General features: G+C 38.2%; 17 protein-coding genes and 1 pseudogene across 21 annotated transcripts; 14 read left to right on the top strand and 4 right to left on the bottom strand.

Moving 5' to 3' along the window:
• The first annotated feature begins 11,394 nt into the window (after positions 1 to 11,394).
• Positions 11,395 to 14,142, top strand: LOC126791559 (stem-specific protein TSJT1). Its single transcript, XM_050518022.1, has 5 exons — positions 11,395 to 11,686; positions 12,650 to 12,890; positions 12,978 to 13,098; positions 13,286 to 13,395; positions 13,835 to 14,142. Exons 1-5 carry the CDS (start codon positions 11,484 to 11,486, stop codon positions 13,868 to 13,870), a joined length of 711 nt encoding a protein of 236 aa, XP_050373979.1. The 5' UTR covers positions 11,395 to 11,483; the 3' UTR covers positions 13,871 to 14,142.
• A 3,302-nt stretch (positions 14,143 to 17,444) lies between these two features.
• LOC126791558 (nuclear transcription factor Y subunit C-9-like) lies at positions 17,445 to 20,099 on the top strand. 2 transcript variants are annotated; one of them, XM_050518020.1, is made up of 3 exons: positions 17,445 to 17,527; positions 17,644 to 17,699; positions 18,964 to 20,099. In XM_050518020.1, exon 3 carries the CDS (start codon positions 18,965 to 18,967, stop codon positions 19,745 to 19,747), a length of 783 nt encoding a protein of 260 aa, XP_050373977.1. In that variant the 5' UTR covers positions 17,445 to 17,527; positions 17,644 to 17,699; position 18,964; the 3' UTR covers positions 19,748 to 20,099. The 2 variants fall into 2 exon arrangements, with proteins under 2 accessions (XP_050373977.1, XP_050373978.1); XM_050518021.1 differs by having other exon boundaries at positions 17,452 to 17,528; positions 17,648 to 17,699.
• A 789-nt stretch (positions 20,100 to 20,888) lies between these two features.
• On the bottom strand, positions 20,889 to 25,139 carry LOC126791555 (ATP-dependent (S)-NAD(P)H-hydrate dehydratase). 2 transcript variants are annotated; one of them, XM_050518015.1, is made up of 12 exons: positions 24,977 to 25,139; positions 24,593 to 24,898; positions 23,936 to 24,012; positions 23,726 to 23,835; positions 23,513 to 23,627; positions 23,370 to 23,432; positions 23,078 to 23,241; positions 22,582 to 22,643; positions 21,981 to 22,047; positions 21,587 to 21,646; positions 21,369 to 21,497; positions 20,889 to 21,288 (listed from the first exon to the last, which is right to left on the bottom strand). In XM_050518015.1, the coding sequence occupies exons 2-12, from the start codon at positions 24,846 to 24,848 to the stop codon at positions 21,261 to 21,263; spliced, it is 1,131 nt and encodes a 376-aa protein (XP_050373972.1). In that variant the 5' UTR covers positions 24,849 to 24,898; positions 24,977 to 25,139; the 3' UTR covers positions 20,889 to 21,260. The 2 variants fall into 2 exon arrangements, with proteins under 2 accessions (XP_050373972.1, XP_050373973.1); XM_050518016.1 differs by having other exon boundaries at positions 24,593 to 24,865; positions 24,977 to 25,138.
• Positions 25,140 to 25,230: 91 nt separating this feature from the next.
• LOC126792235 (uncharacterized) lies at positions 25,231 to 34,078 on the top strand. The gene is given in 3 exon segments (XM_050518699.1): positions 25,231 to 25,296; positions 25,299 to 25,451; positions 33,939 to 34,078. Coding segments are annotated over 2 exon segments (219 nt in total). The 3' UTR covers positions 33,939 to 34,078.
• On the top strand, positions 26,594 to 30,289 carry LOC126791549 (uncharacterized). The gene is given in 2 exon segments (XM_050518010.1): positions 26,594 to 29,171; positions 29,173 to 30,289. Coding segments are annotated over 2 exon segments (3,066 nt in total). The 5' UTR covers positions 26,594 to 27,189; the 3' UTR covers positions 30,257 to 30,289.
• Positions 34,079 to 37,284: 3,206 nt separating the features above from the next.
• Positions 37,285 to 40,648, top strand: LOC126791550 (protein trichome birefringence-like 11). The gene is made up of 4 exons (XM_050518011.1): positions 37,285 to 38,105; positions 38,864 to 39,253; positions 39,757 to 39,915; positions 40,023 to 40,648. The coding sequence occupies exons 1-4, from the start codon at positions 37,666 to 37,668 to the stop codon at positions 40,423 to 40,425; spliced, it is 1,392 nt and encodes a 463-aa protein (XP_050373968.1). The 5' UTR covers positions 37,285 to 37,665; the 3' UTR covers positions 40,426 to 40,648.
• Positions 40,649 to 48,159: 7,511 nt separating this feature from the next.
• On the top strand, positions 48,160 to 52,381 carry LOC126791552 (NEDD8-activating enzyme E1 catalytic subunit). Its single transcript, XM_050518013.1, has 8 exons — positions 48,160 to 48,499; positions 49,055 to 49,257; positions 49,893 to 50,125; positions 50,228 to 50,290; positions 50,397 to 50,453; positions 50,666 to 50,787; positions 51,522 to 51,639; positions 51,833 to 52,381. Exons 1-8 carry the CDS (start codon positions 48,234 to 48,236, stop codon positions 52,121 to 52,123), a joined length of 1,353 nt encoding a protein of 450 aa, XP_050373970.1. The 5' UTR covers positions 48,160 to 48,233; the 3' UTR covers positions 52,124 to 52,381.
• Positions 52,382 to 54,584: 2,203 nt separating this feature from the next.
• On the top strand, positions 54,585 to 55,819 carry LOC126791562 (uncharacterized). Its single transcript, XM_050518028.1, has 2 exons — positions 54,585 to 54,989; positions 55,174 to 55,819. The coding sequence occupies exons 1-2, from the start codon at positions 54,864 to 54,866 to the stop codon at positions 55,435 to 55,437; spliced, it is 390 nt and encodes a 129-aa protein (XP_050373985.1). The 5' UTR covers positions 54,585 to 54,863; the 3' UTR covers positions 55,438 to 55,819.
• A 17,925-nt stretch (positions 55,820 to 73,744) lies between these two features.
• On the top strand, positions 73,745 to 79,572 carry LOC126791556 (3-dehydrosphinganine reductase TSC10A-like). Its single transcript, XM_050518017.1, has 4 exons — positions 73,745 to 73,902; positions 76,524 to 77,341; positions 77,505 to 77,795; positions 79,252 to 79,572. Exons 2-4 carry the CDS (start codon positions 76,663 to 76,665, stop codon positions 79,257 to 79,259), a joined length of 978 nt encoding a protein of 325 aa, XP_050373974.1. The 5' UTR covers positions 73,745 to 73,902; positions 76,524 to 76,662; the 3' UTR covers positions 79,260 to 79,572.
• An 805-nt stretch (positions 79,573 to 80,377) lies between these two features.
• On the top strand, positions 80,378 to 88,549 carry LOC126791798 (3-dehydrosphinganine reductase TSC10A-like; annotated as a pseudogene).
• A 3,896-nt stretch (positions 88,550 to 92,445) lies between these two features.
• Positions 92,446 to 92,958, top strand: LOC126792234 (uncharacterized). The gene has a single exon (XM_050518698.1). It carries the CDS (start codon positions 92,446 to 92,448, stop codon positions 92,956 to 92,958), a length of 513 nt encoding a protein of 170 aa, XP_050374655.1.
• A 2,013-nt stretch (positions 92,959 to 94,971) lies between these two features.
• LOC126791332 (peroxiredoxin-2F, mitochondrial) lies at positions 94,972 to 96,880 on the top strand. The gene is made up of 5 exons (XM_050517770.1): positions 94,972 to 95,210; positions 95,295 to 95,324; positions 95,420 to 95,578; positions 96,224 to 96,318; positions 96,637 to 96,880. The coding sequence occupies exons 1-5, from the start codon at positions 95,010 to 95,012 to the stop codon at positions 96,740 to 96,742; spliced, it is 591 nt and encodes a 196-aa protein (XP_050373727.1). The 5' UTR covers positions 94,972 to 95,009; the 3' UTR covers positions 96,743 to 96,880.
• Positions 96,881 to 99,159: 2,279 nt separating this feature from the next.
• LOC126791083 (E3 ubiquitin-protein ligase RHF1A) lies at positions 99,160 to 101,986 on the bottom strand. The gene is made up of 8 exons (XM_050517487.1): positions 101,615 to 101,986; positions 101,111 to 101,157; positions 100,946 to 101,008; positions 100,747 to 100,858; positions 100,339 to 100,661; positions 100,037 to 100,144; positions 99,566 to 99,912; positions 99,160 to 99,459 (listed from the first exon to the last, which is right to left on the bottom strand). Exons 1-7 carry the CDS (start codon positions 101,762 to 101,764, stop codon positions 99,579 to 99,581), a joined length of 1,137 nt encoding a protein of 378 aa, XP_050373444.1. The 5' UTR covers positions 101,765 to 101,986; the 3' UTR covers positions 99,160 to 99,459; positions 99,566 to 99,578.
• A 792-nt stretch (positions 101,987 to 102,778) lies between these two features.
• LOC126790895 (DEAD-box ATP-dependent RNA helicase 58, chloroplastic) lies at positions 102,779 to 105,510 on the top strand. Of its 3 annotated transcripts, none has more exons than XM_050517263.1 (9): positions 102,779 to 103,191; positions 103,287 to 103,400; positions 103,531 to 103,653; positions 103,783 to 103,887; positions 104,036 to 104,191; positions 104,296 to 104,364; positions 104,481 to 104,561; positions 104,824 to 104,919; positions 105,316 to 105,510. In XM_050517263.1, exons 1-9 carry the CDS (start codon positions 102,859 to 102,861, stop codon positions 105,361 to 105,363), a joined length of 1,125 nt encoding a protein of 374 aa, XP_050373220.1. In that variant the 5' UTR covers positions 102,779 to 102,858; the 3' UTR covers positions 105,364 to 105,510. The 3 variants fall into 3 exon arrangements, with proteins under 3 accessions (XP_050373220.1, XP_050373221.1, XP_050373222.1); XM_050517265.1 differs by having other exon boundaries at positions 103,084 to 103,191; positions 103,291 to 103,400; XM_050517264.1 differs by lacking the exon at positions 105,316 to 105,510 and having other exon boundaries at positions 104,481 to 104,569.
• Positions 105,511 to 107,069: 1,559 nt separating this feature from the next.
• Positions 107,070 to 112,077, bottom strand: LOC126789948 (glucose-1-phosphate adenylyltransferase large subunit 3, chloroplastic/amyloplastic). Its single transcript, XM_050516033.1, has 15 exons — positions 111,844 to 112,077; positions 111,120 to 111,233; positions 110,849 to 111,013; positions 110,671 to 110,763; positions 109,300 to 109,383; positions 109,158 to 109,213; positions 108,899 to 108,992; positions 108,690 to 108,802; positions 108,511 to 108,583; positions 108,298 to 108,378; positions 108,122 to 108,208; positions 107,794 to 107,898; positions 107,612 to 107,718; positions 107,469 to 107,529; positions 107,070 to 107,356 (listed from the first exon to the last, which is right to left on the bottom strand). Exons 1-15 carry the CDS (start codon positions 112,075 to 112,077, stop codon positions 107,255 to 107,257), a joined length of 1,569 nt encoding a protein of 522 aa, XP_050371990.1. The 3' UTR covers positions 107,070 to 107,254.
• Positions 112,078 to 116,981: 4,904 nt separating this feature from the next.
• Positions 116,982 to 119,081, top strand: LOC126790148 (uncharacterized GPI-anchored protein At3g06035-like). The gene is made up of 2 exons (XM_050516293.1): positions 116,982 to 117,160; positions 118,272 to 119,081. The coding sequence occupies exons 1-2, from the start codon at positions 117,079 to 117,081 to the stop codon at positions 118,811 to 118,813; spliced, it is 624 nt and encodes a 207-aa protein (XP_050372250.1). The 5' UTR covers positions 116,982 to 117,078; the 3' UTR covers positions 118,814 to 119,081.
• Positions 119,082 to 119,202: 121 nt separating this feature from the next.
• LOC126790147 (peroxisomal adenine nucleotide carrier 1-like) lies at positions 119,203 to 122,051 on the bottom strand. Its single transcript, XM_050516292.1, has 5 exons — positions 121,765 to 122,051; positions 120,721 to 120,952; positions 120,399 to 120,545; positions 119,938 to 120,098; positions 119,203 to 119,768 (listed from the first exon to the last, which is right to left on the bottom strand). The coding sequence occupies exons 1-5, from the start codon at positions 121,905 to 121,907 to the stop codon at positions 119,480 to 119,482; spliced, it is 972 nt and encodes a 323-aa protein (XP_050372249.1). The 5' UTR covers positions 121,908 to 122,051; the 3' UTR covers positions 119,203 to 119,479.
• Positions 122,052 to 122,984: 933 nt separating this feature from the next.
• On the top strand, positions 122,985 to 127,704 carry LOC126790220 (mitogen-activated protein kinase kinase kinase NPK1). Its single transcript, XM_050516378.1, has 17 exons — positions 122,985 to 123,369; positions 123,456 to 123,497; positions 123,757 to 123,822; positions 123,904 to 124,014; positions 124,097 to 124,177; positions 124,312 to 124,389; positions 124,478 to 124,560; positions 125,056 to 125,137; positions 125,235 to 125,335; positions 125,487 to 125,526; positions 125,757 to 125,816; positions 125,903 to 125,949; positions 126,033 to 126,261; positions 126,365 to 126,601; positions 126,725 to 127,062; positions 127,163 to 127,230; positions 127,332 to 127,704. Exons 1-17 carry the CDS (start codon positions 123,106 to 123,108, stop codon positions 127,436 to 127,438), a joined length of 2,034 nt encoding a protein of 677 aa, XP_050372335.1. The 5' UTR covers positions 122,985 to 123,105; the 3' UTR covers positions 127,439 to 127,704.
• The last annotated feature ends 2,916 nt before the right edge of the window (positions 127,705 to 130,620 follow it).

The raw sequence follows: 130,620 nt of genomic DNA, 5'->3' as shown, positions 1-130,620 counted from the left end.
TAAAAACTTTAGCAAATGCAGCGTTCAATGTGGAAAGCAAACCGACGAGTGACCAACGCGTCGATGCTCTTAACCTATACCATAAAAATACCGAAAAATTTCCACATTCGGTTGGATAGGGTCCACTAATGTCACCTTAAATACTTTGTAAGAATGGAATGTTCTCAGTCGAAGCCTTAGCAAAAGAATGACTTCTTTGAAATTTAGCAAGAGAACAAGCTTTACAAAACGAGCGATGGGCATCAGAAATTGCCATGGAGGCATTAGAAAGCACGGGAGGCATCATAAGCTCTTGTGAAAGAGAGGATGCTGCCACCGATGGCATGAAAGCCGTGGAGCTGCCGAGAGAGGCATGCTCGGCCACACCGTGCGATGCACGGGTAGGCACAGCCTCACCGTGTGGAGCACGGGTGAGGTGATCCTCCAATCGCTTCCGGGACTTGAAAAATGCCCATGATTTAAAGAATCTTGAGTTACATAAAGCTACTGCTGCAGGCAAGCAAAGCTATATCTAAGCTTGAAAAAGCTACTATCAATGAAAGCTGACAGATTTATTCCTCTCCATTATTAACACAAATATCAAGATGAAAATGTATCATTGACACATATGGCCTTTGAAAACTTAGCAAGGCACGGAGATATAAAACACAATCTCCGCACGAGATACGTAAAACAACTACATGCGCCGTAGAACAGTGTGGGTGGTTACGCAATTAGCAAGACACTCGATTTCACGGCGGGACATGCTCAAAATAAAATTAAGAGAGTCAACAACGCAATGAACTTCTCTAGACAATACACCGTAGGATATTGTAAGAGGAGGGATTGAAACAAATTTGCAATCACATCGAGCGTATCACATGGCAATAGAACTACATTCTTCAACTTAAGAGTTGGAAAAATATAGTATTGGAGCAGTTGATTACCAAAAAATTTGGGTGGTAAACCATCCATTTGGTGCGGGTGGTCACCAATAATAATAAAATCGTTTGAGCTATGAAACGACTTGGAGAAAACCGAAAAATTAACCGGAAAACCATGCCAAAAAAACTCAAAACCGAGTGAAATTTGGACTGGAAAACGTGGCAGTAAAAACTGCGGGAAATATGTCAGAAAAATGACGAGAAACGACGAAAAAAGCGTCAAAAACTCGCCGGAACCGGCAGCGCCGATTGCCGGAAAACCGACAGGCGGCAGTCGGAGCTGGCCGGCAAGGAGGCCGGGGCTGCTGTCCGATAGGGGATCTCGGCAGGAACTAGATGGTGGCGCCGGAAACGCCGGCAAGTGGCCGGAAGGCGGCGAAAACGCCGGAACAGTAACCGGGAAAAACGATGTCAATTTTGACGTTCCCAGGTCCGTTTTTTCCAAATTTCAAGGTCTAAATGACAATGTAGTACTATTGGGGTCCCATGTAACCCAAAAGCGGCCAATTTAAAAACCACGTGAGTTGCAAATGTTGATCATTCATGTTAAGTCAAGGCAAATTAAATTCTCACGAGATCATCTTGTAAACAAGGAATACGAGAAATTTTATTGAATATGCCAATATTTAATACAACACAACCAACCTTCCAATTCCAATAGATGACTTAAGCTAAAGTCGAGCAAGAAACATGGCAATGCCAACGTCATACTTGAAAAATAATAAGCAGAAAACATAGTCAAAATAGATTTACTAATCAAAAGTCCGTAGCAACAAAATCTTGCATATCAGATCGGGCGGAGCCGTAGCCTGAAGCTAAAAAATGTGCTTACTTGAGAATGGAAGCATGTTACGTTTCTATCTCTAAAATTCCCTCAAGAAATAGATACAGGTGCCAAAACTGGCATGTGTTTCTCGGATGTGGAGTATGGTTCAAGGTCAACTCTGGTAATAGAACGCCATAGACGTTTATTGAATCACTTTTAAGTGTGTCCCATAAAATGCGTTATTTTTGAGATCTTTTGTCAGCAAATAGTGCTGCATCAGAGTAATGAATCAACTCAAATAAATGAGTATGTAGACCTTGTGATTATCATTTATAGACAAGAGTTTAAGAAAACTCAAACATTCAAATAACAGTCGCGATGGCGACACATCCATGAGAAACGAGGGTTGTATTGGTTTCGAATAATCAAAATTATTCAAGTATGTAACCGGAATTAGAATGGTTGTGATGTATATGGTCACAAAATAATCAATACATATCGGCAATTCTCATGATCGCTCCCAAAACAGCGGTGTACTCAGACAACCACACGAAATTGATTTCTTCCCTTTAAATAATAACGTGACTCCCCCAGAACCGTCACACGAAAAACGTCGACCAAGAGGGGAATCATATCCTGCTGTGGTCTCATCGGCGTTATAAGAAATGCAGGAAAGAAGACATGAAAAAGGCTAATAGCGGCTGATAATTTATATATATATGTTCAAAAGCGGAAACGTTTATGAAAAATTTACCTTTGAAGGTTTGTAGTAGACGGGAGTAGTTTCTCTTGGGCGAAGACCTTGCTTGTGAAGTTCGCGTTTCTTGCGTGAATATGCGGGAGGAGTAATTTTGGATGCGTTGATGCGGGGACTTACGGGGCAAAAAGATGTTTTAGCGGAGCGAATGCGGAGGAGACCCTGCGGGGCTGCGTGCAGGGGCTGGCTGTAGGGGCTGCGGGGAGGGCTGCGTGCGGGACTGCGGGGGTAGTTGCAGGGGCTGCGGGGAGGGCTGAGTGCGGGGGCTTCGATGCGGGGGCTGCAGGGGTCGCGTGTAGGGCTTGCAGGGCTACGGGGGTAGCAGCGGGGAGGGGGGTTGCAGCGGCGGCAAACAGGAGGTGCGCCGGCGAGGAGATGCCGGAGGCCGAAGACGACAGCGGACGGTGGAGGAGAAGAGAGAAAAAAAATTCTAAGGCTCTAAAAGTTCATGGTTTTAGGACAAAGTGCGTGATAACGTGATGTAGGATGAAATAATTGTGTATTATTGAATGATATGGGGGCCTATATATAGGCATTACAAAATCACAATCCCGTAGGATTCGGAGTCCTAATCTATTACAAAGATGCTAATCTATCTCCTAACATGAAACCTATTAGGCTAAGACACACACAAAGGTAGAATAGTAATTATTCCGGAACAAGTTTATGTTTTTTCACCTTTTTATTACCTTCATAATTTAGTTGAAGAGTATCCCACACTTCTTTTGAGTTTATGCAGTACTTGATTTGCTGACGTTCATCTTTGGTCAATGCATGATACAGAGCATTCCTTGCTTTATTTTCCGCCTCACTGTATGCAATTTCTTCTGGAGTCCATTTGGTGACGTCTTTGAGGATTTGCTCCTCTTTTGATTTAGTAACACCATCAATGGACGTGTCTGCCAGAGTTTTAGCCTTGGCACCAACTTCCTCTAACTAAAGCCTCCACCCTACCAAGATGCATCGCCAAGACTTGCTATCCTAAGCATTGATGAATGTCTGCATCATTAATTTCCAATCCTCGTAACCAGTCCCATCGAACGAAGGAGGAGTATTGATTGAAATTCTCTCCATTTCCCTAATCTCATTAGTTGCGTTTAGTGACCTGCTCTGGTACCAAATAAAAGTATTAGAGAGTAAGAGTAATATGAAATCACACAAATTCAATCACACAAAGATAGGAGTTTCTTCACTATAGTGGAAACCAAAACAATTGGTAAAAACCACTACGGGACTTTAACGTAGTCCACACAACCATTTACTACGAATGATGTTTACAATATAACTTCTACAAGTAGAGACTCTTTTGAGATCTCTTTACTAGCCAACTCGGCTAACTTGAATCACAAAAACTATATTCTAAAACTCATTCATGAGTCAGCATCTTCTTGTTGTAGGATTTTACACACACACACACACACACACACACTTGCATAGACAAATTAATCTCAATGAGATAATTATGCAGGTAACACTCAATCTAAGATTGCAATGGGAGAAATATCATATTTCTATGAATGAACACAGTTGACATCGCATAACACATGCACTATCACACATGTATATCTCAAGCATATAATCTAAAAGCTCACATTTACTAGTCCATGCTAGTGTTGTATATATAGAGATTAAGCCAAAGAGACTCAGATCTGCTTTCATGCCACAAAACATGGATCAAACCAATCAAAGATAATTGACAACATAATATATGGTATGATATAAACATAGACCGGGTCAGATATGGATTTAACAAAATAGATTTTTTTTAAACAGCAGACGACTTAAGAATTGAAAATCAAATATGTGTAAAAGTCAACTTTACTGAAACAAGGTTTTCTTGAGCAGATTAGGAAATCTATGTGGATTGACAAACGCCTTTAGGGGGAATGTTGAAGAAGAGAGATCCCACATCTGAAATGTGACAAATACAACTTATAAGTGAATAAATAATATCTAATTATACTGAAGTCTTTTGAGATTAAAACCAAATATCTTAAAGATGATTATATTAAAACAATATCAATACATTGGTGATCCACAAGCCACATTTGTCACTGTGCAACAGTAGTGTTCTATTCTCCCAACAGCAAAATAACTTTTGATCCCCTTTTATAGGCAATGGAAATATAAATGATCGAAGTTGAACAGATTTGTTGTATAATGTTGTTCCTTTTAATTTCGGCATTTATGGATTGCATGCTAGCTAGCTAGTTCGTACTTCTAAATCACTGAATCATGGGCTATATTCAATGTTCATCGATCAGTTCTTTAAACACGGCATGCACTCAAATTTCTTATTCACTTGGTACCGTTGTTTTTGGTAAATTAAGTTTGAGAGAGCAAGATTGGAGATCTATTCTTCTTCCCTCGTCATCAATTACAACTACATGAACCGTACAACCCCCAATATTATAGCTCATGTATATTCTATCTAAGAAAATAATTGAGAGTAGCAGCATCGATCTGGTTCCTACGCACCATAATATTAGTTACGTACACATAATTATTGAAGCATGCCGTAGTGAGATTCCTCACTTTCTGGGGTATATATATTTTCTGGCTATTGACAAATTCATAGAATTAAGATTGAATTCACAAATTTTATAAAATGTTAGCTTTAAACTAAACATGGTCATTGCCTGTTGCCTGAGATAGAGCTAGCCGAACACTCGATCACTTTCAGCGATCACTTTCAGCCAAACTTAAATAATGCAAACCTGACGTGGAGAAAACCATGAACATCGCATCAATCAAAATCTCTCTTTAAACAACTTACTCCAAACTCTTCTCTCAGTGCTCCTACATCTGTTTTTAATTTAACAAAACCATGTTCCCTTATGTATGTCATTTAAATTAGTGACCATAGATTTCCTCATCAAATTAAACTAATTAAGCTGCATTGTATAATTAAGAGAAGAGCCTGCGACAACGTTTTGGTGTTCCATACACCCTGGGATGATGACATTAAACTCCAGTTTAGTCCTTCCTAGTTGGATGAGTAACCTTTAGTCACCTAATTTTTGTCTCCCATTTGCTTTCATGAGAAATAAATTATTAAAAAGTGCCACTAATTATTGTTGAGGTTTATTGTCTTGATGGGGAGTGGTTTCCCACTTTGATGTTTGATGTGTGTGTTGTGTTTTACTCTTTTATTTTATCTGGAAGCAGATGGGGTGTTTCATCTTGATAGTAAAGTTCATTTCTCATTAGGAAATGGATCAAGATCGACCTGGTCATACCAACAATTAATCTTCCTCGAAAAGATCTTTGGATAATTCGTATTGAAGCTACAAAATATCTAGCTAAGGTTCGAAAGAAAAATAAACTTCATTGGTAGAAAGAAAGAACAAGCCGACCTATTACTCAAAATGAGAACTGAAATTTATAAACATTATGGGATCAAACACTTTTAAGACTAAAACCTGTTATAACTCTCGATCGCTCCTACACTTAGGATTTCATCATTGGCTAGCTCATTTCTAGGGCTATTCTTTCACATTTGTCTTGGCTGAACCCTAATGTTGTCATTAGCTCATTACTTTGCTAGGGCTACAGTTCCCCACATTTTGTTTTAGACTAATTTCAGGGAGAACATGAGAAAAAGCTAGCTAATTAAGGAACACTATATCAGAAAATCCAGATGGCGGACAATAGATATATACTAGCCATAACTGTTTTTTTTTTGTAAACATTTTTAGTACAAAATTGAGATTTCAATCAAGTTGTTGGTCCCGAATAAGCAGTGGCTCTCACATTGTGTTTTCTGTGTGTCAGTGTGTACAGATGACCAATCGGCTATTGAGGCATGAATTATATTTCACACAACAATCTCCTTGCGATCGATGAATTTGGAAGGTATCCCATGGTCAATGGAAAAAGGAAGATACGTTTTTTTTTTGGAAAAGATACTTGTATTACCCCGAAAGAGCAAACAAACATACAAGAAGCAAACAAAGGAAAGCCAGAGAGAGCACAGGCCTTAGGAAGATACGAGTTTGGATAGTTGGATACGATATTTCAAAGTGAAAAGAAACGAAAATGAGATTTGAGCATGAGTCTTAATCGAGGGTGTGGACTAGTGGTTGAGCGAAACCCTAGCTATGTATGTCAGCGAAATACTTTTCATCAAAATCCAAGAAAACTTGGTTCTTTATTCGCTGAATATCATGGCCACATATGCATTGCCACTTGCTAGGGTTAATTAGTCCCACCAGCACGAATAACCATCATTCTAGCTCATTATTCCTTTTCAGACCCAAAAAAAGCTCATTATTCCTTTGTTCATCGATTACCTTGTCATGGGGAGACCAATTTTTGTCAGAAAAAAAAATCTGGGTGTTCATGTTCTTACTTATGAAATTGGGATTACAGTTGGGGTTTAGGGTTCTAATATTATTCACCCTTCTTCTTCATCACTTCGGGAGGTTTAGGAATATCGTTAACTTATTGGCTTTACGTCTTGCGTCTATGTATATTGTGGTAACGTGCTTACGTCCCCTTAATTAATTTCTCTTTATCATTCGTCTTCTTAATTATGAATCGATAAAAGTGCTAAAGAAATAGTACTGATATACGGTTTGTTGTTCGTCTGCTATGACTCAGTTTATCAAGAACGGGAAAAAGAATGATCCACAGTTATTAGGGCATCAGAGTCCAGATTAACACTACAAAAAAAGTTAGCAATAAACACATTTAAATGTGGCTAGTATGTGGGTGTTACCCATGTGACTGTTGTAAAAAAATGCCACAATTTTGATGCAAATGTGAACAATTAAATTATTATAATAATTAAATTGACACAAATGTGAGATCTTTTCATAATGACCACCTCCGTACTTTTGTGACTTTTGTATTTGTGGCTTTTACTTATGTTTTTTTGTAGTGTAAGGATTTAAGGCCAAGACACGTATAAGCAATAACTATTTAAGTTTATATAAGCTAACAGAGCAAGGGTCCAAACCCCTAGTTCTAGAACATATTCGTTATCAGTATATTATATATATACAGGTTTACTACGCAAATCTAGCTAGCTAAGATTATATATGATTGAAATAAGATACCAAAACGTACTGTCATAATTTTATATACTCAACCCCAAGCTCATTGGATGTGAAATTTTAGGCTTATCCTTAATTAGCTAGTGGCTTATCTTTAATTAGCTAGTGTGGAAAGGGTTCTTAAAACGTATTGCTTGGTTTAATCATCTAAGAGTTTGATTAATGTAAACAAAGCAGAAGAGTTTGAATTGAAAGTGAAAGAGATCGATCGTTGTGATCGTTACGCATGTTTTTACCATCGTTAACCCTAGCTAGCTAGCTAGTAATAATTGTTTTAACGAAACTGAGAATCTAAGAATGTGATCCAATAACATTGGAAATTTGGACCACATGCATGTATATATCTATCTGTCCCGCAGCTTGCATCCATCTCTTGGGGTTCTTACTGTACCATTTACGAAGAAAAAAATGAAAAAATAATTGTATATAATGGCCTAATGGGCGATCAACGTTAGTCGTTAGTTTAATTTGTTGTTCTTCTATATAACAGAGTTATGAAAGTTTTGAATTGTCTTAATATAATGAGAAATTAATGTGTTGTATGCACAGCGTTGCAAATACGTCTCAGTTATTCTGGGGTACGTAGCACATCTATATAGTTCTCTGATTTGTTTTGCAATTATATCATTCTTCATATAATCAAGCTAATCAATGACGCATGTAAGTAAGCTCATTAATCTAGACGAGTCCACGTAAACTTAGCAGTCAGCAGACAAGAAATTAAAGAATACATGAGACAGACCTAGAAGAACCGAGCGAGTTTGTTCATGCAAATTTGTAGTTTGCTTCTGAAGCTATTTTTATTTTATTTTCTTTGGCGAATTATGGTGATATATGGTGTTGCTGCAGCCTGCAGGTTTACAGATATGAGAGATATATAATTAAGGACGACAATGTTAAAACTATAAAATTCCTGAGGGAGAGGAGTATCGTGATAGAGTGGAAATTAGTAATGGAGTCGATGGATAGGACAAAAATGATCTGTGGGCTTGAGGAATATTATGTTTTGATCGATCAAAACCACGGGCGCCGACACTGACGAGCATTTGACTCTGTCAAAACGGAATATTTACACGTTAAACCTAATTACTTAATTTGTTTCATATTCTTCTTCCTCGATCTTCTTTCGGAGCCCCTCTCCGGGAACTAGCAGCTTGCTAGGTTTTCATTTCTAGCTGAGAATGAATCTACGCACTCTTTCTTGTTGAAGAAGAAATATTTCGATCTCATCTGTGATTACAACCCTAAAGAAAAAATGTTTAATTAACCCATGACCATCCTGATTTTAATTTCATTCGTTATAAAAAAAAAGCACTCTAGATTTCACGTTAAAAACAGGAAATATCACCTCGTATGTATGCACCTGTGTGTTCTAAGTTTTTCATTTGGTTTCCTTACGAGAGCTTATGATATAGATGCACTAGGACTACCATCATAGCAATATTGCAGTGATAATTATTTTGGTAAATGTACGTATGTGAATCAATTACGTACTATAGGCTCGCATCATCTATGTGAGTGCTTATTATACAGTATGTATATATATATATATATATATATATATATATATATATATATATCGGGACTGTGAGACCTCTTAGGGTACGTATATTCCCAACTATTACATCTTGTAGTGCAAATGGAAAGGAAGATCACTTTGAATATATAGTACCATGCATCAGATGATTACAATGTTCACTTGAGGCTTAATAAAGATCCCAAAACGAATAATACTTTTCCCTAAAACTTGTTCCATCCAATTGAAATAAAAGATGTCCGACATATATGATTCGACCTAATTTGATTTTGCCCACTTAATTAAACCAAATTCCTAGCCTTTTCATGAAAACCAAATTTCTTTATAATCTAATTTGGGATCATTTAGTACTACATTCATATCCTTAATCCTGCACACATGCAAGCAGCTCATAATTCGTTTTTTTTTTTGGCAAATCATAATTCGTTTAATATTAGTTATATTTACCTCCTACACGTGGAACTTTTGCCAACAGAATTAGCCTAGTGTACCACGGTCCACCCATGGTTTTGGAAAATAGAAGTTTGGACAGGGAAATTCTTTAGTGCAGCGCTGCATACCATACATACCTCTAATCCACCATTCATACACCACACGGGCCTCACATATATTTTAAGATACCCTCTATCTACCGTCCGATTCGGTATGTATGGTATGCAGCGCTGCACCATAGACGAATCCGCTTAGACACATCTTTATTAAGATTAAGAAATGGAAGATTGGAGAATAACTTGTTGGAAATTAATAAATCATTTACAAAGATTTGGAATGCAAAGTTCTTTACCAAAGTGTGAATCTGAATTAATTGTTGGTTGGTAACTTGATATCGTGAACAAATAACATCTAATCAAGTAACAAGTATATATAGGGAGATTAGCTTGGCCTCCAATCATCAGTCTACTACTATTCCATATGTTTTTTTTTTTGTTAATACGATTCCATATGCTATGTTGGCCGTATTAGCTAGTATTCATCAAGCATTAGTGTGTTTGAGTAAGTAAATTTGTTTGCAGATGTAGTTAAAATCTTATCACATTTGCACAAGTGGTACCAATTAACTTATAAATAAATAGTTCCTATATGTGCCTTTAATCGACTATAATATATATAATATAGCTCACACACGTACGATTCCAACAATCTGGTTCGGGTTGCGAAGTAGCTACTAATTCGGATTGGAGATGATTGACTAACTTAATTATATTGGTGAGAAAACAATGGTATTTTAGAATTTTTTGCTCCTTTATGTAATGTCATCCGATTAAGCTTGACTGGTGCAATTAAGTAACTCTACACATGCGTGTTATAGGAAAACTTAAGTGAGATTTCAATTGCATGATCACGCTTTCATCTTCATAAAAGTAGGACATGATATTTACCAACTTTGTAGTTGTTGCTTACCAAATATTTCTTGTAGCGTGCGATATCTATTTTCTAATTGTGATGAAACCTACTGTCTAGCTAGCTTCATAGTTGCAAAACATTGATACCCATTGTGGTCTAATTCTAGTGTTGAGGGTTGCTTATAATAAACATTGCAAAGTTAGCAGGATACTGATTTTTTTTTTTTTTAGAATGAGCAAGATACTGATAGTATGTAAACTTAATTTAAAAAGAATCATGATTATTATCATAATTTGCTAATTTTGTAATATGTACTAGTTACACATAACCATAGTAACATGTAACATAATTACTGGTAACTAATTTTGTGGTATAACTTCATCTCGCACCGCAGTCAAACAATTCTAAATCATTCAACTTTAAAGTCGTACTTTAACAATCAGTTATTAGTAGATTCATTGATAAAACTAGAATGAGCCAATATTTAGAAAATACTATTGTCTTCCATGAAGCCAAAAGAAAGTGATGAACTCGTCTCCGAAGTCCGAAGTAAAGACTTCCTACAATTCTGCAATAAAATCACCGAAAGCTGATAAAAGGGGTAAAACTCCAGTAACACCTGACGGAAACCAAATTTCTCCGACGAGCAATCTTCCCTAACGTGGCACGACACTATTAGCTCAAAAATGACGAAGGCACTGGTGAGTCCCCGCACCCTCCCGCAGCCGATAACAAAATCCCCTCTTCTCACTCAATCCGCCCTCAAGTCCTTCAGTTTGGCCTGGCATGTAATCATACCACCTCCACCGGGCCCCACCTTCACCTCAGGAATCATCGCCACCTCAAGCGGGCCCCACGCACCACATGCCTTGGACTGCTTCGCTCTAAATCAAACAAATGCATATTTAAATAGTTAAAAAATGAAACCCACACGGGTAGAGAAAGACGGAAATGCCCCCGCTCCCTTCCCTATAAATGTCATCCTCCCCCACCCTTGCAAATGATCCCATCACTTGTTCCAGCTCTAGCTCCTCCTCGATCTCTCATCGAAAGTACAGAGAAAGCATTTTCCGATTATCGTTTTCATCCTCAGTTAGTCATGTTGGGAGTGTTCAGCAGCGCCGTAGTGTCCCCGCCGGACGAGCTTGTGGCCGCCGGTAGCCGCACCCCGTCGCCGAAGATCACGGCGGATGCGCTCATCAACCGCTTCGTCCGCAGCAATGCCTCGGCCGTGTCCATACAGGTCGGCGACCACGTCCAGCTGGCCTACAGCCACGACAACGAGTCCGTCATGCAACCCAGGTATGAAATACTATCTGTTTTGAGCTTCCTAGCTTGCTTGCTAGATTTTAATTTCTAGTTTTGTTATCAAACTAATTAAGAGCAGGAATCCATTTAACCAAGTGCAAGATTTATCAGATCTTCCTATATATATATATATATATTTGTTGGAGTGAATTTTGTTCTTGCTTGCTTATGACTCGTGTCGTGTGTTTGGAGATTGAAATATGAACCGGCGTGAAAATGGTTAGGGAATAATTCATCAATCATGATATTTCTCACAATCAAATCATGCTAATCGTTGATCTGATGATGATGATCTCCGCATGACCGCCACGTGACGCTTATCTTGTTGACTTGATTGTCCTCGAATGGACCACACTCAACATGATTGCGCCACGTGGCATATGACCCTCATTATTGGTGTCTTTGTCGTTTCCTTATTTTTATTGTGGATTTCTGTTCCCTGTGTTTTTCCCTTTCAATTTTTGAGATAGATAGTTGTAAAATAAATGATTTTCCATAAAATTAGAAATTGAATTTCTTAATTTGGATGAACACTCTGGAGACTCGACCCGATTTGGTGGATGTCTCTATCATTCTCATAGTGCTCCTCCCAGAAATATTGGGAGACGATGAGAATGACCTAGGTGGGGCCTACATGTGCTTGGATGGATATAGTGGATGATGGTGATGCTATTCAATTATTCTGTGGTGTATTTTTTTTGGAACTATATCGAATATTTTGTTTATGCATTTATTCGAAAATATAATCTTGTAACGTGTATTTTGGACCAATCAAATCTAGCTGGTAGCTTCCCAATTGTATTTTAATTTCGATAATTGTGGTGTGAACACAAAAATAATCGAGTCATAGTGACTGGGTAGAGCTCACTTGATTTTTATAAACGCGGTGTATACAATTATGCGTCTATCTGATTGCTATAAAATTATGTAACTTAGAGTGGTGCGGTGAACTTGTAGGTCATTTGCTGTTAAGGATGATATATTCTGCTTGTTTGAGGGAGCACTTGAGAACTTGGGAAGCCTGAAGCAGCAATATGGCCTAGCCAAGTCTGCAAATGAAGTGCTTTTGGTCATTGAGGCTTACAAGGCGCTTCGCGACCGGGCGCCTTACCCACCCAACCATGTGGTTGGCCATCTCCGCGGAAATTTTGCTTTCATTGTATATGACAAGTCCACCTCCACCGTGTTTGTTGCTTCTGTAAGTCATTGATCCTCAAAGAAATGGTGGTAGAGCTTAATGATAATTGACCTCTAATAACAATGGGGTCTGGTGTGCATGCAACAGGACCAATTTGGCAAGGTGCCTCTCTCTTGGGGAATCACTGCTGATGGGTATGTGGCCTTTGCTGATGATGCAGACTTGCTTAAGGGTGCGTGTGGCAAGTCACTTGCTTCATTCCCTCAAGGTGGGTATACTATTTATGATCTACCCGTAATTCATTACTGGAAAGTTCTTGGATCTAAATATCTAATGGTACCTGATTCTCTACCTTTTTGGACCACAGTTTATGAAATATCATAACATGATGATGATGTATGAGATATACATGAAAAAATCTACTCTGTTAAAAATTGTGTCTCTGATTTGTACAGGTTGTTTCTACTCCACAACTGTTGGAGGACTCAGAAGCTATGAGAATCCTAAAAATGTGATCACTGCTGTACCTGCTACTGATGAAGAAATCTGGGGTGCAACATTTAAGGTAATTCAAGTGACTCTAAATTTAATAGCATGTAGCTATAGAATCAAATCAATCAATTCCTGATTATGGTTCCTCAGAATCATAGTGTTCTAGCATATTTGTCTCTTATCATTACTTATTAATGTCTTGAATTAGAAACAGAGGTTGCTTTGTGCTGAGAAATAGTGTTTAGCTTTAGATGTTGATTGGGGCAATGAATATAGCTCTCAGAGTCACTGTCGCGCTCAGCGAAATTGAGGGCAGATGACTTGGAAGATAAGGATGGGGAGACATTTTTGAATGCATCTGTCTAGCTCCCTCCTGTCTCTTCCATTCATGCTTTAGTTTATTAAAGAAGCAATAATAGCATACTAGATGGTGACATTTCACACCAACTTTAATGATGTTGATTTATAATTTCAACAAGATTTCTCAACTTGGTGTGGGGTGAAAATTTCAGGTTGAAGGGCCAGCAGTTCTTGCAGCCACAAAGTAGAAGACGTTCGTGATATTGAGAAAGTGCGTCTTCATCAAAATCTACTACTATCCATTTCAGGGCGAGAGGTTGAGGTTTATATGGTGTTGAATGATGCATCAGAGGCCATGTAAATACCTGGAATTATTGGTAACTTGTTGATAGGGAGCGAGTAATTTGGGAGAGAGCTTTGTTTTTCTTCTTTTACCTTAGTTGGTCTTATGTGTTCTAGCTTCTACCAATGTACAGCTACGTTTAATGTTTAATAAAGTTTGTATCGAGGCTTGAAGTCAGTGATGAATTCCACCATCAGTCCCTTTTAATGGTTTACGGCATTTCGCAACGCAGTTATATAGGAGTTTATACACAAATTTCTCTCACTCTGAATCAAAATTGATGTTTACGAGTCGATGACTTGAACCAATCCCAATCAACTGTGAGTCGTACTTTGTTATGGTTACATTGAAAGAGATCGATCATTTAAACCCACCCAATTAACCCGTCGGATTTCAACTCGCTTGTGCTCTATGGGGTTATAGCACGCACAACGATCACAACTATCTCCCAACTACATACAGAAAATTTCCTTTGATCTCTAGTTATGCATAAGAATTATGTCGATCTTTACCATCAGTAGTCGAGTTTAACAGGATATCACTCTTTCAATTAAAAAACACGAAATGCAATCCCTCATAGTTTCCTTCCTAGGTCCTACAATTCTACATAACTATCGCACTGCTAACACTGCACTTGCTATCGATGCTCCTAGTTTTTGAAGTTTGTGTTCTCATTAACAATCGTGAAGCTGAGTCCCGGTGACTATGGAGGCGATCATGAGTTTAAGCTACACAACGCTGATAGATCGTTGGTTAGAACGTCTATAATAAATTCTGTAAAACATTTCGTTAGTATAAAATAAGCAGGGATCGTTCAGTCCAGGAAATCAAAAGGGTCTCAAAACTTATCATGTTAATAGGGGATTTGATTTGGATTCTAAAACTACAACTTAAAATAAATCTTAAATTACTTATATACAATTGATCAACCACTCATCAAATACCCAAAACACGAATTATATTCATGAAACATGTATGACACGTATAGAACAACATATAGGCAGCACGTATTTTCGATTCTTGTTAAGTCAATTTCAATTTCAATTCTAATTAGAGTCCGAAGCGGTTCATCTAATCATTAAGATTTCTTAATTATTTAGAATCAACGAAGCGTTCAATCCTAAACATATGCTAGAAAAAGTTCAACATAACGAAGCGTACTAGTTAAACAACAAAGTAGCACATAAGCACAATAAGTCGAATTGTAAACATGTAAGCAAGCATGGCGTCACTCATCTTGATTAAACATGCAAATTCCTAGAACTATCACAACCTTAAACAAATATCAATAATTGAAACACGAAGCGCATATTCAATCAAAGAACACTTTAGTGAATTAAATCGCAACCTTAGGAGAACCATGGCCTTGGCTTCCTCAAACATTGATTTAGATGTACGAATTCAAGGAATAAATTGAAATAAAACCTAAATCAATTTCGAAAACCTACTGCCCTAATTCATTATACACGGCATACATACAAATCTCATGAGTTTATACAATCAAAACATAAAACCAAATAAGTCTGAATTTATGCTCTTCATATATAAAACCGAAAATAACATACAAGTAATCATACAATGAATTCGAAAATTTCAGAAAATAAAAAGAAAGATTACAAGCCATGGATGAATCACACATTAGAAACCTTCTAGGATGAAGCAAGGATGAATTCGAATTGGTGGAGGAGGAAGATGAGCACGGCTTGGTGATGATGGATGAATGTTTTTGGCTTGAATTTTCTGGATGTATTTAGGCAGCAATTCGGCTTTGTTTGTGAGATAATGGAGATGCTATTTGTGTAGGAATGACATGCTATTTATAGAGGAATAGGTGAGAGGGGCTACATGGTCATGTGCTGATTCTCTATTTCATTTTTCTTCTTTTCTTTCCTTCCTGATTGAATGATGATCATCTTTGTTGGTCACATGCATTCTCCCTTCTTCTAGCCCACATGCATTCTTCAGAATTATCTCTTAGTTCTCTCATTCCTTTTTCTTCTTTTGTTTATTCTTTTCTTTTTCTTTCCTTTTAATGGCCGGATGAACCTTCCCTCATTTGAGGCTGCATACTTTTTCATTTTCATCTCATTCAGAAACAAAATTACTTCTTTCCTTTTTCTCCTTTTGTTTCCTTATTCTCCTCTTTCTTTCCATAATTTCCAAGTCATCATCTCACATTTAATTCTGAAAATAAGGAAAGAAAATAATAAATATAAATCGCAAATGTCACAGAAATGTCGAATAATAAAAATCCTAACCCAACTAGGTTTCCTAGTTCGACAAGGAATACCACTATGTAGTACTCTCGATAATTTCTGCATTTTACACCCGTTTTAGCACCAAAAGGCAACCAACGCCACCAAAGTCTTCTAACTCGACTCAATGACTCAACACTACAATAATAAGGGCTAAGTAAAGTACAAATAGAGATAAAAAACATGTTAAGAACGTCGCACAAAGTTCTCATATCAAACGCCACAATGACAAAGTTTCTTGCCCCAAACATAAGTATCTCATGTCAATGCTCTTGTTCATTTCCTACCCTTTGAATTCTTGTATCGACTTTTGGCATGCCACCTCAGTTGATGATCGGGTTGCATCGAGCGGTTACTAGAATAGTTGAACTGCGTTCCTATACTAACTAGGATTGAGGCAAATTTCTTTCGTACGTTCATTATTTCTTAATTTTCTCCATAATCCTTTAGTTTTCTGCATAAGACATTAATGTAAGATCTTAGCAATTTATTAAACGATAATAGAAACTTATGATGTGACCAAACCAAACCTCCATGCAAAAGCTAACAAAAAAATAGGCAAGCTATCGAAGTGGAAAATGAAGGATACCCAATTAGTCACTATCTCAATGCGATAAGATAAATGATGGAGGATTGTTTCATAATACCATGATAGAAGAAGTGTACCATAATTCACCAAAGTGTCGGTTGCCTATTTCAAAAGATATGTTATACATGTGAAGTCATTTAAGAAATCTAGTACATCATCTAACACGAAGTTAACCCACGCTATTAGCACCATCTAACACATCCACTTCGTTTCGTACGAATAAGACAATTTTGACAAAAAAAAAATCAATTGTACCTTGGATACCAAAACTAATCAATTGTACATACTTTCATCAGCATTTTACAAATCGGTTCTCACTCAAAAGTGCCATATGCTATTCAAGCATATCAACACCCTAAATCCTTTCTCAAACTAAATTAAATTTCTAGATATTATCCCATTAATTAAAAAAAAAGGAGTGAAATTGGGTACCGACTAAAAAGGAAAAACAATAAAATAGACAGGTGAGTCACTGATCCAGCACAGATATATCTCCCACTTAAATAATTCCACCAAAAACATAGGAAGAGGGACAAAATCGTCAGACAGGAAAAGTCAAACCAAAAGCTATAGTTGGGACGAGGAACCAAAACTGGCGCTTTTTTATAGTGGGAACTAGAAGGGATGAGAGTTGAGACCCCCACCACCTTCGATCCCCCCAACCCAACTCCACTCTTCTCTCACATTTCCCAATTTCTCACAAACCCAATTCGTAAAGGTTCGTCCTTTTTTTCTCTGCTTTCTCAAATATCTTGGTTTTTGCAGCTTTACTCTTTTCCATTGAAGCCCAGCTTCAAATACTCTTGTGATTAACTGGAATTTGCTTCTTTATAGGCTGCTGCTTTTCAGGTGGTTGAGGCAGAATCTGAGAAGAGGCAGAGAGACCAAAGGTACCGGCTTTCTTTACTTTTCTGCTTGAGTTTTAGTTTTGTAAGGGTTATTGCTTTTGAATTTTAATGCTTTCTGTGTGGAGATTTTTCTTGATTATGTTTGTTAGGGGTTTAGAAACCCTGGAGCTAGATTAAGTGGGTGGTGAACTAACTCATGTGTATAGATTGGTCGGTGTAGTAATAGTATGTGGCCATGTATAAGCAGTTTGTTTATATGAAGGAAATCAGAGACAAGAGTGTTTTCTCTATGGTTGGTGTTACTTTGCTTTTTGAATGTTTTTTTAAGGATTGGAAGAAAATTGAGAACTTGTGGGTAGGTTTTAGCGAGGTTCGGGGTATGAATTGTTGAGTAATCTTGTGTGAAAAGGTCTGCTAAGTGCTTTTCGTGCTTGTGTTGTATAACTCACAAGGTGCAGATAACTTGTATGTTTGCAGAAGATAATGGTTGTTCACTTTTCTTGTTAAGCCAGATTACTCGATTTGAACTGGTCTCGGTTGTGCAATGTCTAAGATAGTGTAGGTTGGTATGGTCTACGGGGGTTTCAGATAAAAGCCGTGGTCTGGTTTTCATAGCTTCTGATTAGTATTGGGTGTGTAATCGTCTGCCATGTGTAATTTGTTCTTGTACACTTTTAGTTGGGACTTGCCTGAATTATGAGCTATGTACTTGTTTCTGAATCAAAAATAATTCTAGTTAAGGCAGAATACTCAAATCCAAATAAAGTCTCGGTTTGCAACATTTAAGATAATTGGAAGTTCCTATGGTGATCAGCTATTTGGATGATAATAAAAGGTAAATTGGTAGTTAGATTTTGGTAGGTTGACTACTAAATTGGACCAAGATGCAGTGGTAGTAGGAGTACTACATTTACTTGTATGGCTATGACTGACCTTGTAGGGGCAAAGTTTGGTTATGGTCTAGTGTACTTTATGGTGGGAGAAGTTAGTCATCTTCGAAGGGAAGTCGTACATTGCTTGTTATGATGTTATCAAATGAGGTCTTTTGGTTTTCAATAATTCTAGATATCTGACTTACTATATAAAAAGTGTAGAACTTAAAAGCGACTCTATCTCCTTTTGAATACCAGGTTTGTATTAGATCAATTGACTTATATAGTTGTCAGATTACAAGCATTTATCAGGGAACCAAATCCTATTTTGATATACAGCAATCTCTTTAATTTTATTTGGCTCTTGGAAACTTGATTTTTGATTGTCAAAATATACTGTGTATGAAAACTTCTACTTTCCAACCTTATACCAGGATGGATCAGCAGGGGCATGGACATCCAGCAACAGTACGAGTCCCAGGAAGTGCAGGTCAAGCATCATATGGAGTGAACCCATATCAGCCTAGCCAGATGATGGGACTCTCTCCAACTGGATCGGGTGGAATGATGCAATCTCCCACGCAGCCGGGTGGTCCTTTTGCACCTTCTCAGCTTGCACAACACCAGGCTTATCAGCACATCCACCAGCAGCAACAACAGCAACTACAGCAACAACTCCAAAGCTTTTGGTCAGGTCAGTATCAAGAAATAGAGCAGGCTAATGATTTCAAGAACCATAGTTTACCATTGGCCAGGATTAAGAAGATTATGAAGGCTGATGAGGATGTAAGGATGATATCGGCTGAAGCACCAGTCATATTTGCCAGGGCTTGTGAGATGTTTATTCTGGAGTTGACACTACGGTCTTGGAATCACACAGAGGAGAACAAAAGGAGAACACTGCAAAAGAATGACATTGCAGCAGCAATTACAAGGACTGATATATTTGATTTTCTAGTTGATATTGTCCCCAGAGAGGATTTGAAAGATGAGGTTCTTGCATCGATCCCAAGAGGTGGGAATGTTCCAGTTGTCGGTCCGGCTGATGGTCTTCCGTACTATTACATGCCAGCTCCGCCTCCACCGCCGGTCGGTGCTCCTGGAATGATGGTGGGAAAGCCTGTGATGGATCAAAATATGTATGGCCAACCAACACACCCATACATGACTCAGCAAGCTTGGCCTCAGCAACAGCAGCCACACAAAGATTCTGAGTGAAAGGGTTACTGGCAAATAATTGTTTGTAATTTGAAGGTTTACCATATTACTTATTTGATACACAATTCGCTTTACCTCCAGTTAGAGATACAAAGTGTTTATGATTGCTAAATGAAAAGGTTATGCAGGAGGTGTTGTTAGAGACTTAAGGGGAGATAACTTTCATATCTATGATTACAATCAGTAGTTAAACACTTTGCTCTATAACTATTTGTTAGAACAGTTCGTAAGCCTTGTATTGATGGATGCTGGCATTTGAAGTTTTTCTGTAGAAGGTGTTGGAATCTATTATTTTGGATCATCAACCATAAGGTTTACTCATTTATTGAAGCTAGCTACATTCTTTTCATCATTTAGATGTGGAATGACATCTTGGAAGATGTTTCTGTAAAGTGATGGAGACGCTTGGCATCGTTTCAGCCAAGGCTTTTGGTAAATGTTAAGTTCCACTTTGGTTTGTTGGTCACACTCTAAATCCTAATAGTAACAACAAATAGGGTTTTACTTCCCGATCGCAGTTCAGGAAAACCATGTTATCATCCTAAAAATCATTTATAATGCAAGTCAAAGCCTTCTAAAGACTCAGCAAGACATCAAAGAAGCAAGATGGAAAATGAATTCCAACCTTGTTGAACTTCAGCGGCAAAAATCCAAGCTGTGAAAGTTTTGACGTTGTTTAAGAAAAACTGGGGTAAACCCCATATGCCTTCTTGCCTAGTCAACATTACCAAAAAATAAAAGAAGAATTGCATCAAGGCCGGTTTGTCATCAATTGTGGAAGTTTGAAAATAAGATAGGGCGTGTGGAAGTTGATGAATCTCATGAACTGATACAACTTCAATATTGCGATTGTATACTGGTATAGTTTCAATTCTCGATTTAAACGTATCTCTGAAAGGTACGTATATATAAAACAAGTTCGGTCGTTGCCTCATGTGCACAGGGCTGGTTATTGCATACGAATTCCAGCATGAAAAGTTTCCGTCAAGGTCTAGTTTTGGATTTTTGATGGTTTCAGTCTACATAAGTCGCATTTGATACGCCGTTCCTGCCTAAAATGTGATATATATCATTGTGAAATAACAATTAGCAAAATTGGAACAAAATTTAGCCGCATGGCTATTCTTGATATTATAGAAATGAAGAAATCTATTAAACCTGCGAATTACTTAAGTGCTTTCACTATTATAACTTTAGAAGATATACCATCTGTATAACTAGTCTATCCACATGCTCCCTGATCATGAAATGTGGCATAGAGTTAGAGGTCAATGAAGATATCACCCTCATAATGTCACTCATTCATTTTGTGATAATGAAAGCAGCAAGCCAGACTTCTATATACCAGAGAAGTTGTTTCCACCAAACAAGTAACCAAAAAAAAAAAAAAAGTTCAACAAGCTTGGAAATGGTGAAGGAAATTAAGTTAATCTGATCCTGGTCTTCAGAAATGAACTTGAGGGTCACTCTGAATGTCAATGCATGCAACTCTATCAGCTGAAGATCAAAAGCATCAGGGAACTGGACAAATATCCTGCAAACTGCACAAGGAGAACAATCTCTTAACTTAATTCTAAATTTGGACATGAAAATTTCTGTTGTTACAGGCAGCACCCTTTACCTTTTTCCCAAGCATTCTATGATGTCAGTAGTGAGGGTTGACCTTTTCTTATTCTCAAAAGCAAGGGATGCAGCCTTCCTCATTAAGATAGAACCAGCAATGCAACCCAACATCGTGGGGTTTCGAGAACTGCAAATATATAGATTGGCAACATTACTTGTCAAATATGGGGTAAAAGTACATGAAACCACAACTTCGACATGTTTAGACAGTGTAACCTGATATTCAAATCCTCAACTGTGATAGTTTGTCGGGCCCATGAAAGAAAGACAGCAACACTGGAGCAACAAAAACATGTCATATTCCGTATCAGTTAGTGTAAAGAATTGTAGCATCCAGCAAGTTTTCAAGATCTGGGTTTTAAAGACAAATCATCAGTTGGTGACAATCAATTCAACGCACATGTACATAGTTTTTGAAATGGTAACCAGGACATGGAGACATTGAATTTGCAGTACTCCATCTCTCTCTCACCCATGAACAAACATGCGTGTGGATGTTGGGTAATGTATTCTTGGAGAGAAACATAAATTGAAGGACTCTCACCAGTTCCCACATACAAAAAGAAGCCATTCACAATCACAGGTTTGAAACTTGGAAACAAAAACTTGCCTTCCAGAAAGTATATCTCCCTGTCCACCACATCTTCGAGGAGAACCATATATGCTGACTGATTTAACTGAATAAAGAATATAATCTTAGAACTAAGCATTTCAGGCTTCTTTATTTGAGAACACAAAAGGAGGCACAGAGCCTTGAATTTTTTTGATACTGTGTCGAAACCAAGTGACTTGCACAACAGATAACTGAAACTCATATAACAGTAAAAACATGCTATCACCATCTTTGACGGTTCATCTAGAGACATACAAGTTAAGCACGCTTAAGTTCTGAGATTCAGTTCACTTGATTGACAGAGTATCTGAGGGAAATTATATTATAAACAAAAAGGTTTAATTCATGCATTTGTTTAAAGCAAATTATTAGTCCCCCAAGCAGATTATTTGGTTCAAATCATGGTCCAAAGAGTTGACCAAGTGTGAAACACAAAATGACTCCCACTAGCATGAATTTGTAAGACACAAACCTACATTCTCAAAGGACACGTGGTCACATATGAAAAAATATGAATCAAGGAATAGTAATGTTAGCCAAACAAAAGCTTCACAAAGTGCCTCCTCAGCACAAAACATACAGGTATATTGTTACGCACCTGTCTGACCATCACTAATGAGGTCAGCTTTTCCTTTCCTAAGTATAGTTACACCACCAATCCTGATAGACAAAAGTTCAACAGTTCAAATACCATACGAATGTAATTATAAAATGGAAGCATAGTAATAACACAAGCAAACAATCTGAAATACCCAAGTATCATATAAAGTATGGGATGAAATTCATCATAAATCATTTGCCTTAAATCTAAAGTTTTATTCACAAATTGATAAGGATACTCATGCATAGACAGCAAAGTATTGAACAAAGCATCATCCAATTCCGAATCTGAACTACCCAAAAAATGACTGACCAACAGTCCTGATGTAAGAATGCTAATACACACATTGCCTAAGTTCATGCATGAGAATTCAGAAGGGAGTAACGATACCAACCAAATATATACCAAGTCTTGAGACTGAATAAAATATACAATACAACCAGTTGTGAGCTGCTAAAAGCACAATACAAAAGAATTTGAAATAGGTATTTACCTTTTTGCAAGAGATAGTAATTGTTCACGTGCATCTTCGTCATTTACTTCACAACTCAAAACTTTTTCTACAAGTCGCTTGTATTCATTTACATTTGGAGTCAGGACAGCCAGGTGATATCCACTTACAAGATCAAGACAGTTTGTAATAAGAAAGAGTCCATCCTGAAAAATATTATGACGTTAACTGACCATTTTAGAACAAGAACATGTATGGTGAAACTTACATATGAAAACACATTTTTTTCGTTGCAGGATCTGAAGTATGAATATAGGCACTTGTAATTACATACCCCATCTATGACTATTGGAACATTGGACTGTCTTGCATGCTTTATAATTTCGCTGACACAATCCTGGATCATATGTCATTCCAGTTAGACATCATCATCTACCTAGGAGAGCTCGTCACATAACTAAATCACCAAAAGCTAACCAGAAGAAAAGGGTCCCTTCCCAGGCCTGGACCAATGACAAGACAATCAAATCTTTCCATCCACTTATCAACTTCACCAAGAACCTTTTCTAAGATAAAGCTCTTGTCCTCGTCCCTAAAAATGGGTTAAAAAAAATTATCAGTTCACTAGATGATAAGGACTTATATTTTGATTATTATAATCAAATGAATTAGTATTGAAAACTAAATAACCTAACACTGTATGACTCCTCTAATATTGGGTGTACGATCAACTCAGGACTGTAGCTTTTTATAACTGAAGCAGCATCTCTTGTACAGAAAACATGGGATAGATCTGCACCCTGAGATAAAAGGGTATGCTTTTGTTTATCAAGTTTACCAAGTGAAGATAATTTGAATTAAGACTTTATCTAGAAATGAAAATAACGGCATGCCACTAACAATCTTCAATGCTGAAATAGCAGCAAAATATGGAGCACCCGTGTACTCACGGCACCCGCCAATGACAGCTACCTTTCCTGACCAGCAAAGAGATAGAGAGGAAATTTAAGCACATGCTCCTTTCTCCAATACACACACATAAGAGACATCAGATAGAACTGTCATATATTGAGAACATTTACAAACCAGACAAAACAAGCAAATATATAGCAGGATACCACTGATCAACCAATTTTTCCAAATGCTCATGTTTTTTCTTAAAAAATTTCAGTGATTAAAAGAATGATACAAGAAAAGTGGAGAAGAAGTCCGCAAGCAACACGTAAAAATAAACCAGAGACTTGCAAGAACAACACTGCAGAAACTTAAATTGACGCAAACAAGACACCCGAAGAATCTAAGCCTAGACTACAGCTGCCCTCCAGTCACCTAATGTTCACACTAACCAATCCAACTCTGACAAGGCAATTGATCAATACGGCCATTCCCAGAATCAACATCTCAATGATAAAGGATGCCGATTATCTTAAAGTTCAGTTGCCAAACATATCAACGTTATAACATATACAACCAACACATATATTTACATCTATATTTGCAATACGCATTGTAAATAAAGCTAAAAGAAATGGTATCAATAGCACATTGAGAGCTTACCAGCCTGACCCTTGTGCCTATTCGGATCAAGGGTCGGTGTGATTGCCCTCAGAACATTCTCAGCATCAGCCTCCAAAGCTGCTCCACTACTGAACCCAACTCCTTGCATTGTTTTCTTATCACTGTCAATGTTGTGATCACTGTATCCCCCAACTCCAATACACCTTATCACCAACTGTTGCCTTCTCAACACAGCTGAAGAAGCCAGCATATAAATACAACTCTTTGCACCAAACCCACAACTCACTCCAAACATCAATGCTCTTTCGTCCACTAAAAACCCACAAACACCAAATGGTCCAAATCCTTAAAATTCAATAATACCCACAAAAAATTGATCAGAACTGCATAAAGTAATAATCTTTGAAGAAGTCAGATACGTACCTAGTAAAAAGGCTCGACCTTTAACGATTCGAATCCACCTCTTCTCCCAAAAACCTCTGCAAGATGTTGAACTGGGTTCTTTAAGTAGGTGTCTTTTTGTATTGTGGAAAATGTTATAGCCAACACCTGTAGTGGGTCTCCATTGACATTGGGCATTGTAAAACAAAGTATTTCTTAAAACGGTGTCGTTTGGTTTAGCCTTCGGTTATTGTATAGAGTTGTGCGGTTTCATTTGGGAAGTAAAGAGAGGAAGGATGAAGGAGAGGACTGTGAATGCGATGAGATCGGGGGTAGTAGTGCTCGGAGCATTGGCATTTGGAATTTTGGATACCTGATTCTGCAGCTTGGGTTTAAGCCTTATCTTGAAAGAGCCCAAATTGCTGCTGAGCAGTTCGAGCTGTCTTCTTCCTCAGAGCAACAGCAACATGATCAAGAACAAGAACAACCCAACTCAAGCTCAACCCGTCATTTCTAAGTGAGTATGATTCACTATCTAGATAGCTATAGCTTTCTAAGTTTCCACTTCTTCTGCTTTGTTAATTGTTATTGAACTATAGGTGGACATTGGTTTGTTGATGACCTAGAGAGGCATTGAATTGAACTTAATTTCTTGGAATTAGGAATCTTTGTACTTGATTTAGATTTATAGAATATGAAAATACTAGCCGTGAGAAAATGCTCTTAGTTGGTTCTAGTCGTTTAGTGCTATGCATTTAAAGGCTTAGCTGCATTACCTGCACATTGAGAGTATCTGGCAAATAAACATTTGTTCATGGTAAGTGGGTCTATAATTATGTATGACCCCTCCGGAAACTTGTGAGTTTCAAGTGAATCTCTGGTTTATGAACTAAAGCGGTTCATTATCAATAGCTACTCAATTAGCATTGCATCAAATTTGAAATGCAAGTTGAGGGAAGAAAAATATTGCTCATTTCAATTGCATATGTGGCTGTCCTGTCTCACCTTCATACGCTATGCATAGTATTGATTTAGTAGGTATGTAGGAATTAAATGATACCTTATCAGAATTTAGGTCGATGAGGAGCAGTGTTCAAAGAAACTGTCTCGCTGCCTTACAATTCTATAATGACCAAGTCTTTTTGAAACTCTGTGGTGTAAACATTTATCTGTCTCCAGCAAACCCTTGTATAGCAACTCCTCTGTTAGTAGTTCAATTCCAATTCCAGTTCCAATAGGCCCCCTAATAGTTTCCTCTCATTTCTTTAGCTGCTTATGCACGGCACACCATGCTTTGTTGATTTCATAATTGTGGGTAATCATCCCTTTAGCAAATTTTTTTATAGACTATCTTGTGTCACAACTGGTTGTGGTGGGGTGAATCGTGATTGCTATGTCAACATGGGTGTTTTTGTACTTGACTACTCGTCTATATTATTAAATTGCCTAAAATAACAGCTAAACTTCTTTCTCTTTGTTTCTTTTTTCTTGAAACTGTGTAGTATTCCTGCGCATATCAAATTTAGGGTAGTTTGTTTACTCACAAACTTTTGTGGTTATACTCCCTTGTAATTGTGCTGAACCAGTGAGGGCCCTTGATTCCATCCAAATTCATTTCCCACGCAATTATCGTAATTTGTGACCATCTGAGTTGAAGTTCATGATGAGGACATCACACCTAAGCCTTTTAAGTTTTATGAACGGAAGAGATGGAAGAAGAGAGCAGCTAATAATTATATCTCTTTATGCTTTGATTGATTGCTCAGGTTATTAATTTCCAGCTTAAGAAGGGTTTGATCTAGAGGTCTCCAGGCTGGTATTTCAAGAGTCTTCTTGTGTCTTTTAACTGTTACTTTATTAGGCCTTTTATGTTTCAGTTTCTGAAATTTAAGAGTCCTAATGAGTACTTAAGGCTAGCTGGTGTCAGTTATAAACATTAGTATAAATAATGTAAGAGCCCATAGGCTGGGATATGCTATGTTGAATAAGAATATCAGTGTTCACTGAATTTTCCTGTGATAGGACCAAGGTGAGAAACCTGGGAGAGATTCCCAAATTATAGTGTTTTGGTTGTGAAGCCTAGACTAAGGTGTGAAGCCTGGGAGTGAATCCTAAAATTAGTGTGTGCTTAACCTACAGTTCTTAGAGCTTGTGATCTAGGTTCCTAAACAGCTACTGTGCTGCATCAGTTTTGGTATCAGAGCTGGACAAGCTCTAGTATTTCTAGCTCCAGCCCATAGAAATCCCATTCAGCCATGGATGCTGAAACTGTGGCTAAAACCTTGGAAGCCGTACTCGCTCAACTTGGACAGATTGACACAAGAATGCAAGACTATGCAGCAGCCTCTGACCGGCGTTTGGCAGAACTTGAAGCCTCCATTCTCAATGAAGAAGAGAGTGTAGGCGGAGGACGGAGACCACAGCCTAGAAGGATTGCTCGCAGGCAGCAGCCCCTCCGGAATATTAATGGGCAAGATGGATATGATCCTGAAGAGAAAGCTTTGAGGTCTATTAAAGTTGAAGCTCCAAACTTTGATGGCCAACTAAATGCAAAGGTATGTTTGGATTGGATTTCAGACATGGACCATTATTTTGATTGGTATGAATTGTCAGAAGCTCGAAAGGTGCGCTTTGCAAAGATGAAGTTGGTGGGCAAAGCGAGGGAATGGTGGACTGGTTTGGAAAGGCGACTTGCAAGGGCTGGTGAAGAACCTGTTACAGAATGGGATGAGATGAAAGAAAGGCTGAAGGAGAAGTATGTTCCCTTGGCTTACCAACAACGTTTGCTGGACCAGTGGCAATCCCTTCGTCAAGGAGGCATGCCAGTTGTGGAGTATATCGATAAGTTCGAAGAATTTATGGTGAGATGTAACATAACTGAAGATCCATCTGTAACCCTTGCCCGTTTCAGAACCGGCCTTCGTCCAGAACTTCAAAGGGAGTTGATTCCTCATGAGGTATATTCGTTGGAGCGAGCCTATCAAATTGTGCTGGAATTGGAGCGTTATTTAAAAAGTCCTACAACCCCTGTACAAAGGCGGTTTGACCAACGGAATCTTGAATTTCGTGCTAGTGCTTCCGGCACTAAATCATCTCCATATTCTAGTGGTTCTAATGCTGCCAATTCCCTGGTGAAAACTGAGAGGGGAAAGGGAGTACAATCTAGCAATCGGGGAGAAGGACTCGCACGGTGCTATAAGTGTCAAGGTTATGGCCATTATGCTGGTCAATGCCCAACTAAAGAGCAATTACGAAGTCTATTTGCTGCTAGCACAGAAGGAGAGGCTAATGTTCAAGTACACCTAGAGGAAGAAGTTTATGACCCTGAAATCCCAGCTGATGATGATCTAGAGGAAGATGTTCAACCGAAAACGGCTGTGGTGAGATGCACCTTGACTCAACCTAAGGAAGCTGAAGATTGGCGGAGAACGACCATTTTTCACACTTATGTTAAAAGGGGAGACAGAAGTTATAAGGTCATCATTGATAATGGGAGCTGCATCAATGTGGTTTCTCCTCAGACCGCTTCTAAATTGGGTTTGACCCCTGCTGATCATTCTCAACCTTACCGTGTAGCATGGATTGATAAGTCTTCCATTCCGGTAAAGCAGCGATGTCAGGTACCCATTCAATTTTCATCCTACAAGGATACTGTTTGGTGCGATGTGGTGCCAATGGATGTGGGACATATTCTTTTAGGCAGACCATGGTTGTATGATCTCGATGTTAATACGGCGGGCCGTGCCAATACATGCTCTTTTATTCATGAAGGAAAACATATCAAACTGAATCCAGTTCAGCCCAGACTTATGTCTCAACCGATACCAAGCAGGGAGCAGTCAAAATCCATTAACATCATCAGTGCCAGAGATTTCGTGAAGGAGACGACAAGAGATTCTGTAATTTTTGTATTGTTTGCAAAGGAATCTCACCCTTTGAGTAGTTTGGCGCTGCCGCAGGGTGTTAAGTCAGTCCTAGAACAGTTCAGCGATGTGTTCCCTGAGGATCTTCCCAATGAACTTTCTCCTCTTCGAGATATTCAACATGCAATTGATCTGGTTCCAGGAGCAACATTACCTAATTCACCACATTATCGGATGAACCCAACTGAGCATGCAGAATTGAAGAGGCAAATTGATGAACTTCTCGCAAAAGAATTCATTCGAGAGAGTCTTAGTCCATGTGCTGTTCCTGCCCTCCTCACACCAAAGAAGGATGGTTCTTGGAGGATGTGTCTATAGTAGAGCCATAAACAAAATTACAATCAAGTATCGATTTCCAATACCGAGACTTGATGATATGCTGGACATGATGGCAGGAGCAACGATCTTTTCTAAGATTGATTTGAGGAGTGGTTATCATAAGATCCGCATCAGACCTGGAGATGAATGGAAAACTGCTTTCAAGACAAAGGATGGCTTGTATGAATGGCTAGTCATGTCATTTGGGTTAACCAACGCTCCCAGCACATTCATGAGAGTTATGACACAAGTTTTAAGGCCATTCATGGGTAAGTTCTTAGTTGTTTATTTTGATGACATTCTAATATATAGCACATCCCAGGAAGAGCACCTTGCTCACTTGAGGCAAGTCTGCATAGCTCTTCGAAAAGAGAAGCTGTTTGCAAACCTTAAAAAGTGTTCATTCATGTCCAATGAGGTTGTCTTTTTGGGATTTGTTGTGTCGTCAAAAGGTGTTAAAGCTGATCCGGAGAAAGTCAGAGCTATTGCTGAATGGGCTGAACCAACAAATATTCATGAGGTGCGTAGTTTTCATGGATTGGCTACGTTTTATCGGCGATTCATTGCTGAGTTCAGTTCTATCATGGCCCCGATCACTAATTGTTTGAAGAAAGGGGAGTTTCGGTGGACAAGTGCAGCAGCAAAGGCATTTCAGGAGATCAAAACAAGAATGATCAATTCCCCTGTTATGCGTCTTCCTGATTTTACAAAAGTTTTTGAGGTAACATGTGATGCTTCAGGTGTGGGAATTGGTGGAGTTCTAAGTCAAGAAGGGCACCCTTTTACATATTTCAGTGAGAAATTGAATGAAGCCAAGCAAAAGTATTCCACATATGACAAAGAATTTTTCGCAGTGGTTCAATCTCTGCGTTATTGGAGACATTACTTGCTGCCACAAGAATTTGTTTTGTTCTCTGATCATGAGGCCTTGCGTTACCTCAATTCTCAGAAGAAGTTAAATCCACGACATGCAAAGTGGGCTGAATTTATCCAAGAGTATACTTTTGTGTTGAAGCATAAGTCTGGAGTGGAGAATAAAGTGGCTGATGCTCTTAGTCGCAGAAATCTACTTTTACACTAGTGTGGAGGTGGCTGGATTTGATAATTTGAAAGAAGAGTATTTGAGTTGTCCAGATTTTGGAGGCATATATTCAGCTCTCTTGGAAAAGCAGTCCAAAAGTGCTGAGTTTGTTCTACAAGATGGGATCCTATTCAAAGGAACCAAACTTTGTATTCCCTGCACGTTAGTGAGGGATTTTCTGATCTTAGAGCTACATGCTAGTGGCATTGCTGGGCATTTTGGTAGAGACAAAACCATTGCTCTTGTGGAGGATCGTTTCTATTAGCCTAGTCTCAAACGTGATGTTGCTAAAGTTGTTGAAAGATGCCGTACTTGTCAACTGGCCAAACACAAGAGGCGAAACACCGGGTTATACACGCCATTGCCGGTTCCACATACTCCTTGGCAAGATATTAGCATGGATTTTGTGCTAGGATTACCTAAGACAACACAGCAGCATGATTTAATATTTGTGATTGTGGATCGGTTTTCAAAATGGCTCACTTTATTCCATGTTCTAAGACATTTGATGCCTCTGAAGTAGCCAAGCTTTTCATGGAAGAAGTTGTTCGGTTGCATGGGTTGCCTAAAAGTATAGTGTCTGATCGTGATGTTCGGTTCATGAGTTATTTTTGGAAGACCTTGTGGCACATGATGGGTACCAAACTCCAGTTTTCATCTGCTTACCATCCGCAAACAGATGGGCAAACTAAAGTAGTGAATAGAAGCTAGGAAAACTTGCTGAGGTGTTTGGTTGGTGAGCATATTAGATCCGGGAGTTCAGTTTTACCAGTTGCTGAGTTTGCTTATAATAATTCAGTCAACCGGGCTATAGGTATGAGTCCTTTTGAAGCTGCCTATGGTCACAAGCCTAGAGCGCTGATAGATCTCATTCCTATGGCCATGTCACAGAGACCCTCACAGTCGGCCACTGAGTTTGCTGCAACACATATCCATGAGTTGCATGCTGAGATTAATCGTCGGATTAATGCAAGTAATGATCAGTATAAGAAGGCTGCTGATCTACATCGGGTGTTCAAGGAGTTTTCAGTGGGAGATTTTGTCATGGCCCGAGTTAGACCTGAGCGCTTCTCTAAAGGGAAGGCAAAGAGGAAGTTGCATGCCCGCAGCATGGGACCATTCAAAATATTGCAGAGGACAGGAAACAATGCATATGTGTTAGACCTTCCACCCGAGATGGGAATCAGTTCAACTTTTAATGTGGAGGACTTGCTTCCATATAAAGAGCCTGCAATACCTCTACTACCATTCTCTTCTGAGTTTACAACTGTCACCCCACCTCTACCACGTTCTAAAACCTCCAAGAGAGAATTGGTAGAAGACATAGTTGATGAACAAGTGGTGTCCACAAGACACGGTGGCTACCAGAAGTATCTAATTAAATGGAAGGACAGACCCGACTCTGAAAACACTTGGGTAACTAAGGAGGAGCTGCAGCGCATTGATCTAGATATCCTTGAAAGATATTACAGCTTTATCTCGCCGGAGGCGAGCCCTTCTCAGCAGGGGAGAACTGATGAGGACATCACACCTAAGCCTTTTAAGTTTTATGAACGGAAGAGATGGAAGAAGAGAGCAGCTAATAATTATATCTCTTTATGGTTTGATTGATTGCTCAGGTTATTAATTTCCAGCTTAAGAAGGGTCTGATCTAGAGGTCTCTAAGCTGGTATTTCAAGAGTCTTCTTGTGTCTTTTAACTGTTACTTTATTAGGCCTTTTATGTTTCAGTTTCTGAAATTTAAGAGTCCTAATGAGTACTTAAGGCTAGCTGGTGTCAGTTATAAATATTAGTATAAATAATGTAAGAGCCCATAGGCTGGGATATGCTATGTTGAATAAGAATATCAGTGTTCACTGAATTTTCCTGTGATAGGACCAAGGTGAGAAACCTGTGAGAGATTCCCAAATTATAGTGTTTTGGTTGTGAAGCCTAGACTAAGGTGTGAAGCCTGGGAGTGAATCCTAAAATTAGTGTGTGCTTAACCTACAGTTCTTAGAGCTTGTGATCTAGGTTCCTAAACAGCTACTGTGCTGCATCAGTTCACCAAGTTAAGTGAGCACTTTGCGGTCTTAAACTAATGTGTGATCTATAGCAACTGGGTCCTATGGTGTTTCGGTTGCATTGATGTACTTTCGAAAAGCTAAATTAGTAGGGTAATCGAATTTAATTATTTAAGGCGGCAGATTGAATTCAAAATGTGAAAATGATCCAAGTTCTTTGTGGTGTCCAGGTGTAGTATATGCCATGGTACAAGGGGAAGGGTTTCATTATGTTCAGCATTTGATCGTCATAGATTGGTAGTATGTTTCCGCTATCAAAGCTAATGCTTTATGGCCTAGACCTTGCATTTTGGGAATGCTTGAAGGGTTAGGGTTTGGTTAATCACGTTTGATTAAGGCAGCAATCTATTTTGTTGCAATTATGTACATATGGCCCTTGATGTCGACAATACTATCAGCTTATTTTAGTGGTTTCAAATGCTTTTTAGATTTATTTTTCTTCTTAGGGTCGTGATAGTGGAATTTGGAAACTCATACATTGAATTTGAACTCTTGTGATTTCCAAACATGAGCTCATCATAATGGTATAGGGAGCTTCACTTCTTTGAACCTCTAGTACCATTTACATGTTTTGATAGTTCTTATTGTCACCTACTATTTTACAAACTCGTTTGCTACTTGCAGATAATGACATTTATGAAAGTCTGATGTTGTTATATAGATTATCCCCATTTGGTCATATTTTAGAGTAGATAGATCTTTTTTTTATTTTTTTTCATTCTGATTGTATCCCAAGATATGATTCTGCATGCTATTGTGGCTGTACTTGCCACAAGAAACAAATATAGTGAAGCCATATCCCCTTTTAACTGCTGAACCATATATAGAGGAGATATAATGAACCATCACAGACATATTAGTTCATGGGATTCAAATAAAGATAAGAAGATAAAAGATTAGATTAAAAGATTAAAAGAGTTACCTAAGGATATGCTCTTTCATTAGTGGGTTTTCATGAATCAAAATCATTCTAGACAATCACCATTATTGGTTCTTAAAAGAAATTGGATTTTATCCAGTGAGCGCGCCCAAGCTGGTTATCCAATCATAGTTATGATTAGGATGCTTGTTTGCAGAGGTTATGTGTTGTTGAAAATGGAGTTTTTAGTTCCATCTGCCCCATCATAATTCACCAAAATCTTGTTTATTTGCGAGTACTGCATTAAAGATGCTTGTGCTGCTCCATTGTTTGATCACTGAACACACAACAATTCCCTCATCATCCATTGGCATTTATATGGCATTTGATCTCTAGTATTCCAGTAGAACTTTAGGAAAGTGACGCTCAGTTAATTTGTGTATGTGGCTTCCATCTCTCACCCTCATATTTTGTCTGTTCCTAGTATTGATAGGTACCTTCTACTTCAAGTCTTCCATTTGAAAACTTCTGATTCATACCATGACTACATAGTTCCAACTTTCAACCTTACTGGAATAGTCAATGAACCAGGTCTCCCATCCTTGCTCATTTCTCCAAACTACTACTGTTAAATTTAAACCTCAGGGTGGATGTTCATATGCCGGCTTTAGTGTTTTTCAACTGTCGTAGTGATGTTCATTTAAGAAGCTACTTGTTCTGTAATCATATTGTTCTAACAAATTATCACTTGTTAATGTAGATGGGGTGGAGGTGAAAATGGATAGGTAGAGATGCTGGAGCATAGTTCTTGATGATGATTGTGAGACTCGTTTGTACTGGTCTCAAATGCTTTTCGGACAGTTTTATATGAATTTTCCTTTGTTGACCATTCTGGGGGGGGGGGGGGGGGGGGGATCCAAGTACATTGAAGTAGAATTATAAAGATATGCTTGATGATTTAGAAGTGGAATTCCAGATGTGGACACTACTTGATGGATGACAGACTTGCTAGTGTTGCTTTGCCTTTGGTTAGATATGGGGAGGGCATGGGCACTGCATTGACAATATCATACTTTACAGCTGAAATAGATGGAATCATTGTGGGCATGGCGAAACATATATTTATTTTGGGTGAGAAACCAATACACATAGGATATCATATGATCCAAAAGATTATATATTTTTAGCCAATTAGTCCAAACTTGTTATTGGCATAGGAAGAAGTGTTCTTTCACATCAAGTCAGAATCTTACTCTCAAGTCTCGACGATTTGCATTGTTGAGTGCAATTTCGAGTCGGCAAAACTATCCTTTCCCTTCTCTGTTCGTATCCAAAGATGCCATAGTCATGCTGCAGGATATTTCTTTACTTAAGAGAATCAATTCAACTGAAGCCATATTCCTTTCAATCTTTGCTCTCCAACCACAGAAGAATCATCATCTTTGTACGTATCATACTTCGCCTCAAAACCTGGAGAATATGAGGATGACGTTATTTATTCTCTAAACAACAAACCTAGTAAGAAAATACCAATCTATAGCTAACTTAATAGGGAATCAGTCGACCTAAGAGTTCAACGGAAAAGAGAAATTTTGTCGATCTGAAAGTCGAAAACGGGACAATGTGACAATCTGGGCAACTCAAAACAGCAAAATCACGGCATACAATCTGGGCAACGTTATTGGTGTTTCTACGTCTGTTCTGTCACAGACAAAAGACATGTGAGTTAAGGTTTCAACCTCTTCCTAGATATTCGATGGAATCCCACGAATGCAGACTTACACCAGAACCACATTCATAACTAGTCTAAACTAATCTTAGTTTATACCATCTTTTTGGGTAGAGAGCAGTGCTAGCTTGCTTGTATTAATAATTAGAACAAATCTCAGATCCCTTCCCTCCTAATTCCTTGCTTTGCCTTACACATGTATTCCTTGCTCCCTTTCATTAATAACTTAAGCTTGTGTTTAGAGAATCAGAGAAAGCTTGGGATGGAAAGTGGCAAGTGCATTGCATTGACACGTTCTATTTGTATATTGATCATTAAACCAAAGCAGCAAAGAGGTCCACTTTCTGAATGTAATTTCAACCTTGCTGTCTGGAGTGTGGATCAAGTTTTTATATCATCAAAGCACACATAACTTTAGCAGTTGAGAAGTGACGGTAGATTCCAGGAAGTGCAGGCATAAGTATGATGGTAATTCTGCTATATATGCCATTTAGTCATAATATATGTTTTATCACTTGGTAGCTAGCTATCTTTAGATATGAGCATAACAAATATGTATGGCCGGAATAAGAAAGAAAAAAGAGATATAACATTATCATTTGGCACTTAATGCGATACAATGAGACTATGAGAGTATCCATATATATCAGTAGATATGTGGATAAATTGAGTTCACAATGTAGTAGTATGATGAGATGAGATGATTAAAATGTGTATGAGTGGGGTTAAAAAGAGCTACATACCATCATGCCCTCCAACTCATTAGTTACTTCCTTCCCACAACCTAGTAGCTACCTTAAGTAATATTTTTCCTAACTATGTGTGAAAAAAGACTCGTTTCACAAGTGCAATCGAATTAACTAAAATTGCATCTTCTATAGTCTAACACTCTAACACAAGGAATAAAAATATCGGTGATGACGGAAATATCGAAGGTCTAAAAAATGAAAATTTCGGAAAAATATCTATCTTGAAAAATAATTGAGAAAATTGATGGAAATTTGAATAAAAACATGGAAATTTTGAATGGAATTTTGAGAGATGTTTCTTTGATAAATTATCTACTATATTTCATAAGAAAATATTGTATAACTATTAGTCTATAATGAGTTATAGTAATTTGAGGTGAAACAGTAGTTGAGAATTTTGAAAATTTAAACATCTAATTTTTTATGACTGTGAACCTAAAAAAAGGCTAGGTCATCACACCTTATATACATATGAATATGATACATTGAGCATGAAATTGCATGAGTGATTTATAACAACGTAGAGAATCTATGAGATATAAAATTTTAAATTATTAGGATTTTGTACAAAATTTTAATTATTAGAACCTTATACCACATAGTGAATCTGGTATAAATATTAATTTATAGTTATAATGAGTTGTATTATAATTTAATATGATATGGTGCATATTTAACGATTGTGAATTAACAATAATTTACTTTATTTATTTAATCCATGACCTAATAAGACATGAAAAATATGATAATAATCATGAAAGGTGTAACTAACAATGTAGTGAAATTGAATTAATTATATAGAAAATTATATTAAAATGTACACAAAATTTAAATTTATTAGAAATATCAGGAAATATTGAAAAATATCAATAATTTTGGACGAAATTAATTTGGTATGACAAAAATATATCCTTATCTGAAAAAAAATTGAAATTATCGCCGAAATATCGACAATAATTTCGATTTTTTTAGTCTTTGCTCTAACATGCACCTCACATAATTCAAGACGACCAATAAATTCTGATTAATGCCTATTCCACAACAAATTATACACAATACACAACGAACAACAAACTATTATCAATGCATCATTACTCCGCACCAAAGTATCAGGTTAAACTCAAGTTCATGTTCATCATTGGTAGAGTCTCTGCTCATGCCTCAATCACATTCCTTTTCTAAGTAATTCCTTCATAATTACTCTCATCACCAAGTACATATCTATGTTCTGGAATCTAATTATGCTGCACCATCATCCTGTTTAATCACCAGTGATTAAATTCTCTCTCTCTGTCTCTCTCTCTCTCACACACACATCTTTTTTCCAGAATAACCTCCTGCACCCAAAAATTAAAACTTGAGTTTAATTTCCATTCAAATGATTGCTGTTGCTGTTTTTAATTTAATTTAAAAATTTTGATTTTTCACCACCCCGCTTCCTTTTACCTGTTCAGATTATACCTACGCTCCACAATATCCGCGTGCACTGCACGACCCAAAGACCTTCCGGAGTTCACCCTACTCCCCACTTTCCCACGTCCCCACATAAAGAACATGGCCGTTACTTGACTTCCCCTTCTTCCCCCAGTTCGCGTCAATCTTCAGTTGGCCACCACAAAACCTTAAACCCTCTTTCAAATTCTGCAACTTTAATCTGTTCAGTTCTAAACCACAACCATATCTCAAAGTGTTTTTGGTTTCATCTGTTTCTCTCTTTCTATCTCTACAACGACTACAAGTTTAACAAGAGAATAAAAAGAGGAAAGAGCATATATATATATATATATATATATAGAGACATAACCTCCGCCATGAATGCTGCTTTGCTTCCTCCACACCCATCCGACTCTCCTTTTTAAGCCCTTCCCTCATTCAATTACTGATCTGCCAAGCAAACCCGAAACCCAATGGGGCAGTTCCCTTGACCCCATTTTGGCTTTTGATTAAATCCCATCCTTGCTTATTTTCACTACCCCAAATTCCAAAGTCTGAGTTTTTAGTGTGTATCAATGTCTAAGGAGCCATCTGAGCCTGACCCTGAAGCCATGCCATTCACAGAAGCTTTCAAGAAGTTCAAGCGTTTGAAGCACTTTGAGCCCTTTTTGGGGGTAATGGGATTTTTCTTTGTGTCTGTTTGTGTGATTCTATGCTTCTTTTACTTGGATTACAGAGCTGTTGGTAAGGGATTTCGGTTTTCGGGTCAGTCGGAGCAGTTCATGTGGCTGCAGAGCAATGAGTCTAGCAAGGATTTCAGAGTTGAGTTTTTAGGGGAGGAGGGAGGTGGTTGCGATGTGTTTGATGGGAATTGGGTGTGGGATGAGGCCTACCCTTTGTATCAGTCCAGTGAATGCCCTTTTTTGGATGAAGGGTTTAGGTGTAATGAGAATGGCCGGCCTGATTTGTTTTATACAAAGTGGAGATGGCAACCCAGAAGTTGCAACTTGCCCAGGTACTTCAATTTTTGATTTGGTACATTTTGATTGCATAGTTGAATTGAGAAAGAGAACCCATAATTGTGTGAGTAAAGCTCAGATGGTTGTTCATAGTTGTAATTCTGGTGTAAAAGTTGTTTGATTAGTGCTAAGTCAGGTTTCCATGCATAACAATACTTAGGATTAGATATTATTCCATTATCATGTAGTGGTCCACTTTATTCAGCTTAGTGTGACTTCTCTGTATGAATGGAGGTTATTGTGATCGTTTGGTAAATGACTAGCCTGATAGTGACAACCATTTTTAGTTCCCACCTTAGAATTCTAGTGGACCGTGGATATGTGGTGATGATGATGATGATAGGTTAGATTTTAGGGTAGTCTTAACTTTGAAGTGTACTGATGTATACAGTTTGTCTCTTCTTTTGTAATTTACGACGGTAGGGAGTTTCATGTGTAGTCTTGTTATTTTGTTATTTCTTACACGTTAATTTTCTGATATTCTAGTTCTGTTTCAACTTTGAAGTACCCTAAAACTTTGTCGTTTGTTTTGTAACTTGTAGTGAATTGATGGCGATGTAAATTTAATGTGATATCTGTATTCCTCATAAAATTTGTTCTGTGAACTTCATTTTTCCTGGATGCGAAAATTTAACACTTGAGATCTTTTTGAACCATAGGAGACAAAGATATATTGTTAATTATCCTCAAAATAGATCAGTCCGTATACGATCAGCTAACACAGGTATCATTATCTTAATGGTTAATAAAACAGATTTGATGCAAAGCTGATGCTGGAAAAACTGCGAGACAAGCGAGTAGTGTTTGTTGGTGATTCCATTGGACGAAACCAGTGGGAATCATTCCTATGCATGCTATCTTCAGCAGTTCCCAACAAGGATTCAATATACGAAGTGAATGGCAACCCAATTACCAAGCACAAGGGGTTTTTGGTGTTCAAATTTAAGGACTATAATTGCACTGTGGAGTACTACAGAGCTCCATTTCTTGTACTTCAAAGCCGTCCGCCTTCAGGAGCTTCACAAAAGGTCAGAACAACTTTGAGATTGGACCAAATGGATTGGAATTCTGCGAAGTGGAGAGATGCAGATATTATTGTTTTCAACACAGGACACTGGTGGAATTATGAGAAGACTATAAGAGGGTAATCTTAAAATCTTAATCCTCTTCAACTTCTTAGTAGACTGCACACATTTTTATTTGGCATAAACCATATATTACTATGGATTTGGGTCAGTTGCATTAGTGAATGAATGATCTGTCAATGTCAAAAGCGATAGGCGGTGATGGTTTGATCGACTCTAAACTCTTCTAGATTTGAACTTGATTGTGGTAAGATAAAAGAAGTCAATACGTAAAAATGTTATTCACCCGAAGAATGTGTGATATCAACTTTAAATTTTGATATAAAAATATTGATGTTGGTGGAGTTGTACTTGTCATAATGGTGTGAAAAGATCATCATGAAGGATCATATTGGGGATGTTATCAGGTATAGACCGTATAGTAAGCAAAGATTGTGCATTTTTAGGCAACACTAATATTATTTAAAGTCTTAAAACTTTGTGACCTTATGTCTTATGATTCCTACTTTTTTTAAATAGAATTCTCTTGATGGATTTACTAATTTAAGTATCTTTCGATCAGGGGTTGTTACTTTCAGGAAGGGGCAGAAGTCAAGATGGAGATGACTGTAGAAGATGCGTATCGCAGGTCCATAGAGACTGTGATGCAATGGATAGATACTGCAGTAAATCCAAACAGGACTCGGGTTTTCTTTCGATCATATGCTCCTGTGCATTTCAGGTCTGTTTTGTTACTTGAATTAACTTTTCCCTGATTTTTCTACACATTCCTTGATGATCATATATGTTGTATACATATCTAAAAATCAATTAATTATGATAATGCAGAGGTGGTGATTGGAAGAATGGTGGAAACTGTCACCTGGAAACTTTGCCTGAGCTAGCCTCTTCATTAGTGCCTACTGAATCTTGGAGTCAATACGGGATAGCCAATGCTGTGTTATCAGCTTTCTCAAACACATCTAAGGCAATGAAGTTCAGTGTGTTAAATGTAACACAATTGACAGCTCGAAGAAAAGATGGGCATTCGTCTTTGTACTATCTGGGTCCTAAGCTTAGCCCTTCCTCTATTCGCAGGCAAGATTGCAGCCATTGGTGTCTGCCAGGAGTCCCAGATGCATGGAATGAACTCCTCTATGCACTGTTTGTAAAGCATGAGAGGACTAGTATATTGAACGCATCAACTGATAGCGTGCCGGGTATGAATAGGAACATCTCTTTACTACAATGAAAGGCTTCTACTTGCACAGCAATGGTTCCTGGGGAAAAAAGAAAGGAACTGCCAAGGAAAAAACAGATACAGATCAATTTTGTCACAGTTTGGGTCCTTAATGTCAATAGAGAGATCAATATTGCGGGTTTTTGGAATTCTTTATTTTCAGAAAAGAAAATGTAATTTATTTTCAGAAAAGAAAATGTAATTATTTAGAGTTCTGTTTATATATCAATATTTACCGATATCAGTGGAGAAGTATAACAAAGTTGTTGCCATGGTATATATTGCTTGTGTATGTAGCATGTAACTGGATAATATTATGGTATTCTGGATTAACAGAAGTAGCCAGGCAAGAGCAAATTTGGAGCATTTTAGTTTTTTAGGGTAGGACTTGGATTGTGTGGTCACTTTCTACTTCCAAATGTTTTGGCTGAAGCTGAAACCGAAACTATAAATGGCTCCAAATGTTGGTGCTTTCTCTCACTGTGGAAGTAGTAGAGACGGTCGAACTCAAACTGGTTGTTATTGACGCCCAGAGCTGAAGAGCACCGTCGCACTTTAACTCTGAAAGTTAACCTTGTCTTCTTTTCTCCAATTGTTCAATAAAGGTAGATTTCCATTCTCAATAGGCTCAATATACTACATGAAATTATAGCTAGAAAGATAAATCATGGGCGGAGCTTCATCTTCTTGAAACTCTATTGGTAATTCATTTAAAAAAAAAAATTCATGGGCTATGTCATTTCATTTTTGAAGCAGAGAGTTCGTATATTCTGATGTTTATTGCCCAGTTCAGTCTTTCATTGACTATGGATTACTGATAACTAATTTTTTAGACCTTGGTTAGGACATACATTGCAATTCTTATGTTAAGTGTACTAAATGTCCTCATTCTCAATGCTTTGGTTTTGTTCTATTTGGCTGAATTTTCTGTTGATTAATATGATTAAACAGTGGTCACTTTATAACATGCAATTCTTACGTTGATTGTAAGACAGTAAGAGAGAAAGAGTTGGTCTTTGTCACTGATATCATGACTCAGAAAGTTTTTCTTTCCGTTTCATAGTGAATGAAAGATGGCCTGTAGACCTCCCTACAAAGATGCTTGTAAACCTTCTGCTTAGGTTTTCTGCTGAGGCACTACATGCTAAAGTGACCATGCATCGGAACAATTCATTCTTGCTCTTGAGGCTTAACAGAAGAACTTGGTGTATCATATCCTGGATTGGAAAGTGTTACATGATGATGCAGTATGAGAGCAAGGCATTGTAAGAATGGGTGAATAAACCTTCCATCGACCATGATGCGGATGATTTCTCTGATGAATTCCATTATGAGTTTTTCAGAAACTAGAACTACAGGACCAGAAGCAGAAGATGGTACTACACTACAATAAAATATGAATGTATGTCTTTTGACTTCGATTCAATTTTAAGATGGATATTAGGAGTACTTAACCAAGAATTAAGAAAAAGGTAGGGTTGGCAGGTCTGGAGGCAGCGCTTCAGACCTTCAATTAGAATTTTCCCGTACTTGAGGATGTTTGAAGTGATACTACTAAAATTTGGACAAATTTAAGAGTTGCTGTTGATACTCATATCCGTTTGGATAAAGATGGTAATTTGTCAGTAGCTACATTTTTAATGTCACATTGATCACTGGATCACTGATATATTTCCAAGCTACAGGTGTGATTTGAGACATTGTCAAGTGATGATGTTGGGTTATCCTGATGGATGGAGTTACTCCCAAGTGGTAGTAGTGTTCTGATAGATTCTGATCAACCGAAATTTGTAAGGTTGACTGCTAAAATGTGTGCTGGTTTATCATCACTGGCAAAGGTATGTACCAATAACCATTCTCATTTTGAATCTCGATCAAGCATGCTGTATGCCTGTATATCAATTCTGGCTTCTTTCTTCTCAATTATCACACATTTATTGGGTGCGTGTGCGCTTACATTTAGACTATAAAGCAACAACTATAGCATATCAAAACAAGTTGGATTAATTTTTTACATAAAAAGAATTACCAACTCTGTATGGCAGAAGGAATGCCTTTCAAAATTATAATCGAGATAGGGAAGATAAACTCAGGTTTTTATTCTATTTTCATATGTATTAATAAAAATCCGTTCCGTAGAAATACGCCTGACTTGACATGTTTCAAGGATTCCTACTTTAACTCATGTGAGATTTTGCTCAATGTTGTTGAATGAAGTTTCCCAGCAGTTAACTATATATAAAACAAGTTATATTTTGGGGAGATTAAACAATCTCCGAACATTAGGAACACTAGGATACTTCAAACTTGGTGGGGAGATGGGTGGGTTGAACCAGTTGAGAGGCCGATTAGTTATTCGAGGGCCAGAAAATGTTAGGGATGGAGAAGAAGCAAAGAAGGCTCGCTTAGTGGAGAAGAGTCGCTTACGTGTGCTAGCATTTCGCTGGACATATCCGAGGACACCTGATGACAATCAGACGGATGTGTTAGATGGCCTGGAACCTCATGGTAACTTGCAAAGCTTGAGCATTGAAAATTTTATGGGTGCTAGAATTTCTTCATGGATAATGAGTCTTCCAAATTTGAAGAAGATTCAATTAGTAAACTGCAACAGTTGTGGAGGAGTCCCAACACTCGGCCATCTACCTAAGTTAAAATCTCTTGTGATTATAGGGATGCATAAGCTGGAAAGTATTGGGATTGAGTTTTATGGTTGCTAGTAAAGCTTTATTTCCAGCACTTGGAAACATTTTACATAGAAGGGTGCGAAGAGCTCATTGAATGGATGGAAGGAAGCACCGAGGACATCAGCAGAAGGTGAGGTGGTGCCATTTCCTTGCCTCGAGGAGTTGACACAAGGCATGCCGTATCTCCAGAAATTGATCATCCGTAACTGTTGCGATTTAACAAGCCTAGGAAGTGGGCTCAACTACTGCACCTCTCTTCAGGAATTGGAGATATCGAATTGTTATTATCTGACATCACTTCCTATCACACAGGGCATTGTATCTCTCCAGAAGTTAAGGATTGTTGGCTGTTCAAGATTATTAAGAGTACCCAGGGGGCTCCAATTCTGCACCTCTCTTCAGCATCTGGAGATAACTCATTGCTCTAGGCTTAAATATGTGCCCACTGGATTTGACCGGCTCACTTGTTTGAAGAGGCTGGTTATTGGTGTGTGGGAGGAGCTGGACACCTTCGCTGATTTTCAGTTTCCACCACAACTTGAAGAGTTGGTGTTCATCTTCCTTAACTCAGTCCATGAACCGGAATACTCCTCTGAGTCTGACTCTGACTTAAGTCGTATGTGCCAGACGTTTCAACAGGAAACAGTAAGATCTGTTGATCTCATTGAAATCAATTCCCAATTGCCACAGATTTATTTCTACAAGCATGGTAAGATTTTCTAACCACCATCTTTCATTTCTTCTCAGCTTCCCTTTTTCACTAGTTTAACAAATGCATTAACCAATACTACTTTTTCCTTTCTAACGACAAATTATATCTTAGCAGTCTACAGGTTGGGAAGATCAACTTAAGCTGAATATGTGAATGATCAGTCTACAGGTTGTCCGCTGTGTTTCATTGAGGATAAGGTGACCATTATACCCGAGAAATTAACTTTAATTGAGAATATTCATTTCATCTTATGCCTGATTTAAATTCATTGAATGTTATGTTGTCCATGTTCTACTTTTCTTCCTTCTATTTCCCCTCTTTTGATGTGATATTGTTTTTCTTCTCATTCTTAGTAGTCAATCCGTAGCTTAAATTTTCAAGTATCAGGCACTTAGTGTCCTTAAACTTGACAAAATAGAGTGTGACCCCAGCTAGCTTTTATTAATTTCAGACCAAAAAGGAAAAGGTTTCAACTGTTCTGTGTAGTCTGTACTGCCAATCTCTACAATTATCTGTTTCCAAGTTACACTTTGTGGTACAGTCTTGATACTACCTTACATTACCATTCACCTTTAATGAACAAAACCCTGGATCAGTTTTTCTCACGAAACTCTCATTTAATGTTCATTTTGTTAATTTTTTTTATCAGTTTGTTATATTAGGTTTATGAAGTTACATTGGTTTTTTATCAGTTCATTATAGTAGGACCTGGACAGTTTTGTATCATGGCTTGTTTATTGATGACGGTATGGAACCTCCATGTGTAGTCTTCTTAATTTTGTTCCTTCTTACAAGTTGACTTTCTGATATTCTAGTTCTGTCTGAACTTGATGTACCGTAAACTGTCTGAACTTTGAAGTACCGTAAAACTTTGTCTTTTGTTTTGTAACTTGTATTGAATTGACGTAAATTGAATTTAATCTGTTTTGCTAATAAAATTTGTTTTATGAACTTTGATTTTCCCTGGATAAGAAAATTTTATACTTGAGATTGGTTCATCTTAGTTATGTATTGTTAATTATCCTCAAACAGATCAGTCCGTATACGATCAGCTAACACAGGTATCATTATCTTAATGATAATAAAACAGATTTGATGCAAAGCTGATGCTGGAAAAGCTGCGAGACAAGCGAGTAGTGTTTGTTGGTGAATCCATTGGAAGAAACCAGTGGGAATCATTCCTATGCATGCTGTCTTCAGCAGTTCCCAACAAGGATTCAATCTACGAAGTGAATGGCAACCCAATTACCAAGCACAAGGGGTTTTTGGAGTTCAAATTTAATGGCTATAATTGCACTCTCCATTTCTTCTCCTTCAAAGCCGTCCTCCTTCAGGAGCTTCACAAAAGGTTGGAACAACTTTGAGATTGGAATTCCGGAAAGTGGAGAGATGCACATATTCTGGTTTTCAACACAGGACACTTGTGGAATGATCCAGGCTGCGACACACAATGGGAAGATGAACTTAAGCTGGGTAGGTGAATGATCCAGTTTACGGCTTGTCCGCGGTGTTTCATTGAGGATAAGGTGACCATAATACCCAAGCAATTAACTCCGATTGAGAGTATTCATTTCATTTATGCTTAAATTCTTTTCATCTAATGTTATGTTGTCCTTAATATATTTTTCTTCCTTCCATTTTCCCTCTTTTGATGTGATATTATTTTTCTTCTCATTCCTAGATCTTAGTAGTCAAGCGTTTCATAAATTTACAAGTATCAGGCACTTCAAAATAGAATGTAAACCAGTTATCTTTTATTAAGTTCAGACCAAAAAGGGAAAATTTTCAACTATTCTCTGTAGTCTATACTGCCAATCTCTGCAATTATATGTTTCCAGGTTGCACTTTGTGGTACAATATTGATACTACCTTACATTATGATACCATTCACCTTAAATGAGCAAAACCCTGGAGGCCTGGATCATTGTCTCCTGTGCATACTCTCTTTTTATATATTTTTCTTTTATCAGTTTGCTATAGTTGGTTTATGGAATTACATTGGTGTTTTATTTTTCAGATGTCCAGTCTGACTCCTCTCCTCTCTTGCTCAGATTGTCCCAGGGTTCAAGGAAATGGAGCACTTACATTCCTGATCTTGGGTGGGTGGCTGCTGTTTGTTTAGCACTTCAGCTTTTGCAAAGGCTGCTAACTTTGCCCTATATTGAGAAGAGACTCCATCTGCATCTTGGATAAGCCATTTAGTCAAGCACGCGCAATGTTTCTAGGAAACAAGTTTCTATCATCTGCGAGTTATCTGAACCACCTCCTGTCAGATTTCACATTTTTGTTTGCTCCCTTGGTGTTTCCATTGAAGCTTGTCGAATGGAGCTACAAACAAGTACTTCTGGAGGACCTGGACACTTTGGTATTATGGTTTGTTTATTATGGAGCTTACTGTGAGCTTCTCGGTAGTACCTGTACTTTGAAGTATCAACCAAAATTTCTGAGATGCAATTATCTTGGCATGGTAAGAATGGCATCAGTTGTGGTTGTATTATATATTTTAATTTTCTTCGAGTGTTGATGTCTTGGTTTGGGTGTATTTGGGATTAACAGAGGAGAAATGGTCGAGAGGAAGTGTGAAATTACTTAGGGGGTGTATTCAATTCATATTTTAAAGTACTTTGGATGACTTTTAATAATCTATGGAATCTGTAAATTCCATAGATTGTTTTGATTTCATAGGGAGTTTTGTCAGATTTTATTAGATTGATTTCTTTAGACTTTATAAGTCCATAGACTGTTGAAACTGTAATAAATAAAGGAAAACAAATTGATTAAAACACAGAACATAAAGTTAAAACATGATGACTTGAAATAATATGCCATTGTACAACATTATAGGTTCTCCAGGTACTAGTGTCAACTCAAAGTGATTCTCATATCAATTCCATTGTAACAATATGTTTGAGATGAACTCCCATATTATTGAATTATACAAGGTATATGAACTCCCATATTTCCAGATATGAGTTCTCATTCTCAAAGCTGCTATTTGTCAAATTGGACATGGACACTAGCAAAGACAAGTGTAATGGGATGGAAGATGTTAGCACCAGTATCCTTGAAGAGGGACTTGCCACCCTCATCCTTCAAGCTATACATGAAGTCATCAAAAGAAATCTTGTACTTGACGACAACACCAAAGATCATCATCATTTTTCTACGATCAATGTCAATTGGGTAGGAAGCAAGACCAGCACCATTTGTAATATCCCATCGCCAGCTCTCTATCATGTTGTTTTCAAAAACAAAAAGATGTCAGCCAAAAGTACAAAAAAAAAACTATAGGAAACAATATCTATAGTTTTAGTTTGAACCTCTTGTTACTTAATCTTTTGTCTATCACTCTTAAAGTTGCAAAGTAGACTACAACATATTGAACATAGAGCTCCACCAGTACAAGCTAAAGCCAACTTATCAGAGGAAATGAATGTGTCTCAAAACACAAGAGAGTGAAGAAGAACATCAGACAGAGAGGCAATCAGTACAGAAAAAAAATTAGAATCAAAGATATATTCCAGCAACCTTTCAAAATCCAATAATGACATCATGAAACTGATTTGTATATTTTTCCAGTCCTTTGGTATTTTGTAACCTTGAAAAATGAAACATTGGACATGCCTAGTAACCTTATAGACCAGCCACTTCACCCAAAATATTCAAGAACTACCAGATCAAGATTCAACTACGTATGATGAGAGAAGAAAAATAAAGAGTGGGTTTAATACCTTCCGAGGTGATGGCACATGAAACTGGACTTTTGCCGAGATCGATGGTCACAAGAGGGAGTTACTGGAGTCGCTCGCGGTGGCGATTACGCCGTTTTGGGAGGAGCCGCAGCAAAATTTACTCCATCACCCATAGGCTCATAGCCCTTGTCTACTCCATCCATCATAGCCTGAGCTTGGTATTAATTGTGGAGAAAATCCAGTGAGCTCTCATCTTTTGGGAGTGTGTGTGAGAGAGAGAGGAGACAGAATCTCAAAATCTTGAGGGAGGAGGCCAAATTTCCCAATCGATTTTGTATTTATACCTAGGCCTCTAAACTCATTCAAAATCCAACAATTAATAAAATCGGGGAGAATACCAACGAATTTTAATAGAATTTTTAAAATCCGAATTGAATACATTAAGATTTATATGGACTTTTTAAAATCCAGATTGAATACTCTTAGAGTTTTAAAGTCTAAAAAAATCCAACAACCTCCTAATTGAATACATCTTCTTAACTAAATAGCATTTTATTATGACATTAAATAGCTACTAGGTCAATAAGTTTCTTTATTATATATCTTTAATCATATCTCTTTTTGGTGAACTTCCAGACACGTATGAAGAACCCGGGTTTGATCATGTAATAACAGGAAGTAGATAGCGTCAAATTGAAGCCTAGCAAAAATCAGCAGCAATCAACAACAATGGTGGAGTCTGCCGTCGAACAGAGCCGTTCGAGGGACCTCGACAGGCTCCTCCTCCGACCCGGCAACCTCGTCGCACCCACCTTCGAGCCCGGCCCGGAACTCAGAGACGACCTTAAGGACTACGCCAGGGTTTTGGTTGTCGGAGCTGGCGGCTTGGGCTGTGAACTGCTCAAGGACTTGGCCTTGTCTGGGTTTCGCGAACTCGAAGTCATCGACATGGATCGCATTGAGGTCACTAATCTCAATCGTCAGTTTCTCTTCAGGTTTCAAGCCCCACTTTCTTCTCTCTCCACTTTTCATTCTTGTGTTCGGTTTAAGATTATTCATTTCGAGATTTAATAGATTGTTGTGGGTTTCTCAATGAAATTGGTTCTAGAGATTAGACGAGTGTCAGTTGGAGTCTTGGGTTGCCGGGGAAGAATCTTAGGTTCGAATGTTTCGTTGGAATGTTATGCTTGTCCGGTTCCAATCTGTTTTATGCACATACAGATTGTTTTATTGGTTCACAGTCTGTAGGGGATGACTACATGCGTGCATGCCAGTCTTGATTGCAATGCTTTTCATGTTTCTTGAATTCGATATGTTTTCTGGCTTCCTTGGTTGCAATGTCACTCTGGTTGGTAAGTTGGTAGAGCAAAAACTAAGGATGAAAGAACCTGCGAGTCCTTTGTTTATAGCTGCCGTCAGTGCGATGTACTGCTTCACCGTGTAGTTTGCTTTTATATCAGATGTGTTTTGAACATGCCTAGCAATGATGTAAAAAGTGCTAGCTTCTGCATTTTTATTTAGAATGCTTCCTCATGAAGTTATTGTTGCAGGCTTGAGGATGTGGGAAAGCCAAAGGCTGAGGTTGCTGCCAAACGTGTGATGCAAAGAGTTGCTGGGGTTAACATCATTCCACACTTCGGCCGCATCGAAGACAAAGAACTCGAATTTTACAGCAATTTTAGCATCATTGCTCTTGGTCTTGATTCGATTGAAGCCCGCAGCTACATAAACTCTGTTGCTTGTAGCTTTCTCGGTATGCCTCTTTGTCCTATCCTATTCGCTCAAATTTTATCATGTTTTCCAACATTTATCATAATGTTTAGAAGTATGACATGACTTTAGGTGCTGCCATTAATTAAGTTTTTGTAGTTTATCAAGTAAAATAGATGTGCTCTCTGCTTATGATTCTTGATCTTTTAACAGTCTTTTATGCAGATTCACTGATATTTAAATAAACAGAATAAATATACCTGAATAGAATAATTTTTAATTACCTGCAGAGGGTTGGAATTAGCTTTGACATCATATACACAACCAGTAAATATTATATATTTTGGTCATTAAGCTTGCTTGTTGAAATGTATGATATTTGTTTCGACTTTGAAATGTTGCCATCAGTTAAATTTTGTCTTGAAACTTCATCTCTAGTATGAGGTCTTTTCAATTTGATATTGTTTATGTGGCATTTCTGTTGATGCCCCTTTGCATAATGCCACAGCAGGACTATTTTCAAGTGCTTCTTTATACCAAATTACTCTGATGCCTATTAAAATGAGATCTAACTGGCATCACGTACAGCAAAGCAAGTCACCCCCTGAATGAGATCTAATAGACATCATGTAATAATCCCAGTATAAAGCTTCATGTGTTAAATTTTTCTTTTGTCAGAGTATGATGCTGATGATAAGCCAAAAGAAGATTCTGTCAAACCTATGGTAGACGGTGGGACGGAAGGTTTTCAAGGACATGCCAGGGTCATTATGCCAGGGATGACTCCGTGCTTCGAGTGTACAATATGGCTTTTTCCGCCTCAAGTGAAGTTCCCTCTATGCACACTTGCGGAAACCCCTAGAACTGCTGCTCATTGTATTGAGTATGCTCACTTAATTAAATGGAATGAGGTAATGACTTAATCATTATGTCCTATCTTGCCGTTGATTTTACTTAACAAAAAAAAAAACTATCTCATGAATTTGCTATCTAAACTTGCATTGTACATATAGGTACATAGTGGAGAGGCTTTTGATCCAGATGTCCCTGAACATATGAAGTGGGTGTACGATGAGGTAAGTCATGTATTCATTTAGTGCTACCCCTGTTTCTTTTCTTTTTTAAATTATTATCCTTTCGTTAAATGTACTTACTTATTTATGTCCTGCACCCATGCATTAGGCTAGCAAGAGAGCTGAATTGTTCGGCATACCAGGAGTTACACTGTCTCTCACTCAGGTATATGTAGTTAAATATGTTATTTTAAGGTTATTTTCATCAAGTTTTTCTGTAATATAACTGTACAGTTTGGCTCTTGCTGTAAATCATGTGGGAGAGAATAGGATTTAGGATTTTGTAATTTTGGGTAACTAAATACAATGTATCAGTGGCTTATAGCCTTTGAACTGCTATTGGTCACTCTTGATGGAAGCTGATTAAGTTGATTACAGGGGGTTGTGAAGAATATCATACCGGCTATTGCTTCTACGAATGCAATTATATCAGCTGCCTGTGCGCTAGAAACATTGAAGATTATATCTGGATGCAGTAAAACTCTATCGAACTATCTAACGTATGTTCCCCTTTCTCATGAATTCCTACAATATATATACTAATAAATCTTTTCCTAGATGCTTTAGATTATCATTTTCTGTGTATTAGCATAACATTTACTTGTTTGAGAAGCCATGTAATACTATGTCTATTAGGAATACTTGTACAGTGCTTGTCTTTGCAAACCTATCATTACCCAAGCATTCTCTAGAACCACAAAGAGAATTTTTGAGACTTCTGGTTGTATGTCGAACATGGGTTCAAAGCTCTGACAATATCTGTTCTTCTAATTTCTTATCTACACCTTATAGCGATTGTGGTCTTTGCATGTTGATATGATGAGTATTGGGGCAAAAATTGGGTCCTCACTTAGGAATCCTACTGAGTGTTGTAATTTGTACATGTCATTTATAGGCAGTTAGTTAACCCATCATAATAAGAAATGTCTTGATGCACCATTGCGCACCAACCTCTTTTATATCACCTCCATGGATTTATCTCAGTTAGCTATAGGTGTGTAGCAACCACAACTTTCTGCATAGTTGTAGGCGTCAAAATCATATATATATATATATATATATATGTATTGAATTCTGCTACTGCGGTAAGGCATCCTGTCATTGTTATTAGGTTACCACACTGTAGCAGCTCACCCTTAAATATCAGTGTGAAGAATAAAGTGAACAATTGCATTGTCTTTGTAGTTATTATCTAATTTAACAAAGGCATTTAAGTGATCAGAATCTTCTGTAGGTATAATGGTGCAGAAGGTCTTCACACGAAAGTGACCGAGTTTGTCAGGGACAAAGACTGTCTTGTATGTGGCCCAGGTGTTCTTATTGAGCTGGACACCTCTGTTACTTTGCAAAAGGTATTTCAGTTTCCTATGGTTTTATTGGATTTATGTGAATCATGAATAGTGAGAGGAGAAAGTTCTTGATTTAAGAGTACTTACTGGTATAGATAAGGTCGTACGCAAATGATGCTAGTCCTTGGTGTAGTGTTCTAAGATCAAATAAAGAATTGCTTGTCTGATCCTTGTTAAATTAAAAATGCATCAACAGTTTTTTGAGCTACTCGAAGAACACCCTAAATTGATGTTGTCAAAAGCAAGCATTACGCATAGAGGGAAGAATCTGTACATGCAAGCACCACCTGTGCTAGAAGAGATGACCAGATCAAACTTAAGCAAATCTATCTATGACCTAATGGGTAAAATCCCCAGGGATGTTGTCCATGTGACTGGTACTACCACCAAGAATGACAAAAAGACTTCGGTTCTGAGAAAGTTGCGAGTTGCTTTTAAGGGAGTTGATGGGATTACAGATATGGAAACTGCAGCAGGTGGGGCATGAGTTCATACTAAAATCATACTACTCTAATGGGTTAGGCAAGGTCGATTTTACAATTCGAACCTGTAATTTTTTGTTTCTCAGAGTAAACAAGCCATTGGGTCATTTGATGTCTTATAAGTTTGATGTCTTGGAGAGGCAATGAGATTTTTACTATTCTCAGTTTCTCATGGTATATTATTTGGATGAAGATACTGGATGAAAAATGTAGGGCTGTTATGAATTTTAATGATTCCGAAATAGGAGACCTATGCTTCATGGTTCATGCATTTGACCTGCGCTGATATACTTGTTTGTTCATTAATATCTGAGCTTACTAAATGGAGAATGATTAACAGCACAACATGAAAATATGAGTCGAATATGATAAAGGCTGGGAGTGTTGGCGTTAATAGGCTATATGGGATTGTATTAGAACACTATTATCCACCAAGATAATGCCTTCTTGTAATTTTGGGGGATTATTAGATTACCTTGTGTTGTCTTAAAACCCAAAGATACTTATCCGACAAAATAAATACCAAAGATACTGTGGTTCATTGCCAAGGTGAACTCAGAGATACAAAATAGGCAAATATCACAAATGATTTGGATAGCGGTCGAGTATTAGTTTTACTTGTGGCGATGTTTCTTCCATCTCAATATCTGGTATTCTCAAGTCGGCAATATATGTCCATTCTGAATCTCAACAACATTATCCAGTAATTTCTGTCCTATGTTTTCGTATGGTATTAACTAACGACATCAAGTGAGGAAATTTATTCCCGGAAACTACTAGTAAAATCCGTTAAATCACCTCAGCTAACTATCCTGCAGAATCTCTCATTCGACATATATAACGTCTGCGTACTATGGTTCAAATCTACATGCTCACTAGACAATACAGCATATTATCAAATCTTCATGTCGGTTAGACGATAAAATCAAGCACGGTATTTACTTATGCATGGTACGGACTACGGACGTACCCTGGTCTCTAAGTTACAGAAAAACTGAAACTTGTTGAGGTTGTGCAGCCCGAATTTTGTTCAAAAGCCCAAATTAATTGACGCCAAATTAGAATCAGCTTCTACTTCCATTCTAGGATCCGACTGCGGACAACGATTCCACTCCAAGAAATGAGTAATTTTTTTCACATTAATATTTCTTATTTCAATGCTTGTAATGATAACCTAAGCATTATTATTGTTTGAGGATAATCCTGAGGGTCCATGAACCATAAGCTCAGGCAATGCCAGCCAGAAATGTGGAGGCAGAACGTGGACTACAGAGCACCCACATACAAGTAACTCCAACCCAGTTGCTTTCAGAAAAGAAGAGTAAAAGTTCAAATGCAGTGAGATATATATATATCACTATAAATATCAAGTGGAAACTGGGAAGTAGAATAGTCTTTGTTACTACGTTTGTGCTTGTAAACAAATTACCTGACTGAAACAGATGGAGCCTGGTGTACATGACAGCGCCAGCTCTATGCCTTTCATTGACAGATTCTTCATACCCTGTTATGTTTCTTAAAGGGAGATGGAAAAGTGAGAAGCACCAAACATGTCTATTTTCTCATAGTTATGACTAGTTGCCCCACTCTGCTTGACTCCAAGGGTAGTTTGACAAGGATTTACAGTCTGAGACCGACATGTTCCTTAACCATATCTTATTGTGGATCAAATGTGTGCCATTTTCATCCAATGGTGATATTTTCCTCTCATGCAATGTTTTATTTTCAAGCACCCATCACTTATCTTCTTCTGTCTTATATATACAAGGTGTGAATCTTGCGAGTAGATTCTCTGCCGTGCTTAGGTGCTTCAATTCCGGCCGTGCATTACGATCTTGAGGGTTTCAGCATCTAGATGTGGCACTGGCCAACCCTAGTTTGAAGAAATTTGCCTCAAACTAATTATGCATATATATATATATATATATAACTATTATAACCTGGTTTGTACTTCGGTCAGAGCCTCAATAGAATTTAACGCTCTGTTGATCTTGCCCTAGTTTCTTTAAGACAATTCGTTGAACACTTTGTTATAAACTCTTTGCATGCACGTCTTGGGTAAAAAGAAGCAATTGCATTCAATCACCTTGCAACTTCAATTCATTGATCTTGCATGCTTGATTTATACTTCCACGCAACATTAGATACATGATAAACGTCAAAGATCATACAAACACTAGAGACACACCTTTGGACTCGTGCAACTTAGAATGACACAGCTTCCCCATCAACCCTATTAATTATACTAAAATATCCATAAGGATAATCGATAAGCACTAGGCAACATCAATATACCATATATGACTGTTTATTTGAATCTTGAACCGCAGAATCAGCACTCTCTTTGGAAAAATATGGATGAGAGGCAGAGAACTCATTCACAACCAAGTATCTAAGTTTTGCTAGAGATTTTGAGCCTATCTTGGATCGGATTTGATATCTGAATGTGGGTTGTTGCCGGCTGTTCCTCATCTCTTTTGGGGCAATTGGATAATATGATGACACACTACATGATTCTTGTGGGGGCTCCTAAGACTTAATTTACAGATAGGTCCAACTTCCACTGCTAATACCCCACCTCTCCACATGGCTTCACAACTCCATGTGTACCCATCATCCCCATGCCTCTTTCTCCTATTTAAAATCCTACTGATCGATTCCCCCATTAGATTTTAAGAGAGCTTGAGCTTGAAGAAGAGACTAGCTTGCACAGACCCAATTGCTAGATTGAGCAGAAGAACAAGTATGGAAGTGGCCATGGAGCTTGAAGATGACTTGTTCTTTGCAGACTTGACTAAGCAAATCTCTCTTCTTATCATGGATGATGACGATCAAGATCCTATTTCCACTTGCCCTTCTGTTTCTCTTCAGGTACATAGTTTACCTCGATCATTACGATACCCTTTGTGCACTTTAATTGCTTGATTGTCTTTTAGATTGATTTGAACGAAGAATGCACGGGATCTCATTAGAATTTTGGAAGTTAAGCTTAGTTGGGCGAGCAACGCATGTTATGGTGTTAACTTGGTGTGTACTTTTTTTTCTCTTTTTACAGGCTTTCTCTTGTGAAATTCATCCACCAGCTCAAGTGCCTGCTTATATGTACGAGCAATCTTGCAAAAGAGAAACCAAAGGAACTGGAGTTTTCATCCCGCAATCGACAGTGCCGAGAAGAAAGCAGAACAGGCAAGGGAAATACACTAATGCTTACAACAACACCAAACCCCACAGCAGATCACAAGCTGATCAGCGCAACAGGAAAATGGTTTCCCAATTGCCTTCAGACTTTGCTTTTAGAGCAAGAAATGGAAGAGAGTAGAAGAACAACCGCACGAAGTTTACAATGAAATAAAATTTCCACTGATAAATCCCTTTTGGGATAAGTTTGACCAGGCAATTCAAGGAGTTTATGATACTACGTTTTAAGTAATGGTGATGATGATGTACATGATTGGCAGGGCAAGGAGAACAAAGCTACATATTTTTGTGAGGGGGAGGGCTTAACCAAAGGTTTATAAGCCTCCAATTAGGAACATGTATTGTTTAATGTTAGGTCTGGATTAGAATGAGCTTTTCTAATTCATCAATTAGATGCTGTTAATCAAATTGTTTTATTCATATTTTCTATCAGTTGATAACCAACTCAATAATGTAATGATTATCTTGTTCAGTTAATTCATATGGAAAATGGGATTCTTTCAGTGAAGGTGTAGTAGGATTAAATTTACAATCTTACGAAATCAAAGAAAAAAATTAGCAGATGGTGTGAGACTTTGCGTTATGGTTTTCTGAAAGAACAACTATTTTAATGCTTGGTATCCAGTTAAGTTACCCAGTTGGTGAGCATAAAATCAAACTGGAGGAAGAAGATCTTGGAGAAATTGATTGAGCTGATAAATAATTAAGACCAAAGATCGTTAGCTTGTTGGATCTTTCAATTAGAGAACAAAACTTGGTTTTAATTCATGCGTGGAATAATTGGAAGAGGAAAAGGAGTTGAAATTATTGTATGTACGTGACAGCATGTGAGAAATTTGGTGGGTTGTAAATCGATCTAAAGCGAAGGGAAAAAGCTATCTATTGGGTGTCAATATATGCTCTTGTTCACTATTGGAATCTCTTAGGGGAGTACGAGCTGCATTAATGCTGCATCATTGCTGGCATAAACTTTCAAACTTCACTTTAATCGTGAAATAATTGATCAAACCTCCTTCCTACTAACATTGAGTATGATTAGGCCTAAGCCAAGTGATCGATCTATCTATTAATCCAAGATGAACTAGAAGCTTAATTAGACTAATTGGCTTAATCATTAGAAAAAAAAAAAAGGCTTCGTACTCAATCATTAAATAGTTGAATAATCCGATCCTAGCTCTCCTTTGCAGCAATAATCCTTCAGACTCGTCACTCTCATGTCATTGTTCCGAAGTGCATACATTCCATACGGTATAAGCCATTACTTTCATTTCAGAGGTCATACTCTCCGAGTTTCTTGTACATGATCATGTTTAGCAGTCTGTTTCATTCATTTTCTTGATAGTTTTTTTTTAATTCTCTGTCACCACTTGATAGTAAGCACTCTTAAAAAAAAAACTCGTGAAATATTTCAGATACTAGCAAGGGCAGCCCCTCCATTCTATTTTCCTTGATGTACGTATACATTATGTTATATAGTTATAGTTACGCATGTTTTTTTATCACCTCTTTTATATATATTTAAGATCAAAACGTTCGATAAATTTCCCTAAAATCTCTAACAAACTACTAGTGAGCCCTAGCTAAGTACATAATATTCATGTGATACCTCTAGTTAAGTTGTGTATGTGTTTAAGTTCCAACATTAGTAATGTAACCAATATAAGGCACTGCATATAAGGAGCCTCATTGCTTACTAATATTCCTTTTTGATTAGTCAGTGCTTAGCACTAGCTTAAGTGACTAATAGGGGGTTGGTTTTGCTCCATAAAATCCAGCGTCTCTAGGGTTTCTCAATTTGGCGTTTCGTTTCTCGTCCGACGGCGTGTCTCTTGACGATGTCGTTGGACGGGGTTCTGGTGGGTGGCCAGCCTATTTTGGTGGTAATTCCCTGATATTTAGTGGTGGATGAACGAAGGAAGAGGCATCTTATGATGGTGGTGAGAAGTAGCTAGCTAGTAAATCTGTTGCAGTTGGGGTGCTTTTACTGAGGACTTGTCGTCCGCAAGAGTGGTCCTTTATTTGTAATCTTATTTTGGTGATATATATATATATATATATATATATATATATATATATATATATATATATATATATCTTTTTCTAAAAAAAAGTGACTAATATTCCTACATGCATATAACACTAGCTTACCAATGACATATGAACTAATGAACTAAGAACTCCAGTAAACAAAACTACGTGTTTACATGACGCTATTTTTTTTTTTTTGAAGATGATGAATACTTTCATTTTTATTACAAACAAAAGTCAAGGGAAGACCTCTACATGTCATCTATTACCATCTTTTCAGGGTACATAAAGATTAATGGCAAAAGCCAAATGACACATATCCCGCCCACCTATCTAAACAATAAGTACCATGCATAAGGAACTCCATGATCCAAATGGGAATACAAGAACCAAACTAAACAATTAGGACAAGCCTGACATCTCGTTGGGACACATTGAAAGAGAAAAAAAAACTACAAAAAGACAATAAAGTAAAAGACCCTGAACAAGGCTCAAAACATTGAGCCCCGGCCCAAGCAAAGGACCCAAAAAAAAACCCTAGTGAAGCAGAGCGCCGACATCAGCCCCGCCACCAACAATCGTCCATCCAAGGTGCAGCCCAGTCTCGGTCAGAAGTGCCACCATCATTGGTCTGTTCCATGCTCGTGGCCGTGAAACGATCCCAGATCCGAAAACACACGATCAAGGTAGCTCCAAGCCACCGCACTCACCCTTCACCTATCACTGTTGATTCCAAACACAAACTTTCGACTGCCGACTAAGACAGAGCGACCACGAATGTCCAATCACCGGCCATGGACAAAGCACTATGACTGCAGCCACCAGAGCTTCTCAACTCGCCAACTATGAATGTCTCCCTCAAGCATTCCACCGCCACAATCCATCCGGGAATCGACCATTGACTGGCTCACTCTAAACTCTCATCCAACGGTGGCGTCATCGGACACGCCGTCGGACGAGGATGAAACTTGTAAGTGAGAAACCTAAGGGAGAGCCTCAACAACGAAAGTTGTATCTAAATTTGACTCTCTTGTTTGCAGGACACTAATTAGTGATAGAATGGGACATTAAAATGAGTGGGATGGACAAATTAAGTAGAAGAAAATAAGTAAAAATATCACAAGTCAGGGAATATTTGCTTTGAAATGGATGTAGTCCTATATATATTTATTTTGGTACAGATTTGAGATCAGAGATCTAGATACCAGTTGCCATATAAATCTGTGGTTGATCACTTGGGTGGGTGCCAAACTTGAAACAATCGGTGAATTATTTAACGAACAGAATGAATCCTGTGGGTGACCACTGCCACATTTTGTGTCTTCTCTCTCTGTTTTTGATTTAAACTTGAAAGATGCATTGCAATGAATAGTTATATGACTTAGATTAATCAGAAGTTCAGAACATGCCTGGATTTTCATAAATCAGATTCATCATTTCATGTCATTCCCCGACTTAGAAATTAGAATATTCTACAATGCATCCATATATGTGATACCCTTGATTAAATTGGACAACAAAATTATTATCATTATTGTCATTGTGGTAAATGATGTGATTGTTTGAGTTATTTCAGGGTTAGTTTGATGTTGCTGCGACTTAAAAAAAACTGTTTTTACTGTATTGTAAACAAAAATTAATTTTGAATTAAAACAGGTTTATGTTTGGTAAATCTTAATTTTACAAGTGCTGTTAATAAATAAATAGTAATTTCATTTTATGGTACCTCAGGTATGGTCAATTAGACACTTTAGTACCTAATGTTTCAAAGAGGACACCTTAGTACCTGAACTTATATTTTATGTTACACTTTAGTACTTATGTTGACTTATGTGTTAAATATAAAGGGTAAAATTGACATTTACATAATATTTATTAAAATACTAATACTAATAAAATTTGATGAAAATCTAAAATTTGTGATTTAAATGCCTGAAAATTCTTTTAGTTAATTAAATATAGTCTCGCATAGTAGTTTTGTGAAACGATTGAATTTCATAAATATAAAAGAGAAAAATTCACTAACGGTCTCTGAATTCTTGTGACATGGTCAGTTTGATCCCTGACTTTTAAAATTGATCAATATGATCCCTAAACTCATGTTTTGCTATTAACTAGATCCATCCAACCAAATTTCATCATTGTTTCAATAATTTCATGGCGTGGATCATGCGTGGGCCCCCATAAAAAGAGGCAAATGAGACATATTATTGAAAATAAAGGCCTAAACTTGTTTCCACTCAATATCTCTCCTAATCAGGTCATTTTCTCAATCCTAAACTCGTTTTGTCAACTCTAAAGTTGGCAGGAAGTTGATTTCGATGAAGATTGAGGGTTACAAATGTCATTTGCCCATATTATAGGGGCCCATGCATGATCCACGTCATGAAATTAACGAAACAGTGACGAAATTTGGTTGGATGGATCTAGTTGATAGTAAAGCAGGAGTTGATGGATCATTTTGATCAATTTTAAAGGTCAGAGATCAAACTGACCATGTCACAAAAGTTAAAGGACTGTTGGTCAATTTTTCTCAACATAAAATTGACTTATGTTATAAACATGCCAAAAAATATTAACTTCTACGGGTTGATACAAGAAGTTGTAAGGACAAAACCTTCATAATGACACATACAATAGGACAACTCATTAATCGTATTCATCATCACTTATTCTGGCAACCTATGGTCTAAAAGTACCATTTGAGCATAGACCAAAGGCTAAACTATTGATAAGGCTTAAAAGATTAAGCTCGAAGCTGAGTTTAGATTTAGACCCTAGAGGCCTAGTCTGAACCCACCCATGAACTCTAGATTCCTACCCCGCCTCTTTCACCATCGAACCAGATGTTTGAGTCGTCACTGCCGTTGTCAAAATCCCGACGTCGAATGGAACCCACAACCATTGGCGGGTTTCCTCAAGTCACATCTTTAGATCCATTTCCATGGACCCAGACCCCATCGGGCCAAGAGACGCTCGACCTTCCTCAACATTCTGGCTACCACAATTCAAAGACACCCACGACGGCCAATTCTTCCAGCCACTCAAACCAGCCAAGAGCAGCCTCCACCCACACAATTTCGCCATCAATCCCAAATCCGAGCACCTACTCGACCCTAATCTGAAACATTCAACAACCACCACACCATCTTTGTTGCTTCGCCGCACCGATAAAACAACAACTACCATGACTGAAGCTGCCTTGATCTAACGATCAACGCCGAGAATTCTTCGCACCACCACCTGATAATCAGTAGGAATACCGCCCTTGAAAGAAGAGTATCGCTCCCCTAGAAGCTTAACGTACCAAATGAGGCTCCAAGCTCGTCTCGCACATAACAATACGCCAATTTAAGCTAGCCTTTAAACCTCAATGCATGCAACAACAACTATTTTATTCATTCAAATTTGACAATCACGACGCAGTTCTTAAAGCCATACACCGTCGATTTTAACTACCATACTTCAAGGTCGCCATTGCAAGCACAACGCTGATATGAACCCCAAAAAAGCGATATCGACCTTGAACGACATACCTTTAATGGATATATAGCTTGTTATGCAATTATGCAGATTCGACATTTCCTCAACCCCTAGTGTGATATATGTTAGCTACAATCACACATTCTATATCTTTGGAACAATCTATTACGCAATGATGAAAAAAAGTCAAATTAGACATTTCAGTTAAGGAGCAAACTCTTCATAACTTTCTCTATTTAAAAAAGTATGTAATTATTACATAATTGTATTATCTTTTAGAATTAAAGTAACATAACTGAGATATCAGTTTTTATGTCGCTTTATTCTTTTGGACCCTTGATTCTATTGGCTGCAACAACACATAGGGCCATTTACGCATTTGACATTGCTATTGTGGCCAAATACACGAAGACAAGCCTGACTACAAGTATCTATTGCGCACTATGCGAAAATGATATGTTCATCACATTATTGTGCATCTCTTTGAGCTTACAGTGTACCTAAGATTAACAGAAATAATACAAAAATCCATTAGAAAAATCTAAAAATAAATAATGAAAGCGATACATATCATGAGCGGTTGAAGATGAAATATGTATACTAGTAGAGAAAACCAAGAGAAGCAACAAGCATTGCAAAAAGATATTGGAACTTCATTGTATTGTTTATTGATAACGAGTATACTCACTCGCTCACACTATCAATAATACTCTAGCTCTCTCTATACTTGAGACTTGTCACTGTGATGATAGATGGTACCACAAAAGACTAATTTATATGACAAGGTTCGCTCATCAGTTTAACAACCATTAATTATTGAATTAATGTTTTTACCATGTATATACTTATGTGATTTTGGGTGTTTTTAGTCAGCAAGGATTTTCAATTAGAGGTTGAATTCAACATTATATTGGAAAATCATTTTCTTTTAGGAAAAATTAATTATTGAAGGTTGTTGAAGGAAACATGATTTTTGTGTGACTGGTCAATATAGGAACAATTGTTTTTTGAAAGAAACCACTAGGTTTATAAAAATGAAAATCAAGGCCAGAATAACCATTATATATTCATTTGCTACCATCTCCAAATAGGCAAGAGACTCGTGGGCATACTCACAATAATACATAGCATAGGTCTACTAATTACTAAATTAAGCACGACTTATTCTTCCTACAAACTACGACATATATCATAATTGTAGGACATACTCAAAACAAAACATTAAATTTTATCTTTGCCCTTAGCATTAGGGCTAGCAGAAGCACCAATGAACAAAACAGTAGGAATCAAATCCTTAATTTCTTTCGCCTTTTGTGCCTTTGAAAAAGTTTTATTCTTGGAGCTAAATGGACAATCCCTTTTCATTTTCGGTGTTGTAAGACCCTTAGCATCATCATCTAAACTCGCAGGAGAAAACAATTCACTATGCACCTCCACCAAACCCAATACTTTAGTCGTAAGCTTAAAAGCTGGTGGGGTCGGGCGTGCACGCTTCAAATCTTTCACACAGATTTCAACCAGAACCTCCATCTCCATAGTTGAACTAATAGAGATATCAAATCCAATAGTAGAAAGCCCAGCAGCCACTAAATGACCATTATGCTCAGTCAAATGTTGACCAGTCAACCCCGAAGCAATAGAAAGCCCAACCATGCTAAGCCCATCCACAGTCCTTTCCGAGTCAGATCCAGCCACAGGAGGCCTAATTCCTGGCACAGTCAACGCCGCCTTTTTAGCGGTCAACCCAGAGGATCATCGTGTTGCTGGTTCTCACCCACCGCCGGCACTAGTAGCTGCTCATCTGCTCTCCTGGCGGACCCTTCAACTCCAAAAGCAAATGCATACCATCAAGCAAGCCCACCAACCCGAGCCTAGACTCTGACGCCATCGAACTTTCAGATCCTCCCATCTCCAGCGTCTTTCCTACAACACCATCACAAGCCAAGTCACTATGATGGAAAAGCCCACACTCCATACACAATCCATGACACTTTACATAATGCAAACCAAAATCCACCGAGACCGCCTCTGAGAAATTGAAGATCCGGCGACGAACATCGTGAGCAATGAGGACACGCTGAATAGCTTCTTTCTGGTTGATAGCCCCAAAATCTGGCTTGATGAAGGTACCGATGGAATCCCCAATGCGATGTAGAGCCTTTTCACTCCACATCACCATCGGAAGACCCTGCACCGCCACCCACACATTCAAGAAGTTCAGATCGTCCGCCTTTAGTTTGATGATACCATCATACTCAGCCAAAATCAACATCAAGTTGTTGAAAAACCAAGTTCCTCCAATGAGCACCCGATCTCTGTCCTTCCTATCCTTGAATTGGAAGACAAAAGCGCCTTCCTCCTCCTAACGAATCAAAACCCTCTCCTTGAGACTCAAAATCGATGACATCGCCGCTGCAAACGATGAAATCACCACCTCTTTGTCGCTCAAAATTCTCCCACACAAATAGAAGAAGGAGTCATAGATCGCATCCTCACCATCAACAACCTTATACGCGCCTCCTCAAGCGGCGACAACGCCATCAAGGGCACCCTAGCAGAGCAAAAAGTCGAAGTTGTGTCAATATAGGAACAATTAAATCCTCTTTTTTTTTTATAATGAAGGAACAATTAATTCTAGATAAGAATAAAGAACGAAAATCCTTCTAGACTATGTTGAATAATAATCGTGATTCAATAGAGATTGTATTTTATATTTTACAATTTCGTCTTATTAAAAAAAAGATGTGAAGGGTTTCGTTCTAGCCCATTTTTCTCTCAAATATTTTATACTTCCCTATAATTAAAGACTCGTATAGAGATTAAGGATAAAAATCTAAACAAACAGCGATGTCCCCTCCCTACGGTTTCGACCTAAGAGGTGGGACTAGGCAAGGAAACGAATCATCAAGTAGGTTGATCTAGCAGCGACGAGGTATCCTTTGTCGAGATTGTGTTCCATATCAGATTGTGAAGAGAATGAACGGTTGGGTGAGTGGATCTACCGAGTTCGGAACTTGATGATTTCAATTGATACGTCAACTTGTGACTTTTTGAGGCTGGAAAGGCTTTTGTTTGTATAAGAGGCATCAACGACTCCTTTGTTTTGGCGATTGTGGGTGTGGTGCACTACCTGAGTTATGGTTTGACGAAATAGAGCTCTTTATGGGCTGGTGGAGCGGCAGACCACCAGAGATGTTGCCGGTAGTGGCTGTAGCATCGGTGGAACATGTGACTCAGTTTGGGATTGAGCTCTTAGTCTTTGGCCCAAATTTGAGTTACTTTTATTTTAATTATTGTTTCTTCAAAATCTTGTACATCTACTAGGGTAACTTAATTTTATTCCTAGGATAGTTCACATACTAGTTGTGCCACAATTGCATGTTTATGACAACTAGTTTATTAACATCATAATTAATTCTAGTAGATAAAACTATGTTAGTTGGATAGTGGGCTTGCGTAGATTCTGCGGGTTTTTATTTTATTGTAAAGGACGGTAACTCCTAAGTGAGATTTGCCTTATGATTTTGGGAATTATATATTGAATTGAACCTTACCTTCAAAATTTTGGCAATTATCTATGGACAATGACATAATTTTTTATGTGCGTTTGTAATCTTTCTTCAACTTTTTAAAAGTTGTGTCAAGGTTCCCATGATTAAGTGTGATGCATAGGAGGTGCAGACATTTGAGGGAGTTAAACATATTACATGCCATTTTCAAATGTGAAGGGTGTGTTGTTTTTCTTCTTTGTCGACAAAGGTTATTTTCACCCATGAGGTTTTTTATTACTTGGGAAGGTTTTTATCGAGACAACATTGAATGCACCATATATTTATATCCAAAAATAACGCTCTCTTGATCAGTGTAGTTATCATGGGGAGACACGAGAGGGAGTATATCCCACACTGAAGATAAAACAAAATAAAGATTGGTTGTATTAATTTTTCTTCTTCATTCAAGGTTATTTTTGTCCCATAAGATTTCATTATTCTTGAACAAGATTTTTACCAATGCAACATAAAAGCATTGAACAAACGCGCGACTCAAAGGGGAGTTTGTTATAGTAAAATCACTTTATGTATAGATAGATTTCTTACTTACTACATAAAGTAATTGTTAATCTTTTATAAAATATTACTCTATTTGGCGATTCACTCTCTCGTTTCTTATATTTCTCCTTAAGCATTTACATGATACATCCTTATAATAATAAAATGTGTGGGATTTAGAATAAGGAGAAAGACATAGATCATTGTTTCTCTCTAGGGAGACCAAGATTTTAAGATAGCGTGCAGAGAGAATGACGGAGGATAAAGAGATCTACATTGGCTTGGGTAGGTATATTTATCACCGCGCCGTTAGTGGTTATAGTTTCTTGAGAAGTTGTGCAATGGTGACGTGATTGTTCTCGACAAGATTGTGACTACCGGTAGTTGTAGAATCAAAGGATAATGATTTTGTCGACGAACTTCAAATCTTGATTATTTGATTGCTTAGCGACTAATAGATATTTGTGGATTTGGACTGACGGAGGTACAACTCTGGTTCAAGAGGAGGTTGTGAGATCTTCCTTTCCCTGCATATACATAGGGATCTGAGTTCCTAGAGGGTGATGTCAATGATGGCCAAGTAGGGAGGCCGTCCACCTAATACGGTGCTACTGAAGCCGGTAGAGATGTTGCCGGTGTGTTTTGGTTTAGGATTGACTTGCGTTGGGTCAACCAATTTTGGGCCATAATGCATAGTTCGATTATGCTCATGTGTGTGTCGGCAATTTATGTCTTTGTGAGGAAGTCTAAACGTGCTTGTACCACAATTGTGTTATTCGCAAGTAGCTGATTTAGATGAATAAGTTCATATAAGATGAGAGTGGTTCTCGCATAGGAGGATGCTTCATTGAGAACTTTTGTTCTTGGCTTGTTTTAGCTTCGTATGTAAGTAACCGTGGTATCAAATGGTTTTAGAGATGTATATATATATATATATATATAGGATTTCTGTTAGCTAAGGAGGTCCGTACCAATGGTTTTGATGTTAATTTTTATTTTTTCACCACTTTTCGATCGAATTCCTCATCTCCACCATCTAGTATCTGGATAATATTATGTAGATCATCTTTATAAATTTTCAGCCAATTTGGTGATCGTTAAGACTCTCAAAATCGAAAAACAAATGGATAAACTAAATTTTGTCAAACATGAACCGTTCATATTTTTAACCGAAATACACAATTTTGACGCCCTTAACGATTATCAAATGTCCAAATTGATTGAAATTTTACTGAGATGATCTACACAAATATAATTTAGATACTAGATGATGGAATGAAGAAATTCAATTGAAAAGTGGTGAAAAAATGTAAATCCGCATTAAAATATTGGTGCGGAACTCCGCAGCTAAAAAAACTATATATATATATATGTGTGTGTGTTATTAAATCTATTGAATCAAATTCAAATTCTAAAAAACAAAAAATACGTGTCAAATTTGGATTTGATGCAGGATGAAAATAATTGTGTATTATTGAATGATATGGTGGCCTATATATAGGCATTTACAAAACCACAATCCCGTAGGATTCGGAGTCCTAATCTATTACGGAGATGCTAATCTATCTCCTAACAGGAAACCTATTAGGCTAAGACACACATAAGGGTAGAATAGTAATTCTCCCGGAACACTCCCCCTTGTGTCGCATGCCTAGGTTGCATGGTGCACATATCGTTGCCTCGGTAAAAACCTTGTCAAGCAAAACAAAAACCTCTTGGGTAAAACAAAAGCTTGATCGAAGGGAAAAAGAGCACAACGCACCAACTACTTAAGGATCTTAACATGTTATGTAGACTCCCCCTGAAGTCTACCAAACTCTAGTGTTCCGATAAACGACGCATACCAATGCTCTTAACATGTTTCACAAAAGTAGATTTAGGCAAAGACTTGGTGAACAAATCCGCAACATTGGATTCTGAACTCACTTGATTGATCTGAACATTCAAGAACTTCTGTTGTTGAATGTTGTAGAAGACCTTAGGCGAAATATGCTTGGTGTTGTCTCCCTTGATAAAATCTAACTTTGTCTGCTCTATGCAAGCAGCATTAACTTCATAAATGCACGTAGGTTGATCAGTTGTAGAGACTAATCCACAAGAATCACGAATATGGCGAACAAGTGATCGTAGCCAAACACATTCTTTAACTGCTTCATGGAGAGCGATGATCTCCGCGTGATTCGAAGAAGTAGCAACAAGAGTTTGCTTTGTGGATCTCCAAGATATCGCCGTATTCCCAATGGTGAACACATAACCGGTTTGAGAACGAGCCTTGTGAGGGTCAGAGAGGTACCCTGCGTCGGCATAACCAACTAACAAGTTGTTTGGAGTCTTTGCATCGGGGGAAAGAGCTGCACGGGACCGGTTGCTGCTCTCGGCACCACGCACGGTCTCCACGCCATGGCGGCCGGCGGCGTCGCTGCGGCGTACGGCGGCAAGGCCGGGGTCGGCGACGGTGGTGGTGTGGGGAGATACCGTGGCGGTGTTCTCTCTGCAATAGGGGTAGAACAATCCCATGTCAAGGGAACCTTTCAAGTATCGAAACAAATGCTTGATTCCATTCCAATGACGTAGCGTAGGCGCGGAGCTAAATCTAGCTAATAAGTTCACTGCGACAGATATGTCCGGTCTAGTGCATTGAGCAAGATACAATAGTGCCCCAATCGCACTAAGGTATGGAACTTCAAGACCAAGAACTTCTTCATCATCCTCTTTAGGACGGAAGGGATCCTTCTTGATATCTAGACTTCGGACGACCATGGGAGTAGACAATGGACTGCATAGATCCATATTGAAACATCGAAGAATCTTCTGCGTGTAATTTGACTGATGCACTAAGATGCCGTCGGCCCTATGCACAAGCTCAAGGCCGAGACAGAATTTCGTCCTCCCTAGGTCTTTCATCTCAAATTCCGATTTCAAATAAGACACGGTCTCTTCAATCTCATCAAGAGTACCGATTATGTTCATGTCATCAACGTAGACCGCAACGATGACGAATCCGAAATTTGTCTTTCGTATGAACACGCATGGGCATAGTTCATCATTCTTGTAACCCCTTCTCACCAAGTATTGATGCAACCGATTGTACCACATTCTTCCGGATTGCTTTAACCCGTACAATGAACGACGTAATCTGACTGCATGAGCACTCCGTGGTCTGGAGGCACTTGATGGAGGTAAAGGTAGTTCCTCTGGAGCTTTCATGTATATCTCTGCGTCAAGATCCCCATAGAGATAAGATGTGACCACATCCATAAGCTGCATGTTTAGTCTTTCGGACACTACCAGACTAATAAGGTAGCGGAATGTAATGATGTCCATAACAGGAGAATAAGTCTCTTCATAGTCAATACCAGGTCGTTGTGAGAATCCTTGCGCCAGGAGTCTTGCCTTATAGCGCACGATCTCGTTCATCTCATTACGCTTACGAACGAAGACCCATTTATGTCCAACAGGTTTGACATCTCTTGGAGTCAATTCAACCTTTCCGAAGACTTCTCGCTTCGCTAATGAGTCAAGTTCTGCCTGGATTGCTTCCTTCCACTTCGGCCAATCTGCTCTGCGTTCGCATTCAGCTACAGAGCGAGGTTCAACGTTGTCTTCAGATATGATCTCATGTGCGACGGAATAAGCGAAAACGTCATCAATGCATGTAGTGGCTCGGTTTCGGACCGACTGCTCACTTGTGTAGTTCACTGAGATTTCGTTGTTCTCTGGCATCAAACAAGGTTCCATAGCGTCCCACGGTAACACTTGAGTTGATTCATGGACATAGCTGTAATCAGAGACAACTTCATACGATGGTGATTCATCGTTAATGATGCGCTGTGCCTTAGTCATTCGCTTCTTTCTAGGTTTTGAATCCCTAGAGTTCATCGGTCTCCCCCTTTTCCTTTGAGGAGCCGAGGCCGAAGCTGCTCCATGCCGGGCCATCTCGGCATCGTCGCCACAAGGGGCGCCGGCAACACCACGGCGTACGGTGGTGCCAACGTTGCTAGGTCCAGGAGCTTGTTTTCCACGCCCGTATTTCGGGACATCCAACCGTGCCGGTACGTTCGCAGCGGGTATGTTTGATCTCGTCATTTTAGCAATATCTACAAAGTCATCGGGCATCGAATCCGCGACTTTCTGGAGGTCGATAATGCGTTGCACTTCTAACTCACTTTGAGCAGTGCGGGGATCATAATGAGACATAGTGGGGACACACCACGTCAATTCCTGACGTTCATTTGGAATGATAACATTCCCATCTCCCCCTAACGACGGGAAGCATGTCTCATCAAAGTGACAATCTGCAAATCTTGCAGTAAATAGATCTCCGGTGGTTGGTTCTAAGTAGCGGACAATCGTTGGAGAATTATAGCCAACATAGATACCTAATCGTCTCTGAGGACCTATCTTAGTACGCAGCGTAGGCGTAATAGGCACTTAAACGGCGCAACCAAAGATCTGTAAGTGTGAAATATTGGGTTCGTAACCAGTTACCATCTGGTACGCACTAAACGCTTGGTTAGCCGCGGGTCGGAAACGAATAAGTGTCGCTGCATGCAACACTACATATCCCCACGCAGAGACCGGCAGGTTAGTACCCATAAGCATTGCCCGAGCAACAAGCTAAATACGCTTGATGGTAGCCTCTGCTAGACCGTTCTGTGAATGAACATGAGGAACAGGATGTTCAACTTCGATCCCAATAGACATGCAGTAATCATCAAAAGTTTTGGAGGTGAATTCTCCAGCATTATCCAAACGAATGGATTTGATAGGATAATCGGGGTGGTGAGCCCGAAGTTTGATGATCTCAGCTAATAACTTGGCAAATGCAGCATTCCTTGTGGATAGCAAAGCGACGTGTGATCAACGCGTCGATGCATCAACCAATATCATAAAATATCGAAAAGGTCCGCATTCTGGTTGAATAGGTCCACAAATGTCACATTGGATACGTTGTAAGAATGGAATGTTCTCGGTTGAAGCCTTAGCAAAAGAAGGACTTCCTTGAAATTTAGCAAGAGAACAAGCTTTGCAAAACGAGCGATGGGCATCAGAAATTGCCATGGAGGCATTTGAAAGCACGGGAGGCATCACAAGCTCCTGTGAAGGAGGGGATGCGGCCACCGACGACATGAAAAACGTGGAGCTGCCGAGTGAGGCATGCTTGGCCACACCATGCGGTGCATGGGTAGGCACGGCCTCACCGTGCGGACCACGGGTGAGGTGATCCTCCAATCGCTTCCGGGACTTGAAAAATGGATGACCATGTGAATTCTTAAGAATTCTAATCATCATATCACGTCCAGGGTGCCCGAGACGGGCATGCCAAAGCATATAAGAGTCTGAATCACAAAAGTTGCGTTCAACCGCATATGATTCAAAGATCCGAATGGAAGTAAGATACAAACCATTCCCAAGACTCTTCATCTTCTCTAAGATGCGGCGATGACCTGCTTTCTCAGAGGTAAGACAAAGATATTCCTCTCCATTCTCAACATAAGTATCGAGGTGAAAACCATTGGCACATATGTCCTTAAAACTTAGCAAGGTGTGGGGAGACTTCGGCGCATAAAGAGCGTCTACGACGTTAAGAGTCGTACCATTAGGCAACATGAAAGAAGCTGTGCCTCTTCCTTGAATGATGGATTTCGAGCCAATCATTGTAGTCATCGAAGAAGTCGAAAACACTAGATCCGTGAACAACTGCATGTGCCGTATGACAGTGTGGGTGGTTCCGCAATCAGCTAGACATTCGATTTCACCGCGGGACATCTACAAAATGACAATTAAGAGAGTCAGTGACACGGGAACAATTCTATACAATACGCCGTAGGATATTGTAAGAATGGGAATCGGAACAAAGGTCGATCCCATCGAATGTATCACATGGCAATAGTACCACATTCTTCAACTAAAGAGTTGGAAATCATGGTATTGAAGCAGTGAAATACCAAACAGTAAACTAGGGTGGTATAAACCATCCAAAAATGGTGTGGAAAATACACACAAAGAGTGCCGGTGAGTGCATATAACGGACTTGGAGAAAACCGGAAAAACAAACCGGAAAACCATGTCAAAAGAACTCAAAACCGGGTGAATTTTGGACGAGGAAAACGTGGCAGCAGGGACTGCTGCAATATTCCAGAAAAATGACGAGAAACGACGGAAAAATCGTCGAAAAAACTCGTTGGAAAACCGGCGGCACCGATTGCCGGAAAACCGGCCGGCGGCGGTCGAAACTGGCCGGTATGGAGGCCGGAACTTCAGGTCCGACAGGGGACGCCTGCATGAACCGGGTGGCGGTGCCGGAAACGCCGGGAAATGGCCGGAAGACGGCGAATACGCCGGCAAAATGTGCCGGAAACGCTGGAATAGTAACCGGGTCCGGCCAAGGAAAAACGACGTCGTTTTCGACGTTCCGAGGTTCGTTTTCCGAATTTTAAGTTCCAAATTCACAATGTAGTGCTATTGGGGTCCCATGTGACCCAAAAGCGTCCAATTTAAAAACCACGTGAGTTGCACACGTTGATCATCATGCTAAGTGTCGGGTAAATAAAATTCTCAAAGAGATCGTCTTGTAAGCAAGAAATGAAAAATTTTATTGAATGCCAATCTTTAATACATCACACATGAACTTCTAATTCCAAAATCAAAAGACTATTACAAAGTCAATGAAAATAACAATGGCAGTCGGCCATAACAATACTTGAATCATAAAGCTAAAGAAGCTAAAACGACTAATCAAAGTCGGGAGTATCCATGGTAGCAACCGGAGGCCTAGCCTTAGAAGCAAGGGGCTCGGGCTTCATGGAGATATGGTGAGTCTCGATCTCATGGTCCTCATCCACATGATTCGATTCGGGTTGTAGAAACTTCTTGTAGGCGGAGTAAGCCTTGATCATCTCTTTGCTAGCGCGACAATCGCGATTAAAGTGCTTGAAGGAGCCACATTTGAAGCATGGAGACTTGCCATTACCGGAAGTGGAGGCATTAGGAGGCGCACGGCCTCCTTGGAGTTTGGGACGGGGACGGCCTCCCCCAGAGGGTGCGGCGCCGCCACCATCAGGGGTCCAAGTATTGGACCGAGGCCGAGATCGGCCTTGTTGCCTCCCACCACGAGAGTTGTTATTTTGGTGCTGATATGGAGCGTTCCTTGATTGATTCTTTTGCTTAGGAGCTTTCCCATAGTTAGACTGTGGCGTAGAAATTCTTTTAGTGCCAACAGGTCTATTGTTGTTGTTGAGGAGAATCTCAGAATGTCTCTCCTTCTTAGCCAAGAGTGCCATTAAGTCGGCAAAAGACCGGATCTTCCCTTCCTCTACATGAGTGCAGTACGTATGAGCTTGAACCTCATAGTTGATTGGAAACGTGTCCAATGTCTTATTGAGAAGATCTAGGTCGGTCTTGATGACACCAACGGTGCCAAGATCGGATTGCAAGCATAGTATATCCTAATTGAAATCATCAACTCTCTTATAGTCCAATAGACAGATGTTATCCCATTTAACGGTCAATTCAGGAAGAAGCTTATCATGAACGTTGTTGTACCGCAAGCGTAGTTTGTCCCATAATTCTTTAGGATCTTTTACGTTCAAGTATTGTCTCTTGAGAGTTGCATGGATGTGACGTCTCATGAAGATGAGAGTCTGAGTCTTAGCCATGGGTGGGAAATCAGCAGGAGGGTCGGCAAACATGCCTTCAATCCTTCGGCTCTCGAAAGCGAGTTCCATGTCGGAAACCCAGCGGTGGTATTCCTTTCCTTCTAGATCAAGAAGGCCAAATTCCGGTCGAGATGGCGATGACATCTACAAAACGAATACGGAATCGATTATATTCAAGTGTAATAGGAATTAGAAGGGGTGACGTATATGGTCACAAGAAAAAATCGATGCAAGCGGCGATACTCATGATCGCACCCAAAACAGCGGTGCACTCAGGCGACCACACGAAAATCGATTAACTTCCCTTTCAAAACAATTGTGACTCCCCCAGGACCGTCACACAGAAAACATCGACCAAGAGGGGAAACCCATCCCTCTATAGTCTCATCGGCGTTATAAGAAAGGCCGGAATTAAGACAAGAAGAAGGCTAATAGCGCCCGATATAATATATATGTACGTTCAAAAGCGGGAACGTTTATGAAAAATTTACCTTTGAAGGTTTGTAGTACACGGGAGTAGCTTCTCTTGAGCGAAGTCCTTGCTTGTGAATTTCACGTCTCTTGCGTGAATATGCGGGAGGAGCAATTTTGAATGCTTTGATGCGGGGACTTGCGGGTGCAGGGGCTGGGCCGCGTGCAGGGCTGCGGGCAGGGGCTGGCTGTAGGGGCTGCGGGGAGGGCTGCGTGCGGGGCTGCGGGGGGGGGGGGGGTTGCAGGGGCCGCGATGCGGCGGCTGCAGGGGCGGCGAGCAGGAGGTGCGCCGGCGAGGAGATGCCGGAGCTTGGAATCGACGGCTGCCGGCGGAGGAGAAGAGAGAGGAAAAAAAAATTAGGGCTCTAAAAGTTCAGGGTTTTAGGGCAAAGTGCGTGATAACGTGATGCAGGATGAAAATAATTGTGTATTATTGAATGATATGGTGGCCTATATATAGACATTTACAAAACCACAATCCCGTAGGATTCGGAGTCCTAATCTATTACGGAGATGCTAATCTATCTCCTAACAAGAAACCTATTAGGTTAAGACACACATAAGGGTAGAATAGTAATTCTCCCGGAACAAGATTGAAATTATTTTTTATTGGAGATTGAAATGTAGATGCTTTCAAAATAATTTATAAAATTGAAAAAAAATAATTTATCACCTTTTATTACTTATTCTTTTTTGTTATTAGTGCACGTCTGGGTCAATAATTTGCAGGCGGGGAGGGCAAAGTGACAACCCAGCCAAACTGTGACAGAGAAGAGATTGAAGGCAAAGCAAGGAGATCGATACCCACTTAAGGCACAAAATTTGCATTCTTAAACTCGCAACTCAGCCGACTAAAGAAGAGAAGAAGCCGCTTTAAAGTCTTCACTCATTCATAAGGTTGGTCATTTGTTTATTCCAAGGTTTCTTTGATTTCTGTTTAGTATTGGGTTCCTGTTTATTGAACTTGAAATCTCAGCTGTAGAATCAAGATTTATAAAATCCCAGTTCCATTCCATTTGGTTATGATGATTGCAAGGTTTCGTTTTTAGTACTGGGCTTATGTGAATTGAATCTGAAAATTTCGCAATGGAATCAAGATTGATTTTTCAAGGTAAAGGTTTGGATCCCGTAACACAAATAGAGACTTGTTGTTACGGCATATGGATTTAGGGTTCCTTCTTTCGTCTGTTCTGGACATCAGATCTCATTCAATCATAGCATGAGATACATGGATGAAGCTCATGAATTGAAGATCCAAAGTAGATAATCTTTGGATAATTTCAACTGTGGCCCTTTCATGGTAGTGAGTGATTAACATAATAAGGATTTGAGTTGTTACATAATACGTGAGCACTGCAGAATGATAAAGAAAAATCCATTAGTCTCAACTGTACAATTGAAATGAATGGTAAAGTTTGCACTTCCCTTTTATTTTGCTACCATCTGATTTGAAACAGAATGAGAATTCTGTTCAGTTCTGTAGTACGTGATCATATTACAAGCACTATTGTTATAAACCTACTTTAGAATGCTTTAGCTTTTACTATGAAAAAATTTAAATCTTATTTTGCTTCACACCCCAATATGGCTGGATAGACTAGGTTATTGCCCCCCCCCCCAAAGAGTCTGATCGAGTTTGCATTCAACTTATAAAGCATCCCTACTTCATTCCATAGCAGGATTTATGATGATCCCTCCCTGTAACAAATACTAATGCATTTTACAAATTTGAATCCAACTTGGCCTTCCATCATTGTAATGGTGGCCAGACTTTTTTTGCATCAGCATAGTACCATTTCTTCTAAGTCTCTAAATCATCATGCTTTATTGTGAAATAAGCACAACTCTTAAATTGGTTTTACACTGTTCATGGTTAGCTGTTTAGACTAAACCTAAACTTATGGAAGATAAAATCTTGACCTCCAAGACTTTCACATTTTGTGACACTCAAACTTCTTGCTTTCTACAATCAAGAACTCAAAGTGCCTAGGTGATTCTGATTTATACTCCTGATTGCTTCTCTGCATCGCATCTCTGGGAAGAAGCTGTGGGATGATAAGCATGAGGTTTCATTCCACTACTTGCTCAGTCTGTATTCAGAGAAAGCCAAACCCAGATATAGAATAGATCACTCTTTTGGTTATTTCTGTTGAACTTATCCAAGTTTAGGTAAGCTTCTCAATCTGCATCCTCAGTTCAATATGTTTTATCCAAGCAGCCATATGTTGTTAGGTAGCTGATCTTTTATTCAACCGGTTTGAATTTAAATTGCTATAGTTCAGCTCTCATCTGTTGGTTTATTTGTGGCTGAGCTTTTGGGTAGTCTGTTTGGCAGTGTTTTATTGTTGTTGGTCTATGGGGGAATATGCTCTCTGATTATGTTCTTCTTTTTAATTCAGTATGCTAATCTGTAATGGTGGTAAGTGATAATATATAATCTCTTTGTAGGCAAGTGATTCCTCATAGAGTGAGCAATGTGGTATAATATAGACTTAAATTTTGTGCATCATATTGTTTTAGGATCTTCCTAAGTGTATCAAATGTAGAGGCATGGTGGAGAAGAAGTTTCAAACCTAAAAGAGAGGATATCATGTATAAAAGAATATTTAGAACTTGCCTCATGTTGATATATACCTTTACCTGTATTAGCTCCATAGACATGGTTCCCTCAGTCCGTACATGCTAAAGAATATTGAAGATTAATGACTGATGAAAATATTAGTAATCGACAGTTTAAGTTTTCAAATTGAGGCTTATTGTATGTGATGTTTTGGCAGTTATCAGTTGTGTACTAGCTCCTATGACAATGTCGTATCTTGGTACAGACACTTTGATACATGAACGGGTCGAAGTTATGTTTTGGTCCGAGTTGTATATCATGCTTCAATAATTCTTTGATACATGAACAGAAGGTTAGGGTCAGTCAAAATTATCTTCACATCTTGAACTTCCCTTCAGTCAAAATTATTGTTTTATTATATTAGTGTACTCTCTCTCTCTCTCTCTCTCACACACACACACACGATATATATACAGACACACACACACATACTATTTAAAAAGCATAAAGGGAGTGTGGATTGCAATTCTTGGATTGTAAACTTTCAGCTTCCTTATTTCAGTGTACACCAAAAAAAATTATTGGTTGGGATATGTCTTTTGAAGTTTAAAATTTTGCTTCTCATTTCCTTTTGGGTATCAAGTTCTCATGATGTGGAGATATTTGCTTTCTTGGACATGTGATGGTGGCAAATAGCCATTATTACTGATTTCTAGTTTCTCTAGGAATGATTGTTTTTTCTGTTGTTTTAGGATTTACTGTTTCTTTTGATTAATAGGTTATTTACTATTTAGTAGTATTAGGAGTTATTTCCTAACAGAAGGTTAGGTTCACTAGAATTTTTCTCTGCAATATGTACTAATTCAAATTAAGATGCTAAATATGTTTCATATAAATTGTCCCTTTTCAGATTGTGCAAAGGCTCAACTACCTTGTTTTTTATGTGTTGGTTTTGAAGGTATCAATTGGAACTGTGTAAGAAAGCTTTGGAGGAGAACATTATTGTGGATAGACGTAGATACCCCTGTTAATACCCACATCGTTGCCTTGAAACCTTGCTACCACTACTAGTCTTTTTAAACTCCACACAACGATCAATGGTGGACCCCAACCTCTCCTTCCTCTCTCTCCTCCTCCTCCCTCTTGCCCTTCTCCTCGTTCTCTACCTCATTGTCCGCCCGCGCCCCACCACTGTCCCAATCAAGAACCGCCACGTCTTCATCACCGGTGGATCCAGTGGTATTGGCCTTGCCCTGGCCCACCAGGCTGCTTCCGAGGGCGCCAGGGTCTCCATCCTTGCTCGCTCCCTCAACAAGCTCGAGGAGGCGAAGAACTACATTCAGCTCTCCACCGGCATCGATGTCGCTGTCTTCGCAGCTGATGTCCGCGACTATGAAGCCGTTTCCAAGGCGGTCGAAGTGGCAGGCCCAATCGATGTGTTGGTCATAAACCAGGGAGTGTTTGTCCCTGGGGAGCTGGAGAAGCAGGGATTGGATGAGGTCAAGTTCATGCTGGATGTCAATTTGATGGGTAGCTTCAATATGATCAAAGCTGCTTTGCCTGGAATGAAGAACAGGAAGGAGCGCGGACCAGGTTCAATTGCTCTAATGTCATCGCAGGCCGGTCAGGTGGGGATTTACGGCTACACAGCTTATTCTGCCAGCAAATTTGGGCTCAAGGGTTTGGCTGAAGCTCTGCAGCAAGAGGTCATTGCAGACGGCATTCATGTTTCTCTGATTTTCCCTCCAGATACCGACACGCCTGGACTCACTGAAGGTAAAATAAACCAAGAGTCATGAATAATTATTGTCAATGGTAGCAATATGGAATTTTGTAGCATCAAATTTTGCATTTTGTGTCTGCATTTCGACATTTTGATTAGGGATTTATGAATTCTTTCGGTTACTACTGTAAATTTGAAGTGTGCGCTCAATTGCAGAAACTAAGATGAGGCCGCAGCTGACCAGCATTATTGCGGAATCATCTGGTTCAATGAAAGCCGAGGACGTTGCGAAGAAAGCTTTGGATGGAATCAAGTCTGCTTCCTTTATTGTTCCTTGCAACTTTGAAGGGTTCATGTTGTCCATTGCCACTGCCGGGCTATCGCCTCAGAGATCATATGTCATGGCATTTGTGGAGGTGGTTTCTGCTGGTGTATTACGGATCGCTGCTCTGGGATTTCAGTGGAATTGGTATACAAGTATACACAAGTGGCACAGACAAAACAAAAGTAAGTGGACTACTCTTTCATTTCATTGCTTGAATAAACTGGTTTGGTATTGAATTCGATATACTGCCTAGACCATTACGTTTCGTAAGCACAGTTGCCAGTTGTTTCGAATAGACTCTCTGTCACTCTCATTCTATCATGACAAGCAAGTTGCCTAGTTTTGAGGCCTGTTAGCTTTCACTATCTCTTGATGCTGCATGCACTTTAAAGGAAAGCATATTATTATCATTATAAAAGATAGTTAAAGAACTTAAATTTTGAAAGGAGCATTTATGGTCAGTGTCTACTTTAAAGACTGACTTCCTAACTAAAAAACCGATGATGGCATTTATCAAAACCCTTTAAGCTGCTTTCTGCAGCAACCAGCTAAAATACTAAACACTCAGCTGGGTGTTTGGAGAAATGGTTTTATCACAGTCTCAACTTCAGCACAATCAATTCTTATAATTGATCATACTCGGTGGAAATTAAGCAAAACCCGTAATCTACTAATCCAATGAAAGTGGGAGCAAAATAATGAGACTACAGCTAAGTGGTAGATGAATTTCTGAATAATCAGTACTGGTGAAAATTGATGTAGGACTGGGAATGTGGGAGAAAATTAAGATACTGATTAAGATAAGACATGAAAAACTCACGGAGTCAGAGCTTAAGTACCGGTTTGAAAGGGATCTGTCACGGCTGCTTTTCTAGCTCTGTGGCAGCCTTGGGTTTGGGCTCTTTGATATCAGTGTTGTCGAGGTACTTTACGGTGGTTGGAAATAAATGACTGAGAACTTGAGAAGAGATCGGGTTGAGATTTGGATCAGAAACCTGTTAACATCCGTCTTAGAATAACCGCATGACCACATGCTGTCAGTATCTAACATCGTTGGTGTGCTGAATACGCTCCCTCGTTTCCTTGCTATTTTGGTTTTTTGTTTGTGCTACAAGCCTATAGGGTATATTGATTATAGATGCACCACCTAGAAAGGTGAAGACTATATAATGGTGCATGGGGTGTAATATAATAGATAATGACTTAAAATGAAAATACAGACATCATAGGATTCCCCTGCTGCTTGGTAGGAGACTAGGCTTTGTGTAGCTGGTTTCCAATTATTGGAGAAGAGGAAGGCTCTGGTGCTTCCCCTATGAGTTGATTGGAGACATAAGTGTAATTCCAACCAGCCAGATAGTTAGTGTATTCTAGTCATTTGTTTCTGCTGTATGCAGCATCTTATTTATCTGGTGTATTGAGACTTAGGAACTAGCTTCCCATTTCGTTATTCATATTTTTCATAATGGCATATGTTCATTGTTTGTCCAACCACATTGTATCTTAAGAACCCTCTTTTCCTTCCAAGAAACACTCCAAGAATCTGGTTGTTTCCTTGCCTGTGATGATTATCCTGCATTGATTGCTTATCAGTAACACTGACAGAAATTTCAATTATCGTGTTACTTCTCCTTTCAGGCACCTGAAGTGCTTGCTGCAGGATTTGGTACAAGTTAGATTTTGAAGTTAGCCGAAAGTGGATTTTGGCAATTGAATCATAGCCCTGAAGACAGCAGCTCAAAGGAGAATTTCAATTTTTGACCACCATACATTCATGGAGTTTTAGACTTTAGGACAGGGAAGCCAAACAGATTTTTAAACGTTTAGGCTTTGATTTCCATTCTTAGACTATCGTTCATGTTTATCGATCAGGTGTTTGATAAAGTGTACCGATAATTGGAAATGAATTCGCCCTGTTTCAATAATAAATATTCAATGTTTTTCTTTAATGATATGCGTTCCTTGTTGCAAAACTTAACTGAAAGTCTAAAAACGCAAGCTTATTCGAGCACGGAGCATCAGCAGCGGGGAACCAAATTTGGGTCCAAAATGGAAGGAATTAGCTTGTAGTGGGACATAACTTTTGTTTAGACCCAGAAGTCTGTTATGGCGTTCTGCAATGGAAGAATGAGTAATTGTTTTGGATCCAATTGTTTTTGCGTAATTTGCAACCAAATTTGACTGCTTTGAGTCTTAAAAAAGTCCTACTGATGTTCTATGTGACAGACCGTAGCAACCAACAACCAACTACAATCTCCATTGCCTCTATAAAAGAGCAAGTATGCCATGTCACTTAACCATATTGGTGCACTTGTTCTTATGGTTCAAAGAATCACCGCCGACCCTGTATTGTAGATCAAAACCAAAGAGAAACGAATGAAGTGAGTCCAGTGGCGTCTACACTTCTACAGCTAGCATCCTTCTCCGTTATATATCCAATGCCAGCCAGATTGCTCTGCCATGCATGACCACAACACTACATTCTATATGACTCGCGGTGCTTAAGAGCAAATTGGGTTGCAAAAGAATTAAGCAAGTGACATTTCTTTACATTATCACCTTGCTGGAACGTAGAGTGCTTTGCTTTATCATAATAATATGATCCGTCGTCTTTTCTGACCACGTTCTGCCATGTGCAGTGGCTTCTGAAACACCCCCACACGTCCAATTATCGGCCAGCCTTTCCGATCATCTAGTTTATTACTATCTCGTCCACCATTGTTAAGGGGTTTTAGAGCTCAAACACTGATACTGCCATCAATTAATGGCGGACCCTAACATCTTCCTCTTTCTTGTCCTCGTCCTCCCTCTTGCTCTCCTCCTCGTTCTTTACTTCATTCTCCGTCCCCGCCCCGCCTCCGTAACAATCAGAAACCGCCACGTCTTCATCACTGGAGGGTCAGCGGCATCGGCCTCGCCCTGGCCCACCGCGCTGTCTCCGAGGGCGCTAGTCTCCATCCTCGCCCGCTCCCTTGATAAGCTCCACGAGGCCAAGAACTCCATCCGGAACTCCACCGGCATTGATGTCTCCGTCTTCGCAGCTGACGTCCGTGACTACGACGCTGTGTCTACCGCGGTCGAGGCGGCGGGACCGATCGACGTGTTGGTCGTCAACCAGGGAGTGTTTATTGCCAAGGAGCTGGAGAAGCAGGGTTTGGATGAGGTCAGGTCCATGTTGGACATCAATCTGATGGGTAGCTTCAACATGATCAAAGCTGCTTTGCCGGGAATGAAGTACAGAAAGGATCGCGGGCAGGGTTCTATTGCTCTGATGTCGTCGCAGGCTGGTCAGGTTGGCGTTTACGGCTACACGGCGTATTGCGCTACCAGGGAATGGCCGAAGCTCTGCAGCAAGAGGTTATTGCAGACGACATCACGTTTCTCTGATTTTCCCTCTGGATACTGACACTCCTGGACTCACTAAAGGTAAATAACTGATCGAATTTTTAGATCAATTTTGGACATATCACATATTATATGATTATCATGTTTAATGTCATAATCTATTTCTACATGGAAACAAAGATAGTATCAAATTTAGTTCCTAATGATTTCGTGTATTATATCATTATGGTAAGGAATCCTAATTTAAGTCTAGAAGCAAGACTACAAATCAGTATTGAATCAGGAATCTAAATAAGATGACTTAACTTACAAGATGTCTTTAATGGAATGACTCTTAAGGGTTAAATATTCTCTATATATAGATGGTAAACGTCTCTGTTATCACTACAAGTTATTTGCGTAAGTTTCTGTCCATTGAGAAAGCAGAAGTAGTGACTAACAGAAGACTTTGCCTAGCACCTTGTGACTTCGGATTAAGGCACAATGGATCACGGTGTCGTCGTTCATGAAGATGGTAAGTTAATCTCATTCACTAAGTTAACAATCAGTTGTTATGCATATGATCTTTGGTTTTGTACTCATATCATGTAATTTGATTTACATATGGTATCAGAGCAATTATGAGCACAAATATTTTCAGTTTTGCATAACTAAAAATCGGTTTTAGATTTTAACAAAAATAAAAAAAGAAGGGAGATGTACTTGATGGTCGCGAGCGTTACTTGATGGTCGCGAGAGTCACTGAGGGTCGCGAGCGTTACGAAGGGTCGCGAGCGTTACTACTGAGGAATTTTGCTTTACGGGTCGAACCGGTTGCAAACACGCGGATCCGGTCTCAACCCAATCCGAACTCAAGAACAACAAACAAAAAATTTTTAGCCGTTGTGTTTTTCACAACATTGAGTTTCTGGATATGGGAAGACGACCGGATCGGAAGCGATTAAGACCTTTATGTCTCTTACGGGATTCATAACCCAAATTGCTACGGATTAAGAAGACCAAAGAAAATTGCTGCTGATTCAAAAAAAAAAATTTGTTCTATGCTTCCGCTCAAAAACTGCAGCAAATTTGGGAAAAAAGCAAAACAGGCTTTTCTTAAAGGTTTTCTGATTTCAATTCAAGCAGATTATATGATGTATATATATATATATATATATACATAAGAACCCTAGAGCACACCCATCGTGCATATAAGAGTAGCTTAGAGACTTGGATTGTGGTTGACGTGTGATTCCTGTATGGCTGGGAAATTTAATTTTCTATGCAAATATATACTCTATGGTTGAATTGAATGATTGCATTCTATGTGTGTGCTGTAATTGATGGACAATGTATGCAGAAGTTTAAAATCTCTCAATTTTATACATTGTAAAAGGTTTACATGGCACATAGCTTAGTTTTCTTATAAAGATTATCTGGGTAGAAAACAAAGTTATAAACTCAAAATTGGTTTGTGGTTTCCTATTGGTATAATTGAACATATTGCACAAAGCATTCTTCTTTGATATCTGCAGGGAATTTTCAAGATAACAAACTGAAAAGTTGTGTTATGTGTTTTTAAATTCATATTTTATTCTTCCAAAGAAGTGGTTAAAATATGATTTTAGAATACAGACAACAATAAGCATATTTGATGAAAATAAATTCGGATACTTGGAATTAGATCTTCTGTCTAAAGATGTTGATTTGATTCTTTGGATAATATGTTTTTATCTTGTGTGGCTTATTGAAAATAATTACAGGATGTTAAGTAATTGCTCAAAAGTATTGCTTAATGTTGATTAAAGTTATGGACTGAATTACATGCAAGTATATGACTGTGTTTGTTTATGGTATTTTTGTTTTTGTTTTATGCTTCTCTTGATTGGCATTATATGACAAAACAGAAAACACTGAAAGCTAAAAACTCATAAAATTTTCTTTTGCTCTTTAGGTAGCATCTACCTCACTTTCAACAGTGTTTTAATGCTTACTGGGTCAAACTTTAGAGCTTGGAAGGATTCTGTAGAAACCTATATCACCATGAATGATAAGATAGGCTATTGTTTTCAAGAGGATAGACCTGAAACCCCACCAGAAGATGATAAAACCACAGTCAAAGCTAACTATAAGAAGTGGATGCATTCAAACATGATGGCTAAGAATGTTATTAGGCAGTCTATGTCTAAAAGCATTAGAGGATGTGTGGCTGAGCCGGAATTTGCTACTGATTTTCTGGAGGCCATGTCAGCTAAGTTCAAGGAGAGTGAGAAAGCTGAGATAGCTAGGCTAAACAAGGAATATCACAGCCTGCAATACTCAGGAACTAGAGGAGTCAGGGAGCATTTATTAAAGTTGATTAATATCAACAATAGGCTTAAAGAGATGATGGTGGGAGTACAAGACACCTTACTGGTGCATCATGCACTGGACACACTCCCAAGCAGTTTTGACTATCTCAGGACTAGCTATAATGCTCAAAAGGAAAACTGGACTCTATATGAACTAATGGTCATCTGTTCTGATGAGGAGGAGAGGATTAAGAAGCAAACCCCAACCATTTACCTGCTTGAAAAGCCTAAGAAAATGAAGTCACATCCATAAAACAAGCTTAAGCCTAACAAGATCATCTCTAAGACATCAGCAACCACATGGCCAAAAGATAACAAACCATTCAGATTCAAGTGCTACTTTTGTAAGAAAGTAGGTCACATGAAAAGGGATTGTATTGGCTATAAGGCTTGGCTAGCTAAAAAGGGTAAGATTATTTCTAATACAGTTTTTTCTTTAGAAGTTAATCTTGTTAATGTCAATCCACAATCTTGGTGGATTGATTCCGGGTCTCCTATTCACATAACTAATTCCTTACATGGGTTCAAAAAGACCAGGACTCCAAGAAGTGGGGATGTTAGCTTGCGTGTTGGAAACGGGATGAAGGTGGCAGTAAAAGCTGCAGGATGTCTTATGCTTGATTTAGGATCTGGAAAATTTCTAGTTTTGAATAACGTTTATTATGTACCTTCCATGAGAAGGAATTTAGTTTCAGTTTCTCAATTGGTTAAAGCTAGATGTAGGTTTTTGATTGACAAAAAAGGAATTCTTATTTTTCGAAATAAAGAGCAAATTGGTTCTGGTGTGATATTGGATTATTATATAAGTTAAATTGTTCAATATCTCAACAAGATATTTTTTTTGTTGAAACAGATAACACTAAAGTACTAGCACCTTAACTGGTGTTAAGAGAACCAGGAACAATGAAAAATCTGTATATTTATGGCATAGAAGATTAAGCCATGTATCCAAAGAGAGACTAAAACTATTAGTAAGGAACATCATTTTAAACGAATTATGATTTTCAGACCTTCATGATTGTATTGAATGTTTTAAGGGTAAGATGACAAACAAACGGAAAAAGACTGCAGTAAGAAGTAAAGAATTGTTGGAACTCATACATACTGATATATGTGGTCCATTTAAACACCAAACTATATGTGGAAACGTGTATTTCATTACATTCATTGATGATTTTTCTAGATACTGTTATGTTTTTCTACTCTTAGAAAAATCACAGGCACTTAAAACCTTTCAAATCTATAAGGCTGAGGTAGAGAATCAACTAGAGAGAAAGATCAAAACAGTAAGATCAGATAGAGGTGGGGAATTTTATGGAAAATATACAGAAAAAGATCAACAAAAGGGTCCTTTTGCCTTGTATCTGCAAGAGTATGGAATTAAAGCTTAATATACAACACCCCTATAATCCCCAACAAAATGGTGTTGCAGAGAGAAAGAATATAACCCTTCTAAATATGGTTAGGTGTATGATGTGTACTACTGGGTTGCCAAAATTCTTATGGGGAGAGGCTTTAAAAACTGCAAATTATATTAGCAACAGAACACCAAGTAAAGCCATAGAGAAAACTTCTTTTGAATTATGGTGTGGTAGAAAACCAAGTCTTTTTCATTGTCATGTATGGGGTTGTCAAGCAGAAACTCGGATTTATAATCGAAAAATGAGCAAGCTTGATGAAAAGTCTGTTAGCTACTATTTCATAGGTTATCCAGATAAATCTAAAGGTTACAAGCTATATTCTGCTAAACACTCACCCAGAATTTTTGAAACTCATCAAGTAAAATTCATAAATGAGAAAATTCACAATACAATTTATGAGAATTTATCCTCAGAATTTGAAGAACTTGTGATGGATGAGGATTTAGCAAATACATTACCTTTTGATAATGATAATGAATTAGCAGATGACATCATTAGAGAAAATCAAGATGCAGATGATCAAGAAATTGATCAGGGAATGCAAATTGACAATCCAGAAAACAATATAGTTGTTCAGAATCCTCCCATTGTTGCAGTGGCACCTGTAGCAGAACCTAATCTAATTCCACAACCTCAAAATAATCCAATTCCAACTCTTCCTCAAAATCCTATGCTTAGAAGATCCGAAAGAGCTAGAAAAGCAAAATTGGGGGGGGGGGGGGGAATTGTCCTTACATTGTCAGTTATCTAATTGAGGCAGACGTAGTAGAAGATTGTGCAGAAGACAATGATCCAACAAATTTTGTTCAAGCTACATAATGTGTTGAGTGAGAGAAGTGGCAAGAAGCTATGAAATCTGAAATTGAGTCAATGGAGAAAAATGGAGTTTGGGAATTAGTTGAAGCTGATCCAAGTCAAAAAGCAATTGGCTGTAAGTGGGTTTACAAAACCAAGAAAGATGCAACAGGAAACACTGAAAGACACAAGACAAGGTTAGTTGCAAAAGGATTTACGCAGAAAGAAGGCATAGACTACACTGAGACTCTTTCTCCAGTTTCTTGTAAAGATTCTTTTAGGATTATTATGGCGTTAGTAGCACACTATGATATGGAGCTACACCAAATGGATGTCAAGACAACCTTCTTAAATGGAGAGCTTGATGAAGTGATCTACATGAAACAACCAGAAGGATTTATTGAAGCAGGAAATGAGAATGTGGTCTGCAAGCTGAAGAAATCAATTTATGGACTCAAGCAAGCTTCCAGACAGTGGTACAAGAAATTTGACTCAGTGATTTCCTCTTTTGGATTCACTGAAAATCTAGTTGATGAGTGTGTTTATTTAAAAACAGTTGGAGATCAATTTATTTTATTAGTACTATATGTTGATGATATACTTTTGGCTAGCAGCAATCTAAAACTGCTAAAAGATACCAAAAGCTTTCTGTCAAAGAATTTTGACATGAAAGATCTAGGTGAAGCATCATATGTAATAGGGATTGAGATTAAAAGAGATAGAGCACATAAACTGTTGGGATTGTCCCAAGAAAATTACATTTCTAAAGTTCTGAAGAGATTTAGTATGGAACAGTGCTCTGGAGGAGAAGTTCCAATGTCTAAAGGTGACAAGCTCACGAAAGGTCAACAACCACAAACTGAAACTGAGAAGGAGAACATGAAGTCAAAGCCTTATGCAAGATTAGTTGGAAGCCTCATGTATGCACAAGACCTGACTTAGCTTTTGCAGTTGGGATGTTATCAAGGTTTCAATCTAATCCAGGTTATGAACACTAGATTGCAGGGAGAAAGGTGTTGAGGTATCTACAGAAGACAAAGAATCACATGCTAGTTTACAGACAAGTCAAGGATTTGAAAGTTATTGGATTTTCAGATTCTGATTTTGCAGGGAATTACCCTGATTCAAAGAAGCCCACTTGTGGATACGTGTACATGCTAGCAGGAGGAGCTATTGCTTGGAAAACCATGAAGTAGGCATTGATCACAACCTCAACCATGCAAGCTGAGTACATAGCAGTATATGAAGCAGTGTGTGAAGGGGTATGGATAAGGAATTTTCTACAGCAAACTGAAGTACTCAGTCACATTGTGGAAGACAAATTGGAAGTCTTTTGTGACAATGAGGCAGATGTGTACTTCTGCAAGAACAATAAGAGATCTAGCAATTCCAAGCATATAGATTTAAAGTATTACAGTGTTAGGGAGAGGGTTAAAAGGGGTGAGTTAGGGGTTCTAAGCATAGATACAAACTCACAACTAGCTGATCCTTTCACAAAAGCATTGCCAGTTAAAGTGTTCAAGAAACACATAGAGAGCATAGGCATTTTGCCTAACTTAGATTCTTGAGGTCAGTGGGAGCTAAGTCCAGTAGGAGCAAACTAAAATTTACAAGTTTTGAGTTCTTGTTTTAATTATCTTTGTGATAACAGTTTTTTTTGTTTTAAATAAAGTCTTGAGGTATTTCAGAATTGTTATGTCATGCTGCAGTTTTACATTAATTTCTGAAAAACTTACACAAATAAGTTACAATTGTATATATACTTGCATATCAGATGACTTTAATCATGTCTAGCATGATGATATGGTTCAAGCAAGTTATAAAGTCATTGGTGTCAAGTTTATTGCTTGAAATTCTGGTTTTAGAACATACGGTAGGACTTGATGTATATGTATTCTATACTTGTTAATACACATTATATATATCTCTCAATACTGAAGGTTTGGACATATGTATTTTGCAAGAGCTTATGTTGTAGCAAAGAAACTCTGCATTTTTGTTAAAGTGTAACTCGTTTCTTATTCTGCATAAGTAACTGCAAGGTGACCATGTTGTGATGGGATTTTTGATTCAATTATTTCTGGCGTGCACTACAGTAGGTAGTATAGTTTCTGACATTACAGGAACTTGATTTTCATAAACCGGAAGTGATTGTCTAAGTGGGAGATTGTTAGATTAATTTTGGACATATCACATATTATATGATTATCATGTTTAATGTCATAATCCATTTCTACATGGAAACAAAGATAGTATCAAATCTAGTTCCTAATGATTTCGTGTATTATATCATTATGGTAAGGAATCCTAATTTAAGTCTAGAAGCAATACTACAAATCAGTATTGAATCAGGAATCTAAATAAGATGACTTAACTTACAAGATGTCTTTAATGGAATGACTCTTAAGGGTTAAATATTCTCTATATATAGATGGTAAACGTCTCTGTTATCACTACGAGTTATTTACGTAAGTTTCTGTCCATTGAGAAAGCAGAAGTAGTGACTAACAGAAGACTTTGCCTAGCATCTTGTGACTTCGGATTAAGGCACAATGGATCACGGTGTCGTCGTTCATGAAGATGGTAAGTTAATCTCATTCACTAAGTTAACGATTAATTGTTACGCATATGATCTTTGGTTTTGTACTCATATCATGTAATTTGATTTACACGAATTTCCTTGGTCACTATTGTTGATTTTAGCCACATTTCCATAATGGATTTATTTTGCTCTCATAATTTACAGAAGGCAAGAAGAGGCCGGAACTGACCAGCACAATAGTGAAATCCTCTGGTGCGATGAAAGCCGAGGAAGTTGCAAAGAAAGCTTTGAACGGGATCAAGTCTGCTTCCTTTTTTGTGACTTGCAACTTTGAAGGGGTTTTGCTGTCCATTGCCACTGCCGGGTTGTCGCCGCAGAGATCATTTTTCATGGCATTTGTAGAGGTGGTTGCGGCTGGTTTTCTACGGATAGTTGCGCTGGGATTTTAGTGGAACTGGTATAGAAGTATTCAAAAATGGCATGAAGAGAACAAAACTAATTAAGTAGCAGTCTACTCTTTTGTATGCACTTTAAATAATTTGAAGTTTGTATCATTGTATGCTCCTCTTGAGCGTAGCTTATATGTTAGATCGAGTTATTATCATTTCTTTGCTATTGCTTCTCTGTTTCTATGCTACAAGCCTTCAAAGTATATCAGTCGTCAATGCATATATATGCACCTAGATGGCTAGAGAGAGCGACTTCATCAACATAGTTGCATATTGCATACATGCAGACTGCAGTGTTATGTAGCTGAATACTGAGATACGTACGTATAGTCGGTATAGGTGGTTTCCCATATATAGTTGGGGAAGAGGAAGTCGGTTTTATCTATTAATTTAGCATCATTAATTTCGTGATGTAGAAGATCTTATAACACCGGCTGTTCTATTTTGTTGCATTTACATGTCTGATGGCCTTGTTGTGCAGTTAATAGACAACGATGTTGTGCATCATGGCCTCACGTATACCATCTAAAATACTCAACTCATTCAAAATGGTTATTTTGACTGCTTAGACAAAACTTTTGGATATTTGAAGAGGCATGGCGTGAAAGAACACCATCAACAAACTCTTCAACTTTACTCCTAAAACCATACAGTCGAGGTTACTGAAATGCAGTTTTATAACATATGTATAAGATAAATAGCCACTTTCATGATCATTTCTTTGATCATTCTTGAATGGGGACTGACTTGAGCTCATTCATTTATGCTGTGAGATTCAAGTAATTATAACTATGAACAACAACATTTTGCTAGTTGCCGCCATTACATTGTATTTGTCGGTAGGTTTTCGGATTAGTGATTACTATTATCTACATTGGAGACATCTTGGGCAACTTAGTTTTTTCTTATCGTATTAACGCTCATGCTCTTTTGAGCTAGTAATCATTACCAAAAAAAAAATACATTTTATCACTTCAATCTTGATAATATGAGTATAGAAAAACTTTTGATATCTAGGTAACTATTACTTGGTATTCAATATATCAGTATTAATTAAGCCAATAGCTATTAACGAACTGACAAGTTCGTAATTCCGGTATTACCCTCCTTTTAAAATAGTCCTAATAAAGAAAAAATTAATATAATATGGGTAGAAGAGTGATAGAGCGTTGGTTAAAACGTCTATAATAAACCCCGTAAAACATCATCGTTAGTATAGAATAAGCAGGGATCGTTCTTTCAGGGAATTGAAGGGAACTCTAAATTTTTAGTGTTAACAAATAATTGGGGGTTTGAGATTGATTATTAACTACTAAAATAAAACCTAAATTACTATTTACATGATCGACTTCTCTTTAACAAACTTAAACCAAATTTATCATTACACCACATAATTACAAGTTCGAACCTATCATGCATTCTAATTCGACCAATTACATACTTTTTAGACACCAATACAATTAGAGCCTTAGGGGATCATCTAATCATGCAAGATTTCAATTAACATTTAGATTGACTTAGGGCCTAATCTAAATTTGCATGCAATCAAATTCAATAACACTTAGAGTAGAAATCAAACAAGATTACATTTAAGCACCAAATCTTTGTTGGAGACATGTTTCATGTGTGGCGTCACCCACCATGGTTTCACAGGTAAATTTTCAGAATTTTTACCACTTTTAATCAACACAAACCGAACCTACTTAGGGCATGATTCGATTTGTGTCAATATGGTTGATGAATCTAGCACTCAAACACAATCTTATGGATTGCATCCAACCACTAAATTCATATGCACATATCTGAAAATTATCTAAAAGTATGAGAAAGATGATTAGAACACAACAATAGAAATACAAACTCATTAATTATAAGAACATAGATTCGACATAGTCTCAAAAAAATATCAAATACAATCTGAAAATTTGAAAACAAATACAAAACCAATATTTCCACATAAACAACAACTTACAATCTTCATAGACAAAGAATTGTAGATTAACACAAATAGACGAAGCCATGGAAATGAATTGCGAGAATCACACGTTGTAGGAACCTTGGAGGTGTATCTTCAATGGTGAAACTCGGTGGAGATGATGATGGTTTTGGGGTGGACGACTTGGCTAATTTGTGAGGGAAGTTTATGGTGGTGTTTTGGTAGAGTTTTGGCTCTTGAATGCTAATGAGAAGTGATCATATTTGAGAGGTGAAGCCATGTATATATAGAGGAAAGATGGAGGGTTTGAAATTGCTTCTTTCTTCCTATAAACATGCCATGCTTTAATCCCTAAAACATGGAAAGTTTTATTCCCTAAAACATGTCATGCTTTAATCCATAAAACATGGAAAGTTTTATTCCCTAAAACATGCCATGCTTTAATTCCCTAAAACATGCCATGTTTTATGCCTTTAATGATCATCTTCTATTTAATTGTTGCATGACTTGGCTCCATCTTTTTTTCTTTATCTCTTCAATCCAATCTGAAAATAAGAAAATAAAATCATAAGTAAGAGATAATTAGTTTCAAAACCTAACAATGATTCCTAGTCAAACTAGGACTATAAACCAATTATGCGTTTTAACTCATGTAAGCACAAAAATGCATCCAATACCGCTCAAGACTCTTACTACGACTCAATGACTCAATAGTACAACAATAAGGGCTAAGCAAAGTACAAATTGAGGTAAAAACATGTTAAAAACGTCGCACAAAGTGCTCCTATCAAAGAGTAAAATTAAAAATCATTTATGAACCATTCAGTTCTACAAGCGAAGTATTTTCCAGATTCAACTTGGGTAAATGCACATGCTAACAGTAAGTCTTCCATAATTTGGAGTAGTTTGATGTGGGGAAGAGATTTGCTTTGTGAAGGTTTACAATGGAGAGTAGGAAATGGTGAGAGTATCAATGTTTGGAGGGACAAATGGTTGCCGATGCCATGAAGTTTCAAAATTGTTTCTCCAAATGTTGGTAATCGCAATCTGAAGGCTAGTGATCTCTTCAATCAATACGGCATGTGGAATGACATTTGCTTCATTCTTTATTTATGCCTCATGAAGTGGATGTGATTCAATCTATTCCTCTTGCTAGCCCTTGGCAAGGAGATTCCATTGTTTGGCATTACACTAAAGATGGTAGTTATTCAGTGAAATCAAGGGTGTGGTTGGTTATGGAGCTAAAAAATAGAGGCAAGGGTAGTCGGGTAAGTGGTACTTCTGGTTCTGTTACGAAAGTGTGGAATTGTTTATGGAGTTTGCAGGTGGCGCCAAAAGTTAAAATATTCTTACGGCGGGCTTTGCATAATTTCCTTCCCTGTACAACTTTTCTACAAAAAAAGGCATATGAAAGTAGAAGCCGCATGTTTCCGTTGTGGAGATCCCTATGAAACTACAATTCATTGCCTCTGGGATTGTGTTTTTGCTAAACAAACTTGGAAACATAGTTTTCTAAGTGGGGTGTACAAACCGTGGAAATAGCCAAATTTTATGAGTCTCTTTGAACATGTGATGATGACGGCTTCAAGGGATGAATTATCTCTGTTTGGAGTTATCTCTTAGCTAATTTGGAAGAACAAAAATTCATGTAGGTTTGGAGAAAGAGTTTATTCGGGCAAGCAAAAGGCATATGAAAGTAGAAGCCGCATGTTTCCGTTGTGGAGATCCCTATGAAACTACAATTCATTGCCTCTGGGATTGTGTTTTTGCTAAACAAACTTGGAAACATAGTTTTCTAAGTGGGGTGTACAAACCGTGGAAATAGCCAAATTTTATGAGTCTCTTTGAACATGTGATGATGACGGCTTCAAGGGATGAATTATCTCTGTTTGGAGTTATCTCTTAGCTAATTTGGAAGAACAAAAATTCATGTAGGTTTGGAGAAAGAGTTTATTCGGGCAAGCAGCTCATTCAGCAAGCTAAGGATTGGCATGGTTCTTATATGCAAGCTAATATGGGGTCAAATGTGGACTCAACTAATAATTTCCCTTTGAAAAAGATGATCTTGTCTCGTCAACAATCAGAACAGTGGATACCTCCTTCAGGTAATATTTTAAAAGTGAATGTGGATGCAGCTTGTGATTTGAATAAGGGTTGTACTGAATTGGGTGTGGTGATTAGGGATGCAAGTGGAAGGTTAAAAGGAGTAGTTCTCCATAATGCATCAGGAAGACTTTCTCCTATGGCAGGTGAAGCTTTGGCTATCCTTTTTGGGACGAGGTTCTACATAAAGGAAGGTTTTAAGAATATTATTATGAAATCTGATGCTTTGAATGTCATTGAAGCTATTAAGCAATCTTCATATAACCTTAACGAAATTGGAGCAGTCACTGCTGAAGTGCATTGTCTTAAGCACGCATTTGATATGATCAGTTGGAGCAAGATTTCTCGAACTTGTAATAAGGCAGCTCACAACCTGGCAAAGAAGGCTCTGCATATCACTGGTAAAGGTGGCAAATGGGCCTAAAAGCCCGAGCTCACCCGGACTTGGCACGGCCCGAGCCCGTTAGCAGCCTGGCCCGAGCCCGTTATTGTAATGGGCCGAGCCAGGCCGAGATATTTTGGCCCATGGGCCTGGCACGACTCAAGCACGATTAATTCATGAGTTGGCCCGTTAAACACATAATTTTATATTTTATTGATTATTTTATTATTTTAACTACAATATTTCACAAATATTATCAAAATACTGAATAAAACGTCATTATTTTGAGATATGTAACGTTTTAAAAATAAAATTAAGAAATGTGTTGTAGTATTTTATTTATTTTACTACTCTAAATAGTTATATAAAACAAATATTCAAAGTACATAATATTTTTTATTTTAATTGTGTCATATAATGTTAATGAGCGGGGCCGGCCCGCTTCTTGGCCCGACATGGGTTTGGGCTGTGGGTCGGACCGAGCTTAATATTTAAGCAAATAGCCCAGCCCGAGCCCGGCACGATAAATAAATGGGCCAGTCCGAGCACAGTTTTGTCCCGTTTAAAATTGATCGGGCCGGCCCGTTTGCCACCTCTAATCACTGGGGTGCAATTTTGGAAAGAAGCAGATCCTCCTTGGATCCATAATGTAATTTTTGATGAGTTGTCTATGTGACTTTATAAGGGTGTGGTTTACTTGCTAGTCTGAGCATGATTTTTGTAGAGGCCACTTTTAGTCATATGGATGTAATTAAAATTCTCCAGTTTTAATACAATTCCAATTTCGATAAAAAAAATTCATTTATGAACCTGTTTTCTCCAACTACTCCCACAGTCCCACGTACGTTGCTACAGTTGCTGACGCATCCGATCCTTTCTTCATTGCAGAACCAACACTAGAGAAGAGATTTATTCAATTTGCTTACTGTGTTCAAATATAAAATTTCATTTATTTGTTTGTGCTTAATTAGTTAATTAGGAAGTTCATCGATTATAGATTCTACTTTTTAAGGGCTCTGGTTATTGTAATTGTAAGCATTTTTTTCCATTAGGATTTGAATTTTTTAATTTTTCAGGTTGATTATTGATGTTCATAATTGCATTAAAATTGTAAACCGTTTTCGGCCATCACGCTGTTTCCAGTGGTGTGGTTTTCTTTTGAACCTATGGGTTTGGCATGCAGTAATTTATTGTTGCTCTTAAGGATTCATTTGTGCGAGAACCCATTGTCCACTAATAATATTTCTTCTCTTTGCCAAGGTATGATGATTACAAAGCAAGAGAGTTGCGCCCATATGGGATTAAAATGGAGATCTGGTGATATACTCACTTCACGTTTACTCTCTCTTTGGTGTATGTTCAGCCATCAGATTATGTGCTTATACAAGAAGTAGAAGGGTAGGGCGTTCTATACGTTATTGGTTTTGTACTTTTGTTCCTCTTGGTTTAATTTGTGAACGTTTTTATTCTTTGAACTCATCAGTTTGTCTAAATTTATGACATTGATCGCGATAGACTTTGAATAGTGGAGCAACCAAGGTTTAAGTATAGACTTGCTTGAATGGTAATATTTGAGCTCATGAGTGTTATTACAATTTACAATTTTACTATGGTATGAGGCTGAACCAGGGTTGAAAAGAGACATGAATGACATGATATCGGTATTCCGTGAAAATTGATGGAGAAACAAATCACCTCATTTTTATGTTTGATCGTGAAAGACAAATATTATTTTATAATTTTGCATGTGTAAGTATAAAATTGTTAGATATATGCAACTTTGTAACACGCGGTATACGCACGCGTGAGCGCGGCTTTCCATAGGCGCATCGCGCATGTAGGAAGACTAGTCTCATATGAAATAAAAATAAATAAATAACAAAATAAAAATAGGAAAAAAATATGCTCTAAGGCCGGTACGTCTAAGGCCGGTACGGTTGAACCGGAAGAACCGTTACGTCATACCTGATAGGACCGTAATAACCAGCTACAGTTCTCTCCTCCACTGCCCCTATATATAACTTCGTTTAAAACCCATCTGGCCACCGACCCTGTAATTCCACACCGAAACGAATCGAGTGAGTCCACTCACAATGGCGTCTACACTTCTAAACCGAGCTTCCCACTCCGCCATAAAATCGGCCGTCGGATCCTCCTCACGGTCCTACGCTGCGGTCGCAGTCGGGACGGACCTGGTCTCCGCCGCACAGGGTGTTTCCCTCCAGAAAGCTCGGAGCTGGGACGAGGGCGTCTCCTCCAAGTTCGCCACCACTCCTCTCAAAGACATTTTCAAGGTCTCCCCTTTTGTCTCTCTTTACTTGTAATTCGTTTCCGACATCTTTTGGGTAACTCAAGTTCGGTCGGTTTTGTGGTTTCAGGACAAGAAAGTCGTCATCTTTGGCCTCCCTGTGAGTTATGCTCTTTCTCAAATGTCATGTTTTTTTTTCATGTGAAAATGAAATGTTAAGAGAATAAGAGGTGTTGTGTTCTGTGTGGGTGTCAGGGTGCGTATACTGGGGTTTGTTCCCAGCAGCATGTTCCTAGTTACAAGAACAACATCGACAAGTTTAAGGCGAAAGGGATTGATTCTGTCATTTGTGTGGCTGTTAATGATCCCTTTGTTTTGAATGGATGGGCAGATAAACTTGAAGCCAAAGATTCTGTAAGTCATTCTTATGCTTTTGTTACTGAATATGAAGACCCGTATTCTCTGTTTTCACTGGTTATTTTAGTTGAAAGTGTAAATTAGTTGAGGTCTGTATTACTTTAGTGTTAGGGTGGAAGCTCATGCATCACTGGATCATTCAATTCCAAACTCATATTGTGCATTGTTGTGAGAATTATATTATGCTTAAGTCTTGAGATTATCTGAGTTCTACATGATTAGCTTTTCTTGATGTGTGATAATTTTTATGTACTTTAGGAAATATGGTAACTCAGTCCATGTTGAGCAATTTCTCCAAACTGTAGCATTAGTGTGATTCAGTTTTTTGTTCCTTACAACTTTCCAATCATATTTTGCATGGTAGGGTACCTGCCAGTCTGCCACTATTAAAGGTAAATTGAGTTATAATGCAATGCAATTAGCTTTTGTTGGTTCATACTTCATAGTTTTTGTTCATATTTCTAAAATGTTGTTTGTCACTGTAAATTAAACAAAGGAACTAGTGTTGCTTGTACATAATGCAAGACTCCTCCAAATTGTATTAGTGGTGTGATTCAGTTTTCTGCTGTTGCAATAGACAGTTCATTGTTTCTGTTTAAACTTGAGCAGCATTGAGTGACTTGGTTGAATACTTTTTTTAAGATTGAGTTCTATGGCGACTTTGATGGGAGCTTCCACAAAAGCTTGGAGTTGAATAAAGATCTCTCTGTTGCTTTTCTTGGACCACGCTCTCAGAGGTATAATCTCTAGTCGAGTTTGTTTGTTGTTAAAAATTGGCTTCATTGAATAAAACAAGGAAAGTAAATCGTAGATGGTCTATTGAATCCATAATGATATGATAGATTCCCTCCCCTCGTTTCCCATAGAAATCGTAGATGGTCCTATACTCATTGATACCATAATGGCATGATTTATCTGTCTGTTTTCTTCCTTATCCTCGTTGCCCTACTATTGATGAGATATGGCCACCCTCAGTCAATTATATAATGACAATATCTTTGTTTTACTAATTACTATATCCATGTCTTGAAGACGTTGTTACTTACGTTCTGCAGATGGTCGGCATATGTAGTTGACGGGAAGGTTAAAGCTCTCAATGTTGAGGAAGCCCCTTCAGACTTCAAGGTCTCTGGTGGAGATGTCATTTTGGGTCAAATTTAGAGAGACAGTTCTGTGAGACATGTCATCTGTTTGCATCATTAGTTCTTCAAGATCTTGTATGTTAAAATTATAAAATTACTCCCGGACCTCTGTAGTTGTTTTTTAGAATAATATGCTACCTATGCAGGCTTCAAACTACTCATGAGTAACCTCTCTTTTAGTATATTTGGCAAAAGCAAAATTGGCTCCACTAAACTCTTTCCATCATCGTATCCCAAATTCCCAATCATCATATCATCACCGTATCAAGATCTTGTATCTTCACCAGTTCATCATATCCCAATCATGACTGATTCCAATAATAGAATTTGTTCAGGTTTAAATACCCGAATTCAAACTCTTAACAAGCTTATTGTACCATAAACCAATTGTGCTAGCATCGAGGAATTATATTGTTACTTCAAGTTTCATAATTTATCTCACCATGATATCAGTAAGAAAACGTTGGTGATTTCATGATTAGAAATATTTTACCAAATTTAACAAATTCTAAAGAACCTAGAAATTACATATACAGAAGTGATCGAAATCACAAATGGCCGAAGTCTCACAAAACAAATCAACAGGTATTTATTTTGTACCATTCCTAACTACGCGCCATCCGCACTCTATCTCAGGGTTTACAATTATTTTAGTCTCACAAGCTTCTGCGCATTTTTGAAACTTCAAAGCTTTCTTCTGCAACTTCTCTGGTATCATTCGACGAATGTTAGAAAGATAGCTCTCGCGGGTTGAAATAGTTTACCTCCTCAGAAGTGCACCGTACCTCAACATATATTTTACCACCTCAAACTCATCATCATATCCCATAAAACTGATGAAGGAGATAGTCTCGAGGTGCGAGGAAACACAAATAGGAACAACCTCCGGTGGACTGAAGGGTCGGAACCCTTTCACATATGTTTCCGTACCGTATTCCCAAATGCAAATATCCAAAATAATAGCTTCCAGATTTGGTGATTTCTTGAGCAGCTCGATTACGTATTCCCAATCAGAGCATCTAAACAGTTTAACCTCCAAATGCTTCAAGTTATAGAAGCAACTCAAGCAAGGCAGAGAATGTGCTGGAAATGTAGGAGTTGAAAGAGACATATTTAACACCAGAGACTACTTCCAGTAAGGACGGTGTTCTTTCCAGACAATAGCCGTAGGTTGAACAATGGATCACAGCTTTGACCTTGGCAATTCTTTTTTGTTGGCAGAGTAGTAATTCATTATACCAGCTACACCATCGACGGTAAGGGTTTCAAGCTTTGGGGCATTTATAAAAATACTGTACTTCTCCCAAGAATATGTTGGCCAGTCATCGCGAATTCTAAACGTTTTCAATCCTGCAGCAATGATATTTAGAGTACAGACATCTTCGTGGCGAAATGTACATGAATCAATGGTCAAGTCTTCAAGCACAGGACACTTGGAAACGAGGTTCCCCAACATTGAGACACTACCAGCCTTACTCGAAGGACTTGAGTCTCGGAAAACAAGCTGATGCCGAAGGAGGGGGAGCAAGGTTGATATGATTTGAACTCACCTTCAAAGACAGAAGGGTTTTGCATGTGAAAAGGCGTACGGGCAATTGAAGCTCGATCAATTCTTCCAAGTAAGCGTAGTCATAAAATAAATCAAGATCAAGTTCAATGATGTTATGCATCATGGCCTCGCGTATCCATCTAGAATTGCGAAAATAAAAACTCATGTCCTCGAAGATGGTAATTTTTTCGACGGCATAGAAACTTTTGGATGTTTGAAGCAGCATGACGTGAAAGAACACCATCAACAAACTTTTCGAATTTACCTCTGAAAATCTCAACGACGACGTCTAGGTTGGGACTCGAAATCCAAAGGTTGTTCCATCGTTTAGCCAAAATAGCTGTTTTGTACGGCATCTCTCGTCGGAAGGAAAGAAAATATGTTTGAGAGTACACCATCCGGTAATTGACCGATCCTGCCTTGACGTCTAGCTTCGTACGCCATTCTTTTTAGGTGAATGAGAGGATACGATATGAAGAGAGATATTTATACAGGTGCAAGTGGTATTCTAGTAGAAAACAAACCTATATATCTTCGGGAATTGTTTCTTCCTATAATTACTCATAATTACTGGATATTCAGTAATCAATTACATTGATTGCTTTTAATTTTGCTCGTACATTACATTAATTTTCTCCCTAATCTAATCTATGTTACTAATGATGGTCATAAAATCGTAAGAGCCGTACAATCCTTAAGCCCTTTTCCTACAAGGATACAGTCGTGTTTTATTGAGTAATTAATTCTGAGGGAAAGAAATCCTGAAAGAATATGACTTTTGAATAGTGTATTGGAATCAGATGAATTTAAATCATACTGGTACGTTTAATGCTAAAAACATCATTGATTAAACAAAGATGTAGTTTTCCCAGTCGAGGCAACTGGTATATATAAGGGTTATCTTGAAAACCATTTGCAACTGGTACATATAAGGAATTCCCCAGAAAACATGGGAACCACTAGGCAACAAAGCAAAAGAAAAAAAATGCAGGACACGGCACATAAGTCATTTACCTGGAATTACTAAGGTTCTTTTGTTTTGCACAAATCGGCAATGCAGGACGCGAACCAACCAGCAGCTTGGCCCTAACCAGTAACCATAACATCACTTGCTGATATGCCATATGCTTGACCAATAAAACACATTATTATTCTGAAACCCAAACCGTAGAGCAGCATCGCCCACTCTGCAAAAGAAAAATGGGTATTAGTGTTGGCACTTTAAATATTAATCATACAAAGCAACAACTAATCATTAGGAAAAATGTGTCCCTAAGAGTAAATTTTCTGGACCTGCACAGAAACTTCAAATCGTTCTGATGATATGAGAGGGTTCTTCTGAACTTTCATCTGCAATTCTTCCACTACTTTTATTACAAGATTGACCATCAACAACATTCTCTAGCACAGCTTTTCCCTTGGTAGAGAAGTTTGAAGCACCCCCACTACGACCAGAAACTGGAGTAGGGGCACCAGGTTTCTTTGAGGTAAGGTCTAGGCGCTCAAACATTCGTGCAACACCAGTGATTCCTGCAGTCATATCACGTTGAACTCCTTTGCTAAGCTCTTTGACTGAGTTGTTATGAGCAAGCAGCTTTTCCTTCAGCCCTCGAGTGCTTTTTGAAAAGGACACTTTGTATCTTTGACATGTGAAAAATGTGGACTTAAGTGTAAAACAAACGAGAGCAACTTCTTGTTTTTTTTTTTTTTTTGGTTGTAAAGAGTAAATATTATCTTCAATGAATATGACAGAAAAATTTGTACCTGGCTGAAGCAGCAGACAACTTTGATTTAATAGACTCGGGAAAATTGAGCATCTCAGGTGAGCTTTCTCTGGGTGGTCCATTTGGTGCTGTCTGCCCAAAGAGAACTCTGTGTTGACCAAAGAAATGGTGAGAGATAGAAAGACAAACAGAAATAAAAGTAGACAAGGAAAATGGAGAAATCAAGTTTAGACAATGATTCATGGTGGAATATTTTTTTTTCTCACTTAACATGTGAGGGCAAATTGCTTTCTAGAAGAAACAATACAGTGAAGAGACTGGCTTGTGGCCCTGGGTGCATACCTTGGTTTAAACGGAAGGTCATTGCTGACAGCACTGCTACATATGAAAGATGGTGGAGGTAGAACAACATGGGGTCTTAGAGAAGTTGGTGAATCACCTCCTGGTGACCGATAAGTGAAACTTGGCCGTTCTTCAGGAGAAGATGGGTGTGCTTGCTCCAAACCAGACACGTTTTCGGGATAGGAAAAATTAAAACCATTGGAAGGGCCCAGTCCATAATATCCCTGTCTTTCCCTTCTGCGCTCATAACGAGCCCTGCTCGAAGCAGCAGCAAGATGCTGCATAATACGCTCTTCCAAATCAGAGTCATCTGAGTACGAATCCTGAAAATACAATTTTTTTCATTAATAAACATCCATTCTCAATATTCCAAAGTAATTCAAAAATTATAAATCATTAGAATCTCACATGTTCAAAATCAAAGTCCTCAGATGAATTCTGAAAAGTTGGGGGAGCAATAGAAGATATGTTTCTCCCCCTCAAGCGCTTCTCATTTTGTACAGCATCTAGTAGCCCTTGGCTAAACAAAACAAGTTGATTCACAAATAAGATTAGGGAAAGTACAATCAAGTATTATATTTTCTGGAACTCTGAGAAAGTGACACACCTAGCCGGATCCTTCAAAACAAGTAACTGCCAACATATTGGGCATTCTTTACTTCTTTGTGACCTGAATAAAACATCAAGTTCAATAATATAAAACATTCATACAACACAACAACTTGCATTGTAGAGAACAGATAAATCATTCGTGAATTAAATTGGGGTTTACCATTCTAAGATACAGTGAAGATGATAGTCATGTTTGCAGCTGGTAATCTGAAAAAGAAGAAGAAATTCTCGGAGTCAACACTCATTGAACATCTGAAGTCTAAACTGACAATTACTTCAACAACTGTTATATCCACTCTATACTACAACAACACAAAACAAGACATCCAACTTCCACCACATAACTTTCAGTCAATTACGTAAGCACAGGAATCCTCGTATCACAACGAAACTGATTAGCCATGCTATATAAATGGGTACAAAACAATCAATGAAATTTAACATCTGATACATATTGATTGTGTTATACATTTCCATGCTACAATGACAGAATCCTAACACATCAAAATCCAATCACTCCAAAAACAAGAACCACAGCCAATCACATTTCCAATTCAACATTAAGAAACAGACCCCGTGAGACGGTCAGTTGGGTAGTGCCAGAAACACAAAACTCAACAACAACAAAAAAACAAAAGTCTGAGAGATGGGCAAATGATCTCACAGTGGCAGGGTCATCAGAGCAGAAAGGCTCAAGGCAGATGCTGCACGAGTCTTCATAACTTTCGTCGGGAAAGACAGCAGCAGAGGAGGAGGGAGTCCAGAAGGGTATTGGGTTGTCATAAGAAGAAGAGGAAGGAGCAAAATACGCCATCTAGTTTCTGAGACAATGTGGGGATTGGGAGGGGTGAAGAGAAAAAGGGGTAGAGGGAGTGACTTTATGGGGATTGGTTGAGAAGAAGAAGAAGAAAGGAGGGAAGCAAAGCTAAGAATAAGTGAGGAATGAGGGAGGGGAGAGAGTACAGGGTCAAAGTAAAGAATTTTAAGGGAGAGGAGGAAGATGAAGAGAGAGAGAGAGCTGAGGAAACTCTGCGAACTAGAACCCGATTCACTCGCCCTTGATTTGATGCAATCAAAACTCTGATTTCATGTCAACCACTTCTGATTTGGATTTTTGCATTTTTATCATTCCATCCTTTCAGTTTTGAGTTATTGCTCTCAAGTACATTCTTCTATTTTTCTTCTTATGAAATGATTGAAATGGAAGAAAATCACACTGTTTTAAATTAAAATAAAAGCAAATTAATCTGATAATATAGGCCGAAGTTTGAGTTTATTTCTAAAAAAATGAGAATATCGTCATCAAAAAAGAAATTACAAATAGTTAAATATCATTAAAAGATATATAGTCTCTCGAATTCTACTAATTTATAAATGTGTCTACTTTATATGAAGTGAGGAAAATTTGTGATTAAGATAGAAGAAGATGACTACCAAAAAACAATATTAGAGAATAACTAACTAGTATGTTCTTGTTTTAAGTGTGTGACGCGATGGAATGTTCTACATTTTGACGACTTGAAACAAATCTTTAACTCAAATATATATAATTCAAGTGTAATTGTGTTACACAATAGTTGAACTTGTGGGGAAGTAAAACACGTATGCAACAGCGGTATAAATATTTTTTCTCATTACAGTGTTTTAATCGGTTTTAACGAAAATATAAACCGGCCGAGGTTTGTCTTAAGAGTGAGCTCTTGATTACAAATACAACAAAAGGTAAGGACCTCTCTACGAAAAAGGTACATGTCATTGGATTGACCGTCCAACAACTCCAACCGCAACCCCAAATCCCCCGACGTGTGACCCTAATATTAAGACACCCAATACGACACCGTTTTCAGCTTTTGCCGCCCCATAATCCCCTACAGTCCAGCACACAGTCCACAGCCTCAGACCCCTTCAATGGCTACACTCTCAGCTCCTCACCTTCTCCTTCTCTCATCCCCAACTTCAAAATCAACGCATACCCATTTCACCTCCCACTCCCTAAACCCTAACCCTAACCCTAACCCCAGAATCTTCTCCTTCAACTCCTCCGTCCCAAAGCTCACTCCTTTACCCGCGGTTCTGCGCTCTTCCCCAATCACCGCCGATCCCGACTCCGGCGACGATGACGTCACTCTCCGTCGAATCTGCGAGCCGCATGTTCCGGACCATATACTCTGCAGAATGGAGGAGTTGGGTTACGTGGCGCCGACTCTGTTTTCCGGCCGAGACTGCATTCTCCACGCGCAGGTCTAAATTCGTGATTAGTTTGATTGTTTGGGGGTAGTTTTGGGAAGTGAAAAGATTGAATCTTGGGGTGTTGGTTCTTTTGGTGATTTGTGTAGACAGGTTCTGGGAAGACGCTGACGTATCTGTTGTTGATATTTGCGGTGGTGGAGACTCGGAGGTCGGCTGTGCAGGCCCTCATTGTAGTGCCCACTAGGGAACTTGGGATGCAAGTAAGAAGCTTGACACTTGGTTCACAATGGTTGTGTTTAACTGTTTATAGTGACTCATTCATTGTTTTGTGGTTTTCGATATTTCTGTGTAATGTGGTTCAAAGAAGATGAGTGTGTGTTGATGAGTTAGGTTACAAGAGTTTCTAGGATGTTGGCGGCGAAGCCTAAGGATGGTGAAGTGGAGCAGAAAGGATGTAGTGTTATGGCGCTTTTGGATGGAGGAATGTTGACGAGGCACAAGAGTTGGTTGAAGGTGCTGCATTTTGGTTTTATTTTGTTGATTGAATGTGCATGTTAGGAAGGAGGTTTAGTTTTTCTTTGATGTTTTTAGATGTTTGGTGGAGAGTTTTTAATTTCTGTGGTGTCTTTAATATTGTCTCAGGCAGAGCCCCCTACAATTGTGGTGGCTACTATAGGGAGTTTGTGCCATATGCTTGAGGAGCATATCATTAAGCTTGAGTCGATGCGAGTGCTGGTGATTGATGAGGTAAATTGGAAGCGATTTTGTGTTTAGCTATCCTGTCAGCTATTTTTATTTTTTGGCATAGAAGTTGAAGTTTCAACACTATTATGACAGATGGGATGTTCTGTGTTTTGTGCGATATATTGATGTTTCATATGCACTGTTTCGTTAGGTTGATTTCATGTTTGGTTCAAAACAAGTCAGTTCTCTTCGGAAGCTTTTGACATCATACTCGCCAATCAATAGCCGTCACACTGTTTTTGCCAGTGCTTCCATTCCTAAGCATAGGAGATTTTTACATGATTGTATACAGCAGAAATGGACCAAGGTTTGCTGCTATAGTTCTCGTTTCTACGTTACACTCTTATTTAGATACACTGCTGCCACTATGTTTAATCTTTACATGCATAATGATTTGTATACACTGTACAGAGTGATGCGATTCATATCCACGTCAATCCGGTTCAGCCCATGCCATCATGTTTACACCATAGATTTGTGGTATGACAATTTTCCAAACCATGTAATCACACTCCGTTCTGCTTATTGTTTGTCTGTCACTTTATGCTTTAAAATAACTGATTTAATTTCTGAGAAAATTTGTCTTGGCTTAACAGGTAAGTGGTAAAACAGAAGGCATGAAACCTTGCTATCCTTATTACAGTCGGATGAAATGCAGTCTGGCATTATTTTTGTCGGTGAGCAGGTTCGTGCTACGTATCTTTGTCTCTATTTTGATTTCTTAAGCTGAAGAATCCTATAATCTTATGCTGAGGCCGAATTTCATCGTATTTAATATCAATGCTTTACCCAGAAGATATCTATATAATTACGGTTGTCATATAGGCAATTCATGTTTATAAGAGTTCACAATCTATAGTATGTTTTATAAGTTGGATGGTTCATGTTCCTTGTAACTTTTTTTCCATCAAAATATACCTTCTTATTCTGTTTGTTCAGTCCGAGAAGTTGAAGAAGGCTGGAAATCCCCCGTCAACAGATATTCTCCTATTGGAAGAAGACATGAATTTCAACTCACGTGCAGCTTCTCTATCAGTAAGTAATGCTGTAGTCTTCAAAAGTAAAGACATTGTGTTTGACTTTCATTTATGCATGCGACTGATATTGCACTGTACATGGAACACTTCTGAGCTGTAATGAAGCTAATGTCATCTGATGTTGAAAAGATGATGGCAGTTTAGACAAATTTTGAATGTGGTCATTACAGTTTTGGATGGTTAAAAATGAGCAATTACATCTGTTCAATTATATGAGGGAACATAAACTGAAATCGAGTGCCTCAGCCTTAAATAGAGTAGGAAATCAGTTTTCAAATATCTGATTTACCTTTTGGAAATATCCAAGCTTTTCAACTTTTGATCCTGTACTCTTGTTTGGATCCATATGTTTTCGTTGTTGAACTCTTCTGACATATCTATCCACTTAATTTAGGAACTGAGACAAGGAAGCAGCTATCTCTTAGTGTCAACAGATATATAGCTGCTAGAGGGGTTGACCTACCGGACACCACTCACATATACAACTTTGATCTACCAAGAACTGCTGTTGATTATCTTCATCGTGCTGGGAGAACAGGTAGAAAACCATTTTCAGACAAGATATGCACTGTAACCAACATTTTAATGTCAGAGGAGCGATTTGTTTTGCAAAAGTATGAAAATGAACTGATGTTTAACTGTGAAGAGTTGATTGTGTAAAATCAATGTCATCTCAATTTTGTACACAACTTGTCCTTTCATCCAGAGCTCTTTCAACCCATTTTGCTTTGATATGATGTTTGATGTTTGGGAGTAGAACAAGTCACTTTCCTTATGTAAGGAGGATTATACAGTGTAAAGAGGGATCTAATGGGAGAACAATTATAGAAATATAATCACAAAGCCTTTTTACCTTCAGTTTTGATAGAGATGGGAGTCATGGAACTGATGTTACGGTTTTGAACCTTTAATGTGTCAGATCACATGGATGTTTCAATCTTCTTCAAAATCCTCGTTAGAAATTATTTCAAACCATTATTTCTTGAGTTTTTTTCACCAACAGTCCCTCAACTCTGGTGTACCTACCAATGTGATACCTCAACTCTTAATCGTACCAATGTGATACCCAGACTCTAGTATTGCTATCATTAAAGTACTTCCGTCAGTTTTTTTCAACTTTTCCGTTATCTTGGTGACGTAGCAGGTACGTGAGGCCCACAAAGAGGGTTAAAAGACAAAATTAACCTCATATGAGAAGAGCAATGTTTTTCCCGCCCTTTACCTTGAGAAAGACACCCAACAATTCCAATTTTGACGCCAATTTTCACTCCATACTCCTTAATTTGTGTCTAATATCTAAACTAAAGAACTACCGCCAACCAGTCAACCACAATATGATAAAACCTAGATCAATCTCATTTTCTATTTTTACCCTAGCACTTGTTAAACTAACAGAATAAATATATAAATTTATATGGAACATCTCATTTTCACAATCTCATAAGAATATAGAAACACATAACTTAACGAAATTCAACTACATGTACCATTAGTTCTTACAAGCAAAAATCATGGCAGATCAACATAAAAGGTGGCAACTAATGGTACTTAAACATGTATTTGAATTTCGTTAAGTTATGTGTTTTTATATTCTTATGAGATTGTGGAAATGAGATGTTCCATATAAATTTATATATTTATTCTGTTAGTTTAACAAGTGCTAGGGTAAAAATAGAAAATGAGATTGATCTAGGGTTTTATCAGATTGTGGTCGACTGGTTGGCGGTAGTTCTTTAGTTTAGATAAGAGACACAAATTAAGGAGTAGAGAGAGAAAATTGGCGCCAAAATTGGAATTGTTGGGTGTCTTTCTCAAGGTAAAGGGCGGGAAAAACATTGCTCATCTCAGATGAGGTTAATTTTGTCTTTTAACCCTCTTTGTGGGCCTCACGTACCTGCCACGTCACCAAGATAACGGAAAAGTTTAAAAAAACTAACGGAAGTACTTCAATGATAGCAATACTAGAGTCTGGGTATCACATTGGTACGATTAAGAGTTGAAGTATCACATTGGTAGGTACACCAGAGTTGAGGGACTGTTGGTGAAAAAAACTCTTATTTCTTTACTGTATTTTTGCACCTTCAACGTTCAATACATTGTCATCACTGGATGCTGATGACTTGCTCAAGTCTCTGATTTGATGAATCATTGAACTAATTATTAGCTAGTATACAAATAAAGCGGCAGAATTTCTTGTACAGCAAGGTTTATACACATTCGCATTACAAAAGTGTCTTGCTCTGCTTGCAGGAGTAGTTTATAGTGATTGATATTGCATAATCTCGTTTCGTTCCATCCAGATAGACCCAAAAACGAAGGATGGAAGGCATGTATTAGATCGATAGTCCATCTTTGATAGTTGAATTTTTCAATATAACTATTACACCAGAGCGGATGTAAAACCCCTCTGAAGATCTGTCGGCTTCTTGTACTCCCTGAAATTCCATTCGTAAACAGAGACATGAGTAGACCTACAGCAATGTTCCAATGACCAGAAAACTGATCTGAAGATCAGCAGTCGCATTAAGAACTATAAATCTACTATACCTCGGTGTTTGCAATAGTAACATTCTTCCCGATTCTGGCATTTTTGTCAATGATGCAGTCTCTGCATATAACATCAAGATTATTATGAGGAGTTTGAGCATTGTCGCTAGTGAAAAGGAAAGGGAGGTTTAAGCAGCTCGTACTTGATTTTTGTGTTCTCTCCTATTCCGACGGGAACTCTTCCTTCAGCTAACAGTGAGAGCACTTCAGAATCGGTTTCGTAGTAATCAGCACCAAGCATCACAGTGTCCTGCATGTGTTTTGATAATCATAAACAACATTTCCAAGTTAAGCTAGACATAATTAGAAAATGTAGAGAGCAAACCTTTAAGTGAACATTTGCGTTTATCCGGGATCTGATACCGACTACACTGTGCTCTATCAGGCAATCAGTTAAGAAACTTCCATGTGATATGATGGAGTCAACAATCTGCACATGAACAGGGTAGTGTTACAATACAAATTTTCTGGCTTGTTACATCATACTGATACCTTCTCCATGTTCTTAGTTTTTGTTGAATATTGTCGTACTGGAACAACTAGTTTGATTTAGCTTATGGCTTGGATAGATATGCATGCATTTTGATACAACGTCTTTCTTGGTTGAGGCCCTTCAGGAGAAAATCAAAGAGGAGAGCTCCAAGACGACTAACCTTGCTACCGTCAATCTTTGATGGAGGTAAGTTTCTTCTTGAAGTATACATAGGCTTTGCTGCATCATAGAAGCTAAATTTGTTTGGCTGAAAGAAACAACGAACATAGGATCAGATTCTATGCTGACAGTACAAGTTCATCCAAAATTAATAGATCACCACTGAAACTATCTTACATGCTCAGTGAGGGCAAGGTTTGCCTCGAAGAAGGATCTGATGGTTCCAATGTCTTCCCAGTAATCATTGAACAGATAAGCCTACACAGAATATATATATATATATATATATATATATAGCAAAGTAATGAGTTTGAATTTGATATGCATGTCTTGATAGCATCTATAGATTTAAGTAAGGCATTTATTCTGAAACAAAGATTTAAGACAGACCTTTACGAAAAATTCACTAGCTGAGGCTGGGATAATTTCTGATCCAAAGTCGTTTGCAGTCGGGAACCGCCATCTGGCCCAAATAGTAGCACAAAATTCTCAAATTTCATTCACATTGGGGTGTTGTGCCCAAGTATATGAATTTCTTTAACCCAGAAATAAATTCACATGATTAGAACCTTAGAAGATTCAGAAGTATCTCCTTCTTGAAGACATACACTCCCATTGAAGCAATGTATGGCTTCTTTATTGCTTCCTCCACAGAAAGTCCTAGAACTGTGGTATCTACTGCCTGGTGTTTGCAGTAGTGTGAGCATCCAAATAAATATAAGATTTAATGCCAGTTCCATATGTTAATTACTAGTGATAACATTGGCATGACTATTACCATTGCCTTCAGGTCGGCTCCTTTAGGCTTTTCACTGAACGAGATGACTTTTCCTTTCTTGTCTATCTTCATCAGACCAAAATCTGAGGCTCGGCTGTCATGGAGAGAGAGAGAGAGAGAGAGAGAGAGAGAGAAATGTCTCTAATTGTTGATAGTCATAGTTATGCAATTATTTGAATTATACTACCAGGAAAGTTTGAAGTCAATAATACTAGGAATGTTCAAGAAAATCCTCATTCTGCTCAAATTAATAGCATACCTGTCATCCATTGGCAAACAAGAGATGGTAATATCTGCACCACTTTCACGGTGATTCTGTAGAGTGAGATTAATTTTGTTACATTTGAAGCTGGAGTAATGAAATATGTTTAGTGCAACAAAGCTAAGATGTTGTGGTTTACTTGAATGTAGTCCATGTAGTCCATTCGATACAAGTGATCTCCGGATAGAATGAGGACATCCTCAATATCCTTACTTCTTGCATCCTGCAGCATATATAAATCAGGTGTATGTTATCATGCCACCAGCTTGTTAGGGCCATCCTATTCAGAAAGAATCTTTAGTTCCCAGAAACAACTATCTGCTATATGTTCTAAAATTTGTATCGGTTAACGGAAGGATGAATTTTGTGTCTATAATCATATATAGCTCAGAGTGAGGGTATTAGTTTCTTAGAATTAAATTCAGTTTAGTCCCTTGAACTTTAGGTTACAATGTGAAGGGGAAGTTGATGGGCTAATAACGGCTCCAAAGTAAAGAACAAATCTATTCTCGTAATCTAATTACCTTTGCTCTTAAATAACTGGATGCTCCCTCAGAAAACCCAGGCCTGTTCTTAACTATTATTATTGTTTGAAGTAATTAGTGACCTCTGAAGTATAGTTTCCTAAGACTACAGACTTTCAGGTTTTGTAGATGCATGCACGGTTCTTTAGCAAGGGGCAAGATTTGCACTTATGAACTGCAGAATTGCACACAAGGAGCTAAAATGTCACCCAACACCAATATAAATAATTGCTATTTGCTAATGATGGAATAGAGAAGATGGAGGTTCAAGAGGATCCAGACATCTGATAGTGTCATTTGATAGTGATCACGTAGGTAACGACCATAGGGTTGGCATCCATTTCTCACTGTTTTAATGGAGAAGATGTTCCTAGTGATCTTCTTGTTATTGTGATGTATATATTCATGGAAAATCATAAAGAAAACGGAGTGTGACACCGAAAGCATAGCTCTAAACAAGCCTACTGGCTACTGCACTGCAGCTAATCGGCCATGATTATTGGAACCTTGGTGGCCACATACACGGCTACATTATTTTAGCCATGATCACTGAATTTTGGTTCTCGTTCCAACTGATAAAATTGTTTCGATAAATGAAACACCATATGATCTTCTTAAATGAATATCAATTCAGGATTAAGATACTACTATATGGTTTAGCTATCAACTATGAGCTTGAGGGTCCCTTGGGAGAAATCACTAAAAAGAGCAGCTGGGGTGCAAGAGAAGGATCAGGAAGTGTTTTGAACTATTGCTCAAGGTATGCAAGTCTCTATACAGATAACAATGATGGGGTTGTGAAGGGAAAAGGTGGTTTTTTTTTTATAGAGCGACCAATATCCATTTAGAAATGGAAACCAAAGGGAAGCCTTGCACACATTCTATGATCATAGCTAGTCTTCCCTAGTTTGTAAAATCTCTACACTTCAAAATTCAGATTCTGCAAACGAGAATTCAACTGTGTTAAAATTGTTGGGTTTGAGTACCTCAAAAAGCCAATGGAATTGTCGAACAGCATCTGCAGTGCCCAGGAACCAATTCTTACCTGCCTCTCCTGGAGTTTGAGTAGCAGCTAAAACCTGTCATGCCAAAGAGTGTGTGTAACATTTTTGTCAGAACCACTTTCTGGCTAAGACAATATTAGTTTCAATGAAGCTAACATACCTCCACATAGCCATCACCAAATGTTGTAGAGTTGTAAGCGCGCGAAATGTGCCTGTTGAGTGATGCTGAGTTGTATTGAGTGAGGATATAAACTTTGTTGATTCCACTGTTGATGCAGTTGCTCATTGGCACATCAATAAGTCTGTATGCTCCCCCTATTGGGACCTAAGAAGAACAAAATGTAACATTGTTCACCCAGAAACTATTGAAGGACTTGTATATAATCACATAAAATGAGGTAGTTGCAGCTACAAGGAAAGAGAGAGCTTACAGCAGGCTTTGCACGCCGTTTGGTGAGGGGAAAAAGGCGAGTACCAGCTCCACCTCCAAGTATGATAGCAACGACAGTCTTTGGGTCTCGCTTCTCTAATTCTAAGTCCCTTAACTGCAGTAGACAAATTGCCAGTTGGTTATGATGCAGAAACTTGTTGCAGTCCTCTCAACTCCACTTCAGACTTTGAAAGGGTGAGTTCATATTTTCCACCTAGTACTTCTTAAAGGTTAGTACTTCTTTTTTGGCTAATTACTGTTATATTAGTTAATAACTCAGAAAACAATTTTGAATACAGAAGTAAGACTGAAGTTTGAATCTTGCTCTCTTAATTATAGAATCCATTTGACCAAGATCATTTGCATGCTGATGATCTCAATATGATACATGTTCAAATCATAAGCCTACTGAGATTATACTGAAATTAAATGAAAGTTTAAGCCCATGCATCTGAAAGTATATTGTATTGATCACATTCCATCGCAATGCTTAAAGATTCCAAAAATCAATCTAAAAGTAATATATTTATATAATAATGTAGTCCAACTTTAATTCCATGACATAATTTGAAATCATTTCTATATTGATGATTGGCAATTTAGCTTACCACATGCATTGTGCTGAAAACTTGATGATTGTCTAAACGAGACTCTGTTTTTGGCCAATGCATTCATGTTTAATGATATTCATCTATGTTGTGACTTGTCAGTTTTTGGAAGCTCACCTTGGCCACACCAACTACATCAGCAATTATAGACTTGCAAACATGAACATTCTTCTTATTCTTAATGCTACCACTTCCTTGCTGAACTTGACTCAGCTGCAGCTTCTTCCCCATCACATCCCCATTGCAGAACTTGACAAGCCCTCTCGGGGTCCTTCCGGCCAGCCCCACGCTGCCGCGTGACTGGATGGCGGCCGAGAGAGATATCCTGCAATGATCGGCCGACACCGCCATTGTTGTTTTCTTAGATTTTGAAAATCCAAGGAGATGCTGGAAATGGTATAAATGGAGGGAGTGGTGCCCGTGAGTAAGGTCTAAAGTTTACATGGATGATGCATGACGCTATCCATATTCATTTGCATCCACCAGTTATATATTGTGTGTCTGTCCCCTTGCTAAACCAGGAAAATATATATTTCCCAAATTAATCCTACCTGAGGCTGGGAATTTACGGTCAAAGAATATGCTTAACTGCTCAAGGCTCAAGGTTTGCCTTCAAAGTTCAAAATACCAGATTTTTTTTGGCACTTTGAAAAGTTGTAACAGACAGTTTCTGATGTTGTTTCAAGATTGAAAAGATTTTTTTGTATGAAGATTACATTTGATCACAATGTGAGTGTAGCAACAACACAACGGGTGATTGAACAAGCTTTTTTTAATTGAAACAGAACTTGTCGAATCAAAACGAATACATCAGTAATACTCTCAATAGAGACCCCATTACTCAATCAACTGAATTACCAAAAACTAAATCACACTAAGTTATATAAATATTACCTTGCAATACACAGCTTGTGTCATAGACAATGCTGATCTTGCAAGTCAACCAATCCTTTCCGCGTTTTATTCTTTTGAACTTTTTATAATTTTCATTTGGTTCTTTTTTCCTCTATTTAAGTATATAACAAACTAAACTATAATTTTCTCCAATATCTCATTCAATCATCAATAATAGTATATAGTTCGATCATCTAAAACCTAAAACTAGAATGAAACAATCACTCACCGCTCTTCCATCTCTCTAATTATTATTTTCTTAGTATAGTTATCTTACACTTGAATGGTAGTAGTCAGTAATGTATCTAAGCTCTTGAACTGATGTATAGAAAAATAATACGACCAACCCATGTAGATGATATGATTCATTTCGCATGTTCATACACAAATTAATGTCATCAGCAGTGTATGTTCTTGTGTGGAATGTACTCCATAAGGAAACCCAATTCTAACGAGAACAAGATTTTCTAATCACCAAGACTCACTTTTCAATTGCATTAAAAAATATTTTGGCCAAGACATTTAGAAAATTGCAAGATCATTCCCTTCCATTCCCGTCATGCATGTGTTTAGAGAAGTCTAATTTGTTGCAAATGTCATTACTCAAGAACGACATCGAATGTCAGACGGTCACATTAGCTCGGCTATTAGAGTCTTGCACTTCAATAATGTAAACTCGAGTGGGCTGAGAGGTTTCTCTTTATAACTTTTTTTTGTACAAAAATAAATTACATTACAGCATATCAACAATTGTGTTTATTAACTAAAAACGTACAGAAGTAGACTTATAACGTATTTAACCAAATACGTTGTATTAGAGAATGCCCTCAAATGGATTACACTTTGAAATGCACTTGTCACAAATGTCTAGGTCGATCCACATTATTGAACTGCACGCACATGACATCCAAGTATAACCTAGAAGTTGGCACTCAAAATTAATCATGGTTCTAAAAATCCTTGTCTAGGCGCTAGGCGGTGTCTCACCTATCCGATTATAGCTAGTCCTCAAAGTTAGGCGCTAAGCTGAAAATCCGTTGATTAATCCGCCTAATCGACCGACTAGTCCACCTAATTAACGCTTAGGCAGTCGCCCGATTATGCAATATTTCTGTTATGTTTATGTTTTTTAACTTTTTAAGTTTTAAGAACTCATTAACTCATTGTTGTTAAGCATTTTATTCATATTTGAGTAAAAAAAAACTCCTTTTGAACATTCTAAGACCTCTAATATTTTTTAGTGTATATAATTATATGTAATAAATATAAGAAAAAAACCGTCTAGTCCCTGCCTATTCCTCCAACTAGTCCTCTAGGCGCTAGTCCCCGACTTTTCGCCTAACTAGCGCCTGACGCTTTTTAGAACCTTGAAATTAATATCTTCAAGAGCCCTTTTTTTTTAGAAGGAGAAACTTTTTGACACAAACCTATAAACACACTAAAATAACATAAATCAATCATAAATTGGAGAACTAAACAAATAAACTAAGGATATGATGCATAGAAATGATAATACAAGCACATCAGTGCTCCACAACTAGTTTTGTGGTATTTATTGGTTTGTGTCCTGTTGCTTGGCAATCAAAGAAGCAAGGTACATTTTCTAGAAGCTTTACTGAATCTGAATACAGGAGTTTGGCTAACATTGTTGCTGAAGTTAGTTGGATAAGACATTTGTTGTGTGATTTGAAGATTCAGATTCCTAGAGCTCAAGGCCGGCCCTGAGATTTTCGGGGCTCAAAGCGACGAGAAAAATTGGGGCCCCTTGTCAAAAAAAATTTTGAAACAAGAATTTGTTTGAAACAACAAAACATAGCGATAAAACTTTCAATAATAATAAAATGCTACAATGTTTGAAACAAAAATATAAAAGTTACAAATATCAGTATCTTTTACTCAAAAATACTTATGCTCCAATGTCTTAGTCTAAATACCAAAAACACTTATGATGTTGTATATATTAATAAGAAATGCCTACAAAAATGCAGAGCATAACCAAAATTCTTTCAACACATAGAAACATCTTTCATAGGCGTCATGAGGAACTTCATAGCAGATGACTTTTTGAAAACATATTTCCATACACAAATCTTAATAGTGAATAAGTTAGTTTCAAAAGCCACATCAAGTAACTAAACTACACCTACACGTATCATAACTTAAGATCAATTGTAAAAACAAAAAACAAACCCAAAAGATCGCCATATAATAGCCGCACATGATTATGATCCTTTCATATATCTTTATAAACAAAAAGGTTAATCACATGAACCATCCAAATTGCGAAAGATCGAATTTAATAATAGCGATGGTAGCAACGACCTTGCTAATTCTGAGCTCCGAGTGAGTATGATATTGCTTGTAAGTTACAAAACTTGAGAATGTAGCAAGCATGTGTATACTACATGCAAATATATAGATACTGTGAATTCCCAAACCCAATAAAACTTCCAATCAAACAGACGGCATTTCACATTAGATCCATCAACATAAAATTGATCAATCTTTGTCCTTCACTCAACCATGTTTAGCAGAAACTTTCTAATAACACAGCTCTACCCCAATGTAGAATAAGTTTCACCAACTGCTTGGTTTCAATCAAAGAAATGTCAAAGAACCCAATTTGGGAGATTCATATGACCAATCTTATTCTATAGAAACTAAATTGATTTACTCATCTCCGTTTTAACACCAAAATAACAATAAAAAGGCATCAAATTCATCAAGCAACACACCCAAAGCTACTCAAATTGAAACACTTACACTCAATCAAAATCTAATCGCTTTGTTATCTATTAACCTATACAATTCCTAATTTGAAGTAGATGAAGAATTGAGATCAAATTTCATCAACAAAAACAAAATCCCAAACCACACAAAAGCTAATATAACCATAGCAGAAGATGTAGAGGCCCCCATCAATTCATGGCTATGACAACGCGCGAAAAACCATTCAACGATACTTAAAGATGACAAAGATTCAAAGAAGAAGGTGACATGTGATAATAAAAGCCGGATGAGAATTGGAGACATAGAGTTTGCCGGTTGCAGCGGCAATTTGGGAGGAACAAACATCAGCGTAAAGGAAAACACACCGAGGAAAGAGTCGCGCAAAAGATCGAAAGTTAGCGGGTGAAGAACTCAGATTTGTGTCAAAATTTTAGGATGGGGAGCGAAGTAGTGGAGGAATTCAGCCGCATGTCCATCACCACCAACTCTTAATCAATGTAAAACGGATATAAAGGTAAAAACGTAATTTCGTTGTTATGAACAATACCCTCGATGGTGACTAAAATTGGAGGCCCTTAAAATTGGGGGCCCAAAGCTGATGCTTCAATGGCTTTAGCCCAAGGCCGGCCCTGCTAGAGCTCCTCTTCTTAAATGTGACAATTTATCTGCATTGACCCTTGTCTCTAACCATGTCTTTCATTCTAGAATAAAACATTTAAATAACGATTTTCATTTCGTTCGTAAAAGAGTACATAGGAATGATTTGGCCCTTTAGTATGTCTCTACCACAGAGCAAACAGCAAATGTTCTAACCAAAGGCTTAGCTTCTCCAATCTTAAAAACTCACTGTATCAATCTTAGGCTAATGACCTGAGATTGAGGGGGATGATAAGAGTCTTTAGTATTGTTTGTGCTAATTACTTTTGTAATAGATTGAAAGGTTGTACAAATGTGTGATGTACAGCTGTCAGTAGTTAGTTATAAGCTGAATTGAGAGCAGCTCTTGTATATATTGGGTTTGCTACTCTTTTCTTCCCTGTAACGAAATCTGGTATATTGATACAAAGAGCTTTCTCTATTTCTTCTCTCTCAAATTCTCAGCTTCATCTTCGAACCCTAGATTTTTTGAAACCATGACTATCATGGTACCAGAGCTTCCATAGATCCTGGACCTTTCATTTATGGTTCCGCATCTTTCAATTCGCACAAATAACGTGATTCTTGAGCTTGGAGCCATGGTTTCAGAAAATCTAGGGTTCGAAGATGAGCCGAGAATTTGAGTGAGAAGAAATAGATAAAACTCTATGTATTAATCTACCAGATTTCGTTACAGAGAAGAAAAGAATAACAAAATCAATTCAGCCTATAACTAACTACTGACAGCTGTACATCACACATTTGTACAACCTGTTAATCAATTAGCACAAACAATAGAATACCAAAGACTCTTATCACTAACAAGTCGATCAAGAAGTTAAGACAGTAGAAGTCGGTTGTGACTTGTGACCGCGAAAGCTTACCTCAAAACAGTCAAAAGGTTGTCGTGGCCTCGTGGGGTTGAGTTGGGACATCCTCATCAAATAAGGTTCTGTATAAGTGTATATGCTCATTGCTTCTAGCTTCTACTTAAAGCAAAGCACCGTCGACTCTCCAACTTAAAACTGTTTTCTTCTGCGACCCTCTTCACCAAACTGAACCCCCTCTTCTCTTCTGCTTTCTTCACCCGAAATGGCGCTTTCCCCTCGTCTTCTCTTTCCGTTGTTCCTGTCTTGCATTGTTCTCTTGAATCCCCAAGTCAGATGCGATGAAGGTATTGTTGCTCTTCCAGAAATGTCTGTTTGTAAATTTCAGTTTTCTTCGTTGTTTCTTTATATGGGCTCTGATTTGGCGGCAATGGGATTTATGCTACTGATCTAGTTTATGTATTATTAGCATATTTGTTACAGTTGGGGTTCGGGAGATCTTTTAACATTAACCTTTTTGGATTTGTTGCTGAAGAACCAATTTAGAAATGAGATCTTATTACGAGTATAACATTGAATGGATCTAAGCTTGCTGGATCTTGTAGATTGTCAGTTCTTTCCAAATGGGTAATGGGAACTTGTGGTCTTTCACCTGAAAGTTTAAATCTTTGGTGAAACTGCTAGATCACTCTCCAGCATTTTGACATTGGGGTTGATAAAGGCCCATAGTGATCTCTCCGATAAACATAGCCAGTGCATTACCATTTAGAGCACATGTTTTGGCATTAGTTGTTGTGCCGTCATTTTTTATCTGCAAACACTTGATGTTTCTTCACTGGATCATAAGTTAATTTATGCATGTAATTTGTTGATATCGACTGGAAAACTAACTGATGGTCATTAACTGCGACCTAAGATATGATAACTATGGTCGAACAAAGCAGCACGGATGCTGCTTAGTTCAAAGTCTCAATCTTTCTTTCTTGGGGGGGGGGGGGGGGGGGGGGGGTTGGTTCAATGGCTGATTTGCTGTGACTAGTTTGCTCGAAAAAGGCAATGGTCCAGGGATTAGTTTTTGACAATCCTGAGTGAGACATCCGTTTTAATTGGAACGAAACAGAGTATATCTCACTGACACATAGTTGCGTATATTGCTTCTTGGTTTTTCCTAGTGTCACATGAATTTTAGGAAGACCCTTCTTTTGGCTAAATCTATACTGGCCAGCTTTCGTATTGGAAGACAAATGGATCGAAATAGGGCAACCACTGCTTTTAAGCCTAATACAAAACATTTTGTAGGTCAAGGCTTCACTTCAAAGCCCCTACTGAACAACCTAAGCAAAACGCAAGTTAAATTGATCTGTTGACATGTGATTGTATAGTGGAACTGTTGATTCTTGGAAATGTCATTGGTTATTTGACTTTACATCTTAATGATAAAACTTCTATTTTTTCCAGGTGATGAGGAAGATAATCTTCTTCAAGGTATCAACAGCTATAGGTCTACTGCTTTGAACTTACCAGCCCTTACAAAGAATGACAATGCTGAGTGCCTAGCAGATGAGGTAGCTGACCAATTTAAAAAGCAACCATGTACAAACACCACAGGTTCCTTCACAGTACCAGGCACTGAAACTCAGTTTGCCAACTTTCCAGACCTTTTAGCCAAATGTCATCTGAATGTCTCAAACACAAGGGATGGAGTAATAATGCCTGCTTGCATTCCAAATCTGGATGCTACTCTTGTCCTTAACAACTTCACAAAATCTCAGTACTCATCGAGTCTTAATCAGACAAATTTTACAGGAATTGGGATTGGTTCTGAAGATAACTGGATTGTTGTTATTTTGACCACGAGCACACCTGAGGGAAGCTATGTCCCTGCGCAAAGCATTGACGGTGCTGGAGCTAGTACTGGTACCAGTTCAGTTTCCAAGTCCAAAATCAGCTTGATTCAATACTTGCTGTGTTTGCTGATGGGATTTGTGTTCCAGTTGTAAACAAGAGCTTCGTCATGCCATATTTCAGCTTTTCCGACTTGGTGAGAACAATCAATTTCCAATGGGAGCTGCCTTCCATGATGGAATTTGATTTCTTACTTGCGTAACTTGATGTCCTCTGTTGTAGCTGATAGTATAATGTTGAAGAGTTGTGTGAACCATCACTATTGTTAACCGTTTTTCTTCCAAGATTTTGTAATATGATCGAGGATAAATTTAAAAGAGGCTGGATTCGCGTTATTGAATAATATCTGCACTGCTTCTCTTATACCTGAATGTTGAAAAATGAGGCTGATATCATCATTCATTACTATCAATATGTTCTGAATATAGGAGATGAACCCATCTTTTGGCATGATCAGAAGGTTATAACTTACAAGGCACCCCCATAGTCCTTAAGGCTTCCATTGCATCAGTTCCCTTTGCTGTAACAATATACATGACTAGACAGGTTTATGCTTCAGCTGAATAAATTTTTTAACTTTCCAGCTTCCTTTCGACAATCTAAGTTGATAGATACTAACAATTACAAAGTACACGTGAAGAAAAACTTCGTCTCTAATACATAGTTTCCTTGTGATCAGTCTCCAATACACTTTTTATGTATCGATTGAATCATGAACGAATCATATGGAGCATCTTTAATAAGCGGACTTCATCGCTACATCAAGCATTCTTTAATCTGCTTGGCTTGAGAAAGAGAAATTTCTTTAGTGCAATCAATAGGACCCAGGTTGTCTTTGTGATCTTCTCCTTGATCATCAATAGGAGTGCGGAGCTTAGAACAGTTTTTAGTATCTGAGCCTGTAAACCTTTGAAGAAACCCAGTGGCCCCTCTTTTCTCCAAATGGCATGAAATGCATCTGAAATTGTCTTTTTCGTTTTATAAGACCTTTCATGGACTTCATCGTTACTTTCTTCATCTTCATCTGCTGCTTGAATCATCACCTTGCACCTGTGTAAGTCATGATCCAATTTCACTGTTGAAGTAATACCAAAAAGGATAGAGAATGTGCAGCATGCGGCATCGATTTTAAAGATATGGTTTTCTTTATCTTGAAAGACTAATGATAGATTTATGCTGCATAAAGAAGATTGAGACTTTGAAAGAAACGACTATCCACCTGATGGCTGGGTATGTCAAGCAAGATGCGATACACTTTGAGACTGCACCCAATGTGAAAGCAGAAAAAGCAGAAAGAGCTTCTGGAGATGACTCTGTACCGGTTCTGTTGCTCAGCCGCGCAACCAATAGCTTCTGTTTCAGCTGGTCAAATACCGTATACTGCACAGCGAAGAAGACTGGGACTGTAATCTAAGATGGTATTTCTTTCAACCTAAACATCATAACATTGACTATTGAGCAGACATTTGTGATAAAAGATGGAAACAATATTTCAACCTCTTCAAGCAAACCACCCAAAAAAAAAAACATCTTCAAGGAATGAAACCTCTAATAGAAATTAGATCATCAAAACCTCATTTATCTTAAATCACAACAGATGCAAGTGGATAATATTGTGAGGCACAGAGGTTAGCTGCAAGACAAAAGAAAACATGTAACCAAGACTGCACACTCAAGTACCTGGATCGATGGGTTAGAAGTCAAAAGAAGTGATATGCCAAGACCATCAAATGCCTCAATCCAAGTTCCCTCTGAAAGGGTCTTCCAGAGCCCTTTGGATTTACCAAATTCACTCGTTTGCATCCTTGATGATGCTGTATCCAAGGGCTGTAAAAAGAAATGTGAATGTTGTAAGGACTAAATTTGGTTGCTGAAAACCATATATCATGAATAAGATAGAAATTGGATACCATGTGAGCTTCAAGGGGAAGATCTATTTGACTTTACATGGCTTAGGAGTAATAGGAATTGAAACTGAAAGTGAAGATGTACGATGACTCACCTGTGTCACTATGACTGTACAAGCCCCAGCAGCGGCTGCAACTAGCAAGTTTGCTTTTGTTCCCATAGTTTTGTTTCCACTTTTCTTCAAGTACAACCTCTTGAAGAAACTGTACCCATAGAAATATATGAATTGTAAAATAAAGGACTGCAGGTTCTTTGTCCCAAGGCCCTGGTATAATGAAAGCACCTGACGAGTCGAAATTGCTTCCCAGAAAACATCAGAAATGTTTCTGAAAATTCAACAAACTAAAATTTAGAACAGACAAAGAATAGGAAAGGAAATCATGCCCTATGGATCACTAGGGAAGGCAGTAATCACAATAAGACTCTTCAAGCCAAGATAATCTGGATACGAATTCCTCCTAAGCAACAGAATTCGCTCCTAAATATGTTGAAAGAATTTGAGGGTATCATCATACTACGAATAAGAAACTACTGAATCCCAGAATAAACAAGCACAGATTTTTTCAGCAATATAATTGATTCAAACAACAGAGTATCACACTAGCAAGTGTTATTATCAAGATGGATCTCACATAAATCATTGAGAAACACAGAAACAGGAGGACATTGCATGATCATACACTACAATCTATACAGAACTTGACCAGTATCCAATTTTTAAATGCTAAACACTCTACAACATAAACAATTCTAGTACACTACACCAAGTCAATAGCCAAAACCTGAAAATGCCAGTCCACATGACAAATTACATTTTACATCCCCACTGACATTCGCAATGTGGGCAACACGAAAGCTCCCTTCATACAAGCAAGTAGTGCCAAATTCAGCTACAAAAATTGATCAGTACGCCTTAAATCTAGAATATGATCAGTACCTGCTTACTAGCAGGCTAGCAGCTGAACACTGTACAACAAAATCAACTCTAGTAGCCGAAAGCCAAAACCTTTGAAAATTCGGGTCTACATGAAAAATTACAACTAACATTCCCACTAAAATTCACAATATGCGGAGGCTATTAGCGCGATCATTTGGTACACGAAGTAAAACCAAGCATAGGTTGAGAAAACCAACGAACCTGTACTTCTGCTGATTCTGAGCTCGGACTTCAGCTTGGTATTTGGTCTTGCAAGTATCAAGCGGGTACAAGATGGTGGTGCTGACCAGAGCCCCAATGGCCCCTGAAGTTGCCTCCGCAACTGATTCAAGATCAAACCCCATCAGCTTTTGTTACCTCTTGTTTGTCAAATGATATGGAAAGAATTGAGTTTTAAGAAGTGGGGGGAGGACATGTGAATGGTGTGTTCCGTGGTGGTGGTAGTGCATGTAATTGTAAAGTGGGGAGATGAAAGTGACGGGGAGGGGGGAGGAGGGAGGAAGCCAATTGGGATGAGTAGCAGAAGCAACAGTGTTGTTGGTGTATCTTCTTGGGAATCGGAAACGTGAATACTCTGCTCTCTTCTTCTCTATCATCTGTCCCATGCCTTTTTGTAATCGGGCGGGTGCCCGACAGCTTGTTGGATTTACCATTCTGGTGAGAATAAAGATTTTTTACTATGTAAAAACTAAATTCATGGCCAGCCTAAATTCCCAATACCATTGGGTCTCTTCTTCATAGAGGATGGTGACTTGGTCGATTAGAAAACAAACACAGTGAGACGTAGTTTTAATACAAAAATAGCCGAAGTGAGTTCGATTTCGCAAAGCTATCCAACTTGACTAAATGATGAAATGGTTGGGCCATATTTGATACCAAGTGATGAGCATCTTGACTGGTCATCAAATTTGAACAATTTTGAGGAGATATTTGACTAAATTGTCTGTCATAATATTACACTACAATACATATTTTTACTATACTTCTCTTATTTGTTGATATTCATCTATACTCTTAAAACCTAAACTCGTTTCGTCAACCAAATAGCTTGTGAAATAATACATATGCTCTTTCACCATATACTTATCTAAATTTTTGCTAAATGAGTAAAGAATAAAAAGATAAATAGCAAAATTAGAACATAAAAAAAAATAGAAAAATTATCTCATATTTTATAGAAAAGTTATAAGTCATTAAGTAAAATGTGGGAGGTTATTCACACCCATAAAATGTGTTGATGTGCTGATTTTATAGTAGTAAGAGATAGATGACCATTTTCACCTCAACTTTGCCTTAAAACGGTTGCATATTTCAAAATCCAACAAAACGACACGGCGTATAAGAAGCTCATCATTTTAATTGATTTATTAATGTAATTATTATTTTGAACACAGATCTCCCAAGCCCCTTTTCCCTCCTTTCAAAAATCTCCACTTCCACTTTCATATGAATCCTTCCCAACCCTAACCCCCCTCTCCCCTACGCCCCCACCGCCGCGCCGGAAAACCAAGCCCCAGTCGGAAATCAAATCAACCGTCACCGATGCAAGGCCTCGTCGGCTTAGTCCGCGAGTCCCTTGACTTCCACACCAGCGGCCTCGTCGACAAGATCGGCTCCAGCATCAGGAAATCACGAATCGGACTCTTCGCCAAGCCTCATACGGCGCGTGCGCTTCCGCCGCCGGTCTCGGTGGACGACGCGCCGCCGATTCGGTGGCGCAAGGGGGAGCTGATTGGGTCCGGTGCCTTCGGGCGCGTCTATATGGGGATGAATCTCGATTCCGGAGAGCTAATCGCCGTTAAACAGGTACTGTTTGCTACAATTGAGTTTGATTTCTCTTTAATTTTTTGGTGTGTTGATAGTTTGGGATTGGATTTGGTTGATTTTGACAGGTTTCGATTGCGGCGAGTAGTGCTTCAAGGGAGAAAACACAGGCATGTTAATGATTCTGCAATATTAGGAGTTCTTAGTTTCTTGTTTATAGTACTTTGATCTCTTGTTTAGCATTTGTATGCCGAAAAAGTTTCGATTTTGGTTCAATGAGATTAGGGTTTTTTGATGATAGTGTTGTTTATGATTAGTTTAGCTGCAATCTGATCTTATTATTGGGAAAGAAAATTATGTTACTTTAACAAGAACTTTAGTTTGATACTAAGTGACTGCTGTTATGTTTTCCTGATGTAATGGATTCAGGCTCATATTCGGGAGCTGGAGGAGGAAGTTAGGCTTCTCAAGAATCTTTCACACCCTAACATTGTTGTGAGTATGATTTTCCTTCTTTTGTTGGTGGATGGTGATGGTGGTATATTACTATCTTACAGTTTAGGTACTGTTTGTTAGAGGTACTTGGGGACCGCTAGAGAAGTCGATTCGTTGAATATTCTATTGGAATTTGTGCCTGGCGGATCTATATCATCTCTGTTGGGGAAGTTTGGGTCCTTTCCCGAGTCTGTAAGTGATTACTAATTCTTAAATTATTGAGTTCTGGTGTTAGGGGGTATAATTTGAATTGTGAATGTGTTCACCTTGATAGGTTATAAGAATGTACACGAAGCAATTGTTATTGGGCCTTGAATACCTACACAAGAATGGAATTATGCATAGGGACATCAAGGTACATCCCCAGTACTGTTTAATGCTTTACTGAGTAGAATCTCATCTCTCTCTCTCTCTCTCTCTCTCTCTCTCTCTCTCACACACACACACACACATATATATATAGTTTACTGACGGACATGTTTCTTATAGGGTGCAAACATCCTTGTTGATAATAAAGGATGCATTAAACTTGCAGACTTTGGTGCATCCAAGAAAGTTGTTGAACTGGTAATGACCTTTACTCTCTTGTGTTGATGAGGAACTTTAACATTTGTTTTTTCATCTCACAGTTAGCAATTGTATTTTGATGATACAGGCCACTATAAATGGTGCCAAGTCAATGAAGGGTACCCCATATTGGATGGCCCCTGAAGTTATTCTCCAGACTGGCCATAGCTTGTAAGAACAATCACTGCTCTTCATATTGAGTGATAACGTCCAGAATTTCAAATTTAAGTAGAATGATTTTTTGTGATATCTGTATTGGTGAAACAGTTGGTTTGCATCAACCCTTTTGTAAATTTCTGCACGTCCATGCTTTGAGTCAAGTTTTTTAAAAAAAGGATTGACCTCTTTCAGCGGCAACTCTCATGGCAGTGGTTCTTGTTTGGGTTCTGCTAATGCATGAACTAAATTTAACCGATATAATTTTTTGTTAATCATATTGAGACCTTTCAGTTGAGAACCCTACAATCTTTGGCATATTTCTCATCCTTATTTACACAAGACTTGTTTTTATTAATCAAGGGAAAAGAATATTATATATAGTTAGAAGCATGGCTCATGCATTGAATGACAAGGCTCATTTTTCTTAATTAAGGGAAAAAGAAGTTTAGATTCTTCTACACTTTATTTCTTATATTTGTCCTCATATGTTTGAAAAATGCTTGCTAGCTCTGCTGACGTATGGAGTGTTGGATGTACTGTAATTGAGATGGCTACTGGAAAGCCTCCATGGAGCCAACAGTATCAGGAGGTACGTTTTCTGCCTTTTCAACTATTGATAATGGTGTCTAGATTACTTGATTTTTTTTCATATATATGCAGACTAAAATGAGGGTCTTCCTTTTCAGGTCGCTGCTCTCTTCCATATTGGAACAACAAAATCTCATCCACCCATTCCTGAGCATCTCTCTGCTGAGGCAAAGGATTTTTTGTTGAAATGTTTAGAGAAGTACACTCACGATTCCTATTCCCAGTTTCCCACCTTCTGTTCATTTTCCAATGCCAACAATTCTTTCTAAATTTGATAGCGTATGCAGAATTTAATTTTTGTAAACATTTCAATCTGTTTCTAACTTATTTACTCCATAATGTGGTGGCAGGGAGCCTGATTTCAGGTCATCTGCATCAGAATTGCTGCAGGTAATTTGAAAGGCAGAGCTTGTTGCTTGCATATTGTTTATACAGGAAACCGGGAAATACATACAGTATATGCAAATGTGTTATGATAGAGTTTTCAAATCTAAATTATAATTCACTTGGTCTATTCGAGGACAAAAAAAAAGAGGCAAAAGCAATTTAGTTTGGTTAACAGCACGTGTTAAAGTTCTCTTCTTCTTTTGGCTCATGAGGGTATTTTTGATCATGTGCAGCACCCATTTGTCACTGGGAATTATCAGGAACCTCGTTCAGTGTTACGCACTTCGGTTATGGTCTATATAATTGCTTACTGTTATTGGCTCAACTAGTTACTGTTAACTGTTTGTTCAATTATAATTATAAAAAGTGGCTTTTACAGGAATCTGGAAACCAGATGGCAACTACTGGAACCAATCTTAGGAACTCGTAAGTATAAACAACATTGGTTGTGTAATTTTAACTGTTTCTGGGTGATAATCTTGACACCTGAAACTTTATCAATGCTTCAGCATGAACGTTTCGATCAGAAGGTCAACCTGCGCAGGTTTGAAGGATATTTGTGACATGGGTACTGTAAGGTGCTCAACTGTGTACCCCAACAATATTTCAGGAGGGAGCTCCTGCTGGGGAGGAAATAATACTGATGATGACATGTGTCAGCTTGATGATTCTGATGATATAATGCTTGGTTCATTTGCAAAATTCAATTCTGTGATGGCATCTGGGGGATTAAACAAGGTAGCAAGCTGTTTTCTGTTCTTATAGATTCATCTTGCATTTTTAATGAATTTCAACTATGAAGATTGACTTGCCTTTTATTTATTTATTTATTTTGAACTAGAGTTTCAATCCCATGTGTGAACCAACCGATGACTGGCAATGTAAGTTTGATGAGAGTCTGGAATTGGGGAAAAGTGGAATGGACTTGCTCCCTTGTCAAACAATACATGAGGCTCCTAACAGCGCTGGAGCATCTCATAAGGTGGAGAATGAATTCACATTTCCTTGTGGTCCATCAGTAGCTGAGGATGATGAGGAAGTCACAGAAACAAAAATAAGAGCCTTCCTGGATGAAAAGGTACTTCTTGTGTCCGCAAAGATGTTTTCTTTGTAATGGTAAAATGATTTCAACAAATCTATGTTTTCTGATAGCTTGTAGTGGAAGAGTCTGATTCTTTAAACTCATCCTTGAAATTATCAGGCATTAGATTTGAAGAAGCTGCAGACACCTTTATTTGAAGAATTCCTTAGTACTGTCAATGCAGCTGGTACTCCAGGTGCAATTGGTAATGCAAATTCTGATCATGCTTCAAATATTCTGCACTTACCTCCTAAAAGCAAGTCACCCAGTAGGGCACCTAGTAGAAGATTTTCTTCGATAGTTGGATCTATCAATGGTTCACGCTTCGGGAAACACACCTTAAATGTATCAAATGCAAGTGGTGTGCATAATCATATATTACAGGAAATTCAGCCGCCTCAGCCTAGTGAACGGAAAGGGTCTATTGCTGATGCTCAGAAAGAATCATTTAACGCAAGGTTTGTCTGTGGAGTTTGGTGTATTTTTTTTTATTTTTTATTTTTTGGCTTATGTTCTGCACCATCCTGCTAGTTTTGATTGGGATGATTATAATTTCAGTGCAAGTTTCTCCGAGTTGCAAAGGAGGTGGAAAAAGGAGCTTGATGAAGAATTAGAGAGGACACGAGGCAAGTCGTATGAAATATCTCTTTGGCATAACTAACATTCGTCTCTTCTAATAACAACTGTCATTGTCTTAATAACATTTGGGGCAAACTACATGATGCAGAGATGAAACGCAAGGCTGGTTTAGGAATGAATACATCACCATCGCCGAACAGCCGAATTAATAGTCGACAACGAGAGCAGCAATGGGGTGTTTTCTCCCCAAAATGAAGTGTATGTATGTACCTCACTTGTATCTATTTTACCATTATAGAAATAAGTTATTTTCCACTGGGAGTGTTCAATATTGATGCACTTGGCTGTGAGGATGTTGTTCTGTATCATCACCGCAGCTCAGCAAGTGTCACATAGCATGTGATATTGTATAATTTTTTTTCTATATTTATGTACTTTATTGCGGGATATGAGACATGAACTTCCTTAGGTTTCATGGTAATTATATATAAATATCACAGTAATGCTTCAGATAACAGTTTTGGTAAACAATCTTGTATTCCAGGAGTGAACTTACTTCCATTTTCAAGTGCTTATGAGTATCTTGTGGTGCATTCATGATTTAGAAATCTTCTTTCTCTGACCCAACTTAGTGCTCATGGTTATGCCCAACATAGAAGTAGCACTGCTGATCACAATATTACTTGCAAAGTCCTGATGAATTAAAACTATCAATGCCATTAGTGAATCTTGTCAAGCAAGACTTCAGGATCTCAGTTGGGAGTAAGAATTGTATGAGAAAATATGAACATTGCCAATTAATATACGGTATAAGAATTTGATTCGATATATAATAAAACACTAATAATACTTGTATATTACTTATTAACTTAGGTGCGCGCTTGTTAGAAGCGCTATCAAAGGTTTATAGTTCACTGACTTCACTCCATAGACCTCCATTTGTTTGTTTGAAGGGGACGAAATGTTTATTTGCTTGGCAAATTACCAAATGATTTTGTTTTTCATGTTTTTAGAAACAAAAAAAAGCATAGGCTAAACGAACAAGACCTGATGAGAATCTTGTTAGATGTTTTCAGGAAGACATGAAAGTCGTTCTTATCAAATCATGAATCTTTTTGAACGCTCAGTTATTCGGTGAAGAAACATGGCGTCGGGGAAAAACTACTAATGTGGGTGATGGAGAAACATGAACGCTCCTGACTTGTACCCTAATGTTTCCCAACCAACCACCACACAGATCACAGAAAATCTCTTGACACTTCCTTTTGTTCCCTGCACGTTATATGATCTATGAGAAAATTTACCAACTTAGGTAGTGAGTCAAAAAACGAAAGCTTAAAGTCGACATTTCTCTCAAATCTTTTGAATATTGCAGGGGAGAAAGTTGAGTTTCTGGTGCTTGAAAAGAAATCTTGGTGGCATTCAAAAGCATAATTCTTCAATTAGGTGCTGCATTTTGCGGCATGAAAAGATGTTTGTCTCTGATGAGGTGTTCCTCAATCTCTTCATTTCCTTTTCCTGTATGAAAAGAATTATAACTCACTGACTCCAAAAAATTACCCAGACAAATTACGGAGATTTCATCATGTGAAAATAAACCAAAATCTTCGAGTGATTTCATTACTTTCTTATATCCAGAAAGAGAGAAGCCTTAGCTCTCTTTGGAGAAATTTTTTGTTAATGATTGATTCTTTTATACCTGTCATGAACTCATTGGAACACGAACTTGTCATCTTTGCAAGTGCTGCACCTAAATCACAGAATCAATGGAGTACAGTCTGGTTTAGGTTTATCTGCTTCAAAGCAAACTGGACCGTTTGAATTTTTTTCCTTCTTTACTTCCACTTTCAGCTACAAATGGCTATGAATAATACTGATTCGTCATCAATCAAAATATATGGTGGACCATCTCTCTTTTATTCTTAAGAATATTTAAAGATTCCCAGGGACATACCCCAACGTTATAGGTGAGGTGATGTAGGTAAGAGACAATGATCCCCAAACCAGGGGTTTTGAAGTGGCTCAAGTTCACACAAATTCCCTTAGCGAAACCACAAGTACTATACGAATTTGAGGCTTGAAATTTCGAGGTTTGAGCTTGACCCGTGCGGAAGGATAACACGCACCAAACAAATAGAGTTATAGACTATAGATTTTGACAATGAGGTTGGGAATGATGTTGTTCTTTGTGTGTGTACTTGGGTCAGAATCAGCCTGCTGCATACAATATATGTGACAAGTTTTCTTGGTGAAACTGTTGATGATGCTTCGTGCTTATCCAATTGTGCGTGGAAAGGAATAAAGGAAAAAGAAATTTCAGGTAGAGTTCAACAGTAATATGAAAATGGTTTCTGTGGTCTAAATTTGCATGGCTCATGCACTAGAATTGTTTATTATGACTTATGACCAAGCAAGACTGTGTTATCCATAAGCAATTAGTTAAGACTTGATTGTCAAATTCGGGGGTTTGAAGGAGTAGGATGATCTCAGGGCTTTTTGTACCCAATTATGCTTCCTTTTGTTGGTGACGCCATGGCTGGTTGGACCCAATGAGCAAATGAGACTCCTTTTCCTAACCCTACTACTATCTTTCATGAAATAGAGGTCCCATTTTGAGATTCAATCTTTTAGGATGGTTGTGACTGTATATTTTTCATGTATATCCAACTAGAAAGAAGTTTATTTCGGGTTCGTATCTCAGTTTTTGAAAAACATCGGTTGAAGACAAGGATGAAAAATTGAAATTTTCGCCGAAAATTTCGTCTTCTTCACACCAAATTAATCTCGTCCGAACTTTTCGATATTTCATGATATTTCCCAATATTTTCAATAAATGTAAATTTTATGTACAATTTAATATAATTTTATATATAATTTAATTTAATTTCACTATCGATATTTTCTGATATTTCTAATAAATTTAATTTTTTGTATCTTTTAATATAGTTTTCTATATAATTCAATTTCAACAGCGTACTAGAAGGATGGTGTGTTTGGTTTCGTATGGGTCCATGTGTTTGAACATTTAGTTAGTTGTTTATGAACATGTTGATCGTATTAGTACGTGATGAGATTTCTAGGTTGAGGTTTACGTATTTTATATTATTTTGATTCACCTTATTCCTCTCGATAAAACCCTATCAACTCGGCTATTTCATGGGAATTTACGAGGTATAGGCACTCATATCAACTCGGCTATTTTATTGGAATCAACGAGGTATAGGCACCTTAGCCCTTGGCTAATTTCATTAGAGATGATACTTTTGTGATGGTTTGATATTATGTCCGGGAGGGTGGTTGTATATTTGTTTACGAGTGAGACTTGGGGTTATGTGATGGGACCTGTGTCAGATGCTTTGAGTTGAGTGTATGAAACCGGAAGATATAAGATGAACCGGTAGGATGTTGAGACACTAGGAGAGAAGGATGAACTAGTG

Source organism: Argentina anserina, chromosome 4 (assembly GCF_933775445.1).
Source record: "Argentina anserina chromosome 4, drPotAnse1.1, whole genome shotgun sequence".
Classification (NCBI taxonomy): domain Eukaryota; kingdom Viridiplantae; phylum Streptophyta; class Magnoliopsida; order Rosales; family Rosaceae; genus Argentina; species Argentina anserina.
This window is presented reverse-complemented; position numbering and strand designations above follow the sequence as displayed.

What these genes read in the sequence shown, in the direction of transcription:
- LOC126791559 (XM_050518022.1), top strand. Translation starts at nt 11,484, where the DNA reads ATGTTGGGAGTGTTCAGCAGCGCCGTAGTGTCCCCGCCGGACGAGCTT. An exon ending in GAGTCCGTCATGCAACCCAG is followed by an intron (nt 11,687 to 12,649) that starts GTATGAAATACT and finishes GTGAACTTGTAG; the next exon opens with GTCATTTGCTGTTAAGGATG. An exon ending in ACTTGCTTCATTCCCTCAAG is followed by an intron (nt 13,099 to 13,285) that starts GTGGGTATACTA and finishes TGATTTGTACAG; the next exon opens with GTTGTTTCTACTCCACAACT.
- LOC126791558 (XM_050518020.1), top strand. Translation starts at nt 18,965, where the DNA reads ATGGATCAGCAGGGGCATGGACATCCAGCAACAGTACGAGTCCCAGGA.
- LOC126791555 (XM_050518015.1), bottom strand. Translation starts at nt 24,848, where the DNA reads ATGTTTGGAGTGAGTTGTGGGTTTGGTGCAAAGAGTTGTATTTATATG. An exon ending in TTACTATCTCTTGCAAAAAG is followed by an intron (nt 22,644 to 23,077) that starts GTAAATACCTAT and finishes TTTGTCTATCAG; the next exon opens with GATTGGTGGTGTAACTATAC. An exon ending in GTTGAGGATTTGAATATCAG is followed by an intron (nt 21,498 to 21,586) that starts GTTACACTGTCT and finishes ATATATTTGCAG; the next exon opens with TTCTCGAAACCCCACGATGT.
- LOC126791550 (XM_050518011.1), top strand. Translation starts at nt 37,666, where the DNA reads ATGTCTAAGGAGCCATCTGAGCCTGACCCTGAAGCCATGCCATTCACA. An exon ending in AGAAGTTGCAACTTGCCCAG is followed by an intron (nt 38,106 to 38,863) that starts GTACTTCAATTT and finishes TTAATAAAACAG; the next exon opens with ATTTGATGCAAAGCTGATGC. An exon ending in TATGAGAAGACTATAAGAGG is followed by an intron (nt 39,254 to 39,756) that starts GTAATCTTAAAA and finishes TCTTTCGATCAG; the next exon opens with GGGTTGTTACTTTCAGGAAG.
- LOC126791552 (XM_050518013.1), top strand. Translation starts at nt 48,234, where the DNA reads ATGGTGGAGTCTGCCGTCGAACAGAGCCGTTCGAGGGACCTCGACAGG. An exon ending in ACTTAATTAAATGGAATGAG is followed by an intron (nt 50,126 to 50,227) that starts GTAATGACTTAA and finishes TTGTACATATAG; the next exon opens with GTACATAGTGGAGAGGCTTT. An exon ending in CCTCTGTTACTTTGCAAAAG is followed by an intron (nt 51,640 to 51,832) that starts GTATTTCAGTTT and finishes ATGCATCAACAG; the next exon opens with TTTTTTGAGCTACTCGAAGA.
- LOC126791562 (XM_050518028.1), top strand. Translation starts at nt 54,864, where the DNA reads ATGGAAGTGGCCATGGAGCTTGAAGATGACTTGTTCTTTGCAGACTTG. An exon ending in GCCCTTCTGTTTCTCTTCAG is followed by an intron (nt 54,990 to 55,173) that starts GTACATAGTTTA and finishes CTCTTTTTACAG; the next exon opens with GCTTTCTCTTGTGAAATTCA.
- LOC126791556 (XM_050518017.1), top strand. Translation starts at nt 76,663, where the DNA reads ATGGTGGACCCCAACCTCTCCTTCCTCTCTCTCCTCCTCCTCCCTCTT. An exon ending in CACGCCTGGACTCACTGAAG is followed by an intron (nt 77,342 to 77,504) that starts GTAAAATAAACC and finishes GCTCAATTGCAG; the next exon opens with AAACTAAGATGAGGCCGCAG.
- LOC126792234 (XM_050518698.1), top strand. Translation starts at nt 92,446, where the DNA reads ATGGGGTCAAATGTGGACTCAACTAATAATTTCCCTTTGAAAAAGATG.
- LOC126791332 (XM_050517770.1), top strand. Translation starts at nt 95,010, where the DNA reads ATGGCGTCTACACTTCTAAACCGAGCTTCCCACTCCGCCATAAAATCG. An exon ending in AACTTGAAGCCAAAGATTCT is followed by an intron (nt 95,579 to 96,223) that starts GTAAGTCATTCT and finishes ACTTTTTTTAAG; the next exon opens with ATTGAGTTCTATGGCGACTT. An exon ending in CTTGGACCACGCTCTCAGAG is followed by an intron (nt 96,319 to 96,636) that starts GTATAATCTCTA and finishes TACGTTCTGCAG; the next exon opens with ATGGTCGGCATATGTAGTTG.
- LOC126791083 (XM_050517487.1), bottom strand. Translation starts at nt 101,764, where the DNA reads ATGGCGTATTTTGCTCCTTCCTCTTCTTCTTATGACAACCCAATACCC. An exon ending in GTTTTGAAGGATCCGGCTAG is followed by an intron (nt 100,859 to 100,945) that starts GTGTGTCACTTT and finishes TGTTTTGTTTAG; the next exon opens with CCAAGGGCTACTAGATGCTG. An exon ending in GACCTTCCGTTTAAACCAAG is followed by an intron (nt 100,145 to 100,338) that starts GTATGCACCCAG and finishes TGGTCAACACAG; the next exon opens with AGTTCTCTTTGGGCAGACAG.
- LOC126790895 (XM_050517263.1), top strand. Translation starts at nt 102,859, where the DNA reads ATGGCTACACTCTCAGCTCCTCACCTTCTCCTTCTCTCATCCCCAACT. An exon ending in GAGTGCTGGTGATTGATGAG is followed by an intron (nt 103,888 to 104,035) that starts GTAAATTGGAAG and finishes CTGTTTCGTTAG; the next exon opens with GTTGATTTCATGTTTGGTTC. An exon ending in GTCTGGCATTATTTTTGTCG is followed by an intron (nt 104,562 to 104,823) that starts GTGAGCAGGTTC and finishes CTGTTTGTTCAG; the next exon opens with TCCGAGAAGTTGAAGAAGGC.
- LOC126789948 (XM_050516033.1), bottom strand. Translation starts at nt 112,077, where the DNA reads ATGGCGGTGTCGGCCGATCATTGCAGGATATCTCTCTCGGCCGCCATC. An exon ending in AACGGCGTGCAAAGCCTGCT is followed by an intron (nt 111,014 to 111,119) that starts GTAAGCTCTCTC and finishes TGTTCTTCTTAG; the next exon opens with GTCCCAATAGGGGGAGCATA. An exon ending in AATTCCATTGGCTTTTTGAG is followed by an intron (nt 109,384 to 110,670) that starts GTACTCAAACCC and finishes TATATGCTGCAG; the next exon opens with GATGCAAGAAGTAAGGATAT.
- LOC126790148 (XM_050516293.1), top strand. Translation starts at nt 117,079, where the DNA reads ATGGCGCTTTCCCCTCGTCTTCTCTTTCCGTTGTTCCTGTCTTGCATT. An exon ending in CCAAGTCAGATGCGATGAAG is followed by an intron (nt 117,161 to 118,271) that starts GTATTGTTGCTC and finishes TATTTTTTCCAG; the next exon opens with GTGATGAGGAAGATAATCTT.
- LOC126790147 (XM_050516292.1), bottom strand. Translation starts at nt 121,907, where the DNA reads ATGGGGTTTGATCTTGAATCAGTTGCGGAGGCAACTTCAGGGGCCATT. An exon ending in CAGAATCAGCAGAAGTACAG is followed by an intron (nt 120,953 to 121,764) that starts GTTCGTTGGTTT and finishes TTGAATTTTCAG; the next exon opens with AAACATTTCTGATGTTTTCT. An exon ending in GTACAGTCATAGTGACACAG is followed by an intron (nt 120,546 to 120,720) that starts GTGAGTCATCGT and finishes TTCTTTTTACAG; the next exon opens with CCCTTGGATACAGCATCATC.
- LOC126790220 (XM_050516378.1), top strand. Translation starts at nt 123,106, where the DNA reads ATGCAAGGCCTCGTCGGCTTAGTCCGCGAGTCCCTTGACTTCCACACC. An exon ending in TTGTTGAAATGTTTAGAGAA is followed by an intron (nt 125,336 to 125,486) that starts GTACACTCACGA and finishes ATGTGGTGGCAG; the next exon opens with GGAGCCTGATTTCAGGTCAT. An exon ending in AGAATTAGAGAGGACACGAG is followed by an intron (nt 127,231 to 127,331) that starts GCAAGTCGTATG and finishes TACATGATGCAG; the next exon opens with AGATGAAACGCAAGGCTGGT.